At 36.4% G+C, this 144,179-nt stretch overlaps 1 protein-coding gene across 1 annotated transcript; it reads right to left on the minus strand.

The window, feature by feature from the left end:
* Window positions 1–42,409: 42,409 nt before the first annotated feature.
* On the minus strand, window positions 42,410–106,130 carry LOC121415148 (lysosome membrane protein 2-like). The gene is made up of 12 exons (XM_041608284.1): window positions 105,815–106,130; window positions 105,111–105,268; window positions 96,121–96,262; window positions 95,648–95,839; window positions 81,145–81,286; window positions 80,521–80,590; window positions 73,891–74,072; window positions 62,428–62,552; window positions 54,662–54,735; window positions 54,274–54,325; window positions 51,199–51,369; window positions 42,410–42,865 (listed from the first exon to the last, which is right to left on the minus strand). The coding sequence occupies exons 1-12, from the start codon at window positions 105,932–105,934 to the stop codon at window positions 42,827–42,829; spliced, it is 1,467 nt and encodes a 488-aa protein (XP_041464218.1). The 5' UTR covers window positions 105,935–106,130; the 3' UTR covers window positions 42,410–42,826.
* Between the last annotated feature and the right edge of the window lie 38,049 nt (window positions 106,131–144,179).

Consider the following 144,179-nt stretch of genomic DNA (forward strand, 5'->3'; position numbering starts at 1 on the left):
GGGAAACGAAACGTTTGGTGCCACTTCACATTGTTGTAAAAAAATATATACGTCACAATAGACCCTATCAAAAAAAGACATTTTGCAGAAAATGCTGTAGATTGCCAATACCTAAGAATGATTTTGATTGGATAAAAAAAAACCTCTGTCACTTTTTACATTTGCAAAAGCTTTTGCAATAATTGGTCACTATAGTTTGGCGGGTTCAGCCGATGGCATTGTGTGTACACAGTAAACACGCATAGCTAGGCAACGCAGCGCGTGAGGAATTTTGCACGTTTTCATTTATTCGTACAGCGACGACTTGAGTGTATGTTGGATAGGACCGTACCATTTTTGACCGGGGGGTGTGCCAATGAATGCAAGTGATCAAGAAGAGTTACAAAACTGAAGGGAGTGAGAAAACAAGGAACAAGGAAAGTGAGAGGGAAATTTATGAAAACAAGTAATGCGAGGAAAAATGACAAGAAAAGGAGAGAAAGGAGAATAAGTGAAAACACGCAGCTGAGTGCGCTCACGATATGTAAGTTGAACACCCCTGCACCGCAATGGAGCAGCCCGCCGCTATACACGTAGACTGCCTGCACGATGCGAAGACAGCGGCGCGTATTAGTGACTGTGCGTTAAACGTCCCATTTCTATGCCTTATAAAAGGAGCGTTTTTTGTACACAACAAATTGATATGACGTAAATAATCATATCACACGTTTGCCCAGACGTAAATATTCATATCACACGTTTGCCCCCTGGAAAGATTAAACCTCAAGATGTTGATGGACCTGAATCCACCGACAGGACAGCCTAACTCCGTAACTCTGGTACTGGTGTGGGAGGGGGCTCTTTTTTCTTTGCCTGTCTCTCTTTCAGTCATTTCAAATCATTTTTTTTCCATATCTTATCACTTCTTGATCACATAAATCCTCTCTCTCTCTCTCTCTCTTTACTTAACGGGTCAATATAACCCCAGAAAATATATCTTACGCCACTGAGATTATTGGAATTGTAACTAATAAAAAAAAGCTGAATATATTACAAATGGTGCTTGGTACACTGAAAATTTAAAGTACCGAAGAACTTGTTAAAACGTTATCCCCTTTTGTTAGAATGATTTTCTTTTATATAATATCTCATAGATCGTCGATCAACAACCTTATCTTTTACGGGAAGTAATCCCCATATTGTGTGCTGATATCTTATTCCTCAGTTTTTTTTTAATATGTATTTAAAGGTTTTGTTTTTTTTTTCATAAAAAAAGGAATGAATATACAATAAATAATAATAATAAACAAGTGGAATGCCATTAACCGTCTCACCTGCATCACGCGATTCAACATAGCAGCAGTGCTGACTTTGAAAACTACTATAACTCGCACAGGATGTTCAGTGATACTTGATTACTCTTATGTCCAAGTTTTATGAACTAGACCAACATACTTTCAAAGTTATGATGGTAATTCAGCAAATACCCCAAATTCGGCCAAAGTTCATTGACCCTAAATGACCTTTGACCTTGACCATGTGACCTGAAACTTGCCCAGGATGTTTAGTGATACTTGATTACTATTGTGTCCAAGTTTCATGAATCAGATCCAAAACCTTTTTAAGTTTTGATTGTAATTCATCAGATACCCCCAAATCGGCCAAAGATCATTGACCCTTAATGAACTTTGACCTTGGTCATTTGACGTGAAACTCATGCAGGATGTTTGGTGATACTTGATTAACCTTATGTCTACGTTTAATGAACTAGGTCTATATATTTACAATCTTAACCTCAGGTTAAAATTTTGATGTTGATTCCCCCAACATGGTCTAAGTTCATTGACCCTAAATGACCTTTAACTTGGTCATGTGACATAAAACTCATGCAGGATGTTCAGTGATACTTGTTCAACCTTATGGCGAAGTTTCATGAACTAGGTTCATATACTTTCTTAGTTATGATGTCATTTCAAAAACTTAACCTTAGGTTAAAATTTGATGTTGACGCCGCCGCCGTCGGAAAAGCGGCGCCTATAGTCTCACTCTGCTATGCAGGTGAGACTAAAAGAAGTAATAAAAATAATACTAAATAAAATTGTTACCCTACTTGTCATACATTGGGTGGCAAAAATAGTCAATCATGACTTATTGCCAAATAAAAACATGGAATGGAATGGTTATCCCCTCTTGTTAGAATGTTTTTCTTTTATATAATATATCATAGATCGTCGATCAACAACTTTATCGTTTTCGTGAAGTAATCCCCCTATTGTTTCCTGATATCTTATTTCTCAGGTTTTTTCATATGTATTTTAATGTTTTGTTATTTAGGTTTTTTTCATAGAAAAAAGGAAGGAATATACAAAAAAATTTTAAAGGAAAAGTCCACCCCAACAAAAACTTTATTTGAATAAAGAGAGAAAAATTCAACAAGCATAACACTTAAAATTTCATCAAAATCGGATGTAAAATAAGAAAGTTATGGCATTTTAATGTTTCGCTTCATTTCACAAAACAGTTATATGCACATCTCGGTCGGTATGCAAATGAGGAACTGATGACATCACTCACTCACTATTTCTTTTTTATTTTCTTAAATGAAATATGAAATATTTTTATTTTCTCGTCATTGTCACGTGAAATGAAGTTTCATTCCTCCCTGCAACACGTAGAAATTTATTATTTTTACATTTTGTGCTTCAGGCAAGGAGGTCCTAATCGTCAAATTCATAAAAATTGAAATAATGTATAATTCAAACAATGAAAACCAAAAGATATAGTGAATGAGTGACATCATCGACTCTCTCATTTGGATGTCGCTGGCTCGTTCATTTAACTATTTTGTTAAAAATAAGCAAAACTTTGAAATGTCATAACTTTCTTATTTTACATCCGATTTTGATGAAATTTTCTGCATTGTGCTTGTCTGATCTTTCTCTATTGATTCAAATCATCATTTTTCTGAGGTGGACTTGACCTTTAATGGTTGCAGGGTCTTTGTTTTGTTGTTGTTGTGTTTTTAATGACTTTTATAACTGGGTCTGACAGAAAGACTACACTACATTTCCATGTTATTCAACATAAATAGGATCGTGGGTCTTTGTTTTTTATAATTATTATAATTTTTGAAATAAATGGGTCTGGAAAAAAAGACTTTAGACTTATATTATAATTTTTTAATTAACCGGCTCTGGAAAAAAATTTCGCATTTTTGTGCTATATAAACGCATTACTATAACGTTTCAGCTACCGGGTCTGGAGCAAAGACTATGCTTGATTTTCAATTAACTATTAGCGTCTGCAGAAAGGACTATAAGCTCGATTCTCATCTTTATTCCACTGGAGTATCATTAATGTATCTTCTTTGGGACTAAAATTATAATTTTTGAAATAACCGGCTCTGGAAAAAAGACTTTGGATTTATATCATGATTTTTATAAACAACCAGGTCTGGAAAAAAGATTTTGGATTTATATCATGATTTTTGAAACAAACGGGTCTGGAATAAAGACTTTGGATTTATATTACAATTTTTGAAACAACAGGGTCTGGAGAAAAGACTTTGGACTTATATTATCATTTTTTGAAACAATCGGGTCTGGAATAAAGACTTTTGATTTATATTATAATTTTTGAAACAACAGGGTCTGGAAAAAGACTTTGGATTTATATTATAATTTTTTAAACAACCGGGTCTGGAAAAAAGACTTTGGACTTATGTCATCATTTTTTGAAACAACCGGGTCTGGAATAAAGACTTTGGGCTCATATGATTATTTTTTAAACAACCGGGTCTGAAATAAAGACTTTGGATTTATATTATAATTTTTGAAACAACAGGGTCTGGAATAAAGACTTTGGGCTCATATCATTATTTTTGAAGCACCCGGGTCTGGAATAAAGACTTTGGATTTATATTATAATTTTTGAAACAACTGGGTCTGGAATAAAGACTTTTGATTGATATTATAATTATTGAAACAACAGGGTCTGTAAAAAGACTTTGGATTTATATTTTATATTTTTTAAACAACCGGGTCTGGAGAAAAGATATTGGACTTATATTATCATTTTTTTTAAACAATCGGGTCTGGAATAAAGACTTTAGGCTCATATGATTATTTTTTTAACAACCGGGTCTGGAATAAAGACTTTGGATTAATATTAGAGTTTTTGAAACAACTGGGTCTGGAATAAAGACTTTAGGCTGATATTATCATTTTTGAAGCAACCGGGTCTGGAATAAAGACTTTGGATTTATATTATAATTTTTGAAACAACTGGGTCTGGAATAAAGACTTTTGATTTATATTATAATTTTTGAAACAACAGGGTCTGGAAAAAGACTTTGGATTTACATTATAATTTTTCAAACAACCGGGTCTGGAGAAAAGACTTTGGACTTATGTCATCATTTTTTGAAACAATTGGGTCTGGAATAAAGACTTTAGGCTCATATGATTATTTTTTAAACAACCGGGTCTGGAATAAAGACTTTGGACTTATATTATTATTTTTTAAACAACCGGGTCTGGAATAAAGACTTTGGGCTCATATTATTATTTTTGAAGCAACCGGGTCTGGAATAAAGACTTTGGATTTATATTATAATTTTTTAAACAACCGGGTCTGGAATAAAGACTTTGGGCTCATATTATTATTTCTGAAACAACCGGGTCAGGAATAAAGACTTTGGATTTATATTATGATTTTTGAAAATCGGGTTTGGAAGAAAGACTTTGACTTATATTATAATTTGTTAATTAACTGGGTCAGGAAAAGAGACTTTGCACTTTTGTGCTCAATAAACGCATTACTATACGATTTTAGCTTAGAACGGATTTGCCAAAAATCCCTTCAAATTTATTACATTTGTGGGTAAAGTCATTATTACATTTGTGGGCGATCAAAAATTATTACATTTGTGGGTAAAGTGTTATTACATTTGTGGGCGTTATTACATTTGTGGGCGATTATTACATTTGTGGGTGTAACAGGGTCCGGGCCCTTCGGGTCCCCACCTGGATCCGTCTATGCATGAAGAAGAGGCAATTGAATAATGGTTTTAAAATGACGTGTTTATGAATAAATGTAATATCACTTTAAAAAATAATCAATGCGAGCGGGAGACTCGATCGATTTCTATTTTAACCATTTGATGCTTTCAATTTCGTTTAAATTCTCATCAGAGTAGGCCCTGCTAGAATTATGTTTAAAAATTGAACACTGCGGTTGGTGTTCAAAACTGCACCCTTAAATTTCATATTGAACCCCTAGGGGTGCAATTTTGAACCCCAACCGCAGGATTCAACTTTTGAACCCCAAATCAGGGGTTCAATTTTTGAACCCAGGGTGCTGATTTTGCATCAACCTTTCGGGGTTCAATTCTGAACATTTATTTCTTAGTGTGTGTGTGCAAGTAAACTTCAAAATTTCTGTAAATAATATCTGTCAATATATCCATCAGTGTTGTAAGTCAAGGCTCAAACCTCCAAGGCCAAGGCTTTAATACCCAAGACAAGGCTTTAATCCCCAAGGCCAAGGCATGGAAATCCAAGGCCTAAAAACCTCAAGGCCAAGGCATTTCAAACTTTCAATATCTGGAACAATGAGCCAACAACAAGGCGGCAGTTCGAATATCAGTTCGGCGCCCCTACAAGTAGGTCGATCATCAATTTGCCCCCCCCCCCTGTTCGAACATCAATTCGGCCTCCAGTTCGAACATCATTTTAGCATCCCTTCGAACTCAATTTGCCTTCCCTAGTTCGAATATCATTTCTCCTCCCTAGCTCGAGTATCAATTTTGCGCGCCCCAAGTTTGAACATCATTTCGGCGCCCTCCTAGTTCGAATATCAGTTCGGCGCCCCTACATGTAGGTCGATCATCAATTTGCCCCCCCCCGTTCGAACAATATTCGGCCCCCAGTTCGAACATCATTTTGGCATTCCTTCGAACTCAATTTGCCTTTCCTAGTTCGAATATTATTTCGCCCCCCTAGCTCGAGTATCAATTCTGCGCCCCCTAGTTTGAACATCAATTCGGCGCCCCCTAGTTTGAGTATCAATTTGGCGCCCCCTTCCTCGAACATCGAATCGGCCCCCTCCCTAGTTCGAGTATGAATTTGGCGCCCCCACTTCGAACATCATTTCGACGCCCTCCTAGTTCGAATATGAATTCGGCGCCCCTACATGTAGGTTCAACATCAATTTGGCGCCCCTACATGTAGGTTGATCATCAATTCGCCCCCCCCCCCCGTTCGAACATAAATTCGGCCCCCAGTTCGAACATCATTTTGGCATCCCTTCGAACTCAATTTGCCTTCCCTAGTTCGAATATCACCCCCCCCCAAGCTCGGGTATCAATTTTGCGCCCCCTAGTTGGGAACATCAATTCGGCGCCCCCTAGTTTGAGTATCAAGTGGCGCCCCCCTCCCCAGTTCGAGTATTAATTTGGCGCCCCCATTTCGAACATCATTTTAACATCCCTTCGAACATCATTTCGGCGCCCTCCTAGTTCGAATATCAATTCGGCGCCCCTACATGTAGGTCTAACATTAATTTTGCGCCCCTAGTTCGAATATCAATTCGGCGCCCCTACATGTAGGTCGATCATCACTTCGCCCCCCCCCCCCGTTCGAACATCAATTCGGCCCCCAGTTCTAAAATCATTTTAACATCCCTTCGAACATCATTTCGGCGCCCTCCTAGTTCGAATATCAATTCGGCGCCCCTACATGTAGATCCAACATCAATTTGGCGCCCCTAGTTCGAATATCAATTCGGCGCCCCTACATGTAGGTCGATCATCACTTCGCCCCCCCCCCCCGTTCGAACATCAATTCGGCCCCCAGTTCTAAAATCATTTTAACATCCCTTCGAACATCATTTCGGCGCCCTCCTAGTTCGAATATCAATTCGGCGCCCCTACATGTAGATCCAACATCAATTTGGCGCCTCTAGTTCGAATACCATTTGCCCCCCCCCAGCTCGAGTATCAATTTGGCGCCCCTAGTTCCAACATCAATTTGGCGCCCCTACGTCGAACATCATTTCGCTCCCCCCCCCGTTCAAGCATCAGTTCTGCCCCCAGTTCGAACAGCATTTTGACATTCCTTCGAACATCATTTCAGCGCCCTTTTGGTTCAAACATCATTTTCTTTCCTCCTCTTCCTCTTTTTTTTCTTCTCGTCCTTCCCCTCTTCCTCTCACCTTTTCTTTTCTTCTCTTCTTTCCCCTTTCTCTTTCTTTTTTCTTCTCTTCTTTCTTCCCTCTTCCTCTTTCTCCTTTTCTCCTCTTCCTCTCTCTTTTCACCCTCTTCCTCTTTTTTTCTCCCCCTCCCCTCCCTTTTCTTCTCTTCCTTCCCCCATTCCTCTTTTTTTCAATTTCTTTCCCCTCTTCTTTTCCTCTTTTCTTTCCCCTCTCTTTTTCCCCTCTTCTTTCTTCCCTCTTCCTCTCTTTCCTTTTTTCTCCTTTTCCTCTCTCTTCCCCCCTCTTCCTCTTTTTTTCTTCTCCCTCCCCTCCCTTTTTCTTCTCTTCCTTTCCCCTCTTCTTTTTCCTCTTTCTTTCCCCTCTTCTCTCTTTTTTCCTTTTTCTTTCCCTTCTTCTTTTCTTTCCCCTCTCTTTTTTCTTCTCTTTTTTCCTCCCTCTCCCTCCCCGTTTCTTTTCTTTTCTTCCTCCTTTTCTTTCCTCTTTTTCCTCTCTCTCTCTTCTTCTCTTCCTTTCCCCTCTTCCCCTCTCTCTCTTTTTTTTCCTTTTAGTAGACCGGCCAAAACGATTTTTTATACTTTGGACGGCAAAATTTGTTAATGCTTGCTAATGCTTGGCATCCCAGCTAACAGTTTTGCAAAAATACCCAGGAATAGCGTATGGCCGGATGCCAAGCGCAATTTTGCGTGAAAGTGTCATTTTTAGCGTAAAATCTGAAAGACTGTCGAAAATCACGCATTTTGATATTTTGACGGATTATCATCATATTTTTGATTATCTTTGATATGAAATTATTTTTATTCAGAGTTTCCAATTATAAGTCTACTAAATATGCATTTCAAATTTGAATATTACACACACACATATGGCACAGGGAAACATAAAACCGCGATTTTCTCGAAATAAAAGTTTGTGAAAACTATCAATAGTTTGAAGTTTTTTTACGCAACATAAATTCTTCGATTTAAATGCGTTTATCCATCGAATGTATAGTAAATGTCCTAGTGCCACAAATATCAAAAGAATTTTCAAAAAAGATGGTAGATATCTCTTTTTATGTTATCCGAAAAGAGACAATGTGTATTTTACCAGGTGCGCATTTTGAAAGAAAAATTGAAAATACCGTACATTATGTACATAATATGTTTATTCGATTATCGAATAAATTCTATTGGGAGAGAATACAAGTTTTAGTATGTAAATGAATATTGACTATGAACCAGTTCACTGCCCTTCAGAAGGAGGTCAAGTTCACGTGTACTTCTGTTGGGGGAAGTCGGTTAAAACGCGCACCCGGAAGGATTGTATCACATTAAAGCGTGCGCGGTTATTTTACACATCCGAAATGCGCCAATGCTCTGAATGCGCGATCAACGCGGATGAAATCGAGTCATTCACTTTCTAATTTCCGTCCGGGAAAGACATTTTTTATGATCACGGTGGTACTACGGTACCTTTTACTCGGATTTATCGGAAACACGATCCCCATGCACGGAGATACCTCAGATAGAACTATATACGGTACTCTATATCGCGATCTGGATCTATACACGGAAAACTAAATCCAACCCTAGCCGGACTCTAACCTAATAACATCGGAACATATTCCACTGGCACTGATACCGTACATCTGTGATGAAACTGTTATGATGGTTAAAGTTATAGGCCTAGGCCTATACGGTACTCTTCGCTTCGGCCTAGTCCTTTAATTCGGACAGATCTACGGAACCAATTTATTATACCTCGGCCTCGGAGACATCTGACAAGTGAATTCACTAAAACTCAATTTTAGTCGCAGGTAGGCCAGCTACACTGCAGATCGATAAGTTAAGTTCGACCACATTCCTCAATTTCGACGGTCGACTCTAAAGTATAATTATCGCGGCAGACATCAAAACTTGACTGGTTCGATGAAATAATCAATGCTCAAGATGGGAAAACATAAAGGATCAACCAGCAGAGGAGGCAGGGGGAAAGGAGCCAAAGGTTCAAGGAGACGTCCACGTCCACGCAGTCTATGCGGTCAGAGTGCCGTACGGGTACCGGTACGACTACGAGCAACGAGGGCCACAACGGAGAGCCCGACAAGCCAGCAGCCGACCAGACCGGGGGTGATCGAGCCTTCGCTACACGATGGACCAGAGATAGAGCTCTCAACAAGCAACCACCTCCCACCCACGTTAACCCACGACGAGCCACCAGTCATCCGGTGAGTTAACCAGCCTAGGGCCTGTAATGCAGGCCTCTGGCTTTGGTGAACTTGTGTGATTCTCATTAGTAGGCCTATTGAGTATTGTGCCTGAAACTAGTAGAAATAGAATGAGGGTTAACTCGACGGTAACTCAGGGGGTGAACTGGGAATACAGCTGACAATAACGCTAGGCCTAGATTAACATCTCGCTCATTTTGCAGTGATAATTCAACCGGGGCTTTAGTCCCAGATCCAGGGAAAATGGAAGTGCTAGCGATTAGGGCCTATTTTAATGTCACGCCATAGCACATGTAGATGTGGACCTAGCCTGCAGTTAATTTTAATCACGTGGCTGTGGATCAAGGTCTAGGCCTAGGGGTCTAAATTTTGAAATTGCTGCCAATTCAGATGAATTTATACAGAATGGATTGATACATAAGCCTACTTATTGGGTACAAACGTCGTTTAAACTGAAGAAATTAGTGGTATTACCACTGCCGCATAGGTGAAAATATAAATAAATATCGAGCCCGGGCCTAACGTTAGCCTGGCCTGGACCTGGTCTTACTCAGGACTACAACGTAGTGCCCGGCTTGGCCAATAACTCTGATTCATTGTAATTCCGAAGCCGGTTGTTTAGATTTTTTGGGTAGTCTAGACTCTACGTCAGAAGTAGGCTAGATTAGATCTGGATAAATTAAAGATCTCAATGCCTAAATTATATTCATTTTCATAGTTTTGGCCAGATTTGATACGTATAGGGTTAGAATATCTATTTAGGACCAGAATTAGGCCTAATTCTAAGACGCCGTTTTTGCAATTGGAGAAATGCTCGAACTTTTTCAAATAAAATTGAATGGGAAAAGTCAATTCTTTGTCAGATCCAGTCTACTGCCAGTTCTGTGCGCAGCCTACAGCTAGGCCTACATCTTTAATATCAACTTTACAATGGAAGTTAGGCTAGGCCTAGTTCTATTTCTGAGTAGATGTAACCATAGACTAGACTGGTCTGTTTTAGGCCCTGGTTCAGCTGGCAGATAAACCATAAAGGCCGTCTATAGTATGCGCAATAAATCAGCTTGAAAGATAAATGTTGACCTCTTTGATTTAATCTGATCATGGTCTCGAATTTATCCCTGTCCGGCTAGCTTGAAATGTGATTGAATGGAATTCTCTCAGTCTTTCAACAAAAAATGAATAAATAAAGAAAAACAAAATAATGATAATAAAAAAAATAGGCCTAAATAAAATAAATAAAGGGATAGGCCTAGATAGAAAACAAACACGGTAAACAAAGGAACCATAGAGTTGGTAGTATTGATAATGAAATATAAAAATAAATATCCCAAGATCTACACCTTGAAGCATCAATAATGGTTCGGTTCATACGCCTTGAAAGGATTGGTATTTGGAATTCGGTTTGTATGGAATGGATGTCAATGTTTGGGAGTGCTTTTGAGTTTTAAATCTCGAGAAAACACAGTAACGGTCAATTTACCATGCACTCACCAATGCGAACTAGCATGGAACTCCTACCTCAATCTGGATAGTATTATTACCAATACTTTGCAATATTTTGCTCTCTTTTTGAAGGGGCAAGTTCAAGGGTTTCGGCAAGCAGCGATTGTTTTTTATATAGCGCTTTGTCAATCTTCAACACAATGAAACATTACAATTCATGGTTGAAGAGTAAAAGTACAGGAGCCTAGATTGCCCGTGAGTAGTTGGAACTGAGATGATATCGACTATATCATGAATGGCAACAACTGAAATAATAATTTTGCTAGTAATGTTAATAGCGGTAAATATAAATAATGATGAAACAATATTTCCGGAAGGGGTCAAGTGGAAATTAATGGATATAGATAGGCGGGCATGGGCTTGTATTTGGATGTGGCTGAGCCCTGTTAAGCTTTGGTCATAATTTCCATGTGTTGCGTTTTTTAATACAATACATACAAATGAAGTAAGCCATTTAGTTCAAGTGTACATGTAGGTGAACGGGTGAACCTGGAAATGAAGTCGTAAATGTTTTAAGTGATAAAATGGGTGGTATTTACCCAACTGTAATAGTTTGGATAATTGGTTTTCGGGGGAGGATGGCAGTGCATTCTTGTAATTCAGATGATGTTACGCAGATACCCATCCATGGTTTATATCAAAAGAAAGCCACTGATTACTCACTCAGCACGTTTCATAAATGTACATGTGGCTGCTTTTTTTAAATGATCAGTGAGGGGAATATGGGTGACCAGTGGTCTGCTGCTGATTCTGCAAGAGCTTAAAGGGATTGGTTAACATTGGTCTGACTTTTACAAAATCTGAGCTAGAAGGTCACACTTGTCACCTGCGTCTGTGATGTGTTACAAAAATGAAGCCCAGAAAAAATTGCATTCGAAAATAATTATTTAGTTCTTCAAAAATTGAAATATAAAGTGACCGGAAATACCATCTTAATTTCATCCCATACACTTATGCGTACTATTTAAGCATCTATATTAAAGACGCCTATTTGAAAAATCGGGGTTTGCCTTGTAGTTTTAGCTTTTCATTCTCAATAATGGTTGTTTTTAGGGTTTATTAGTTGTAATACATGCACTTGTACGCATATTTCATCTTGGTTTGAGAATTTTTTTTAAATCGGCAGCCCGCAAAGTTAAACAATACCTTTAATATTGGCGGGATGCAAAGAAAAAGAAAATAAATAAATGAAAAAAAAAGGAACTTAAAAAATAAAAGAAAGGCGTCTGCAATTTGGCTTATTTCTGTAGTTTTAGAGGTTATAAACAGTGTATGAATATTGTTGATTATAATACTCTTCTGCTACAACTATTAGTTAAAATGAATTGCTTAACATGCCAAAATAAATGAAAAAAAAATAATAAAGGCTGAAAAAAAAAATATTCATAAATTTGATAACTGGAAAACAGAGATAAAAAGTCGGGAGCTACGTGCATGAGAAGAGCAAGGAAATCTTAATTGGCCTTAAGTTTAAATAGGCATGCTTCTGGCGAAAGTTCTTTATGTCAATGGAATGTGTATAGTTTACATGCAACACCAAATTAAACAATTAGGGTATTTACACGCACAATACAACTCCGGCTTAAAGAGAATTAGGTGTTTTTAACATGATCCATGACAAATCAACCTGAAAAGGAACTATGGGTATTTTACATGTCCCAACGCAAGTCCAAAGTAAAAAGAAGTATGGGTGATTACAAGTGCAACTTCAACTTAAAGATAAATCAGAGTAGTTGCCGTCAACATGAGTTTATATCGCCAGAGATCTGGTACATTTAAATGAATCGAATCTTGTGGAAACATGAAACCTAAGCCGGGGATCAATTACCATGGGCAACGCCAATACAGGCAAATAAAGGAAAAGACTTGACAAATCCGTGGAATGTATGCTTACACGTACTTTGATTATTCATCAGAACTACACAATTTCTTGCAGGATCCACTGGCATAAATAATGCTCATATGAACAAATGTTGGGGTCATTTTTCAGGTTCAGTAAACTCACTACCACAATTGATAGTTATCTTTGAATATCATTAAGGGTATTTACATGCCGTGTCCCAATGCAACTCCAGCTTAGATATAATTATATATAATTACAGTTACCATATTATATCCATACATCTGGATACCAATAAATTATCTCATACTGACATGCATGTACGGCATAGGCTACCATAAAGAATATATACTCGGAAAGATTTCTGGTTTCTCCTTGCAGGGCTCGAAGATTCTGGCTGTTTGGCGACAGCTTACAAGGAGGGCTCGGGAGAGGGCCGTCACCACGGGGAACCACAACCTTGGGGGCTGATTAAAGGCTACGAGCTAGTTGGTGGAGCCGTGGGGGGTACTACGCTTCCCAACTGCCCGAGTGACCTCCAAGGGGGACTGAGATACAGCCCCATACCAACCTTAATAATCATTCACGTGGGATCCAATGGATTCAATGATTGGGCAGCTATATAGTGCCAAAGAAAGTAGACAAGCTGGAGACAACGCACTGAATTCAACCAGAGCTCTACGGCCTTGGTGCCACATATGTTTCTCAAGCATCTTGCCACGCCTTACTATTATGCACAAGAAAGAACTATTACCTCACAGGCAGCTAGTGACAATGTCAGGAAATCTGTGAACAAGTATATATGCCAAGAGAAGGATTCGGTGCATGCACAATGCGTCATTTATCAACCACATCTTACACTATCATGAACGCCGGTACTACAACAGAGGTGGCATCCAACGGTCAGACGAAGGAAGTGACATCCTGATTAGTGATTTCAATAGGGCGGGTCAATTCGCCCTCACCGGACAAGACTGGAATGAATAAAAGAGCTCTAAGAGTCCCAGGATTGGCGAATGCGACTCCTTTAATTGATCTGGGAATAGCGAAGGAAAGACACTGGACGTGCAGGGAAGTGTTGTTTAATTACACAACCCATGGCACTCATACTATTATAATGGTTTCTCATGCTTATATTGGTTCATTATCCTTTAACCAAACGGTACCTTCGGCTCATACCGAAGAGAAATACAAGAGAAACATTAAGATTTAATGAACGAATGAGAAACACCGAAAATAAATTCAATAGATCAATAGCACGAATTGCTGAAAGGTGAGCAACTGGCATTAAGCCAAGCTGATAGTTTTGAATTTGGTTTGGTTATACCTTACAATGCAATCACATCTGTCATATTGGCGTGGGTGGACACTCGCACCTGATTGGACATGGGTAATAGTGAAAATAAACTTGGGAGTTAATTAATGAACAGAGAACCTCTTTCTGCCAAATGGAAAGATATACAGAAACACAGAAACAATGCCTATCAAATGTTTCTTTTCTTGGTACGAAAGTTGCTCTGGTCAGTGCTTAATGGTAACTAGTTTGGTGCAACTGAACAAATCAAAGAATTGGCCAAAAAAATATATGGGTGTTGTTTTGGGGGTGTTTTTTAGTACTTGGCAATTTCATTATCATTTCTCGAAGCATGCAGGGGATGAAATGACCAAATGCTCTGTGAGCCAATGGCGGGGAAAGGCCAAGATTATCGGATATTTCATAGGGGGATCCCCGTCCCAGGCAACTGGGACACTGGGTGGAGCCACCATCCTCCCAGCTGGTCACGTGACTCGTGACCCGGTTCCCCCTATGTGGTTAATTCTTAGCCTTACTCTCTCCTTCCTCTGCAGGCATTGACATTTATTGATATTACTGCGATACACATGTTTGTGAAGTATTGGTGTATTAATTAATGTTTGATATTACTGTGATACACAAGTATGTGAAATATTTGGGTAACAATTCCCGAACGGAAATTAAAAGTTGAGAATATGGCAATATCTGGTATATCGTGTAGTATTTCTTCTCACAATATGTTTATTTGATTATCGAATAAATTCTATTGGGAGAGAATACAAGTTTTAGTATGTAAACAAATATTGACTATGAACCAGTTCACTGCCCTTCAGAAGGAGGTCAAGTTCACGTGTACTTCTGTTGGGGGAAGTCGGTCAAAACGCGCACCCGGAAGGATTGTATCACATTAAAGCGTGCGCGGTAATTTTACACATCCGAAATGCGCCAATCAAAGACCTTATAATATATTACTAGACCGAAAGCTGCGCGCGCGTTCAGCACAAAACAAATGAGATTAGGCTCCGCCTACCGCGATCATTTGAAGACAAAAATAAGCCCCCATTGACATTCATGAGCGTAAATATATTCATATTCCGGCCTTGTCATTGGCTAAGAGCGTCATTAATACGCGATTTCCCCGATTCTTTGTCATCGATACTAGTGGTATCGTGTTACAGAAGTAATTATTCATTTGACCTCATTACGTCATCTAATTTATTCATTCTGAAACTTTTCTTTCCACACAAAAATGGATCTACGAACACTCCGGTGAGTACGTATAAATTGATTTAACTACATGAATTCAGTGGACTATTTACAAATTTCACACTGTATTTTGTGATCTTAGGTTATTTCTCTACCAAATTAGAGAGTTTACTATCATTCTTCTGTTAAAGGAAAGCAGAATTTGGTCTTTGAAATTGAAGTTAGATTGTCATCGTCGCCCAGTGCAGCCTGTAATGTATGTTGCTTGCAGTGTTGCGGTTATGCCGCTGTGTTAACCACATGTATTTTGAACCGTCTCCTAGCCGATTGGGCATCGAGAGAATTTCGGGCCGGTTTGGTTCACCTCCAATTAACAAGGACCAACCCACGATTGATTAAAGCAAGAAGAATGAAGCTTCTTTTTGTACACTGTAACGTTAGATCTAGAGGGAGATCTGCATCTATCTTCAGTAGATCGAAACCCAGTCAGGAATAAACTGTGGAGTGTGGATGAAGATATATTATTGCCTGTCAAGGCTGTCATTGTGTCAATCCTCACTTTTAGTTTCAGATATCAAATTTATTTTGCATAACTTCAGGCTTCTTCATTTAGCCCCCACCCATTTTAACTTATTGTTATTTATAAATAGGGTCTATAGTTAGACTCCTAGACCAAAAGCTTCAGTCTCTCTATTTTGGTTGTTCCGCTGAACTGTGTTGGCTCACTCACGAATAGTAAAAAAAATGTCAGAAATTGTTGAATAAATCCCCAGAAACGACGGTTATTCCTGTATGCTGCTCTGCATGTTTGTCTTATTATCAATAGGCTAGATCTAGGACCTAGATCTAGATAGGCCTAACGTTAGATCTAATTTCTAACTTGGTTAACAGAGGATCTAGGCCTAGTGTTACTGTTGCTTCTTATTAATATTATTTTAGACTTAGATCTAGGCCTACGGTACTTCACTTTTATTCATCGATGCTTTCTAATTCTAGGCCAACCTAATTCAAATCGAGTCATCTAAATTATACTTTCCCAACCCGCGACACTTACCCCAGGGCTTATGATCTAGGTCTGTAATTTAGGCCTAGATCTAGGTCTGGGCCTAAACGACTCCATTTACATGTACGAGTATGCCTGTCAGTGTCAGTGGACCAAGGACTAGATCTAATCTTGGTCAATAATGGCAATGAAGTTTAAACTTTTAGCCAGGAATAAAAGACATCAAATCCATATAGGCCTAGATCTCAGTTTAGAACCAAAGCTTTACTTTCTAGGTCTAGATAGATCGAGAGTCCATCGTTACTATCTAGATCTAGACCTACGAGTAATTTAGATACACGAATGCTGTTGCACAGCTCTGAGTCTTGGACTAGATCTATACTTTCTTACAAATAGATCTAGACCTAGTGCATGAGATGAAATTATGTTAAAGTCAAATGAAATAAGATTCGGAAATAAAAAGATGCAGATGTTTCTTCTTTTTTTTGGGGGGGGGGGCAGACATTTGAAAAAATTTTGAGAAACCTAAAATTCAGAAAGCGAGGGCCAGAAGTAACCAATATTACCTATGGCCGTTTTGTGCATTTTCTAAAATAAAATTGAAGGATGTCATGCAATTCTTTTTTTGATGAAGGTTTTCACATTTCATCTCTTACCCAAATCCCTCCCCTATACATACGGCCATGAAAAATATCACTTCTTATTATTGTACTCTCTTTTCTTTCACAAACAGGTTGAGTTTGAAGAAAAAGAAAAACGGGTTGAGTTTGAAGGACAAGAAAAACAGTATAGAGGTCTACCTATATGGTTCAAGATGATGATCATAAGTGCATGCATCATTTTGCAGATTCTCATCCAGGTATAAAAGTTAAACTAACCCATTCAAAATTACAGATACATTACATGCATTGAATGTTAACCATGTTTACATTAAATAAAAATAACCTGAGCCACAAAGAGGTAGGATCTGTACGGAACATACACTTCTTAAATATACAGGCTCTCGAGTCTAAAGTAGAACCAATGTCAAAAGTTATGTACTTTGGGCAAATTTATAAAATTAGGACATGTCCTTGATCTACTAGTAATTAAATTGCCTTTTTATTTCCTATCTGTTTATAAACAAAGCAATATTTATTTTTCATGAATTATATTTTATAAAATTCATTTTATTCATTCTTTAGTGTGATATTCATATTTCATATTTGTAGATTTACGATTTTTTTTTGTTTTACATTTTGTCTAATAGGATGATGCAATTTGACAATTTCCATGGAGGTGATTGATGATGATAAATAATTGGTGAAGTAGGCCTAATAGAACAGTGCCTGGACCACAGAGAGAAATACAAACTACAGCAGTTATATGAGTGAGTGAGTTAGTTAGTGATTATTTTTGATAATGGAGGTTGTTCACATTTTTTTGGCAACAAATAGACCTGCCTTTGAAAAACCCATTTCAATTTTGTTTCTAGATTATAGTTAGTGTCGTTTTTAATTACAGATCAAAATATTCTGTGCAACAAAACATATCAACTTTAATTCTGACTATTCATATAATTTACATATGTTAATTTATATATTCATATTTACAAGAAATCTCTGTCATTTTTTCGAAGAGTACATGTAGTTAGAATGGAGAGTGGTATGTAAACTGCAGAGAACATGTTTAAGTGATATGCTTTATAGAAGTACAACTTTATAATTAGAAGTAAGATTTCCTATGGTATGTGTTGAAGAAACATATATACCTATGCATAGTCTCACTTTTCTTAAAACATTTGTTTTATAAATCATGACAATTTAATTGATTTTCTTTCTCTATTTTTTTCAATCTGCAGGACTGGTGTAACAGATGTTTTCAATCAAGAAATCCAACTATTCAACATTGAAGACTTAGGAACCACGTGATGAAGATGGAAAAGGTTTTTTTTTTCCAAGTCCAATTAAAAAAAAAAAATTATTATCACAACCCAAATTCATGACGTATGAAATTTCTTATTGATTTTCATTAAAATTGGTTGCAAAAAGAGAAGCTATAAACATACAAATAGGAGCAGCGGATTGAAGTTGCTTGAAAGTGGGGGGGCACAGGGAAAATGCTGTTTTATGTGAAATTTTTAAAAAGTTGCGAGCAACTTTGTGATAGATTTCGACAAAATATTCAAAATGATATATTTTACCTTTTGCTTTCCTTTTTCTTTTTTCCCCTTGGTCGTGATTTTTTTTTTTTGGGGGGGCAAGAGCATTGGCGGCGGAAGGCAAAAAATTTAGGGGGTCCACCTGAATTTATCCACCTAAATCTTAGAAGTGACCACAAAATTTCCAGCAAAAAAAAGGTTGTCAACCACAATTTTAGGGGGGGGGGCACAACAATTTTAAGGGGGGGTCTACCTGAATTTAGGGGGGACGCAGGAAAAAAAATTGACGAGCAAAAAAAAAAAGATTCTCAACAAAAAATTTAGGAGGGGGGACTGTCCCCCACCTCAAATTTAGGGGGACAGGTCCCCCTATTCCACCGCTTCCACCGCCTATGGGCAAGAGTCCTTCAAGCCCCCCCCTCCATCTGTACGAACCTGCTTATATACCCCACTCACATGAATTATTAAACTTAATGCACACAGGATTTCCTTCAGAAGTATATTATAGAAATGAAAATATTGTTTTCTTGTTTCAAAGGGCACTCGTCATTGTGACCATAAAACAGATCCTTCTCAATTGAAAGGGGCACAGAACAAATTCTTTAGAAGCGCTCTTCTTGGGTAAAAGGGGGCAGTGATTCAAGAAAGGGCACTTCAAGAAGGCGAGGGGGCACTTTGTATTACATGAAACGGGCTCTCAGATGGAAGGGCACAGAACACGTGGGGGCATTTTTTGGTGAAAAATTGCATATAAGGAAGAGCACTAATTGGTATTACCTAAAACAGGTTCTTATCAGGTGAAAGGGACACAGTACACGTTTGTGAGGGGGCATTTTCTTGCATAAAAAGGCACTTTTCAGTGCTTCAAAAAGTAGGGGGAATTGTGCCCCCCCAGCATACAAAAACATATTTATTTTGGTTCAAACTATTAACATACGCTTAAGAAAAAGGTAACGCTTAATCCTCTGATAATGTGATTTTTTTTCTGGATAATTAATAAAATTCACCACTAACCAGAAAATTCCTTCATGTCTTTTATTTGTGTTCATATAGTATTTGTACCGAGCTAAAATGAAAGGGATTTGGAATTGGCAAAATTCAAAGTGAGACGGAGATCGAGAGAGGGAAAGAGTGATGAGAAGTGGGTTGAAAAGAGATGAGAAAGAAATGGAGGGGCACATAATTATGAAGAGATAATTTAGAGGGGGTGGTGAGAGAGCTGGTGTTGGAAGTAGGAACAAAAGGGGTGGAAGAGAAATAAGACGAGATTTTTGGAAACCAGGAGACAGATAACAAGTGGGAAAATAAGAAGGAAATATATGAAAAGTTAAGTTGCAAAAGGGGCTAGGGCCACTCCAAGAAAATCATTTTTTTTTATTCTCCCATATTGCAATATTCGTATGCGAAAATGAATTTTCATGATACCCTACCATTAGAAATTCAAAATTGGGTATAAAAGAAATCTACTTATCTTCATATTTTTTTAAGATATTATTTTCCAGAAAAATTATGAATGGACCTAACCCCTTTTGAAAAAAGTGAATTTTCTTTTTTTAGTTCACTTTTTTATGGGAATTTCAACTTTTCTATGGTATCATCTTATAGAGCTACTAAAAATCAATTAAGACATAAAAATCAAATTTGATTAAAAATGGACCTAACCCCTTTTAAAAGTGAGCTCTTCATATGTAGGAGAAAGGCGGCACAAAAGAACATGAGTGGGAAAATGATTAAATGGAAAAAAAAAACAGAGTAAGAAATGCTGGAGAATAAAGGGGACAGGAAACATATTGAGCATGATAAACTGGGGCCCGTTTCATCATGAGTTACAAGTATGGTAACTACGAATACCAATCATAATCAAGGTTCCCACGGTTATCACAATAATAGCGATGTTTAAATAGCTCAGTGTAATTCATTATGAAACGGACGCCAGAAGAAAGCAGGCCCGGGGATCATGAAGATTTTTTTTTTTACTTCTCCAAATTAAATTTGTAACAAGAAATTACTCTTTTAGTGGTGAAAGTTTTTTTTTTCAGTATTCATACTCAACCAGTGAAAATGAATACCATCATTGTAATAACCATGATTTGCCCCCACCCCACCTCCACCTTTTTACCTAATCGCGACTTGATCTACTCTTTACATCTGCCCTTTTAGAATTAGCATAGGCCTAGTATAAGACGCAATACAAACATTGTTTTGTTTTTAAGTGATATCGCTTGTGATATCGATACTTTATAAAGCGCAACGTATCGTCTCAGATTTGCGCTTGCTTGATTCGCTGAATCCTTCGCGTCACGAGCGCGTAACAAAATGAATACATTAATAAATTTGCCAAGTTGACCTTTGTCATTGCGCTGGTGTGCGTATTGTCTAATACACGTACAAAACCACAGTTGACGAGGGAGCATCGTACGAAATTAATATTAATGGGGGCTTATTTTAGCTTCTAATGGATTAAACAAAATGGCGGTAGCTTCGGGGGCCTGGCGCCAATGCTCTGAATGCGCGATCAGCGCGGATGAAATCGAGTCATTCACTTTCTAATTTCCGTCCGGGAAAGACATTTTCCCACCTCCCACCCCTCATTCCTCTGTATTGATGTTCCTTAAGGTGCATTTACGGATTCCGTCGATATATTTAATCAGTGGATTTTCTTTTTAGCCCAAGGGTTGAAAAAAGAAAGAGAGAAAAAAATAATAACAATATATATATATATCTTATCAGTATAACATGCGAGACGGGCACAAATGGGTAGCATGAATGAAATAATTAGCATTCACTGTGCTGGAATGGTAAAATATGATTACTATGACACATAACACATGTAATTGGTAGAAAACCGTGACTATTGGCCAACAGATGGTTGGTACAAAGCTATTACCTCATGGTTATACTCTAGAGGAAGTTTGGACTTTCAGTTGTCAATGGGGTGGCTAGACGAGTTTGCATGTCTTGTTGCTTAGTAAGATTCATTTATGTATCTTCATAGGCTGATTTTATGGTTTTGTAAAGAAATGGATGGCTGGTTGGGGTTGTACCAAGGAGTAACTCCTTGGTTGTATACATATTTTGGTTGGCTGGTTGGGGTTGTTAAATATTTGGCTGGATGGTTGGGGTTGTTATCAACAGGACTTTAGGCCAACAGATGGTTGGCACAAAGCTATTACCTCGTGATTATACTCTAGATAAAGTTTGGACTTTCAGTTGTCCATGGGGTGGCTAAATTAGTTTGCATGTCTTGTTGCTTAGTAAGATTCATTTATGTATCTTCATAGGCTGATGTTATGGTTTGGTATAGAATTGGATGGCTGGTTGGGGTTGTACACATATTATTTTGGTTGGCTGGTTGGGGTTGTTAAGTATTTGGCTGGATGGCTGGGGCTGTTATTAACAAGACTATTGGCCAACAGATGGTTGGTACAAAGCTATTACCTCATGGTTATACTCGAGAGGAAGTTTGGACTTTCAGTTGTCAATGGGGTGGCTAAATGAGTTTGCATGTCTTGTTGATTAGTAAGATTCATTTATGTATCTTCATAGGCTGATTTTATGGTTTTGTAAAGAAATGGATGGCTGGTTGGGGTTGTACCAAGGAGTAACTCCTTGGCTGTATACACATATTTTGGTTGGCTGGTTGGGGTTGTTAAATATTGGCTGGATGGTTGGGGTTGTTATCAACAAGACTTTAGGCCAACAGATGGTTGGTACAAAGCTATTGCCTCGTGGTTATACTCTAGAGGAAGTTTGGACTTTCAGTTGTCCATGGAGTGGCTAAATAAGTTTGCATGTCTTGTTGCTTAGTAAGATTCATTTATGATTCATTCATTCATTCATTCATTCATAGGCTGATATATGGTTTTGTAAAGAAATGGATGGCTGGTTGGGGTTGTTAAATATTTGGCTGGATGGTTGGGGTAAACCTGTAAACGACATGCATCTTGGTTGTTTTTTAGTACTTGGCAATTTCATTATCATTTCTCGAAGCATGCAGGGGATGGAATGACCAAGAGCTCTGTGAGCCAATGGCGGGGAAAGGCCAAGATTATCGGATATTTCGTAGGGGGATCCCCGTCCCAGGCAACTGGGACACTGGGTGGAGCCACCATCCTCCCAGCTGGTCACGTGACTCGTGACCCGGTTCCCCCTATGTGGTTAATTCTTAGCCTTACTCTCTCCTTCCTCTGCAGGCATTGACATTTATTGATATTACTGCGATACACATGTTTGTGAAGTATTGGTGTATTAATTAATGTTTGATATTACTGTGATACACAAGTATGTGAAATATTTGGGTAACAATTCCCGAACGGAAATTAAAAGTTGAGAATATGGCAATATCTTTTTTTTTTTTTGAATTATGTGTTTTATTGGTATTCAAATATGGCAATATCTGGTATATCGTTCCTAAGAAAGCGTGAATGATTCTAAGCTAGCAACCAGACTGCTAGCAACTAGAGGAGCGATGGCTTAAGGTACTCTCCGAGGGACCTATAATGAGGATAAAAATGCCTTACTACCATTACTAGTATAAAGCATTTAAATGCCTTACTTGGTACTAGCGCACCAAGTGGTAATCGAACCCAGGCCACCGGAATTCGAAACCCACTCACTACCGATTGAGCTATCGCGCCTTAGACTGTTTCGTTTCTAATAAAAAAAACCACTCGGCTTGTACTGGATTCTTTTTAAACAGATATATAAATATTGTTTATTTCAAAACTTCATCAAAATGTCCAGTTCACGAATTGGAATATAAAAATCAGATTGCGTTTCGCGCTCGCATCAATATAGCCTATAGATCATTTAAAAAAATGTATTAAATGCTCCGTTTTAATGTCAGAATATAAAAAAAAAAATTAGCATTACAATTAAATATGAATCATGTTCACGAATCGTGTAACTTTCTAAAGTTCAGCACTAAATTTCATGGCATGTTAAAAAAAATGCTCGCATTATTCAAATAGGACTTGTCAGATACTTAATGACTAGCGTTCAGCGCAGATATTGTAATATATAGATAATCGTACAACTGCATTTCCCAAAAGGGCATTGGTATGTCCGGGGCTGCCCAGGGTCGGACTGTCCGGCCCCCGTCTTAGACTACGATAAATAACAACATGGACCTGTGATAATAGCAAATGCAAAAACTTTGATGAAGTAAAATGAATTGAATGAAAATTATAATTTGCAATGCAAAAGACCAAAAAACATTTATTATTCATATTTTAACATAATAATTATAGCAGTAGGACATTGGAAACAACTGAAATTAATAATTATTCACAAAAGCGCCATCCATAGCTCATCGAACCTAAATAACGTATGACCTTGATCATGTGAACTGAAATTTGTGCAAAACGATCGATGATACTTTAAATACCCTTATGTTCAAGTGTCATCTTTAACTGGATCAATAAAAATCAAAAGTTATGATGACATTAAAAAAAATACCCCCATATGGCCAAAGTTCAGTTACTCTAAATGACTTTTGACCTTAATCATGTGATCTAAAACTTGTGCAAGACGATCAGTAATACATGAATATTAAAGTGTCATTAAAATTAAAATGTCATTAATATTTTTCTATCAAAGTTATAATGAAATTTCGAAAAAATGTAACTTTGGTTAAGATTTCAAGGTTGATATGACGCTGTTATAACAAAACTACCGTCACCTTCACCGGAGAAGTTGCTCCTTTAGTCCTGCTCTGCTATGCCGGCGAGACAAAAAATAGGTACTGCCGTGCAACGGCCATTTTTTTAAAATATACCTTGATATTCAAATAACTGAAGTAAAATGTAGGTTGACAGAGTGGTTTAAAAATGCTAATTCAATCGCTTTATTCATACATGTATGTTTTCTATGATTTTGGAAATAGATATTCCTGTAAAATTAATGCTACCATGGTAACGGCAAATTAAATATCAGACCTATTTCTGAATATCGCCACAGGTAGATTTAAGTTCAGCACCAATACATTCGCGGAAATAGCAAGAAGATCGAACTCTACAAAAGCAAACATAATCCTTTGTAATATCATGACGAGTATCGCACTGATATAAGCTATGTGCAATATCGATGTAATATTGTGCGCTGTTTATTTTTTTTATCAGAAATGCGCATCTGATAAAAATAATGTGCATTGTTATATTTCGCATATATAACATATATACACATAATGATATATATCTTGCATCTTATTTCATTATTTGTTTTCACTATATGTGACATGATAGCAATTATTAAGTATTTATTCGAAAAGCACTAAATTTTGACGAAATTGAGATGCGGAACCCAAAAATTATACCATTAATAGTTATTACAAACCTTTATTTTGAGTAAATCACGAATTTATATTTCATATTGCCATATACGTGTGTGTAATATTCAAATTTGAAATGCATATTTAGTAGACTTATAATTTGAAACTCTGAATAAAAACAATTCCATATCAAAGATAATAAAAAATATGATAATCCGTCAAAATATTAAAATGCGTGATTTTCGACAGTCTTTCAGATTTTACGCTAAAAATGACACTTTCACGCAAAAGTGCACTTGACATCCGCCCGTACGCTATTCCTTGGTATTTTTGCAATACTTTTAGCTGGGATGCAAGGAATTGACAAATTGTGCTATCCAATTAAAAACTCGCTTTATTATGGACTTATACATGTAAATAAAAACTCGCTTTAGTATGTACTTATACATGTAATTATGTACATAATGTACGGTATTTTCAATTTTTCTTTCAAAATGCGCACCTGGTAAAATACACATTGTCTCCTTTCGGATAACATAAAATGAGATATCTACCATCTTTCTTGAAAATTCTTTTAATATTTGTGGCACTAGGACATTTACTATACATTCAATGGATAAACGCATTTAAATCGAAGAATTTATGTTGCGTAAAAAAACTTCAAACTATTGATAGTTTTCACAAACTTTTATTTCGAGGAAATCGCGTTTTTATGTTTCCCTGTGCAATATGTGTGTGTGTAATATTCAAATTTGAAATGCATATTTAGTAGACTTATAATTAGAAACTCTGAATGAAAATAATTTCATATCAAAGATAATCAAAAATATGATGATAATCCGTCAAAATATCAAAATGCGTGATTTTCGACAGTCTTTCAGATTTTACGCTAAAAATGACACTTTCACGCAAAATTGCGCTTGACATCCGACCGTACGCTATTCCTGGGTATTTTTGCAAGACTATTAGCTGGGATGCCAAGCATTAACAATCCTTATCTAGAGCACTTTTTGAGGTTTGGCCGGTCTACTATTTTCCTTTCCCTCTCTTTTTCCTTCTCTTTCTTCCCCTTTTCCTCTCTCTTTTCCTTCCCTTCCTTCGCCCTCTTCCCTTTTCTTCAGAAGGACAGACGCAAGAAAAGAAATTAACAGTGCTAAAAAGGACTTTAAAAAAAAATTTCTCAGAAATCAAGCACAACTCAAAGGGTTTCTGGAGGTTTATACACAGCAAGACAAAATCCAAGTCAGGAATACCTACTTTGATAAATGCTGAGGGATCTTATGCCGAAAGCAATGAAGAGAACTCAGAAGTTGTTAATAAGTTTTTTAGCTCAGTTTTCACTGTTGAGAATACTTTGGAAATTCCACAGTTCAAGAACAGATGCTTCGTGGATCCCTTGGTGGATATCCACATAGACAGCTCAGCTATAATTGGAATAATAAGACGTCTGGATCAAGACAAATCTCCAGGTCCTGATGGAATTCATATTAGGATCTTAAAGGAATTACATGAGATTGTAGCCCCAGTATTAGTGGATATTTTCATCACCTCAATGACTATAGGACAAATCCCCGACTTGTGGCGTTCTGCTAATGTGTTGCCCATTCACAAAAAGGGACCAAAAAATGCTCCAGAGAATTATCGACCTGTAAGTCTTACAAGTGTCGTTTGTAAGATTATGGAAACAATTGTTAGGGACCAGATATTGGATCACTTAGAATCCAATGACCTACTAACGCCCCATCAACACAGGTTCAGGAAAGGAAGATCTTGTACTACCCAACTACTGGGAAGTCACAAATGATTGAAGTACTGCCCTTGATGCAAAGGATATAGTCGATTGCATTTACCTGGACTACCCCCAAAGCGTTTGATAGTGTTCCCCACACTAGACTCCTCACAAAACTTTGTGAGGAGTCTAGTGTGGGGAGTGTAACTACAAGGATATGGAATCCAAGGAAAATCATGGACATGGATTAAAGCGTTTCTCTCGGATCGCAAACAAAGAATGATGGTAAATGAAGCACTGTCCGAGGAATGTGAGGTGACCAGTGGAACTCCTCAAGGTGGTGTTATCGGCCTTGCCCTCTTTATTATCTTCATCAATGATCTTCCAGATGTGATTTCTAAGAACTCTGTAGTCAAATTATTTGCAGATGACACAAAACTGTATGCACCTCGCCGTGACGAAGATGATAACTTTGGCTTACGAGATGATTTGTTCAACCTTTCGTCGTGGGCAGGAGACTGGCGGTTAACTTTCAAGCAGAAGAAATGCAAAGTAATGTCTATTAGAAGAAAAAATCCAGGTATGAGCTACCTACTAGAGCCAGATGACACATCTGAAATTCCAAAAGTGACTGAGGGAAACGACCTGGGCGTAACTTTTGATAACAACTTGCAATTTTCTAAACATGTGATCAAAGCTTGTGCCAAAGCAAACCGCCTTTTAGGACTTATCAAGAGAACTTTCTCAAACTTGGATGAAAGAGGTCTGGTTCAACTTTACAAGTCAATCATACGACCATCTTTGGAATATTGCAGTAGTGTATGGCACCCCTATCTTAAGAAAGACATCGTAAAACTGGAAAAGATCCAACTTAAAGCAACCAAGCTAATTCCACATCTAAAGAGCTTGAGCTACATGGAAAAGAAACTAAATCTACCAACGTTATCCTACAGGAGAAATAGAGCGGATATGATCCAAACGTTTAAGATTATTCAGGGCATAGATGATTTGGACTGTACAAATTTCTTCAAACTTGACACTCGACCTCGGACAAGAGGACATTCTACAAAAATGATCAAGTTAAGAGCAAATTCAACACTCAGACAATGGGATTTCTCCCAACGAGTAATCAACCTATGGAATGACTTACCTTCCAAGGTCGTAAACAGTAGCAGTATAAATTCATTCAAATCAAATCTAGAGAAGGCCAGGAAAACCAAGTTTAATCGTTTCGACCCAGACACAGAATTCTCATAAATTGTCCAAACCCACACATGCATGTAAAATTGTTACGTTTATAACTGAGGACAAGTTCTAAGAAGATGCAGAGGGGCAAATAAGTCTTCTATACTATAATGCCCAACATCAAGGTAAATCAAGGTAAATCAATGGTAAGTCCTGTTAATAGCAGTTTCAACTTGTATTACTTTCCATGATCATTTGTAAACAGAAAAATGGGATAACATCATGGCAGGATAACATCTAAGTTTTCTAAGCCAAGGCACTTACACATGAGGTTAGAACTGAATCAATTACGTATAAGATGTCCCCAAAAGAAACCAATGATCATATCACAACGTAGATCAGATGAGAGACTTGTTAGGACATCCTGTATAGGTTCATAATATCATAACATACCGCAGAGGTTCTAGATCCAAACAACCACTCTTCGTTCCCTAGCAGACCTCCTCAGACCGCTTACCTTCCAGTCCCACACATTCATTTTCATGGGTGTAGGAAAATGATTTAGAAAGTGTCAATTTTGCAAGGAAATAACCGGGCAAACTACTCACCTGAATCAGCCACAGGTAGGCAGCCACAGAGTACCCACAACGAGGATCCTGCTCAAAATCTTCGCAACTTTGGCAGGACTAAGTCAGACAGCAGGTCCAAAGAAAGAGGCTTCTTTCATCCAAGTGATATTCATGACTAGAGATGTTTTGCATATTTAATAAGCTTGATGCGGACCAAAACACCTCTTTTCATTTGGTCATTGCTGCTTTAATTGTGCATCGAATTTCATGAATTTGGTATCATTGTAAAGAAAAAGAATCATTCTTTCAAGTCATGTGTTTGAATTTATTCACAGATTTTGTGATATAGGTTAACATTTTGATCTAAAATATGCTACAAAATAATTATTTTCACCTGACAAAAGCTGCTATTTTCTCACTTTATTGTTGTTTGAGCCCAAATGATTTTACATCATGATAAAGCTGAATATGTATGCTTTAAAATGATATACATGTAGGCTTCAATATAAGAATTGTTTTAATCGGGTCAAGATCACACTTTTTATTTGCAAAGTACATAAGCAGCTTGAAAACAAGAATACTGCACTCTGATTGGTCAAAGAGACCACACACTGGCAAATTCCAACGGTTCCAGTGCCTGGGTTCATGGGAAGGTCACACTTCCCATGTGGTAATCTCCTCAAATACCCCGCGCCTGTTGTTCTGTGAACCTTATCCAGCCAATCAGAACTCTGGATTTCATGCAAGTACAAAATTTCAGAAATCTCGTCTTGTTCCTTGTTGGGAAAAGTGTGATTTTGACCCGATTAAAAGGTGCCGCATATCAAGAGTGGCATTGTGAGAAAGTACAGAAGTTCAGCTTTGTGGTGATATAGATATCATTGAGGCTCAAAATAAAAAGTTTTGCACAATTTGCAAAAGAAAACAGAGGAAGAAAATTCAGTTTTGAGGCACATTTTCAGGCCAGAAATTTACTTATTTAACAAAATATTGTATACAAAATAAATGACCAATATGAAAGAGTAACATTTACTCTATCTAATTTTGCAATAATATTTCATTTAACTTGAGGTTAAAACAGGTAAATTCTTAGAGGAAGAAAATCTTACGAATCATGAGATGATTTGGATGAATCTGGCCTTTTTGCTCATTAGCATAGGGACCTGCGTTCTGGACTTGCGACTGGCTTATGCCTCGCTTGTCTAACCCCATTTTAACAGGCCGATCGTGTGAGCCGTAGATACATGCATACCGCAACGCGTAGAGTGTCATGTAGGCCTATGTAGACAAACACGTTATGTTGTTATCTCTCTCGCAGATTTCGAGAAGTCCGTGCCTTACTTTTCAAAATGAAATAATCCTGAATGAGCTTTCAAAACTAGCAGGAATTTCAGAAATTTGTTCCCAAGATTTGATCAATTTTTCAAAATAAAATAATCCTGAATGAGCTTTCAAAACTAGCAGGAATTTCAGGAATTTGATCCCAGGATTTGATCAATTTTTCAAAATGAAATAATCCTGGATGAGCTTTCAAAACTAGCAAGAATTTTAGGAATTTGATCCCAAGATTTTAGCACACCTAGACCATCGTCATGATATCAAGCTCCAATGCCCCACCCCACATCATCGCACACCTAGACCGTCGTAATGATATCGACCTCCAATGCCACACCCCCACACCATCGCACACCTAGACCATCGTAATGATAACGAGCTCCAATGCCCCAACCCCACATCATCGCACACCAAGACCATCGTCATGATATCGAGCTCAGATGCCCCACCCCCACATCATCGCACACCTAGTCCGTCGTAATAATATCGAGCTCCAATGCCCCACCCCCACATCATCGCACACCAAGGCCATTGTAATGATATCGAGCTCCAATGCCCCACCCCCACATCATCGCACACCAAGACCATCGTCATGATATCGAGCTCCAATGCCCTACCCCCAAATCATCACACACCTAGACCATCGTAATGAGCTCCAATGCCCCACCCCCACATCATCGTCATGATATCGAGCTCCAATGCCTCATCCCATATCATCGCACACCAAGACCATCGTCATGATATGGAGCTCCAATGCCCCACCCCACATCATCGCACACCTAGACCATCGCAATGAACTCCAATGCCCCACCCCACACCATCGCACACCTATACTATTGTGATTTTATCGGGCTCCAATGCCCCACCCCACATCATAGCACACCTGGACCATCGTCATGATATCGAGCTCCAATGCCCCACCCCACATCATCGCAAACCTAGACCATTGTGATGATATCGAGCTCCAATTCCCCACCCCCACATCATCGCACACCTAGACCATCGTGATGATATCGTGCTCCATGCAATGCCCCACCCCCACCTAGACCATCATGATGATATCGAGCTCCGATGCCCCACCCCCACGCCATCGCACACCTAGACCATCATCATGATATCGAGCTCCAATGCCCCACCCCCACATCATCGCACACCTAGACCGTCGTAATGATATTGAGCTCCAATGCCCCACCCCCACATCATCGCACACCTAGACCATCGTAATGATAATGAGCTCCAATGCCCCAACCCCATATCATCGCACACCAAGACCATCATCATGATATCGAGCTCCAATGCCCCACCCCACATCATCGCACACCTAGACCATCGTCATGATATCGAGCTCCAATTCCCCACCCCACATCATCGCACACCTAGACCATTGTGATGATATCGAGCTCCAATTCCCCACCCCCACATCATTGCACACCTAGACCATCATCATGATATCAAGCTCCAATGCCCCAACCCCAAATCATCGCCCACCAAGACCATCGTGATGATATCGAGCTTCAATGCCCCACCCCCACATCATCGCACACCAAGGCCATTGTGATGATATCAAGCTCCAATGCCCCACCCCACATCATCGCACATCAAGACCATCGTAATGATATCGCGCTCAGATGCCCCACCCCCACATCATCGCACACCTAGACCGTCGTCATGATATCGAGTTCCAATGCCCCACCCCACATTATCGCACACCTAGACCGTCGTAATGATATCGAGCTCCAATGCCCCACCCCTACATCATCGCACACCTAGACCATCGTAATGAGCTACAATGCCCCACCCCCACATCATCGTCATGATATCGAGCTCCAATGCCCCATCCCACATCATCGCACACCAAGACCATCGTAATGATAATGAGCTCTAATGCCCCAACCCCACATCATCGCACACCAAGACCATCGTCATGATATGGAGCTCCAATGCCCCACCCCACATCATCGCACACGAAGACCATCGTCATGATATCGAGCTCAGATGCCCCACCCCCACGTCATCGCACACCTAGACCGTCGTAATGATATCGAGCTCCAATGCCCCACCCCCACATCATTGGACACCTAGACCGTCGTAATGATATCAAGTTTCAATGCCCAGACCCCACATCATCGCACACCAAGACTGTCGTCATGATATCATGCACCCCCACATCAACGGACACCTAGACCGTCGTAATGATATCGAGCTCCAATGCCCAAACCCCACATCATCGCACACCAAGACTGTCGTCATGATATCAAGCTCCAATGCCCCAACCCCACATCATCGCACACTAAGACCATCGTCATGATATCAAGCTCCAATGCCCCACCCGACATCATCGCACACCTAGACCATCGTATTGAACTCCAATGCCCGGCCACCCCACACCATCGCACACCTAGACCATTGTGATGATATCGAGCTCCGATTCCCCACCCCCACATCATCGCACACCTAGACCATCGTCATAATATCAAGCTCCAATGCCCCAACCCCAAATCATCGCACACCAAGACCATCGTGATATCGTGATATCGAGCTCAAATGCCCCACCCCCACATCATCGCACACCAAGACCATCGTGATGATATCGAGCTCCAATGCCCCACCCCCACATCATCGCACACGTAGACTATCGTCATGATATCGAGCTCAAATGCCCCATTTTTCATTTTCTTTTTTCGTCTCATTTTTTTTTCTCTCAAACTCTTATCTTTAGATTATTTGTATATGATATTCGTTCTTCACTTATCGAATAGTTTGTAAGTTTGTAAGTTGTAATTTTGTTTATTATGAATAACGTGACATATACTTGTAAATACTCATGTGCTTCTTGCAAAAAACCTGTCAAGAAAAATCAGAAAGGACTAAAATATACCACGTGTTACCAATGGCTGCATATAATTTATGCAGGAGTGTCACGTAACAAATATGATAACATGTTAGAATATTTTGTAAATTGGCAATGCAACATTTGCATTTTCAAGGAATTGCCGTTTCATAACTTTTTGGTTGAAGACAAAGGAGAGCCACGACTTACGGTCAAAGATCAGTCAAGCCATGTAAAATCTAATTTTCAAAATAATCTTATGTACAATGAATTGAAGGGAAATCAGGGCCTTAAAATTGCCCAGCTGAATGTTAATAGTATTCTTCAGCACATTGATGAGGTGAGGTCATTCGTTCAATGTAATAATATTCATTTGCTTGCTTTAAACGAGACCAAAGTTGACAATTCTATTTTTTTATGACGAAATTAAGATCGATCATTTCTCCCTTGTACGGAGGGACAGAAATCGACATTGGGGTGGAGTGGCGATCTACATTCACGCGTCTCTTCACTATGAAGAACTAATTCATGACTCTATGAATGAATTAGAAATTGTCTCTGTCAAACTTTATTTAAAACATTCAAAACCAATTGTTTTCTCAACCTGGTATAGACCACCATCGTCAAATATTGATGTACTAAATCTCTATGAGCATTTTACAAAATACATAGACGGGCTAAGCCTTGACGTAATTTTAGTCGGTGACATAAATTGTGATTTACTGTCACGAACGTTATCAAGTATGAGTAAACAATATCAAGAAATCAATGATAGGTATGGCTTATTTCAAGTAAACAAAACAATACCAACCAGAGTAACTCATGTTTCCGCTACCTTAGTTGATCACATGATTACTAACTGCCCTGATAAGATAAAAAAAATCACGGTGTTCTACACAACGGAATGAGCGACCATTCTATTAGTTTCTTAGTATGGAATTCTGGAGTAAAAACATCCCTCAGATTAATATCATATAGGAATAGTAAAGATCTTAATCCAGAATTGTTCAAGGACGACATCCGTGCCCAAGAATGGTCGATTAAACTAAGTGAATGTAAGACAATAGACGAAGCCGTCAACTTTTGGCAGAACCTAGTATTAAATGTAGTAAACAAGCACATGCCCATACGCTGTAGGAGAATCAGAGATAGAGAGTCACCCTGGATGAAGTCCTATATCTACAAACTAATGAAACAACGTGATAAAATGAAAAAGAAAGCTTGTAAACTTAGAGATGATAATCTTATGCGCGAATATAGAAAATTGCGTAATAAAGTAACTTCTGAAATTGCAAAAGCAAAAAAGAAATACTACTCGAATAAACTGTCGGAATGTAACAATTCCAAAAATACTTGGAAAACTTTGAAATCAATTATACCAAATAAGAAGTGTGATTCAAGGGTCACTCTCGGTTCTAATGCTTCAAAAGCTGCAAACAATTTTAATAATTTTTTTGTTCTAGCTTCGGAAGCGATCTTGCTAATAAATTACCAAACATTCCCCGAGACCTGCAGGATAACACAAATACTATAAAGGGCTCATTTGGCTTTTCCCCTGTAAAAGAAACTGATGTACTCGATATCATATGAAATTTAAGAAACACGAAATCAGTGGGACTGGATGGCATTTCTGTATTCGATTTGAAATTATGTGCTTACGAAATAACACCCAGTATCACCTATTTGATAACCTTCTCGTTTAAAACGGGCAAATTTCCTAAACAATGGAAGATTGCAAAAATCATCCCAATTCATAAAAGTGGAGATAAAACCATTCCATCAAATCTTAGACCCATCTCCCTCCTTACTTGTGTGTCAAAAATTTTAGAACGTGTAGTTCAGAGGCAGGTCCTCTCGTACTTACATATCCACAATATTCTCTCGCCGGCACAATCCGGTTTCCGGGCGAGACATTCAACAATCACAACATTTATCAAGGTAACTAATGACTGGTACCATGATAAGAAGGAGTATACCGGTGCGGTGTTTGTCGATCTCAAAAAGGCCTTCAACACCGTAGACTGGGGAATTCTTTTAAAGAAGCTTACTAATATTGGGATACAGGGTACTCCATTGCTATGGATGGAAAGTTACTTGACCGACAGAATTTGTAGGACGCTTGTCAACTCTGAGCTTTCTGCAGAATCTAACATTACCTGCGGAGTCCCGCAAGGTTCACTGCTAGGACCACTATTTTTCATAATGTACATACATGATCTCATGGACTGTGTGAAATTATGTCAGGTTCAATTGTACGCCGATGACACGGTTCTTTACTTTTCTCACCCATCGATCCAAAACGTCGAGTCAGCTCTTACCTCCGACCTCGAGAATGTTCATAAGTGGATGAATGATAACAAATTGAGTGTCAATTGCAATAAAACAGAATGCATCCTAATCGGAAGTAAACATTTGCTTGCTAAATACGATGTCTTGAATGTAACATTAAACAATTCCCGTTTAAACCAGGTGCGTAAATTTAAGTACTTAGGACTGATTTGTGATGAAACTTTGACCTGAAATAAACATATCGAAAAACTAATACAGAAAGTAAGTAAGATGGTTGGTTTTTTAGGACGATTAAGACGCTCGTTAAATGAATCAGTTGTAAACTCCATTTATAAGTCTCTTATACTCCCATACTTTGATTATGGTGACGTAATATACAGCTCAGCATGTAATAAATATATCGACCAACTCCAAAAGGTACAGAACAGAGCAGCTCGTACCTTATTAAGAGTTAAACCAGAGTCACACATATCTGTCGCTGAGCAGCATAATTCTCTGGGCTTGCAATTTCTTAACAAAAGGAGTAATCAGCATTCTATTGTCTTTATGTACAAGGTAATGCACGAACTAACTCCTCAGTATTTACGTAATGAATTCAAGGTCGCACCTCAATATTACTCTTCTCGCTATGGCGAAAAACTACTTTTACCTAAACCACGGACAGAATTCCTCAAGAAATCCTTTAAATATAGAGGTGCCAATGTATATAATGCCCTACCTTTGGATTTAAAATTGTCTCCTAATGTAAACAATTTCAAAACTAAATTATCATCTCACTTCGGTGACCTGCTTACCTTGTCATAAAGTCATTATTGTATGCTTGTTTTTTCCTTTTTTTTTCTTTCTACCCATTGTTCCTATCTTCGTTTTTTTTCTCTTTCTTCCCCATTTCCCCATTGTTCTCTTAACAAACTTTAAATTAAAAACTTATTTAAAGCTTATCCGACTAAATAATTCCACAAAGTGCATTCTCCTTTTTACTTTTTATTTTTTTTACTTTTAATTTCTTACTTCTCATATGAATCCAATCACTGTATGTACATGTTTAATGATTTCGATGTTGTCTCAATGTAATCTGTACCCGTTTTTTCCCTGATTTCATTTCAATATTTTTACGCTCTTATATTGTTGTCCTTTTAAAAATTATGCGTGAACCAGAATTTTGTGTTATTATACAGTTTACAATTATTACATATTCTTTTTATTATTCATTGTACAATCATATTATTTATTTCATTATTCCTTGCTCCTTGTGAAAACATTTTTTTTAATAACTTGACAGCAGCCTTATTCATTCAATTCATTAATTTTATAAAACATTTAATGTTAATTCTTGCCAAACTATTTAATTCTATGATCTTTTCTTATAACAACATGTATCATGTCACTTTTGTTATTCTGTTTGATTTACCGTATATGATATGCTCTTTCATATGTGTTTACTTTTTACTTTGTATTGTATATGGACCCCATGGAAGAACAGTATAGTCATGTCGACTAAACTGAAAATGGGCAATCCATCCGTTTTGCTTTTTTTTTTTTTAAACGGAAAATAAATACTAAAAAAAAATATTTATCGAGCTCAAATGCCCCACCCCACATCATCTCACACCTAGACCATCGTAATGAGCTCCAATACCCCACCCCCACATCATAGTCATGATATCGAGCTCCAATGCCCCATCCCCCATCCCACATCATTGCACACCAAGACCATCGTCACGATATCGAGTTCCGATGCCCCACCCCACCTCATCGCACACCTAGACCATCGTCATGATATCGAGCTCCAATGCCCCACCCCACATCATCGCACACCTAGACCATCGTCATGATATCGAGCTCCAATGCCCCACCCCACCTCATCGCACACCTAGACCATCGTCATAATATCAAGCTCCAATGCCCCCACCCCAAATCATCGCACACCAAGACCATCGTGATGATATCGAGCTCCAATGCCCCACCACACATCATCGCACACCTAGACCCTCATGATGATATCGAGCTCCAGTGTCCCACCCCCACATCATCGCACACGTAGACCATCGTAATGAGCTCCAATGCCCCAACCCCACATCATCGTCATGATATCGAGCTCCAATGCCCCATCCCACATTATTGCACACCAAGACCATCGTCACGATATCGAGCTCCAATGCCCCATCCCCACATCATCGCACACCTAGACCATCGTCATGATATCGAGCTCCAATGCCCCACTCCCACATCATCGCACACCTAGACCATCGTCATGATATCGAGCTCCAATGCCCCACCCCCACATCATCGCACACCTAGACCATCGTCATGATATCGAGCTTCATCGCACACCAAGACCATCGTGATGATATCTTGTTTACCTGTAGCTGTGGTTCCCATTAAATGGAAAAATTTCTTTGTTTTGGTAAAAAGTTCGTTTGCCTTCTGACTTGCACTGTTTCCATTCCATAATGTGCAAACTGAATGCAAACTGAATTGTTGCTAGGCGTTTGGGGTATCTTGGATTTATGATTAGTATTTGGGGGAATGGATGGATTTGAAAGAGCTGAATTGAATACTGAATAAAATTTATTGACGGGTCAGCTGAACTTCAATAATTTTTTATTCTGCTTCTGATATCCTGTTCTCCGGCTCGCTTGGATTCTTCAGCGAAAGAGAGAGAGAGAGAAAGAGAACAGCTGTGAGAGATAACTGAGCTGAAACTAGAGTCGTAGAACGAGAATTTGAGTGAGAGAGTTGATGAGAGAGCTGTAGTGGGAGTGGTTAAAGCCTGAGAGTCGCAGAAGGGAAAAAGTTGATTGAGAGAGCAGTTGGGTGAGTGGTGAAAAGAGGGTAGACTAATGGAAAGCCGAAGAACTTGAATTTGGAATCAGAGTGCGTACATAATGTGCGTACATTAGTTCCATACACTAATATTACAGGCGGATTAATTTAGCGCATTGCACCAAACGGGATAGGAAAGATTTGGGGAAGGGTCTTCTCGCTATGTGGTGTTTGACCCAAGAAGTATAAAAAGGGCGTGTGCTAGGTCAGGCGGGGTAGTTCTCGTGATTTACGATTTGTTTTGCGGCCGTAGGCCATGTTGGTCGTCCAGCCCATAGATTCGACGTATTATTAATTGTACCAATATACATGTATAAATGGATTGACGCTGATTCATAATAAACTCAATGCACAACTTTAATTTTACTTCATCTCTTCGTTCGAACTTTTCATTTTTTGACTCCGTCTTTTTCTTGTACATGGTCAGCGCGAGAATGTGGGCAGCCACCGGCCGTCTGGCAAAGCTGTTCCGCTACACTTTATTAATTAATTCCTTCTCACGCCTGGGGAAAATTGTGGAAAAAATATAAAATGTAAACCTCTTTCAATAACAAAACTTAAGAAATAAAAATGCTGGGGATGTCTGAAATAAACTTATGTTTGCATTGATTTGTTTCATGTTCGTTTCACAGCGTGAATATGAGCATTTCTGCGCAAACCGATTCTGTGAGCTTTACAAAAATGGACAGTGCTCCCTTAAACGAGACATTCCCAGTGGCTTAACAGGCGGGGGGGCAAGCTCCCCCCCCCCCGGCGGATTTCACCGGGAAAATAAAAGGGAAAAGAGAAAAGGGAGAAAGGAAAAGAAAGAAAGAAATAAAGAAAGAAGGGGAAAGAAACATAAACAGGGAATATTGAAGGGATGCGGGAAAAGGATGGAAAGAAGAACACGAGAGAAACGCATATATACGCATATCCTGCGTATTCATAATTTTCACAAATCAAACATTTTCAGAGAGCGCTACGCGCTCGCATCCAGTTCATGATTACAAAGAGTGCTTATAGAACGTCCAGTTATCATCTCAGGATATTAAAAAAAATCAGCCCTTCGCTTCGCGCTCGCATTATTTATTTGGTGAGATACCTTCATGACCCAATGCAAACAGCTAGTCCTTAACAGGTCCCTTTTCAAGTCAGTAGGCTCTACATAAAAAATAGCTCGCGTTTTCTTGCTTGATTTCTAGAAATAGGCAAAACATTTGTGTGTTGCCTCGCCCCCAAATGTTCTTTTGCCTCCCCCGAGGTTAAAAATCCTGGTGCCACCATTGCCTCGGACCCGATCCGCATATAGTCCAGGATAGAAGAGGCATAACCTTGTTTTTTTCATATATACAATATTTTGGATGGTTTCTTGTCAATTCGAGGGTGCTGATTACGAATCTGAATGATGCCACTCGTGTAACCTTGAGAATTCTCCGCAAATTGGCAAAAACTTACACAAGGTTACATGGGTGGCACCATTCAGATTCGTAATCAGCACCCTCGAATAAACAAGAAACCATCAAAAAATATTGTATATATGAAAAAACAAGGTTTAGTCAATTTTCTATCCTGGACTAATAGCACTTGCCCCCAAAAGTTCTACAACCGTGAACAAAAAAAAAGAAGATGTAAGGAAAGGAAAGGAAGATGTAAGATATGATGTTATTTTCTGAATACCTCAAATATCTCAAAGTTATATCTTCAGGAAAAGCTGATTCTTTTTTTCGCTCGCTTCGCTTGCTCGGGACATAGATTACGTAACTTTTTTGCTGCGCGCGCCATGCTGTGCCCACCCCCCTCTTTTTTGGAACATGTACTTATCACGCATTGAGCTTCGTCCTAAAGCCAGCCTGACACTTGCACGATTTTTTTTCACGCATTCGCACGACTCAATTCGTGCCAGTGCGCAAACAAGTCGTGAACTGGCGTGAAGTGTGCGTGAACACGTCGTGACACGTCGCGATTGCGTGCCATGTCGGGACGAGAATTTTGAAATGTTCAAAATTTTGGTCACGACAAAATTTAGCGACCGGGTCGTGAGCTATGAGCAAACCATTCGTGAACTCGTCGTGAACTCGTCGGGACGATGCGTGCCAGTGCGTGGCAGTGCGCGCCATGCCACGACTGTCATGAATAGTTCACGAACAGCTCACGTCGAGTTCACGAATAGGTCAGCACGACACAGTCCAAATTGCACAAACTCGTCGTGCCAATGAGGGAAGTGCGTAAACTATGCGCAATGCGTGAACTCGTCGTGCCAGTTCGTGTCAATGTGGACACTGACGGGCACGCATTCGTGAACTATTCGTGAACTCGTCGTGAACTTGTCGTGAACTATGCTTGAACAAGTCGTAAACAGTGCGGGAGCCTCCCAGTTCGTGCCCCAAAATGGCCACAAAAAATCGTGCAAATGTCAGCCTGGCATAATGTTACTACACTTGCACGATTTTTGTGCCCAAATAGTCCACGCATCGAGTCGTGCCATGTCGTAAAATGTGCGGGCAAATGCGGAACAATGCTTGAAGTGTCGTACCAAAATTTTTAAATATGTCTAAAATCTTGAACCATTCATAAACTGTGCGCAACCTTAGTCGATCCAAGTCGTGCCATGGCACGAGTGGCACGCTTTTCACGACTAGTTAACGACTTGTTCACTTCTAGTTCATGACTAGTACATGAGTAGTTTGCAAGTTAAACAATAGTTTGCGCACAATCCATGCTCTCATAAAATTGCTCGCCTCAAAGCCGCATTAGCGTAACTACGGGGGGCATGGGAGGGGGGGGGCACGTGCCCCGTGTCCCCCTCCCCTCTTGAGAGGCACAGTTTACATTTGTAAAGTAAAACTGCCGTTAAAATAGAAGTGAGCACCCCTCCCTTGAAAATGAAGACCTTTCTTATCTTTCTTTCCCTTTTTTTGTTTTGCTTGTCAAGCTTTTTCGTGGACAAAATCAAGTGATTTTCTATAGACAGATCACATATCACGCCAGGCCAGAATGAACATCTTCTTCCAGCACAACTATACATGTAAATTCAAATAAAACATTTATTTTCTTCCATTTCATCACATATTTTTCTTGTAAACATAAGTTCAAACATAAATCAATTTGTGGTGAAAAATATGAATATGTACATGTTGGGTTTAAGGAAGAAGGCGTATACCCTAAAAACTGAGGCTTGTGGCGGGATGCGCCTATGTATGCATGAAGAAATTCCTAGGAATGGATATTTCTATTTAAAAAAATATGTACATCAAATTGTCTTGGGTTTCTCACAACTGTTCCAATGCATTTAAAATGGGAATTTCTACATAAATCATGCAAAAGAAAGTATTGTTACCATACAGGTCCTTGCGGTTGCCACGCCTTTCGGCATTTTGGGTGTGACAAAAATGTGAAAAGAGAAAACAAGAATGGTGTTATAACGCGATCAGATTGATTGCATCCGTGCCATCAATTTGCCGTTCATGTTCTTACAAATGCACACCTAGTTACCAATAATGTATACGGCATTTAAAAAATAAAATTGTAAGCATTTTGGCTCTTCACTTCTAATCTCCATGTTCTTTCATGAAAAAATACAAATGTCTAAATTCTACCTATACGTATACACAAAATACTTTCATGAAGAAATACAAATGTCTAAATTCTACCTATATACACAAAATACTGTCTACTGTGATGACGTAGGGATTCATGAAAAAAGAACAAGAAAATAATGAAAGGCACATTAAATGAGTATTTGTTATGAATCATAGGACAGCTAAATGATTTAGACCAACGGTTCTTTTATTTAATTGAATACAATCCATGCTTTTTATGTGCATTAGATGCAAAGGATTTGGTGGCACAAGATAATCATTATAGCAGTATAGCTTCGTGATATTGACTATACACTTTACAGTATACATTGGCAACCACTACTGGCTTTCTTTATACAAGCAGGCTATATATACATGATATATATGTATATACATGTGTATATATATATATATGTATATATATATATATAGGCGTAAATAATTCAAGCATTCTTTGACGAACTTAGACAATTATAAAGACATGCAAATAAATTCCCAAAAATGTAGGAAATATAATTAGATGAAGAGAGAGAGAGAGATATATATATATATATATATATATATATATATATATATATATATATATATATACATGTATATACAGTGCGTCCCACAAAAAAAACGAAACCGAGATTTATCGATGATTTATCATAACTTAATCACAAATACAATAGACAAATGACCTACCATTTTAAAACTTAGAATCTCCTCTTTCATCTGGAATTACTTAGATTACTTCTCATTCACGCCTGAGTGAGCAGAAACAATTTGAAAAGGGAATTCCAAAAAGTCACTTGGCGGGCCGTATCTGGGTTTTAGAAAGAAAACCACATTTTTAAAAAGTTCCATATTTGCTCTTTAATTTGATACCTCAATTACAGAAAATGGTCAAGGAATAACAAAGTTCTGGTTATTTGAAATAAGGCCTGAATTTCAATAATTTCATAAAATGAAGAGGTTTTACAGGCTAGCGCTCAAACTCACTCGACGCTCCGTTTTGTTGACGATCAGCCATGCATTAACTCTTTTGTTACCGTGCGATAGCTTCTGTGAGAAACTGGTGAAAACATGTTTATTTAATGAAAGTATGAAAATACAAGCATTGTTTCGAGGGACCATTACTTGTTCATTTCTTGACCATTTTTTGTGATTAAGGTATCAAATAAAAGAGCAGATATTGAACTTTTTAGTCATGACACTTTTTTTTTATTTCGTTACCCCCCGCCAAATGAGTTTTTGGCATCCTTTCTTTGAATTGTTTTTGCTCACTCATGCGTGAATGAGGAATAATCTCAGTAGTATCAGATGAAAGAAGAGATTCTAAGCTTTACGTTGGTACGTCATTTGCCTAATTTATTTATGATTAAGTTATGATAAACCATCACTAAATCTCGGTTTCGTTTTTCTCTGGGACGCACTGTATATATATATTTTCATCTAATTATATTTCAAACATTTTTGGGAATTTATTTGCATGTCTTTATAATTATCAAAGTTCGTCAAAGAAGAAAGAGCTAAGAGGTGTATGCCCTGAAATCTTTCTACGGTGCTATACTAGCAGGAACCACGCCAATAATTTTACTCCGGTGTTTACAGTGTTCAACACCCAAGGGTGTTATTACAACACCGTAACCTTAACACACTTCAGTGGCGTTATTTTCAATCTCTTGTGTGTAATGTTAACCCATCGTGGTGTGGTCCTCTAAAGACAGCCAATAGGTGTTAGGTTTAAATTAGCACATCAGGTTTTTTAACAGTCTATACTAAGAATACGTTATCGTGGGAAAGATGACGTAATGATTGTTGATTTCGACACGTTTTGGTTTCCTTGCTGATGTGGATGAGAACGTCACTAGGACTTAACCAGAACCTCATTCGTGTTCGATTTCATCTGAACAAAACAACAATAAAAGAACATTGCAAATTTCTCATACTTCGACTGCTTCTGCTTAAGAGTTCAAGGGGAGTGGGAGTTAGATTGGGAGAAGAGGTTAAGATTCCCCTTAAAAGAAAACGATTCTTCAAGTAGTGCATAATTTGAAAAGTTTTATTATGCATTTTATTTGCATCATATCAGTAGTTGCTTATTTAAGATTATACAAACAGTATACATGTATATATATATATATATATATATATATATATATATATATATATATATATATATATATATATATATATTTATTTAATGAGATGAGGCGAGGCCAACTCAACAGATGATCGAGTCCACCCCGCGGGCGGATGACTGAAGCCAGTGCGTTGTGTGTAAACGTCTCACCCATTTTTCATAGATGCAGGCTATGTTACAATGGAAAACACTCCGTCCCTCGGATAGGACGTTAAATGGAGGCCCGGTGTAGAGGAGAGTCACTACCTTTGCACGTTAAGAACCCACTACACTATTCGTATAAGTGTAGGGGGAAACCCCGGTGTAGTGGTCCACCTGCATTCCCCCCAATCAGTTATTCCGGGAGGAGAGACCTGTGGGTCATAGTGATTCAGTTCGCTTTTCTCCTCCCAGGCACAGGTGATGCCAAACAAATAATAATAATTTTTATTAATACTTCGTCAGAAGCGTCTGAAAAATATAAGGAGATACATCCAAGTTTGTCTTGCACATCAATGAATTATCACCAAGTTGAATATATTCCATAATCTCATTAGACAGATTAATGAATGAATGAACAATGTTACGATAATGCAAAAAATAACAATAAAATAATTTGAGTGTTGAATTTGAATTTCCTTTTCTTTTATCAAAGGAAATTGATGATACATTAACAATCATAAATAAAACATAAATAAATATTGATCTTACGTCTCTTGAGATTGCGATAAAAATCCAAAGTAAAATCCAGTATTTAACTGATGTTGAAGCACGATTAATAACAAGAGTCACTGTAACGAGTTAAAATGTCCGTGAAGACGATGTTGATGGTGATTAACAGTCAATTTCAGTAATCCATGGGTTGAAAAGCGTTCATTAAACAGGTTGATGATCTCGATGAGAACTGAGAATTCCTCTCTCAAAATAACTGCAAACAGTTCATTGATGGCGTGCAAATAATTCCACAGAAGATAAGTATTCCAGGTGGAAATAAACTCTGCTCTGACATAAAGTCTGGCGTGAAACTCTGAGTTCTGATCTGATGTGATGATGTCCTTGAAGAAACTACAGCTATATATGCACATTTCAACTATTCTAGAACATTCTAGTATTCACTATTCTAGAGGCTTCCATTATTGTCTGATAAAGAACATTCTGCCCATTTCTAGAGCAGTCTACAATTAGAACACTCTTAAATGACCTCATTGAAATCAACAGTGTCATCAAAATAGCTAAGCCTATTGTTCATTTCCACTACCAATAGAAGTCTATTGTAAAGTAATCTCTATTCAGAAATAACAATAATACTTGGCCTTTAAATAGGCAGAAGCCTGCATAACAAAAGCTTTTTCAAAAACATTCTGGAAAATTTTTGATCATTCTATGCTATAAATATCCTTCAAGAGGAAATAAATAAATAAATAAATGAATTAATGTAATTGCTCTTACAATTCTTCTTATATATAACACCTCCCCCATCGGGGAAAAGAAAGCTTTACCGCAGTAAAGGTTTCTTTAAGATTAGCGTTTTTCCTTTAACTTGTCCAAGTCATCTTGATAAATTATTTACAGTTATCGTGTACAAATGTGTACTACTTAATGAACATGTTTAAATAAATGAATATCAAAGACATTTTCTTCAAATGACACACTTCGTCAACAGCATTAATAATTTCAATTTTTATACTCTCGAAAGAGCATCAGCAATTATGTTATTCTTTCCCCTTATGTGTACAATTTTCAATGGGAATGGTTGCAGCATTAGGCTCCATCTATACAGTCGTTGATTCTTTGTTTTGAATTTCTCCAAAAACACAAGAGGATTGTGGTCTGTATAGACTGTAATCTCTCCATGGGTTAGATACACCTCAAACTGCTGAAGGGCTAGGACGAGATTAAGGGCCTCTTTTTCAATAGTTGAGTACTTCTTCTGAAACCGATTGAGTTTCTGAGAGAAGTAGCACACTGGTTTTTCGATGCCTTCTTCATCTTCTTGGAGCAATACTGCTCCTACTCCAACAGCACATGCATCCATCGCTACCTTGAACGGCTTTGTGAAGTTTGGAGCTGCCAAAACAGGCTCATTCACCAAATGGCCTTTATTTTCTCAAATGATCTCTGACATTCGTCAGACCAAACATACTTCACTTTTGCCTTCAGCAGGTTTGTTAGAGGGCTAACCACTGTACTGTAATTTGGAACAAATTTCCTGTAGAAGCCACTCATACCTAAGAATCTGAGCAATTCTTTCTTAGTTGTGGGAATTGGGAAGTCTAAGATAGCTTGTATCTTGGCTTCTCTTGGTAGCACTTGCCCTTGACCAACCACATGACCAAGATATGTGACCTTTGCCTTAGCAAATTCACTCTTCATCAGATTCACTACTAGATTGGCTTTATCCAGCCTGTCAAACAGTGCTCTCAAATGATCCAGATGATCATTCCAAGTCTCACTGTACACTAGGATGTCATCTATATGATATTCGACACAACTGTCAAGTCCGGCAATCACTTGATTTTTTTACTTTTGAAAGGTTGCTAGTGCATTTTTCATTCCAAAAGGCATGACTTTGCATTGAAATAAGCCTTCAGGTGTAACAAAGGCTGATATCTCTTTGGCTCGGTCAGTCAGTGGCACCTGCCAAAATCCTTTAAGCAAGTCTATCTTTGTGATATAGGCAGAATTTCCAACCCTATAAATACAATCGTCTAACCTAGGAATTGGATACGAGTCAGTCTTAGTTACTGCATTTACCTTTCGGTAATCAATGCAAAATCTCTGAGATCCGTCTGGCTTTGGAACCATTACAAAAGGAGAACTCCAACTTCTCTGACTCGGTTCGATTATGTCATTATCGAACATAAACTGTATTTCCTTATTCACCATTTCCAACTTGCTTGAATTGAGCCTAAGGTTTCTGTTTGATAGGTCTTACATCACTTACGTCTACATCATGTACAGTTAAAGGTGTACGACCTGGTTTGTCTTTACACACATTTTCATATTCTCTTAACAGGCCATATATATCATTTCTCTGATCTTCAGGCAGGTGTTTTAATGCCTCATCCATAATTCCTAACATCTATGAGTTAGAAAACTTTACACCACATGGTTCGATCTTAGATACATCTGTATAAGACAATTCATTATCTGTCTTTCTAAAGCATTCTTCTTCATGTACATTTACATGTTTCTTGTCTTCTTTGACCTGTGTTGTACCTATTGGCTGACTAGCTTCTCGCTCAAAGTATTCTTTTAACATATTTACATGACAAACTCTTAGAGACTTTCTTCGATCAGGGATACTGATCACATAGTTGACATCATTCAATTTCTTTTTGACTATGTAGGGACCACTAAACCTAGCTTTCAAGTGCTCACCTTGCAAAGGCAACAACACTAACACTTTGTCTCCAGGCTTGAAACTTCGCTCTTTTGCATTTTTGTCAGCGTGAGCTTTCATTTTTCCCTGCGACACTTTCAAGTGTTCCTTAGCCACATCACAAGCTTTTGTGAGCCTTTCTCTCAGCTTTGACACATATTCTAGAAGGTTTACATCATCATCCTGAACCATAAACCTCTCTTTGATAAGCTTTAGGGGACCCCTAACCTCATGACCATAGACCAATTCAAATGGACTGAAACCCGTGGACTCATTTGGGGAATCCCTAGTTGCAAACAGTAGGAATGAGATCCCTTTAACCCAGTCATCGGGATAGTCTTCACAATAAGCCCTAATCATGGTCTTCAGTGTCTGATGTTAGCGTTCTAACGCTCCTTGGGACTGTGGGTGATAAGCAGAGGACTTGATCTGCTTTATTCCCAACTCCTTCATAACTTGCTAAAATATTCCTGACATGAAATTTGACCCTTGGTCAGACTGAATTTCCTTAGGCAGACCATACCGAGTGAAAAACTGCACAAACGCCTGTACCACTGTCTTTGCAGTGATACTCCTCAAGGGTATCGCCTCTGGAAAACGTATAGACAAGTCCATAATCGGCAGAAGAAATCTGTGACCCGACCTCGTTCTGGGTAAGGGTCCGACACAATCAACCAGAACCCTAGTAAAAGGTTCATCAAATGCAGGAATGGGTATCAATGGAGCAGGCTTGATAGAAGGCTGTGCCTTACCAATAATTTGACATGTGTGGCATGTCTTACAGAAATGCACAGCATCTTTGTGCATCTTAGGCCAATAGAAATGCCTCATAATTCTATCTTCTGTCTTCCGAATACCAACATGTCCTGCCATAGGTAACTCATGAGCCATTTTATGAATATCTATGCGGTAACAGGGAGGAACTACTACCTGGTGAACTATACACCAATCTTCATCAGCTGGTCTCCGGAGAGGTCTCCACTTCCTCATTAAAATGTCATCTTTGACATAAAAGCACTCAGGAACCTTATCAGCCTCAGCCTCAGAACATGCTTACTGTGAAAAGTTTTTTAATTCTGGGTCTGCCTGTTGTGCCTGTACAAGGGAGGATTTACTAAACAAACTATCATTGTTAGCAACAGAGCCTTCAACACTATCCCCATTCAAATCCTTAAAAAAGGTTTCAGCTAACCAGACATCAGTACTCTCCTCTACATCAGCAGATTCTGCATCATCCTTTTCAGCTCTACGAGTGTGAGACCTAGTAATAACACAATCCGGGAAAATCCCTGCATAATCTTCCTGTAACAATTCAGTTTCAGCTACCTCAACCGGCTTCTCCGAAACCACTGGAGATGCAACAACTCTGTCTCCTGCCAAGTCGTTACCTAACAAGAAATCAACACCTTCAATGGGTAATTCTGGAACGACACCAACAGGACCACTAACTAGGTCACACTTAAAGTCGACCTTATGCAAGGGAACCGACATGAAATTTGGGCCAATACCTTGAATTAAGACTTTGGCATTCTCTGAACTCTCCGGAGGAAGAGCCAAATCCCCTGGCACCATCAGGGATTGGCCAGCCCCTGTATCCCTAAGGATCACCACTGACCTACCAGCAGCACCAGTCGAACAAGGGGATACTTCACCATCATACAAAAAGCTTCTAAAGGTTTCATCAACCCGCTTGACTTTATCAGCCAATACTAGAGGAACACTATTAACATTTCTATGGGCTCTGATGGTAAAAACTCCATCGAAGGAACACTTGTTTGCTTGACAAAACCCATGTCTTTCTTAACTTTGGTTGGCATTCCAACCAATTTCCAACATGATTCTTTCAAATGTCCCGGTTTATGACAATGATTACAAATTTTGGAACTACGACTCTCAGACAGACCTTTTGGTTGATTCTGTGCCCCCACTAGCCTGATTCTTGTTAGTGTCTTTGTCCTTGCTAGCATATTTTCCCTCACTAGGTTTATTGTGGGATTCAAATGACCCTTTACCTTTCTTTATCCAATAATTCTTGAGAGGCCTATCTCCACTATCTTTATGTGTGACCTCAAATTCATCAGCTACTATGGCTGCTTTACTGACTTCAGTAACTCTATGGTCATCTAAGTGTGATTTAGTGCAAAAAGGAAGACTCTTTTTTAATTCTTCTAGGAGGAAAACTTCCCGAAGGTGAACAAAATCTTTGTCAACTTTCAGTGATCTATACCACTTATCGAACATCATCTCTTGTTCCCTAGCAAATTCAACATAAGTCTGGCCTGATTGTCTTTGCATGTTCCTAAATTCATGTCTGTACGCTTCTGGTACCAACTTATATGCATTGAGAATTGTTTCTTTCACTGCAGAATAGTCACATTATTGCATTTCAGAGAGCGAAGAATAGACTTTTGCAGCCTTTCCAACATAAACACTTTGGAGGAGAAGAGTCCAGTATTCCTCAGGCCAATTCAGTCTCTTGGCCACTTTTTCAAATGACACAAAATATGTATCAACTCCCTCTTCATCAAATTTTGGCACAAGGCGAATGTTTTTCGCCACATCAAAGCCTCGGGGAGATTTATCTTTAACAAGTTAGTATTAGTACTTGCATGAGCTAACTCAATTTCTTTCAACTTTAACTGGTACTCCAATCTCATTTTCTCCTTTTCAATGTTTATTTTCTCCATTTCAATGTTTTCTCTGATTCTTTCCTTTTCAAGGTTTTGTTTGATTTTCTCTTTCTCGACCATTCTCTTTCATTTTCATTTCCATCTCAAACTATGCCAGTTGAATCTGAGCATCGTCTGAAACAATGACAGAAGTTTCAGACTCCTATGTAAGCTTCATGTGACTAGCTAACAAGTCAATTATCTCTGCCTTCTTTAAACCTGGGGCTAGAGATACACCCAAATGATCACAAACTGTTATCAAATCATCTTTCTTCAGTGACTTTAAATGAGCATATGAGAATTATGTCATTGCAAGAATTTCTTCAACATCAAATGTAGCCATGGTTGAATATACAGAAGATACAAGCAAGTAATAAAACAGTACAGTATATTCTAGAACTTTCCAAAAATTTCCAAAAACGTTTCCAATTCAAATTGGCTATTGTTTCAAACTGACTTTCGTCTCAAATTGGCTTTCGTTTCTAAATTGGGGTTCGATTTCAATTGGCTTTTCGTGTAAATTGGCTTTCGTTTCCCGGACAAGCCCCAAAAATTATTTGTTACGAAAATGCAAAAAATAACAATAAAATAATTTGAGTGTTGAATTTGAATTTCCTTTTCTTTTATTAGAAGAAATTGATTATACATTACCAATCATAAATAAAACATAAATAAATATTGATCTTACGTCTCTTGAGATTGCGATTATAAACCAAAGTAAAATCCAGTATTTAATCCAAGTTGGTTGGCGAACAATGAAACTGATGTTGAAGCACGATGAATAACAAGAGTCACTGTAACGAGTTAAAATGTCCGTGAAGACGATGTTGATGGTGATTAACAGTTAATTTCAGTAATCCATGGGTTGAAAAGCGTTCATTAAACAGGTTGATGATCTCGATGAGAACTGAGAATTCCTCTCTCAAAATAACTGCAAACAGTTCATTGATGGCGTGCAAATAATTCCACAGAAGATAAATATTCCAGGTGGAAATAAACTCTGCTCTGACATAAAGTCTGGCGTGAAACTCTGAGTTCTGATCTGATATGATGATGTCCTTGAAGAAACTACAGCTATACATGCACATTTCAACTATTCTAGAACATTCTAGTATTCACTATTCTAGAGGCTTCTATTATTGTCTGATAAAGAACATTCTGCCCATTTCTAGAGCAGTCTACAATAAGAACACTCTTAAATTACCTCATTGAAATCAACAGTGTCATCAAATAGCTAAGCCTATTGTTCATTTCCACTACCAATACTATTGTAAAGTAATCTCTATTCAGAGATAACAATAATCCTTGGCCTTTAAATAGACAGATGCCTGCATAACAAAAGCTTTTACAAAGACATTCTTGAACATTTTTTATCATTCTGTGCTATAAATATCCTTAAAGAGGAAAAAACTTAATGAATGAATGTAATTGTTCTTAAAATTCTTATTATATGTAATAACAAATAAATTAATTAATTAATAATAAATAATTAATTGTTGTGTTGGCCTCGCCTCATCTCATTATGTTTCATATTCACAACTCAACAGCGTTTAGTAGAAGTAAACTTATCATCACACACACACATTATATATATAAATATATATATACATATATATATATATATATATAGTGTGTCAATGTGTCATATGACTGTCAAAATGTGGTTTTGACGGTTTTGTATATGCACTGTGATATGCATTTTTGTCATGAGAAAGGAAAAGAATAAAAACTATTTTTGAAAATACATCTATAATGATTTATCTTTTCGAAACTTTTGTTTTCAAGTAATTATTTCTAACCAGGTAATCAATAAAGTGAATGAATATCATTGGGCTTCAATTACCAGATTAACACATCCTTTGATGAGAGGGGTTTGACAAAAATTCAGCTTCATTCCAGAGCCAAACCTCATCTTTGTTTTGATTGTATTTTTTTCTTGACAAAGCAACATCCCCCTGTCAGAAAATTGCGGTGGTTTTTCTCAAATAAATGTTCTCATAAATAATTATGGACTCCTTCTCATCCCTTGTCACATAAGAGAGTGATCTATCTCGGTTCTCACTTACGTTTTTATATTTCTGCTTTTTATACATCAAGATGACGAATGTGACGGAGGCACCGATGAAGAGTCCACCACCTACCGCAATGAAGACCACAATGATACCAAGAAGAATATATTGAGGGACCAATACGTCTGTTATGAAGAAATCTGCATTGTATTTGTCGATTGTCGATGACTGGATAGAGAGAATGAACCAAAAACTATGAAATTGTGACTCGTGTTAGGGGGTGGTGTGAATAAAGAAAAGGTGATTACAGAATAGTCGACAACTTGAAATGGGGCGGGGGTAATTATTGCGCCATGAATCGTAAGTATCGAAATTATTTATGTAGTCTCTTATATACTACTATATACTGTATACAGTGTGTATCAAAAAAAGGGATTGATTTGAAAAGTCTATACAATTTTTGTTTCAAATTATTATGTCTATATTTTGGTGTGAAAAGGTGCACTGAAGTCTTATCTTTCAAATGTCATTTAAAAAATAGTTTCGTTCATGCTTAAAGCGAACACGGAATGTTTTTGTCTGGTGTTAAAAATGCCATAAAATGATAAATATGATGATCAGACTTCTTGCTAATCAGCAGACTTCGTCGTATCCTTTTTCATTATCTTTGCCATAATTTTCAAATTTTGTGGTCGAATTTCATTTTCAAATCTATTTCTTTGCTTGAATTGTTCTGTTGTTGTTTATTTTTATATATATATTTTCTTAACTTTGAATATTCGTTCTTTAAAGCCAAAAAAACAACAGTGTCATACAGATGGGCGGGGGCTCGGGGCTGCTCCCCCCCAATAAAAAAATCATGACCAAGAAAAAAAGTGGAAATTAAGTAGGAGAGATAGAAAGTGAAAAATGATCTTATTTTCTGAATATTATGTCAAAATCTATCACAAAATTGTATACTGTAAAAAAAGTGGGAATCTTTGCTTGCTCGCTTCGCTCCCTCACAATTTTTTAATACATTTACCAGATCTGCCATATCTAGCTCCTTTGACCGCATAATACTCAATACATCATTGCCATTGAAAGACATGAATACTTTCCTGTTTGTTCTGTCAAGCACATAATTAAACTTCGTCAAGGAATCAATAACCCCTTGAAAATGGATTCATGTCTTTTAAAGGTACCATACTATAATTTGTTTCACATAATAAAAGGATTTGAATAATTACAAGTTCTCCAAATTGATAAAGCAAGTCTTCTTCCTTGGCTTGACATAAAGTCTTCTTTTCTTACTTATGAAGGAAAATTCAAAGGTAAAAGAAGTTTAAATGAAAAAAAAAATAATTCAAGTAATAAATAAATTTGTAAATAAAATTTTACAGCATAATTCGAAAATTGTGGCAAAGATGATGAAAAGGTTAAGAGGAAGTCTGCTGATTAGCAAGAAGTCTGATCATATGACTCATATTCTGCCATTTTGGCGCAAGCCTGTTTTTGAACCCCAGAAAAAATCGCCCCGTGTTCGCTCAAGCATGAACATATCTTCTTTTTTATGGCATTTCAAAGATAAGATTTCAGAGCATCTATTAACATGAAAATATAGATATCATAACTTGAATCAATTTTGTATAGACTTTTCAAAACTGTCCCGTTATTTTATTTGCATTGTATATATATATACAGTGCGTATCAAAAAAAAGTTTACACTTTGCTAAAGCCCTGGGAATTAAAAAATATACAACATGTGGGTAATTTTTCCACATAAAATCTTAGGTTTGGGTCTCATCTATCCAATGAATGTAAAAGTTTTGAGAGAATATTGCACTTGAGTGAGCATTGTCCATATTTGCAAAGCTCGCAGAAATCTGTTTGCGCAGAAATGCTAGTTTTCACGCTGTGTCAAGGGGAAAGGGCAAAATCAAATTTACCCTGCGAAACATTTCTCATACATTTCCCCTGAAATTTTAGTCAATTTAAATAAAACAGATACATTCAAGCATTTTGTAACAATTTTGTTGAAATTTCAACATTTAGTAAACACAACCTTTACCTTTTTGTGCCAGCTGAATCTGAGGACATAACTAAATATGAACAAAAGTTTTTATCATACATTTTTAGCACTTTTCACTAAGTTTTCATCATTTAAAGTGGGTTTACATTTCATTTTTTTATTTAATCCTTGTTTCTCCACACCTTTTCCAAGCTTGCCAATGATTAACAAATTGAAAATCAAGCCTAAGCAATTTCATGTAAATCACAGCTCAACGTAAAGCAAATGTCGTCACGATGGCCTCGGTGTGTGGGGTAGTTGGGTGGGGCGAAGTGCTCTCTTCGAAGTGTTTTGGGCAAGGAAACGAGTTAGAAAGGTAAAAGATATCTTCAAACCAATTTTACTAGCTAAATTCAATGTGTTCTTCATGATTAAGGTCTACTTTTATTCGCATAACTATTTCAAAGTTCTGCGCAAATCATTTTTCACTAGCTTTTCAAAAGTAAGTGGTGATCACTGAAGCGGAAATATTTTTCGACAGTTTTTTTGTCATTTGCTTAAATGGATCTGTACCAACGTTAAAATGTGGAAAAATCTTCAGGATATTACAAATGTATAATTTTACAGGATTTTTTCTAAGTGTAAACTTTTTTTTGATACGCACTGTATATATATATATATATATATATATATATATATATATATATATATATATATATATATATATATATATATATACTGTTAGAAAAAAAAAGATTTTACAGAAAGAAGTAACCAAATCATTCTGTAAATTGTTAAAACAGAAAAGATTTAATACAATCTTTATAGAATTTTACAGAACAGGTCTGTTTTAAAAAGGGGGAAAACAGTTTTATTACAATAGATTTGTAAGGTTACATACACCAAATATCTATTTTATGTAATTTTACACAAACGCATGTAAGATTTCACAGTGCAGTAAGATTACAAGTGTTCTCGAGACTCTGCTGCAGGAATTTTTGTTTTGTTTTTAAATAGAAATTATCAAACAGTGTAGGGTTAAGAATATGTTTCATCTTGTCTTGACAGTAAAAGATTCCACCTCAATCAATGTCACATCCTCAATTTAAGTACCATATTTGGTCCAAAAATTGTAATATTACCTCATTCAGCCACAAAATTGGAAAATACGCTTCTTTTACCATCCGGGCATCACTGTAAAAAAAAAAGTGAAAGATTTATCTCATCCGGTGTTTTAGTCAAATATGTGGTTGGCTTTCACTATAAATTTGCACACCAAGAACCGAATCTTCCTTGAAACTACATTTTCAAATAGTAAGATGATCCCTGCACTGAATTATTATTATCAGCATAACCAATACAAACACACAATCAGCACATTGTGGAACATAATGATAATAGTAATAATAATTTTTGTAATAATAATAACAATAATATTAACAACAACCATGATAATAATGATAATAATACAGTCATCACACTGTGAAAGCAAAATACCAAGTTAGATAATGGGGATGAGATGTGACTTACGTCATTTGCAACATAGGACCAACTTTCACATTAACTTGAAGACGATTCATCACTTGAAAAGCAATTCCCGTTAACTTGATAGTAGAATATAAAGGGAAAAAAGATGATATATTGTCGTTATCACTTATATCATTATAGACAGAAACAAAGTCATCGAAATTGCTTTATGATAGTGATTGTAAACATTGGACTGGGAGCGTACACATGTAAACTATACAGATCATGCATGGGCCAAAAACCACCAGACAACTTGGTATGGCCCAACATCATTCTAATCATACATATTTTTTTATGAGAATAATTCGTTTCTCCTCAACAGTTGCGTTAAAATTAAAAGAAATAATAAAAATCATGAAAGTACTCTGGACAAATCTCATGTACACTCTAAAGACGAAGAGTAAAAAGTTACCCAATATTGGGTAAGAAAGGGAACATGATTGTTTGCTGGATATTTTTTTCCTCCAATATTGAGCAAATGCATGTTTGAAGGGTAAATTTCATTACAACATTACGTAAAATTTACAAAATATTGGGGGGGGGGGGTTACCCAACAACCATATATGTTCCCACTTTACCCAATATTGGGTAATTTTTTAGCGCGTAATGTAACTTGAACGTATTTTATAACAATATAAGAAAAGGTTGTCATTTTACAAGATGATTTGGGGGTGTAATAAATTTTCAGTTGTAAAGTGTCTCGTCAATTAAATTTTTGGGTGTTCGAACTCTCCTGTAAATTTCATATTGATAATATTTGTAAAAACAATTTTTCGTAATATAGGCATCATAAATAGCTAAAAAACATTTATTCCTGTTATTTCTCTACTTACAATTATATTATTCTTGATTTTACCATAATGGGATCCTTGTTTGGGGCAATACACACCAAAATTTACTTAACAAAATATTATAACTACAAAAGAAAGCCCTTCGTATTATTTCATTCTCACATCCTCGATCTCACACTGATCCGCTTTACCTGATTTTAAAATTCTTAAGATCCAAGATTTATATCAATATCAGCTAGGACAATTTATTCACATTTATAAGAACAGTATGGTTCCTTTTGCATTTCATGATTTGTTTTCTCAAAATAACAATATTTATATGTATACTACCAGACACACCGATAACTTTCATCTACCTATCCTAAGAACTCGTTTTGCTGAAAATATTCTCATTTTCATCGGCCCAACACTTTAGAATTTCCTTCATAAAGATATTCAACAGTCCCCTCCATCCACTCCTTTAAGAGATAACTAGAAATAATTATGGTACTGTCTCACCAAAGTAATTAATTAGTTGTATATTTTTAAGAATTGCCTAAGCACAATCTTTTTGATCCACGTTGGCACTCTCCTTGTTCTCCCCCTCCTGTTACACCCACAAATGTAATAATCGCCCACAAATGTAATAACGCCCACAAATGTAATAACACTTTACCTACAAATGTAATAACACTTTACCCACAAATGTAATAATTTCACCCACAAATGTAATAATGACTTTACCCACAAATGTAATAAATTTGAAGGGATTTTTGGCAAATCCGTTCTAAGCTAGAATCGTATAGTAATGTGTTCATTTAGCACAAAAGTGCAGTCTTATTTCCTGACCCGGTTAATTAACAAATTTAGATATAAGTCCAAAGTCTTTATTCCAGACCCGGTTGTTTCAAAAATAATAATATGAGCCCAAAGTCTTTATTCCAGACCCGGTTGTTTCAAAAATTATAATATAAATCCAAAGTCTTCATTCCAGACCCGGTTGCTTAAAAAATAATCATATGAGCCAAGAGTCTTTATTCCAGACCCGATTGTTTCAAAAATCATGATATGAATCAAAAATCTTTTTTCCAGACCCGGTTGTTTAAAAAAATCATGATATAAATCCAAAGTCTTTTTTCCAGACCCGGTTATTTCAAAAATTATAATTTTAGTCCCAAATGAGATACATTAATGATATTCCAGTGGAATAAAAATGAGAATTGAGCTTAGTCTTTTCTGAAGACGCTAATGGTAAATTGAACATCAAGCACAGTCTTTGCTCCAGACCCGGTAACTAAAAGCTGAAACTTTATAGTAATGTGTTTATATAGCACAAAAATGCGAAATCTTTTTTCCAGACCCGGTTAATTAAAAAATTATAATATAAATCCAAAGTCTTTTTTCCAGACCCATTTATTTCAAAAATTATAATAATTATAAAAAAACACAGACCCACGATCCTATTTATGTTTAGTCTTTCTGTCAGACCCAGTTATAAAAGTCATTGAAAACACAACAACAACAACAAAACAAAGACCCTGCAACCATTAAAGGTCAAGTCCTTCTCTTCAGAAAAATGTTGATTTGAATCAATAGAGCAAAATCAGACAAGCACAATGCTGAAAATTTCATCAAAATCGGATGTAAATTAAGAAAGTTATGACATTTCAAAGTTTTGCTTATTTTTAACAAAATAGTTATATGAACGAGCCAACTACATCCAAATGAGAGAGTCGATGATGTCACTCACTCACTATTTCTTTTGGTTTTCATTGTTTGAATTATACATTATTTCAATTTTTACGAATTTGACGATTAGGACCTCCTTGCCTAAAGCACAAAATGTTAAAATAATAAATTTCCACGTGTTGCAGGGAGGAATGAAACTCCATTTCACATGACAATGACGAGAAAATAAAAATATTTCATATTTCATTTAAGAAAATACAAAAAAATTAGTGAGTGAGTGATGTCATCAGTTCCTCATTTGCATACCGACCGAGATGTGCATATAACTGTTTTGTGAAATGAAGCGAAACATTAAAATGCCATAACTTTCTTATTTTACATCCGATTTTGATGACATTTTCAGTGTTATGCTTGTTGAATTTTTCTCTTTTTATTCAAATCAAGTTTTTGTTGGGGTGGACTTGTCCTTAAAAAAATGATTTCTTGTATATTCCTTCCTTTTTTCTATGAAAAAACCTAAATAACAAAACATTGAAATACATATGAAAAAAAACTGAGAAATAAGATATCAGTAAACAATAGGGGGATTACTTCCCGAAAACGATAAAGTTGTTGATTGACGATCTATGATATATTATATAAAAGAAAAACATTCTAACAAGAGGGGATAACCATTCCATTCCATGTTTTTATTTGGCAATAAGTCACGATTGACTATTTTTGCCACCCACTGTATGAGAAGTAGGGTAACAATTTTATTTAGTATTATTCTTATTACTTCTTTTTGTCTCACCTGCATAGCAGAGTGAGACTATAGGCGCCGCTTTTCCGACGGCGGTGGCGTCAACATCAAATCTTAACCTAAGGTTAAGTTTTTGAAATGACATCATAACTAAGAAAGTATATGAACCTTGTTCATGAAACTTGGCCATAAGGTTAATCAAGTATTACTTAACATCCATTCAGAGTTTCATGTCACATGACCAAGGTCAAAGGTCATTTAGGGTCAATGAACTTAGAACATGTTGGGGGAATCAACATCAAAATCTTAACCTGAGGTTAAGATTTAGAAATATGATCATAACTTAGAAAATGTATAGACCTGGTTTATTAAACTTGGACATAAGGTTAATCAAGTATCACCAAACATCCTGCACGAGTTTTACGTCACATGACCAAGGTCAAAGGTCATTTAGGGTCAATGAACTTTGGCCGATTTGGGGGTATCTGATGAATTACAATCAAAACTTAAAAAGGTTTTGGATCTGATTTATGAAACTTGGACATAATAGTAATCAAGTATCACTGAACATCCTGGGCAAGTTTCAGGTCACATGGTCAAGGTCAAAGGTCATAGGGTCAATGAACTTTGGCCGAATAGTTTTTTTTGTTGAATTACCATCATAACTTTGAAAGTATGTTGGTCTAGTTCATAAAACTTGGACATAAGAGTAATCAAGTATCACTTAACACCTGGTGCGAGTTATAGTAGTTTTCAAAGTCGGCACTGCTGCTATGTTGAATCGCGTGATGCAGGTGAGACGGTCAGAGGCATTCCACTTGTTTATTATTATTATTTCTTGTATATTCATTCCTTTTTTTATGAAAAAAAAACACAAAACCTTTAAATACATATAAAACAAAAAACTGAGGAATAAAATATCAGCACACAATATGGGGATTACTTGCTGTAAACGATAAGGTTGTTGATCGACGATCTATGAGATATTATATAAAAGAAAATCATTCTAACAAGAGGGGATAACGTTTTAACAAGTTCTTCAATACTTTAAATTTTCAGTGTACCAAGCACCATTTGCAATATACTCAGCATTTTTTTTATTAGTTACAATTCCAATAATCTTAGTGGCCTAAGATATATTTTCTGGGGTTATATTGACCCGTTAAGTAAAGAGAGAGAGAGAGAGACAGGATTTATGTGATCAAGAAGTGATAAGATAGGAAAAAAAAAACTGATTTGAAATGACTGAAAGAGAGACAGGCAAAGAAAGAAGAGCCCCCTCCCACACCCGTAAGAGAGTTACGGAGTTAGGCTGTCCCGTCGGTGGATTCAGGTCCATCAACATCTTGAGGTTTAATCTTTCCAGGGGGCAAACGTGTGTGTGTGTTTTGTCAGACGTGTCTCAATCAGATATGATTATTTACGTCTGGGACCGACCTTTAACGTCACCATCCGAAAGACGTGACCAGGGCTCGAACCTCGAATCTCTGCATCAATTTGTAACTTCCCCCACATAGCTTGGATTACAGGCGCACACCACAACGCCCTGTCTTTAAATATGGTGTAGTCTTTGCTCTAGACCCATGCAGTTATTTCAAAATAGGAAATTATTAGAAACGATAAAAACAGACAAACAATATTAACAGAGACGCCACAATATCATTGACGTAGAATAACATTGTTGTTGTTGTTATTTTGGGTTTTTAAGGCGCGTACCATTCAGATCTGAATATTTACGCCTTTTATTAATTTGACGTTTTTGCGGTATGCCTTATCACAGGGTTTTATATTTGGGGAGATGCTGGTGTCTAAGTTTTTAGATTAATCTTTTGCTTAATTTGTATTTTAAGAGAACTGGATGTGGGGTAAAGACAACTCTCTAAACCCAAGCATTTTAACTGGGTTTAATTTTAAAGATTGGTCTTAGCTTTGATTTTTTTTCAATATTTATTTATCTTATAAATAGCTGGGTCTAGACGAAGGTCTAAGCATAATAATAATGTTATTCTACATGAATAAGAATATGACGAAGTCTTATGTTTATAAGATTGTTTGAATTAATTTCTAAATGACTGGGTCTGGAATAGAGACAACGCTCTAAACATGTGCTTTTGTAATTGGTCTTAATTTGGAGGATTGTTGGTTCTTAGATTCGTTGTTGGGGGTTGGGTTTTATTGTTTTTTTTTATTCTTGAAATAATTGTGTCTGGAGGAAAGTCTACAATCGATCTCCATGTTATTCCACAGTAGTTAGATTATTGGGTATTTGTTTTAGACAATTTTATTTTTAAATAATAACCAAGTCTGGAAAATGGACGTTTTCTTTGCAAATGCATAATTACAATGTTTTGTAGGGGTCTTAGTATTATTATACAAAAGAATCTGGGTGTGGGGTACAGACATATTTTTACTAGGTGTAACTTTTGAAAACTGGTTTTAGATTTGATTTTCTTTTTTAATTCAATTCTTAAATAACCTGGTCTGGAGGAAAGAGTACGTTTTACAACTCATGTTGTTCCAAGAGAATATGATAGGGTCTTATGTTAGAAGATTTTTTTCGTAATTTTTGTAATGATTAGGTCTGGAATAAAGACAACATTCTAAACCTCTTTTTTAAAAATTGTTCTTAGGTTCAAGGATTGCTTGGTATTAGATTTGGAGTTATTTATATTTTTACTCTTAGCCTTATTTTGAAAAACAAATGACTGGGTCTGGCTAAAAGACTACGCTATATGTCCATGTTATCCAGCATTAATAAGATTATGGGGTCTTTATACGGTTTTTGTTGTTGTTGTATTGTTATTTACAATTTTTGAATAACAGAGTTTTTTCCACTGGAATATCATTATGGTATCTTAGTTTGGACTTATATTATAATTTTTGAAATAACTGGGTCTGGAAAAAAGACTTTGGACTTACATTATAATTTTTGAAACTACTGCGTCTGGAAAAAGACTTTGAACTTTTGTGCTATATGAAGGCATTACTATAGGGGTTTATTTTTCAGTTTTAAATAACCGGGTCTGGAGAAAAGACTATGCTTGATCTCAATTTACTCATAACGCGTATATTCGCAATAAGTTCAGTATAATTTTAAACAACAACAAAGACTTTGATTCAGTTTTAATTAACTGGGTCTGGAGAGAAGACTAGGCTCGATTCTCATTTTTTATTCCACCGGAACATCATTATCGTATCTTAGTTTGGACTTATATCATAATATTTCAAACAATCGGGTCTGGAATAAAGACTTTGGACTTATATTATTATTTTATAAGCAACCGGGTCTGGAATAAAGACTTTGGATTTATTTTATAATTTTTGAAACAACAGGGTCTGGAAAAAGACTTTGGATTTATATTATAATTTTTGAAACAACCGGGTCTGGAATAAAGACTTTGGGCTCATATTATTATTTTTGAAACAACCGGATCTGGAATAAAGACTTTGGATTTATATTATAATTTTTGAATCAACCGGGTCTGGAATAAATACTTTGGATTTATATAATAATTTGTTAATTAACCGGGTCAGGAAAAGAGACTTTGCACTTTTGTGCTATATGAACGCATTACTATGCGATTTTAGTTCAGAACGGATTTGCCAAAAATCCCTTCAAATTTATTACATTTGTGGGCGATCAAAAATTATTACATTTGTGGGTAAAGTGCATTATTACATTTGTGGGTGAAATTATTACATTTGTGGGTAAAATGTTATTACATTTGTGGGTGTTATTACATTTGTGGGTGTTATTACATTTGTGGGCGTTATTACATTTGTTGGTAAAGTGTTATTACATTTGTGGGGTTATTACATTTGTGGGTGCAACACCCCCCCCCCCCTCTCTCTACATATCCATCTGTGTGTGTCTCTCTCTCTCTGTCTATCTCTACTTATCTTTGCCCTCTCAGTCTCTTCCTCTGTCGCCCCCCTTCCTTATTACTTTTTTTTCTTCTCTCTCCCCTCTATTCTTAGCCATATGTCTTTATTTTCGTTTTTGTTCTTAGTATCGTCTCGTAACTCTGTCATCTTATTATTATTTCTCGCCTTTACTCATCATCTTATTATTATTCCCATTATTTTTTTTCTAACAAAAAAATTGTATTTTCTTACGCCTACGCATGTGAATGAGTCCCCAATTTTCTATTGTTTCATATGTTATCTTAGGGGATCCACGCCCTACAAGCAATGCTTTTTAGTGGATCCCCTCATTTCCATACACGATTTTGTTAAAGCTATTTTGCAAATGTTTTGTAATTTGTAGTTGATTTGTAATCACTGTAACCATATTCATTTGTATTTGTTAACATATATTATGATGTTTGTAATATTATTGATGGAAATGAAAATAAACCTTGAACTTTAAAATTTTGAAAATAAAAAAAGGCATAACATATTATTATGCATGTCTTCAAATGTTCGGGGATTTTATCCTACGAATCTTTTGTAATCGTATGTGATGTTTATGTTAATTGCATAGCGACCTGTTATTTTTCATGAAAATGGAACAAGTGAAGAATCAAGCAACCAAACAAAATTGGGGCGATTAGCTGAGTATGCTTTACCATTTCAATATCAAATGATGTTTCATGTTCTGATTGTACAGGATTCATTCCACTGACTGCGGCAAAGAGTGACGGATCCCCAAAGAGAAAATGTGGTGAAGAAAAATATATCGGTGCATTGCCAGCTGCACAGGAATAAAACAAGTTACACGTAAATATCCCATTTAAAAATGTACATGTTTAGCAAATTGAAAATATGGTTATAAGTGTAACTAAAGGCCTGGTCACACCACCCGAGCGCTGTTGGAGCGGTAGGAAGAGAGGGTCGAATTTCGGCAACGCTCGTCACTGCTCACAAAATTGGGGGAAAAAATCGAAAACATGGGCGTTGCCTTAGCGCTGCACTGCTGAAGCCAGCGTAGCTTTAGCGTTGGTTTAACGGTGGCGAGCGGTCGCGAGCGTTGGTTAAGCGGTGACACGAGCGTTGATAGAGCAGAGTTCAGCGCATGCGGGCGTCAGCTCGACGGGGTTTAACACTATGATCATGATGACAAATTTATTTTAGATGTACGTGGCAATTTCCTCTCTTTGAATGACCTTCAGGAAAAATACAATGTTCAAATATATTTTCTTTTTTTACCGTGGATTATGTGATGCTATAAGAGACGGTTTTAGCAATGGCACACACTTTAGTAAGTTCCAAGAACCTATTATCCCTGATACAATAGCACTTGTTATAAAATATAATAAAGGTTGTTCACACATTTATACGATTCTTAAAAAGAAAAGAAAAGTGGAGTGTAAAAGTTTTCTTAAGTGGAAGTGTATATTCGATATAAATGACAAGCAATGGCAGTCGTATTGCTCTATTGGATTCAGTTGTACTACCGATGTGAATTTACGTTGGTTTCAGTTCAAAATAATGCAACGCATTTTATATACAAATGAAATATTGTTTAAAATTAATTTAGCTCAACAAAAAGAATGTACTTTTTGTAATGTACACCGTGAAACAGTCACTCATCTACTTTGTGAATGTACATGTATTAAACATATATGGGACAGGTTTGAGCAATGGATATTTCTTAAAACTGGAAATGCTTTTCTCTAATAAAGACAAATTATTTGGTTTAAGAGGTTCTAGTAATCATGCATTAGATTGTTTATTGATAGTGATACGGCTAATGATTTACACTTCCAGAGTAAAACATCAATTACCTGTTTTTGATAATATCAAATTTGCACTTCAGAATTATTTCAAGAATGAAAAATACATCGCAGAGTCAAATTGTAAAATTGTAAAGTTTACAAAGAAATAGTATTAATTACGTGCCATTTTTACATGAAGTGATCTGTTCAGTTCCCTTTCCATGTACAATTATACATATGAATATATTTAGAGTTGGTTAAACCTTTTAACATGTTCAAGACCTAATGATTTAAGTTTTTCAGTTATGTATTTGATATGAAAAAAATGTGGCTGTACTTTAAAGTTTCTTTTGTTATTTTTTTTTCTTTGTTTGTTTTTTGTTATTATTGGGTACTTTGTAATAATATGAAAGAAGACAAAGGAAGGAAAGTAATATAAAAGAAAGAACGTGAATAACGTGTAGTTCAAGTAAACTGGTATAGTTTTCACCAATGTTATTTGTATATCTATGGAAAAGTAGTAAGTATGCGAGAAAATAAGGAATAAGTACATGTCATGTACCAACGGTTTCAGAAAGTTTGTTTTATTTATTGGATGATATTTTTAAAATGCTGTTAAAAAAAGGACTTTCATGTATATGCAAGGCTGTGCATTCAATTGACTAAATAATCTTTATAATTTTGATAATGCAGAATGAGCCCTGGCATTAACAATGCATACTTCTTTCACTCAGATACTGGTTGTTTTATGTAGATTATTTCTGGTTGCCTTGCGCACGAAATTTTTGCACAAAATGTACATAGACATTTTTACAGTGCCTAAAAAGTAGTGGATTTCAGTTTCTATTCTTGGCATAATATGGAAGGCCTGGATAAGGACCTAGGCGCGATGGTATGCGCCATGTCTTTCTTGTTCGTTTCGCGTGAAATTATGTTTAGTGTTGTCTTGTTTGTGTGTCAAGTGTTTATGTTTGTTTATGTTTGTTGTTTTGTGTTTGTGTTGTCAGTGTTAAAAAAAAATAAAAAAGCCTCCACAGGAATTGTTATTCATAACTTAATGCTAGATTCAATGTATGATGGGTAGTTTCAGTATAATTTCTTTGAACTCTCGAGGTTTAGGAAATAGTAAAAAAAGAAATGTCTTAGAATATATTAAGGCAAAAAAGTTTCATATCTGCTGCTTGCAGGACACTCATTTTGTAAGTGAAGACGAAGTTTCAAGAAAACGTATTTGGGGAGATAATTGTTTTTTTAGTCATAAAACGTCTAATGCTAGGGGTGTAGCAATTCTCTTTGCGGAGGGTGTTATTTTTAATATAAATCAAATTAAAAGGTCAACCGAAGGGAATTTTGTTGCGTTAGATCTCCAGATATATGATTATAATATAACATTGATATCTCTATACGGCCCTAACCAAGACAATGTTAACTTTTATTCAGATGTTGAAAATGTTGCATTAGAATTTGAAAACCCTTTAACAATTTTTTGTGGTGATTGGAATTTGGTCCAAAATTTTGATAAAGACACATTTAATTATGTCCGTTTGAATAATCCAAACGCAAAGAAAAGAGTTGATGAAATGAAAACTAACTTAAGTTTGGTGGATCCATGGAGAGAATTACATGAACATGAAAAGATATTTACATGGCGCCAACCCACTCCATTTAAGGCAGCCAGATTGGATTATTTTCTTGTATCTCATGAATTAATATCTCTTGTCAACAGAATAGAAATTCTACCGGGATATAGAACTGATCATTCGTTGGTGAAGTTATCATTGAATCTAAATCATTGTAAGACAGGACCGAGTTACTGGAAATTTAACAATTCATTGTTAAAAGATGATATTTATATAGAACTGATAAAAGGTGTTATTCAACAAACAATTGATACCTACTCAACTCGACCGGTAAGATCCGGTGGAAATGTAGTAGATGGTCAAATTCCTTTGTATGAGTTTAATGTAAGTGATCAGCTGTTTTTTGATACGCTGTTAACAGTTGTTAGAGGTGAAACAATTTCATATGCTGCAGCAAAAAAGAAAAAAACCGTTAATCTAGAAAATGATTTAGAGAAAGAAATTGTAAATTTAGAAAAGAATTTGGTTTTAAATACAAATATAGAAAGGGGGTTAATTGTTTTGAATGAGAAGAAAGCTCAGTTAGAGTCATTGAGAAAAGAAAATAATGAAGAAATAAAGATGAGATCCAGAACTAAATGGATGGAGTTCGGAGAGAGACCATCCAAATATTTTTTAAATTTAGAAAAGAAAAATGTTGTTAATAAAAGAATATGCAAATTGATTACCAATGAAAATAAGGAAGTAACAACACATGAGGATATTACATCAGAAATTGTTTCTTTTTATTCACAACTATATGAAAGGCACCCTGTTATAAATACTGATTTAAATGCAATGATAAACAATGATGAACTAAATAAATAAACAAATGCTATGTCACGGAATTTAGAAGGAGAGCTCTCCATCGACGAGGTTTATTATGCCCTAACAAATATGAAAAACAATAAATCTCCTGGTCTAGATGGATTCACTGTTGAATTTTTTAAACATTTTTGGAAGGAAATCCATATATTTTTAGTTAGATATTTAAACTCTTCATTTTTATCTGGTATGCCTTACATACAGAAGTTGGGAGTTATTACTTTAATCCCAAAGGAAATAAAGATAGACACTATTTAAAAAATTGGAGACCCATATCATTATTAAATGTCGTATACAAAATAGGATCTACTTGTATAGCTAATAGATTGAAGAATGTACTCCCTCTTCTTATTCATGAAAATCAGAAAGGGTTTATGTCCGGACGCTTTATCGGAGAAAACATCCGCTTGTTATATGATATATTATTATATACTGAATTAAACGATATTCCCGGTTTATTGTTACTTATAGATTTTGAGAAGGCATTCGATTCAATTTCTCATGACTTTATTCGCAATGTACTACACTTCTTTAAATTCGGTCCGACCATTATTAAATGGTTTGATGTGTTTTATGAAAATGCTCAATCTTGTGTTTTAATCAATGGACACCTGTCTCCCAGATTTTCAATAGAGCGAGGCTGTCGCCAAGGAGATCCATTGTCTCCATATATTTTTCTATTATGTGCTGAAATACTTGGCGTTTTGTTTCGACAATCAATGTCAATAGATGGTTTGAGGATGCCCTCTGGTAAATGTCATAAAATATTACAGTATGCAGATGACACTCTTCTGACATTAAACGGTTCAGAAAGAGAATTGAGTAGTGCTTTTGACATCTTGGAAAAATATAAAACAATTTCAGGTTTGACTGTTAATATAACAAAGACACATGCAATATGGATTGGAGGATACAAGAACAAGAAAGACTGTATTCTTGCCAACAGGAATTTGAATTGGGTATTTGATGAATACTTCAGATATTTAGGTATAGATTTTTGTACAGATCTTCAGAAAATGACAGTGCATAATTACAATGAAAAGTTTAAAGAAATCAAAAGTCAAATGACTTCATGGTTGAGACGTTACCTGACGGTCCTCGGAAGAGTTACGGTTGTCAAGTCATTGTTTGTGTCTAAATTGAACTACTTAATTCTTTCTCTCCCGAATCCAAGTGAGTTATTTCTAAAAGATGTAAATTCCCAATTTCATAGATTCATATGGGGAGAGAAACCAGATAAAGTAAGTAGAAATCAAATGTCTCAGAGTTATTCTGAAGGTGGAGTAAAAATGATAGACATAAATCTGCATTGCCAGTCATTGAAAATTTCTTGGATGAAAAAAATGATAAACGGTTCCATTGACGGTAATATTATTTGTCGTCTCCACTCTTTTTTGCATAAAACTAAAAACTTGGATCTTTATATGGGAAATAGCTATTTTTTAGACTGGCACACGAAATTAAAAATACTTTTTGGAAAGAAATGTTCTTAGCGTATAGCACACTGTTATCTATGCACTGTAATGATATACCTTGCCAACCCTTATGGAACAATGATTTTATCAAAATAGGTAATAGCTCAATTCACAGTAGATCTCTAAAAAATAGGGGTGTTCGTTTTGTTAATGATATTTTAGATGTACATGGCAATTTCCTCTCTTTGAATGACCTTCAGGAAAAATATAATGTTCAAATAAATTTTCTTTTTTACCGTGGATTATGTGATGCTATAAGAGACGGTTTTAGCAATGGCACACACTTTAGAAAGTTCCAAGAACCTATTATCCCTGATACAATAGCACTTGTTATGAAATATGATAAAGGTTGTTCACACATCTATACGATTCTTAAAAAGAAAAGAAAAGTGGAGTGTAAAAGTTTTCTTAAGTGGAAGTGTATATTCGATATGAATGATAAGCAATGGCAGTCGTATTGCTCTATTGGATTCAGTTGTACTACCGATGTGAATTTACGTTGGTTTCAGTTCAAAATAATGCAACGCATTTTATATACAAATGAAATATTGTTTAAAATTAATTTAGCTCAACAAAAAGAATGTACTTTTTGTAATGTACACCGTGAAACAGTCACTCATCTACTTTGTGAATGTACATGTATTAAACATATATGGGACAAGTTTGAACAATGGATATTTCTTAAAACTGGAAATAGAATATTTTTCTCTAATAAAGAAAAATTATTTGGCTTAAGAGGTTCAAGTAATCATGCATTAAATTGTTTATTGATAGTGATACGGCAAATGATTTACACTTCCAGAGTAAAACATCAATTACCTGTTTTTGATAATATCAAATTTGCACTTCAGAACTATTTCAAGAATGAAAAATATATCGCAGAGTCAAATTGTAAAATGGTAGGGTTTACAAAGAAATGGTTTCAATTACGTGCCATGTTTACATGAGGTGATCTGTTCAGTTCCCTTTCCATGTACAATTATACATATGAATATTATTGTTCATTTACTCCTCGCTTGTTTCTTAAATTGTTTACTATTATGTGAACCTGACAGCTCAATTTATATATTTGTTGCAATTACTGTTGTACTGTATTTTGTTGTTATTAATTTGATTTGTCATTGAAAAGATATCTTGTTATGTTTGAATAATAATAAAATCCCTGTGGAGGGGAAACAAATTGAAAAAAAAATGAATATTATTGTTCATTTACTCCTCCGCTTGTTTCTTAAATTGTTTACTATTATGTGAACCTGACAGTTCAATTTATACATTTGTTGCAATTACTGTTGTACTGTATTTCGTTGTTATTAATTTGATTTTTCATTGAAAAGATATCTTGTTATGTTTGAATAATAATAAAATCCCTGTGGGGGGGAAACAAATTGAAAAAAAAATGAATGGATGAATGCGCCGTTCCAGCAATCCCGTGTCCGCTCGGAAAACGCTTACAACCGCTCCACCACAGTTTGTGAACCGTTTAATCACCGGCCGGGCAACGCTGGCGAAGCAGCGGTTGTCCAGCGTTCAAGATTTCTGCGTTGGCCTAGCGGACCCAAGTGTTCACAAACTTTCGTCTAGCGGTGCCAAACTTTGACTGGGCGTTGTAAGAGCGGCAGTCAACTTTACTGGAGCGGAAAATTGCCCGCTCCTCACCGCTCGCAATATATTGAGCAGCTAAAAACTTTCGGACCGGTAGGAGGGACCATCAGCGGTGGCCGAGCTTATTCGGCGTCGCCTTAACGGAGGCCAACTTTGGTTAAACGGTGGTGAACGGTAGCGAGCGGTGATACTTTTTTTCTCTCCGCTCCACGACCGCTCCAACAACGCTCGGCCAGTGACCATGCCTTAAGCTAATTGTGGGGGGGGGGGAGATTCTCGTACACTGACACCTGTTCAATTCACCTTATCTATATCTATGTCATGTAGTAATTATCCATACAACATTGCAACCGTGTCGATGTGTCTTTGTGATTTATCTATCCATCTGTCCTTTCATTCACTCTTAAAATAGTTTGGCAAACTACCCTAGACAACATACTGTCCACACAACTGTTAGTTAAAATCTGCCCAAATTGAGTAACAAAAACTAAGAATTGGGCAATAAATTTGCTCAATTGGCTATATATATATATATATATATATATATATATATATATATATATATATATATATGTACAGTGCGTCCCAGAAAAGACGAAACCGAGATTTAGCGATGATTTATCATAACTTAATTCGAAGCAAGGATGCCAAAACTCATTTGGCGGGGTATCTGAATTTCAAAAAGAAAATCAAATGACTAAAAAGTTCAATATCTGCTCTTTTGTTTGATACCTTTATCACAGAAAATGGTCAAGAAGTAAAAAGTTACGATCCCTCGAAACAATGCGTGTTTTTCCATAATTTTATTAAATAAACGTGTTTTCACCGTTTTCCCAGAGAAGCTATCGCACAGTAACAAAAGACTTTATGCATGGCTGATCGTCAACAAAACGGAGTGTCGAGTTTGTTTGAACGCTCGCCTGTAAAACCTCTTCATTTTATGAAATTATTGAAATTCAAGCCTTATTTAAAAAACCAGAACTTTTTATATTTTTGACCATTATCTGTAATTGAGGTATCAAATTAAAGAGCAGATATTGAACTTCTTAAAAATTAAGGTTTTCTTTTTAAAACCCAGATACGGCCCGCCAAGTGACTTTCTGGTATCCCCTTTTCAAATTGTTTTTGCTTACTCATGCGTGAATGAGAAATAAGTAATTTGTCTACTGTATTTGTGATTAAGTTGTGATAAATCATCGATAAATCTCGGTTTCGTTTGTTGTGGGACGCACTGTGTGTATATATATATATATATATATATATATATATATATACACTCAGCAAAAAAGTTCTTGGACATTTATAAAAGTTAAAATATTCCATATATACACAACAAAAAAAGTAAGTCCCCCCCCCTAAACAAACATCAATAATTTCCGAACCAATAGATGTTTTTGATATATTTTTACATGAGCGTGTAGGTAATTTTATAAGCTACCCTCTGAGTAAATGTTGTGGACGTATCTTACGTCATGCTTCAGTGAGCACCGTCAGAAGGCAAAAATGTCACTTTTCAAAAGTCACAAGCAAAATATCATGACTTTGATTCCATTTTATTAGAACTAATTCCACATTCTCATCATGAAAAATAGTCAGAAGGCTTGTAAAAGGTACTTTCTAAAAGACAATACAAATTTTTAAACTAAATTTCACGGTTGAATAAACTCAAGTCCAAATTGGCTATAATTGGATTTTTACACATTTCTATCAATAAAAATGCTAGAATACTGATGACAGTTATTTTGGGGAAGACTATCTTCAACAATATTCATCGTTTCACGGTTCAATGAACATTTATTGGAAACAAAAAATGCGATTTTAAAATATCGTAGGCAAGTATTGCTTTATTTTGGTAACTGAAAATGATCTTTTCTCAACTTTTTTGTTATGTTCATGACCAATTAACATGCTTCAATGATTCAAAGGTGTTAAATTAAACATTTACGCTTGAATGAACATGTGGAATGTGATTAGCTCTTTTTTACGTTATTGGAAAAAATGCAGTTTGTAACTATGGATATCTGTCACAAAACTCCTTGTACAGTTCATTTGATTTGATTTTTATGAAAATCCCGATGCTTAATGCATCAGTGAGCACACAATATTCGAAAATTATGCAAATGAGAAGAAAGTTCAAGGCCTTGGCCCCACTCTGTACCGTATCAAATGGTTATTTTGGTGTGCGCACCTTTTGGATAGTGTTACTCAGAAGCCATGTGCGAAGTTTCATGAAATAACTGTTAGCAGAAGTAACAAAAACCGTCCATGAAGCAAACCCTCATTTCATATTTGTTAGAATTTTGACTTCCTCTCTCATAGACTTGTGTACATTATGGGTGCGCATGTTCAAGCATATGTAACCCCTTATTCAATATGGTGGAACTTTTTTTTAAGGCTGTCTTTAGCAATGTCGTTTGGCAGTAATGTTTATCAACCTATGGGCAGAATTCTGTGCAAAAATGAAATCGATTTGTTTAGTTATGGATGAGTGAGCACGCATCAAAGTGGAAAAATTGGTATTTTCAATGTCACAGACTCATTTTAAAGGGTAATAAAGTGAGTATTGGGGGCAAATTTGGTTTCAAATGTGTCTTTAATTGCTATTGTTTTTATCATCCATCATTTCTATCACCAAACACTTTCCGAACTTTAGCCATTTTCATGGTTGAGCGAGCACATTCGAAAACTTAGGAATGAATACACTATACTGCATAAATGTATTCTTTTCCTAACAATTTCTAAGGATCAGTTGAATGTATGGACAGATCAGTGGTGGATCCAGAATTTTAAATGGGGGAGGGGCCTATAATCGGGGGAGCCATCAACATTTTCAATTTTTAACATGATCTAACAAATTGTAGAAGATACTACCACCCCCCCCCCCCCTATGATGATACGTCACAATACAGGGGCCACAGAGCAGTTTTCAAAGTGGGCGGGGCTGACCATGCCAAAAATCACAATCGTATTACATTTTTGAACTTGCTTTTGGAAAAAAGTGGGGGGCTGAAGCCCCACAGCCCCCCCCCCCCGCTTCCGCGGCCCCTGCAATACATCGTGCTCACTCAACCATGAACATACGATATCAAAATTTGGTCTGAAGTGGTTAAATGATGGATAGTAAAACAGCATAACACCATAAAATTCACCTAAAAAAAATTTTGCCCAATATTTTTATTTGCACAATCTGAAAAACGACACTTGTGACTTTCAAAAATGGTAATTTTTAATTCAATCTTTAATTACTCATGCATGACTCAACCGATCAATCTCATTTTTCCCCAGGAGTTGCATAATGAGTGTAAAAAATCACCCATGAAATATCATATCTCAAAATAATTTGGTTCAAAAGTTACAGCAATTTGATTTAGGGGGGACTTACTTTTTTTGTTGTGTATAGATATTTGATTAAAGGCAAATTGTTGTATGTCAACATGACCAGACAATATTCCTCTTCCAGTATGACATGACATTTTCATGTGAACAGTCATGCATGGGTGGTTAAATGCTTTAAACAACAGCAATGTCAGTAAAAGAAAATTGCAAGAAATGGATCAGTCAGTGCATGGCTGGTTACAGGCATTAAACAATAGCAATGTCAGTAAAGGAAATTGCTAGCAAACGATCAGTCATTCTTTCAGTTGTGAAAGTTTGTGTGGCATAAATATCCATTAAACTATAAAAGCAAACTTAAAATCAAATACCACTCTAATAGTGAAGAGGAAGTTATCCACCTTGGATGCATCACTATTCCACTGGAATTTTAAGTCAAAGTTAGTCGATGAACAAAATGTCAAATTTAAGTATCTTGGCATAAGCAATAGAAATTATCCTTTTCCTCCTATCTACTGCAGGCGTGGTGGCCCTAAGTCGACCACTCCTGGGACGGTCTCTAACTTCATTAGTAGCCAAATACCGCTGGTTCAAATTTGAAATTGTTGTAAATACAGAGCTATTTACCCTTTGGAAAAATTGGTGATGCCGAAAAAATGTCTCTGCCGGGAATCGAACCCGGGCCCCCTGCTTTGAACACCGGTGCCTTAACCACTAGACCACAGAAACGGGTTAGTGGCTGAGGCAACCCTGATTCAATTGGCCGTCAGGTAGACAGATTTTCGACACCTATATCAATTATATTTCTTCTCCCATACGTGTACTGTATCAAAGCAATAGCTCTGATCCAGCTGAGGCATGGCGGCTTGTCATTGTTCAAAACCCACCTTCACCCGACAAAGGAAATTATAATTGATATGGTGTCGAAAATCTGTCTATCTGCCGGTCAATTGAATCAGGGTTGCCTCAGCCACTAACCCATCTCTGTGGTCTAGTGGTTAAGGCACCGGCGTTCAAAGCAGGGGGCCCGGGTTCGATTCCCGGCAGAGACAATTTTTCGGCATCACCAATTTTTCCAAAGGGTAGATAGCTCTGGGGAACCTTGATTTAAGCTATGCCTACCATCGTTCTCTTCATCCATTTCTTTACAATATATATATATATATTATTACCAACATACATTACCCAACACAATGTTGGGTGTATGTTGCCCAACATTTTAAGTTTATTCAATTATCCCATAATTTAATAACTATATAAGATGACACAATCAAATTCTAATTGAAGTTAAATACGTAAAAGACCTAATAAATATAGCATGCCAAACAATAGGTGTATTGATGCATGAGAGTAAAAAAATAATGGGAACAAAAGGGAAATGATGAGGAATAGTTCCACTTTTTTTACCGTAGGGCTACACTACATTCAGTTTAATTACTATTCTCACCTACAATGTAAAGTTATTGTGGGTCAGTCAACATAAATACATCCCCCCAACGCTAAAGGAATAACTGAATTACCTTGGCAGTTTGATACATTGAGGAGTCCGTTTGGTACACAGGGTGAATTGCCCGGAGGAGTACAAAAGCCTTGGTTCTCCGGATAATAAGACACGTTAGCATAGAGAAGAGATGGAACCGAAAAATGAGAGACGGGTACACCTCGGATTTTACCCGAATACTCGTATGAGAGAAATCCGGATCTGATATCAAAAGCAGAATGAAAGGTCAAATAGATGAAAGTTATGAACAGGAAAGTAAGTAATAGCTTTATAATTTTATTATGTTTATATGCTTTTAGGATAAACTAAATAACTTTAGAGGGTGACCCGACAATTGCTACGCAAAATGCGACAATTGCTCCGCCGATATTTACTCCGCCGCCATTTGCTCCGTCGAGAATTACAACGCCGACAATTACTCTGCCGATATTTGCTCTGCCGACAGTTGCTCCGCCGACAACTGTTCCGATTGTACGAAAATTACTCTACGACAAATTCTCCGCCGACATTTGCCTCGTAAAATGTGACAATTGCTCCTCCGACATTTGTTCCTCGGACATTTTGATCCGCTGAATGCGACAATTGTTTCAAAAACGCAACAACTGCTCCACCGAAATTTGGATCTAGAACATCATTGTTGAATGAAAGAATTAAGTACATTTATTTTCCAATTATAAAAGCAACAATACATTTTATAAACTTGAACAAAACAATGGAGGTAGCAACTCAGAAATCACAGCTTGTGATTTCTGAGTTGCAATAAATATACATAGTACATGAAAGAATACAAAACATGGTGGAAAGATGGGGGAGGACAACTTTATATAAAATACTATTTGAAACAGAAAACTAGGGATGCTCGGCGGGTCGCGCAGCCGAGCACATGTATCCCCCGAACCCACCGCGCCATCCATCATTGCGATATATAGAGCTCACACAGAAATTTGACAAAAAAATTATCATGGCGACAATGACCCTAGCATGCAGGTCCCCCAAGTCCATCTACCATCCAAGTGTGGTTGAAAAGTGACTTATATGGTTGCGGAGAAAGAGAGTCTTGCATGTTAACTTCAATGTTGACCTGACAATGACCTTTGACCTTACCATGTGACCTCTGACTGCAGCATATCATGCAGGTCCCCCAAGTCCATATATCATCCAAGTTTGGTTGAAAAGTAACTTACGGTTGCGGAGTTAGGTGTCATAAGAGAGTCTTGCATGTAAACTTTAATGTTGACCTGAAAATGACCTTTGACCTTACCATGTGACCTCCGCCCACCCCAAAATCAAAAGGCTTTTTCGCTATACCATGCCAAATTTGAAGACGATCGGAGAAGAAATGCAGCTGATAGAGCGCTCACAAGGAAATCTCTGCGGCGGACGCGGCGGCGCGACGAGGCCAAATCCATAGTATCCTCCGAACTCTGTTCGGGGGATACAATAAATCGTCAAACCAATCACAAAATTTAGGGACCTGACGTAAGTTTTTTCTTCAGTTATGTCTTAAAGTTATTCAAAGTTGATGCACTTCTGATGTCTGTAGGTAAATTGTTCCGCTTTTTTTGGACCTATAATACGAATATTATGTTCATAAGAGCAGGTCCTGTACGTGTCTTGGCAAATGAATTAAAGAAGAGGAGCGTGTATTGTATTTATATAAATTGTGATTTGTATCAAATAATTCAGAAAAATTAACAGTCATAAGCCGATTGATACGCTGATAAATAAAAATATATTGTTGGTAGGTTGTATTTTTTTGTAAAGTAAGCAGTTTAAACTCAGAGTATAATGTGCTAACTTTAGATCTTAAGCTTGCTCCAGCTATGATTCTAACTATTTCATTTTCTTTTGTAACAAGTTTGTTTAGGTTAGAAGGAAAAGTACTACCCCAAACTAAGTTACAGAAAGACAAAATAATATGGCAATATGAGTAGGGAATACAACATTCGCAATATATAAGCTGGTAATTAATCTGGATATAATACCAATATTCGTTGATATTGTCTTCTCTATATTTTGTATGTGAAATTTTTAATCAATGGTTACACCAAGAAATTTTATTTTTTCAACCTTAGGAAACTCATTGCTATTCAATTGTAATTTAAAACAATCAGTGTCATATTGCTTGTTACGATTGCTGAAAACAATGAAGTTACATTTACTGGGGTTGACAGAAAGCCTATTTGTCTGGAACCATATGCAGAGTTTAGAGAGATTATCATTTACTTGTCCTTGCAAGGAAGTTAGATCTTTACCACTAAACAGTATATTTGTGTCATCAGCATATCGTATGAATGATGGGATATTTGACACATTTACAATATCATTTATGTACAATATAAATAACAAAGGCTCTAACAAGGACCCTTGCGGAACTCCACACACTATTTTCTTAGGTTCTGACAAGCAGGTATTATATTTAGTACATTGAAATCGATTGGAGAGGTAGCTACTAAACCAACTATGTGCTATTCCTCGAATCCCGTAGTGCTATAATTTAGCTAACATGATCTCATGATTTATAGTGTCAAAATCCTTTGACAAATCAACAAAAACACCAACTAGAAAAGAATTACGTTCAAACGGGTCTACAATCTTGTTAACGATATCAGTAAGAGTGTTTACAATCTCAGTAGTCGTAATACTTGTTGAATAATTGTTTCGAAAGCCATACTGATAGCTACCCAAAATATAACATTCATCTAGAAACTTGACAGTGCATTCATAAACAATCTTTTCCGAAACCTTTGAAAAACAAGATAGAACAGATATAGGACGGTAGTTAGACAATTCATATTTATCCCCACTCTTAAAGGTAAATGCTAGTTTTGGTAACGATATCAAAATGAGTTCGTACAGAATCCAATGAAATGACCACCAAAGTGTCTGTTTGTATAAATAAAACGCATGTGCCAAAGGATTCTGAAAGAAATTGTGTAATTGCTGAGAAATCAGCAAATAAGCACATGATTCGGGTAGAGCGTCGGGCCCGACGCTCTAAGCAATAATTATACATTGTCCCACGTGCGCTTATACGGGTTGGTGGTCTTCAGTGTGAACATTTTCAGCGAAGATTTCAAGATTTAACAAAGTTCAGTTTATGTAACTGTACAAGATTTGGATCCTCGATGATATACTGACAATTAAGCCCGGTTTTACAGACTTTCTCATGAAATCAGTGTTTACTGCAACTACTGGCATTTCTCTTTAAATACAGGAGTTACCCGAGCAAAATTTGTTTTTTATGGTTTTATTATATACTTAATGACACGTCAGGGGCCGCAGAAGCGGGGGGGGGGTGGCTTCAGCCCCCACTTTTTTTTCTAAAACCGTGTATAAAAAAGGAAAAATGACCACATGATTGTGATTTTTTTTTTGCATGGTCACCCCCCCACACACACACTTTGAAAACCGTTCCGCGGCCCCTGCACGTGAACTAAAATCATCAATTCCAGAAGTTGTATCATTCCGAAAGGTGTTTACAATACTGCATACTTCAGCTTCAAATGTTGCAGAAAAAAATGGTATCCATACAAGGATTCGCTAAGTAGTCTGTAAAGTTAGTGTTATTTCGTAGAATCAACTTATCAAGATTTGGTCCAATCAGCGTAAAATATGAATTGAAAGCAATGGAAATTACAGTTGAGTCGGTAGTTAATTCGCCATTACACTTCAGTTTGATATCAGAAAACCTTTATCCCCTTTATTTAGGAGCAAGTTTACAAGATTCCATGCTGCTTTAATGTTACTTTTATATGCAGTAAATTTCTTCTCAAAATATTGTTTATTTACATTCCTTATTGTAGTATTTAAAGTATTTCTAATTCTTTTATATTTAGATTCATTAGAACTACTTGGCTTATATAAAAATCTCTTGTATAAAGCCATTTTGTATTCAATTGATCTTAAAATATTGTCAGTCATCCAAGGATTAAGTTTTCTCTCACCTTGCTGTTTCTTCTTTTTTAGGGGAAAATATTTATTATAAAAACCTGACATAACATATTCAAAATAGTTGTAAGCTTCATTTACATCAGTTATATCATAGACATTGTCCTAGCAGAACAAACCAAGATCGTCCTCAGGGCATGAATACTCTCATTATTCACACTCCTCACAAAAACATCAGAGTTAACTTTGGTTTTAGTTTGGTGATGTAATTCAGTTAACTGGAATACAGGTAGATGATCATTTATATCACAATACAATAGTCCACTTTGAACTGGTTTACGACACATTAGTAATGCGCGTGGGCCTAGTTATAAGAGGTACACAATAATTACTGAATAGAGTATGAACAAATTCAGTTACATTATTATCAACTTTATATTTCAATAAATCAATATTGAAATCACCCATATCATTTTGTTATTTTTCAATACTGATAAAATCATAGAGTCAAATGCTGCATTGAAGTTATTCAGATTTACACTGAGAGGCTTATACACCACACCAATAACAATATTTTTACCTGCTGGCTGACTAATTTCAATAAAAACAGACCCATAAAAAGCTCCATCACTTTATAAAAGATCACGTCTCTCAAAATACGAATACGTGTTTTTTACATAAATGCCAAAAGGCCAAGTCCACCGCCTATTTTTCCACATCTGTTGCAACATACAGAGTTAAAACATGGCACATTAGGCGGGGCAATTGTTGGTGGAGCAATTGTCGGTGGAGCAATTGTCGGCGAAGGAAATATCGGCGGAGCAATTGTCGGCGGAGCGAATATCGATGAAGCAATTGTCCGGAGCATTTGTCGCATTTTCGTAGCAATTGTCGGCTGAGCTACAGTCATGAAACCCTTTAGACGGAGTGAATATGTGTGAGAGAGGGAAGGGGAGGGAGAAAGAGCTTAAAGCTGTGTAATTTACATCCATGTCATTAAAATTGTATGATAAAAAGTATTCTTTTTCACTTTAAAAGACCCTTTCATTAAGCGAAAACATCGAAATGAAACATTTGAAATTATTCAATATAATCAGGGTTACCAGACGTCCCGTATTTCCCGGGATCGTCCCGTATTTTGCTCCTTTGTCCCGGCGTTCCAACAAACCCTTCCCGGGACGCCTATTTGTCCCGTATTTCAGAATATTGATCAGAATGTATTTTATACATTTAAAAATGACGAACTTTCATCAAATAACCAACAGATGACGGAGCTGAGACAACAATAAAATCGATAACTTTATAACATTTGCAAGTTCCGCGGTGATTTTCTTGCTAACCCATGCATACATTGCAAACGAACTGACCTCCTGGCTGTGCGTGGCAGGCTACTAGCTATAGGCATGATCGAAGCAGATTCTCAGTAGTGCAAACAGTTTTTCCACCAAAATAATCACAAAATCGGCGGGAATTCTTTTTATAAATTATCTTCTGGACTCTCAGATTGGTGATTTGGAGATGTAATCGGAGGAACAATTTATTGAGTTTTCATAACTAGATCTAGTTGTTTCAGCTTTCGTTTTGAGTCTTGGTGTGTATGATGCCGCGATGTTTCATCAAGATTTTTAAGTTTGACAATGTTTCACTTTGAAATTTATATTCATTTCTAAAGCATTCGTTTTCTTAAATTTTCAGAATATGTTTAAAAACAAACAAATATCATGATTTTTGTTAGATGACTGGATTTCTTTTGTTTGCTTGAAGTTTCAGTGAACCTTTTTCCTCTTTCTTCATCCTTCTATCCTTCCTGCTTGCTCTGTTTTGTTCCATTTATTTTTATTTCCTATCTTTCTTTTTCGACCCTTTTTATCTCTCTCTATCTGTTAATTTTATTTCTTTCCTTCTTTCTCTTACTTTGCTTTTTTGTATTAAATTTCCCTTTTTTATTTCCTCCATTCTTTCATTCTTTGAACGTTTCTTTGCTTCCTTCTCCCTTCCTCTCCCTTTTCTTTTCGTTCTTTCTCTCCTTCCACTACTTTCTTCTTTCATTCTTTTTTTCCCTTCTAATTCTTTCCCCTTGTTCTTTCTTTCTCTTCCTTCCTTCTTTCAGTCCTTCCTTCCAGCTTCTTTGTTTGTTTCTTTCTTTCTTTCAAAAATGAAAGAAACAATTATCTTTATTTCATTCTTTCTTTCCTCCCTTTTCTTGCTTTCTTTTTTCCTTACTCTCATTTACTTTGTCTCTCACACATTTGTTCATCTTCCCTTCCTTATTTTTTCTTTCTATATTCATTTCAAAGCAACTATGACCGAACATTTTATTCTCTCTTTGATTCTTTCCTTCATTCTCCTTTTATTCTAACTTTATTTTATTTTTGTCCCTTCATTTTTCCTTTTCTTTCTTCTCAATTCATCTCTTTTCTTTCTGCGTCTTTCTTTCTTTAACTCCTTCATTCTTTCGTTTAGCTCCCTTCCAAATCTTTACATATTTTTTCACAAGTCTAACACTGTGAAGACGTCTTTGTTGATCTTTGTTTGTCGATTGTCCCGTATTTCATTTTGTAAAATCTGGTCACCCTGTCAGTATCAGTAGGACCTTGTGCGTTCACAAGAACTTCTGATTTGGAAAAAAACGCGCCTTGGTGATCCCCAAAATAGGGAGAGCAGGGTTGAACAAAAAAAAGAAGAAAATTTTCATATCAGAATTTCGAATCACGTAAAATTGCCATAAATATTAGAACCGTTTCAAAATTCCACTCGCCTGCAAAGATCATCTACAAATACATAGAGCTGGTCATCTGGCGTGAGAAACGGTCTAAAAGCTGTTCCATCTTAAAAGAAAAATGAAACAAAATTATGATTAAGCATATAGACTAGACTGTGCATGTCCTGAAATTCGACTTCAAATATATAGAGGCATTTACATTGTCTTATCAATTATGGTATCTTTATGTCAGGATTTATCTTGCCTTGTACTTCCTGGGAAAAGGTCATATCATAATAATCAAACTTCTGTCATAAATATTGTATTGTTGAACATGGCTTGTCACCTTATTTCATGTTTAAAATTTCACAATATTTGGTAAATCAATATTGAGATATCTATTTTCTCCCTAATTATGAAATTATCTCCCTAAACTATTGAATTTATTTTTTAAATGCAGTTAAGATGCAGTGTTGCACAATTCAATTCTGAAAATACGATTATAAATAAGATGAATTAAAGCCATCAATAAGAGAAATGCTAGTAGGTTTAAAAACTGTATCACCCTTACACGGAGTGTAAAATATATAATTTTCTTTTGTTTCCTTGTTCATTTAAATGTACAACCCTTAAACCGTGAACTTACAACAAACAATCCATTTAATTGTAACTATTGTTTACCTGTTCCATTGATCATGTTAGCATATTCATCCGACCACCATTCCAGTGACGTCATTCCATCATAAACTTCGACCTCACCGAGCTTACTTATATCAGCCTTACCGGTGTTTACAGTCCACACAGCTTCGCCCGTCCCGTTACTCTAATGTGAAGGAATATATATCCAAGGCATGGAAACCCAAGGCCAAGGCCTGAAAACCTCAAGGCCAGGCATTTCAAACTTTCGATAGTATGAGAGCGAGCGAACTGAGCGATCAAAAATTTTGACCTTTATACACGAAAAACAAAAATAATTTCATGACAGATTTGGACATTATATTAAGATAATAATATAGTAACCTTTGTACATATAATTACAATTATTTTTATTATTAAATTATTATTATAATTTATTATTTTTTTATGCAATTTACATTGCAATTCTCAACGTATTTCTTTCTCCACTCCCTAGGACAGGGGCGGCAGAACATATTATTATTATTATTTTTTTTTTTTGGGGGGGGGGTCAAAGCCTAAAAGGGCACTTACATGTCAAAATTGGCATTTGGTGCTAACAGATATTTTCTAAATGAGATTAACAACTACGTGAAGTAGTTGTGTATTTTGTAGAAAGTTGACTAAAGCCTTTTTTATTGATTTCTCATTGATAAGATAGATATTTTGAGTTAGTGGTTTAAAAAAATCAATTCTGAAGTTGAAAGACTCGGTGTCTGGTCAATTACAGTTCTAATCACTTTTAAAAGGGTATCCTTGAGAGATGTTGCCAGTGCGAATCATAAGCAAAAAAAATTGACATTGTGACACAAAAATTAAATATTCCGGGCTGTTTTTGTAATCGTGAAAAAGATGTGTATCTAACTAAAGAATTAAGCGCGAGCTGAATTTTTTAATATACTGACAGGTCTGCAAAATAAGCTGATACAGATTAGCATGTTTAGTGACTCATAAATATGATCCATTACTCACCGCTTAAATAATGCAAGCGCAAAGCGCGAACTCAAAAATTTGTGATATTCCAACCTGAAAATTGGACATTCTAAACATTTTTTTTGTAAACAGGAACAGATTAAATACCTTACATGTACCTAACAATAATTGATGCAAGTGCAGAACACGAACCATAAATTTGTGATATTCTAACCTGAAAATTCTAAACATTTTTGTAACCATGAACAGGATTAATATTGTACTAAACATTAAATCGCGATCCAAAATTTGGCGATTTTCTAACCTAAAATGTATAATAATTTACTATAAAAAAGGGTCATTTTTTCATTTGGAGACAAGAGAGCACAAGTTGAAATTTTCAAATGTTGACCTGAAAATGAGTCACTTTTAGGACTCATGTCCATTTTCAAGTTTTATTTTCCTGCTCACAACCCCTTTTAAATTTCAATTCTCATTTCTTGTGCATGTATCTTCTACAGTTATTTTAGCTCAAAAACCGGAATAAAGAATACTAACAAAATAACGTTATAATACCACTTTCTCACCTCTTTGCAAATATCAGAACCCCCTCCCCCCAAAAAAAAAGAGAGAGAGAGAGAGAGAAGCTCCACCACCAAGAATAAACTTAGAAAAGGAAAAAGGAAAGGTAAATGAGTAAGTGTGATATTATTTCTTAACATATTTTCACGATCTATCACAAAATTAGCTTTTCTTTAAGAGGGTGAACAAACTTTGCTCACTCGCTTACTTCAATTGCTATCAACTATTTGGCAGAAATTTTGCTCTCTATATATACCATGCTTGGCCCCTCAAAACTTTTGGTTCATCATGCCATTGACATAGCCCATTTGGATGACAAAATTAAAGATTGTGTTCAAGTTTACCAAATCTTTTCAGAATATCATTAAGACTTAAAACATTCTTCTTGGCCAAAGAAAATAATACAAGGAAAATCCTTGTTAACATTCTTTATGAAAATTGTTGTCAAAATTAGTTGTCAGATCTGTCAGAATTATTCCTGTCACCAAACCACTCTAATCTTTATCACAATGATTATTACTATCATTATTATCATCATTAGTCATTATTACAACACGTTACCAATAAATAATGTTATTTTTCATCATACTGTTTTCTTTGTCACATACATGAATATGATGATGATAATTCTTGATGATGGTGATAATCACAATTTATGGCACTGCTAGTACACTTACTACTGCTTACTGCATGGAAGTAGTGCCATTGAATATACAGAACAATTACTAATAAAATAATAACATTTATAATTACTTCTATAAAAATAAATGAAAGTACAAAAAATGCCTTGGAAAAAGCCTTGAAAATGCCTTGAAATCCTCAAGGCCAAGGCTCTTTCAAGGCCAAGGCTTTAAAAAAGTAGGCCTTAAGGCACCTTAAGGCCAAAGCCGAGCATCAAGAAACTAAAACACTGATATATATATATATATATATATATATATATATATATATATATATATATATATATATATATATATATATATACTACCAATCAGCAGTAGCTGCAGCAGTGATAAGTATACTAGCAGTGTCATCAATTGTAATTATCACCATTATCAAGTATTATCATCATATAATTATGTGACAAAGAAAACAGCAGTGATGAAAACAACATTATTAGGTAATGTGTTGTAATCATGACTAATGATGATAATGACAATATAAACAATAAATATATTGATTGCAATAATAATGATTATGATAAAGATTGCAGTGATTTGATGACAGGAATCACTCTGACAGATCTGACTGCAGTTTTTTACAGCAAGTTTCATACTTTAAAAATACTAGTAACCAACTCTAAAGAATGATGACAAGGTTAATTTCTATTCCATTATGATTTTCCTTGTATTATTTTCTTTGGCCAACAAATGTGTTTTTAGTCTTAAATATATTTGAAAAGATTTGGTAAACTTGAACACAATCTTCATTTTTTTCATATCCAAATAGATTATGTCAGTGGCATTTGAGGGACCAATCATGGCATGTAGAGCAAAATTTCTGCCAAAAAAATCAGAGCGATTGAAGCGAGCGAGCGAGTAAAATTTTTCACTCTCTTACTATAAGAAAAGCCAATTTTATGATAGATTGTTACAAAATGTTTATAAAATTCAAAAATAGTATAACATTTACTCCTTTTTCTTTCCTTTTCTGGGTTTATTCTTGGTGGTGGAACTTCTTTTTCTTCTTCTTCTTCTCTCTCTTTTCTGTATATAGATATATACATATACATATATATATATATATTTTTTTTTTGGGGGGGGGGTCTTAAATGGAATGGGAAGAGAGAGAGAGAGAGAGGGGAGAAACAAAAGAAACATGTGAGGCGTAAGAAAGATGGGGTAACACATTTGACCGGCTTGGCAGAATGTACTGCAAAATCAGTTAATATGTTGATAGGCAGTATGTCTTTTCTAAATTGGATTTTTTTTTGGGGGGGGTCTAGTTTCTTAGACTGACAAAACAAAGTAAAAATAGGTATTTACATATTTTCAATCATATGGTTCGACAATGAATTTCATTTTACTACAGTTTCAAGGAAATATATAGCGTACTTGTTTTTGTGGCAATATGTTTCAATAGAGAACTCTGTTTAACTGAAATTAAGATTTACCCTCCCCCAACTAAGGTTATGGGGTGCGCCCCGTTTATTTCATATCTTTTTTAATATAACTTTAGTTTGTAAAATAAATGTAGAAGATACAAGAAATGAGAATTGAAATTTAAAAGTGGTTGTAAGCAGAAAGTATTCATGAAAACTGACAAGAGTCCTAAAAATGACTCATTTTCATGTCACCTTTTGATAATTTCAACTTGCGCCTGTGCTCTCTTGCCCCCCCCCAAAAAAAAATGAAATAAATTCCTGTAGAAAAAATGCCCCTTTTCCGAAATCGAAACAGACTTTTTTTTCAAATGAAATATGCCCTTTTTAAACAATAAAAACCTTTTTCATAGTAAAACATAATACATTTCAGGTTCGAAAATCACCAAATTTTAGATCACGCTCGCATCAATTATTGTTAAGTACGGTACTAATCCTGTTCATGGTTACAAAAATGTTTAGAATGTCCAGACTTCAGGTTGGAATATCACAAAAATTCTGCACTCGCATCAACAGGGGCGTCGATCTATTTTTCGGATGGGGGGGGGGCAAAATCATGAATCAACGTTCCAAAGGCGCTTGATCATTTGGAAGGGGGGTAGGAAATAAAGGTGATGAAAAACGGGACAAAAATGGAAACAAAACAAACTTGACTGATCCTTAGTGAATTAAGTATCCGTCTCTCCTGATGATTTTTCTTTTACATCAATGAAGAAAAATGCATAATGAGGATATGGAATGAATATGAAATAAATGTATCAAAAACAGAATAAACAATTCGAAATAACGACCAATTAAAGAATGAAAGCTATAGCAGGTAAATAATCGAGAACCTCGAGAAGTATTATAGAATCGTAACACACAGGTGAAAAATCTTACATAAAGTGAAGGGGGACAATAACGTTACAAATGTACAAAAGAGAGGAAAAAATTGTTCATACAAGTAAAAACAAATCCGTAAATAACCAGCATGTAATTAACATAGAGCCAACTTCGTTTTGTTTGTAATATGAAATGACTTTCGATGAAGTTAAAAAAGAGAATACCCCAAAAAACAATCTGCAGTCGATAAAGTAAGATATTCTAAGCCATTGACAAACATAAATACACTCTGAATTCCCTGAAGTGCACTTAGACACCAAACCAAAATTAGATTTAAAAATGTATCTCAGATCAGAATTCAGAATTTTTAGATAGAAATTCTAATTCAATCCTGGCTTCCTCCCTAAAAACAGGCACTAGATTGATTGTAACCTATTAAAATAATCATATTATCTTTTTTTAACAGAGTATTTAAATAAGTATTGAACGAAGGAACTTTTCAACTCAATTCGGAATGGATAATACTTGTGTATTACATTGTACATAAGAAACATTAAAATATGGAAAGGTGTCTGCACATTGAATTCAGGTCATGCCATAATTCTCAAATAAGTGCAAGAAAATGCTTATCATTGAATCAAGAGCAAAGCCTGTAACAACAAGGTGCAAACAAGTAGTATCCATCTTGTGATCTTATCAAGACTAGACACAGTTTCATAAGGATGGAAACCCATAAGTATATATTCAAGTAATTTCTTTTATCAAATAAGACAGTAAAGGCGCTGTCACACCTTGGCGTTTTAGACAGCGTATGCCCGACGTATGAGGAATTTGGCGAATACGCTGGCGTACGTCGAATACGTTACGGGTAAGTTTTGCATACGTTAAGAGTACGCTAAAACACGCGGGTATACGTCGTCATACGGCGAGGTCGTCGAAAAATTTTGTGCAAGCACAAAATTTTTCGACGTATGCCAGCGTATGGCTCATACGTCCCGCATACGTGGGCCATAAGTTGTAGGCAAGTTACGCGATCGTTGATACACGTTGACACACGTTACTCGTAAGTTACTCATAAGTCGATGTACTTCGAGATAATGTCCAGCGTCCCCTAAAACTTACTTGTAACCAATGAGTAACGTGCTTTGAACGTATGTGTAACTTAACTCCAACGTATATTGACGTATGAGCGGCAGCCTTTTTATAGGCTACGACACGTGTTCGTCAGCAATACGCTGCCGCGCGCTATGCGTAAGTTAGGCTATCGTAGGGCATAAGATGTGTACGCCAGCAATACGCTAAGCATTCGTTGGAATACGTTAGTTATAAGTTAACGAAGCGTTCGATGTAAGTTACTAATACGTTATGTATACGTCCAACTCGCTATGAATACGCTAAGTATACGCCCAGAGTTGAAAAAAAGTTCAGCGTATGCCGACGTTTTAGAGAAATTCTGATACGTCGGGCATACGCTGTCTAAAACGCCAAGGTGTGACACCACCTTTAATAACAACGATGGAAAAAGTATTACAATTTTTCACACTTTGTCACATGAAAATAATGGGAAATATACAATAGACACGGATAAACTAGTGTACACATGTAGGTTCGCGAATTCAATTTTCTAACAAGAGATGATGGTAACTCAAGAAAAACACATTCTCATCATAACCATAATGAAGAGGGGGAAAATATAATAACTAAGTTCATTGAAACCTGAACAAGAAACGTAATAGGTCTGGGATTATGAACTATATATAAAACATAGAGAACTAAGATCTGGCAAACTAGAACGTATAATGGAAAATTTAAAAAAAAATTATCACAAACATTCTTGATCCAATCATCCGTGGTTACAAGGGCTTGTTATGGCTGGGTGAACACACATACATGTGTTAATGTATGGAAAAGACTTCCCTAATCGGCTCAAACACAACATTGGACACTTGATCATTGGTTAAAACCTAATAAATCGACTGCACAAAGAGTGCCTATGTAAGTCTTGTAATAGATGGTTGGACACAAAAGTAAACAGATAACAAACAGGGGTATAATTACGATAGTCTAATCTATTGACTTTTCGGAACGAGTAGCGATCATGTTTTATTATTTCTTTTTTTTTCTTCAAAAAGTGTTGAAAAAAACAACATTAAATTTACCTCTCTATCGTACTTTGTGATTTTACCTCCTGAATAGTGAGTTTTAACGTCAACTAGCTATTGAATCACGAAAAGACAACCTACACTCTAAATTCCTTGGAGTGTCCTAGGGATAAAACTATAATTAGAGTAAAATATGAATCAAATAGGTTCTGAATAGTCTTGTTAAATAAACATTCTTCATCTCATACTAGCCTGGTTCCCATTAACAGGCGCTTTGTTTGCTTTGCAATCCAAGAAACCTAGAGTGTATTAAAAACTCAGCGAACATATGATGCTCTAAAAACTATGAATATCAGCAGATATAATGGATTATTTAAGTCATTACAGAGACAAAACAATTGCTAACAATTGAAATGCAAAGTTCGCTGATGAAAAAACCGTGTATAGTAGTAGCATAAATAGGTCGGTAAGTTGGTGGTAAAAATTAGGAAGAGAAAAATTAATCCAATCGGAAAGTGAATCCAGTATGTGAGTTTTTTAAAAAAAAAACTTATCTTGAAATGATAAGTAAAGAGAAAATTATTATAACGACAAATTGACAATATATAGCATAATAACCTCAAAATGGCAATATTTTAATTATCAATAGTACCCACATAACAATATGTATATGTATTATAATAACGCCCAAAGGATAGAGCTAATAATCAGACAAATGATCTGAATATAGAACTTGGATGTGAATGTACATTTCAGCAATGACAGTTACACAATCAAATTAATGAAGAGGAATAAAAAAAGCAAATGACAGATCAATTAGGAGGGGGTACAGTGGCGGATCCAGAGGGGGGCGCCCCGGGCGCGCGCCCCCCCCCCCTATTTTCGCCGGATTTTTTATATATTTTTTTTTGATGGTTATATTTACTGGATTGGTACAATGTAGTCAATTTCAAGGGCTAGATCTAGTCAAAACTATATTTTAACTTACGCTCATGGCCTTTGTGTTCGCACAAATGCACCTCTGTCATACTGTATTGCAATATGTAAATTCCGGAATTCCAGGGCGCGCAAGTCGATTGGTTGGAAAGTTGCACCACTTGTAACCGGGAGTTGCAGTGCAGTGACCAGTGTGAAGATGTTGGATTGGATATCATTTTTTCCCGAAATTTTGTGTTTTTTGTAACATGCGTTTGTCCGTCTTTATGGCAAATACATGTAAATTGTAAGTAACAGATCGCGAGAGAAAGTGTCAACGATGCGAATGATAATGTCTATCCCCGAGATTATTCTTCACTCAAAGATGAAGCCCTATATCGGGCGCCACGTGCGCAGCATTATCATTCTGCCTTGGTCATGTACGTTTTCACTGAAATGTATAGGTCAGACCGTCAGACATATTTGTATTTAATGTAAACTAACTTTTACACTTTCTGGTAGATTCAGAGGCATATTATCCAGGGCGCCCCAACTAAGTTTCGCCGAAGCAATCATTCCAACGAATTATCAAGGAGCAAAATTGTATATATTCTCAATCACCAGTCGACCCCACTCCGCGTTTGCTGTGTATAGGCAGCTATATGTCTTGAGCGTAAGGAGCGAAGATTTTATGTGACGGGGGGGGGGGGGGGCTGGGGGGAGAATAAAAATACTTTCGTGCTGGGGAAAAACGTCCCGAGGACACATTGTGTATTGTTAAAAAGTAGAAATTGTGACGAGAATCCCCTTAAGAAGCATTATATTACTTTGAGGTTGTGCAGAATGACTGGATTATTGAAGATGATTTGAAAATAATACGAGGGAAAAGGTTGATTACCAGAAGATGATGTCGTTTTTTTTTTCTGTAGTTTGTAACAATTTACTGTGCATTTTGGGGAAAAAAGAACCAAATTTTATGCATGTTGCCATACGACTAAACAATTCTCGTTTGAAACACACAATGTAAATACACAAATGACAATAAACAGAATGGATTATTCGGAACTTATCGATTACAAGTCTCAGTTTCGTATCATTTAAATTTGACGTTTCAATCACACAATGCAAGCAAGTGAAGAGCCTTTGCCAAATGTATGTTTTGAATGACCGCTTATACGGTGTGTGACTGGAAACCAGCTCATAAATGAGTCAGTATGTGTCTTTTATTAATGAAGTTACAGTGATTTAAGTGTGCATTTTTCTTCTAAAGGTGCTCTAAAAATACGACTTTTGGACATGATTTTTTTGAAAAAGTCCTTGCCGTGGGAGGGGGGTATCCCCCCTCCAACACCCTCCCCCCGCTCGGTCGCTTCGCTCCCTCGCCGCTGGCGCCCCCCTATTTCAAAATCCTGGATCCACCCCTGGGGTAAACATGAGAAGGGTGTCATCCTAGGGCTTGACTAACCTGGTACAGCAATGAATCTTTAGGCATAACCAGAGGCTGAACTGAAAGAGTCTTGGCCTACATGATGAGAAGTGTCCCGGGATGTTTCCTAAAAGTTATAGGCATCTCATCCACGAAGACGCCACTTGCCAGCGTAGAAACGCATTCTTACACCTTGTGTGTAAAGCGATTGAACCTGTTTCGCCCATTTACGGTTTTCGTGAATATCAGCGCTCGTGAGATCATCGATGATGAAGAATTTTTCTTTTTTCAGAACATCGCGAGCTTTCTTCATAACTTCAACTTTGTCACGGTATGATAATAGCTTCACTAAGATGTGACGGGGTTTTCCGGAAACCTTCCTCCCGTCGCTGTGTGCCCGCTCAACCTTCGAGCTGATACCGAAGAACGATCGAAGCTTATCTTCAACTATCGCTATACAATTTTCGCTTTGTTGGGGCTGGGATGTTGCTCCGATGTCATCCGAACGCGATGTAGGCTCTGTTTCATCAATCCCGACGATACGGATGTTGTTCTCCTCGAGAACCGTTCACTCTTGTGAACTGCTGCCTCGTTCTTAACAGCATCAGCACGTAGTTTAGAAACCTCCCTTTCTAAGACCTTTAATTTAACTTCCAGGCGTTTTTGGTGATCCTGGAGGGCATTGACCCTTCGGCGCTCGTATTCAACAGAGGCCCCTAGAAGAAATTCCACGGCATCAATCTTTTCAGCCAGCCGATCAACTGCTTTTTCGAGCATTCCTTCGAATTTCTTTGTTAAGAGAGATTCGTATTTAGAAGGCATGTATTCATCATGAATAAGGTGATCGGGCTGAGCGACGCTGTCAGGTGTTGCCATGGCGACAGATTTGGCGGGGCTTGACCTGCTCAGGCTCTCAGAACTCGGGCTCGATAAATGATCCACAACAGGCTGGTTAGCCAGAGTTTTCGGCGAGAATAGATTTGGCCTCATGTAGGTCGATTTAGGTGGGTCAGTTTGAGCTAGCTTGGCACTCTTAATCGATTTTTGTGACTTACGCAAATCGTATGACATAACTCCTTCAAGACACCCAAACAGTAGTTGAACAGCAGTCCAATGGTTAATGTGAGAAGGCAAATAAATTGTCAAAAAAAATGCGGCTAAAAATCCTTTAAAAAATAGGAAATATCAGGAGAGACGGAAAATCCGTGTTCGATCAAGACAGCGCCATCATATGAACAAGATATATATATCCAACAAAAGATTGTTGCAAATCGAAGCGGGAGTTCTTTTGAAGTTTAGAACTGAAGACGGGACAAGTTCACCTATTTAGTAACGAAAAGTATGGGTTTGTGCTACAGACATGATGCAAGAGCGGAGCGCGAGTGGAAAATTTTTATATTCCACTTTGAAAAGCGGACATTTTGAGCACGATTTTAAATAAAGAGCGTGTATGTGTATGTCATTCTTGCTTGCTGATTTCTGTGTCACTTTTCAATCTCATTACTTTATTTTTGCACATGCGGAATTATTGGGGGGGGGGGCAAAACGATATGTTTGCCCCACCCCCCAATATTTTCAATGGTGGGGCGATCGCCCCCCCCCCCAGATCGACGCCTTTGCAATTATTGTTAAGTAAGGTACTCATTCTGTTCACGTTTACAACGAAAAATGCTTAGAGTCCAGTTTTGAGGTTGGAATATCACACAATTTTGAGCTTGCGCTTTATGCTCGCATTATTTGATTGGTGAGTTATGTATCCTATTTATAAGTCACTTAATGCAGTCCTTAAAGGTTTCTTTTCTGGTCAGTTTATTAAAAATTTCAGCTCGCGCTGCGGTGCTTGCGTTAACTCTTTAGTTAGATTTGACATCTTTTTCGTGAAACAGCTCGGAATATTTAATGGTCATGTCTTGTTACACAAAATGTTCAGAAGTTTGAGCTTGTGATTCACACTGGCAACATCTCGCAAGGATACCATTTTAACAGTGATTAGCATATTATTGACCAAATACCGAGTTTTACACGTTCAGAATTGAATATTTTTAAACACCGCTTGCTCTCTATGCTCTCTCGCGGAAAAAGCCTTAATCAAAATATTCAACTTATCAATTAAAAATTTCTTTAAAAGGTTTTGCTCAACTTACCTTCTACAAAACACACAACTACTTCACACAGTTTATAATCTGATTTTGAAAATATCTGTTTGCACCAAAATGCCCAGTTTTTAATATAAGTGCCCTTTTTGGCTTTGACCCCCTCCCCCCAAAAAAAAATGTTCTGCAGCCCATGTCCCAGGGAGTAGAGAAAAAAAATACTGTACGTTGAGAATGGGCATGTCAGGATCAGATGACCGTGGTAATAATAATTATTGCAATGTAAATCACCTAGAAAAATAATTTATTAAATGTACAAAGGTAACTATATCATTGCTTTGATATTATTTCTAAATCTATCATGAAATTCTTTTTGTTTTACATGTATATACAAGGGTCAAAATTTTTGCTAGCTCAGTTTGCTCGCTCACACGTTTTATACATTTTTCGCTCATAATAGTGATCTATAAATCGAAAGTTTGAAATGCCTTGGCCTTGAGATTTCCAGGCCTTGGCCTTGGCCTTGTGTATTGAAGCCTTGGCCTTGGGAATAAAAGCCTTGGCCTTGGAGGTTGGGGCCTTGACTACAACACTGATATGTATATATATATATATATATATATATATATATATATATATATATCATAAGGCGGCTGCCAAATCATGATTGACTTCAACGACTTAAATTAGCCTTACTTCAGTTGTAGTAACATTGTGTTTATATATTCCGCAAATTTGTTCGTACATTATGGCCACTTGTTTCTCTTGTACTTCAGATACCTGAAGAAGGAAGGCACAATTATGGCTGAAAGCTTGTAATTAAACATGATGAATACTTTTTTTTCAAGTTTTGGGTTTTAATGTACATGCACGAAACCAACTTTGTTGTGAGATTTAGGTTTCGTTGTAAGTTTTCCCTTCAAATTAGAAAGAAATATTTTCTCATCTGTTAACTTTTTGTGAGTGACTGGCTATCATCCAAACCTTTTGCACCAACGAAATTAAGGTTTCCACGGTACATCCCCTGTCGACGTTGCATGTCTTGTGTTGCTCTTCTAACCATTACGGGATTGTGACTAAGAACATATCTCATGAGAAACATGTGCCAGCAAGTCACCAAGCATGTGTTCAGCCAAAATCGCAGCTAGAAACCAGTTATCTAACATTCACTCGCAAAAAAAATTTCACGGTAACATTTCACTGAAATTTGAAGGGGAAAACTCTGATGAAACCAAAACCTTACAACAAAGTGAGTTTTGTGCATGTACGTTAAAACGAAAAACCTTTGAAAAAGTAGGTTTTGTACCCTTCACCTTCGATGGACCATAGCTCTGTGATCCGTGACAATTGTGACATAAGAAAGATGTCAAATGAAAGTTGACGAGTTACTCATTCATAAAAAAGAGAAATCACAAGAATCATGTAGTCTTGATATAGTAAACGTTTGAACTTCGTTCACATTTTTTAAGAAATACTATGTATGTATATATATATATATATATATATATATATATATCATATATATATGTATGTATATATATGTGTGAAGTTATACATATACAACAGCTTTGGCAACTCTTTTTTATTTAGATATTGTGAAGAAATGAATGAAGAGAACATTATGTTCTATTCATGTATATATATATATATATATATATATATATATATATATATATATATATACATCGCCAAGATATAAAGGAAGAGGGCCCTTCGCACAACGTGTCTTGCAGCGCATCATGTTCTATGTACAGAATGCTTGAGTCATTTACGTCTATATATATATATATATAGAGGAAAAAATGACTACGAAGTGGTCGTTGCTCCTTGCTTCTCCATTTAATCAAGCTTTCGATCAATGCATGATCTTCCTCAGGACTATAAATATATAAACAAAGTACAAATACAATACAATAATATAATAATACAATATGATGGCCTCTAAAATAATCTTAACATGCTTCACGGTTACTTATAATTATTAATTATTTTACACTATATAAACAAGAGAACATATTATATGATATAAAAAGACTTATTTTGACAATTGCCAGATAAAGATATATATTTATAGAAAGAGATATTAATTTTATGTAATTATATTACTACAATTTGTCATATATATATATATATATATATATATATATATATATATACAGAGATTTATTATAAATGTATACACGTGTAGGAGTCAACATATCTGAGGAATTATTATTCCTGAGGAATTATTATTCCTCAGGAATAATAATTCCTCAGATATGTTGACTCCTACACGTGTATACATTTATAATAAATCTCTGTTTATATATATATATGACAATTGTAGTAATATAATTACATAAAATTAATATCTCTTTCTATAAATATATATCTTTATCTGGCAATTGTCAAAATAAGTCTTTTTTATATCATATAATATGTTCTCTTGTTTATATAGTGTAAAATAATTGATAATTATAAGTAACCGTGAAGCATGTTTAGATTATTTTAGAGGCCATCATATTGTATTATTATATTATTGTATTGTATTTGTACTTTGTTTATATATTTATAGTCCTGAGGAAGATCATGCATTGATCGAAAGCTTGATTAAATGGAGAAGCAAGGAGCAACGACCACTTCGTAGTCATTTTTTCCTCTATATTGACCCTCACCACTATGAATGACCGCCAGTGTTACGAGGCTTTTGGAAAATTTCTTCCGCTATATTGATATATTATATATATATAATATATATATATATATGTAACTCTAGTGCAGTCAAGCAAACAAACAAAAGACACAATGTCAGGGGGATAAATGACTACAGTGAACAGGTAATAGCTATTCTTTAAACTGAGTAAGGAGAATCGGGGGTAATGCTGGGCTGGGGTGGGTTTGACACATAAGGGGGGGGGGGGGTGTTTAACCATAACCTGAAAGGAAAAATGTCTTCTTGTGTTTACAGGTTGAAATGAGTTCTGTTCTTGAGTTTATCATTGCTGCTTTCTTGGCCGTGATTATGTGGTACTTCTCCCACAGACACAGGTTGCACCTCTTTGTTTTTGGTGAGTAGGGCTGCGCATGTCTTAGTTCAACATTAAATTTGATTTAGTTGCTGATGAACCCTCAGGGGGGAACAGTCTGTACAACTAAAATCTAAGCAACTTGCTCCACCACATTACTAGATATATATATATATATATATAAATAGTCTGCTTCGGCATATGGAATGAAAAAAATCACAAATGGTTTAGAAGATGCCGTAGAAATAAAATCATAGATTTAAAAGGAGCATAGCTCTCAAAATTGAAAGGTAAAGTCACACTCTTCGTCAGTGCCCATGATGTGACAAAAAAAGAATTCAAAATCCGTTTCTGAAACAGTCGTGAAAAATACGTCTGTTCATATATTCATATGTTCATATATATATATATATATATATATATATATATATATATATATATATATATATATATATATGTTAATATATTCATATGTTCATATTATATATATATATATATCAATGTTTAATCGGTAAGCAAATCAAACCTTTTCCGAAGTTTACTTTACTCACCCCCATAAAAATTCCAAATTCCGTGCTGATATTTCCTAGGAGTGGTTCCAGTGCCTTGAGATAGGCATCTTCATACCCCCAGAGCATTCCAGCTACGGGTATCTCAATGACTGTTGTAGCGCCCGAAAGCTCGTTTAACAGATACTGGAGAGCCTCTAGTCGTGGATCAACTCTGAACAGGTTAGCTAGTGTCTGTAAAGTAGGATATTGTTAAATATTAAAGATGGTCTTATATTCACAAAATACAATAAACAAGATAACAGTGTAACAAGTATTTTTTTATTGTTATGCATGGCATTTCTACCGAGTTAATTAAAATCCTATAATTTTTCACGTTTGGTTGACTATTTGTTAACGTCTATATTTCTGGAAATTCGTGTCATGAAGAAGCGATATTTCAGTGCAACGAAGTTACTATTTTTTTAAATCTTTACCTTGTTTTACAGTATAAAATCAACTAGAACTTAACTTACAATAGCTGGCAGATTGACTGTTGTAAAAGTGTCTGTATCAAGTCCAACAGATAACTCCTGTCTAAAAACATAAGTTGTCCTTGGTTTGAAGGAGACCGTGGAATTTGGATTAAACGTGATGTTATCTTTATCTCGAAGTTCTCTGAAAAAAAAAAGGTTTTAAAGAGAACATGTCTGGTTGAATTGTACACATTCTAAAGAAATTCTTAAAGTTCATAACTTCATTCAATCTGATCTATTTTAACATTGCTGATGGTAAGGGGAATTGATAAGCTATAAAATATTAAATATTACACAAGTATGGTGGGTGTGTGTGTGTGTGGATGTGTGTATGCGTGCATGACACAGCCGACATACAGAGTCAGTATGTAAACAATATACATGTATGATTATATTGTATACAACTTACACCATCACTGTGTCAATCAATAGCCAGTCAGTAAGTAAATTTAACTAAAGATGGGTTGCCTCACAAGACTATACAATCTTTATATGGAGTTCTATTATCCGAATATTACTGTTGACAAGACAAACAACAAATCACACGGTACAAAGAGATAATATGCGGTTTATCATGGTATAATATTATATGCAAATTCTGAAGCAAGTCATGGTGTAAAATCTAGGCCAATGCAACGACCATCAACGTTATATAGCAAACATGAAACCATTCACTGATTAGTGATCTCTTAATGTCTCTTAGAATTAACATTAAACAAAAGCAAAACGATCAATCTGTTCAAATGTCCATCCATTAGTTCATGACGTAATTATTTACATATTAACTAAAATCTTACATACTACAATATTGACATGATTGAAATGCAATGACCTACTTCCTGAGTATTAATGTGGAACCCGGGCTTTAACATTATTTTGTGAAAATAATTTTTCTGCGCTAGCATGCATTCCACAGTCACGACTTCTCAACTGCCTTGAACTAATTCATCCGCAAATGCGGGAACATAAATATCAACCATCCATCCAGGGTCCCGGTCAGCGACACTGGACAGCAACTTTTAGATTTCTAGGCACCCCGTCACACGATCCAGGCATCACACTACTGGCTGGATAGATGATCCCAGCAAAGCGGGCGTGGCTAGAGGACAAACATTGACCCCCTGGTTCCAGCCAGAAACCAAAGAGGGGCATGAAAAATTGTATAACATTGATAACGAGCAGCACTTCGCCGTTTTGATCTGAGCATCAAGCTGACCGGATAATGATCTCAGCCAAGCAAGCGTGCTCCGTGAAACATTATTAAGAACAGTAGTATTGATGAAGGGCTGCGAATGCTAATTGCCGATATTCGAAAGTCAATCTCATTATGAAACCCCAGACTCAGGAAGCAGAAGAAAATATGATACATACACACATAAACATATATTATACAAAATACATTTAAACGATATCAATAGGTATCAATAAATTTCCCTGTGCTGTGGCAAAAAATGCCAATTCCGCCAAACGAGATGTCCATTCTGGGCATCACGCCGCCACAGAACGGGAAAGTTAAAGCGATCACATCGCACCTTCCATTGCAAGTAATGTCTTGAGAAATGGTGAAAGTGGATGCAGGAGGGGAAGGATAATTATAAAAAGTAAACATAGTAAAATGGGTAATTCAGAGAAAATGCTTAACTGTGCCTTTAACTCGCCCCGACTAGGAACATTTTACAATATTGTTACTTTAATTATATGTTATTATTATCATACTTAACTGTTTACTTTGACTGCGTGACTCTGCACCAAATTTTTTCTGAATCAGGCAGGGAAGTACCTAAAGTGGGTACTGGCTACCAACTTCACGTCCATTACACTACTAATACACATGATATATATTCACAAACAACATAATAGATAGTCCGACCATACGGTCTCCTGGTAGTATAATGCTCGTATGTATATGTGCGAACTCCCCGCATAAGGGGCAATGAACATGATGAATATGGGACTGGGAATGGGGGGGGGGCGCTAAGTACAAATGGAGTGGATTAAAAACAATCATTTTATATAGGTCTAATTATCCAGTTTTCAGAGGGCTTCGCGAAAGTTCAGAAGTAGCAGGTTATTTCCCGCGTCAGACAAGTTTACCCCGTCTGGACGGAATAAATGTTTTTGTGTATGAATGATGCCGTCATGACGCACCGACTGTCCTCCAAAACGTGTTATATCCACCTTTGACTGTAAAAGTAGAGGCGTATTACTGTAGGAAATTCGGGGGATGATATCCGACCATACCAGTCTCGTGTGTGGAAGAGCAAATTTTACTGCTCTACAGCATATATCAACATATTTTGCTAAGTCCTCCTTCGCGAGTTGACCCAAGTCATTGCTCCCTAAATGCAAAATGATGACCGAAAGGGGCGGGATATTCTGGCTCAAATTTTTTTGAAAATATTCCTGGAACTTTCGCAGAGTCAGGCCTTGACTACATAACCAGAGGATGGCTTTGCTTAAACCTAAATTCGGGCAGCCCAGGTGCCTTGCGTACTCCCTTCCCCAATGTACAAGAGAGTCCCCCACGATCCATATGGATGTATCTGCATTATAAAAAGGAGAAAACAAAGAAAAACAGCGGACAGCCATATCTACATACATTATAAAATAAACTTAAAATATATAACTCATTAGGTCTGGCGACAACGTAAGGAAGACTAATCACTCATTCTAATAACTGCCACTGAACCCGAATGTACCGCTTATGAGAATTGGACGCCCATCTTCCCATGGCTTGAATCCTTGCATCAGGCACACCCGAAACAGCAGCAGATGTAGCTGCACTAATTCTAAAGGAGTGAGATGTATAAAATTCGACTGGCAATCCACAGAAACTAATTGCCCGTTTCAAAACTAAACTGAATTGCTGCCTCCTAAGTGGAGTCCCATCAAAATTAAAAAAGAATGCTCCGCTACCATGTGATCTCGCCTCCAGATAGCGCTCTACCGCATTCACAGGGCACAAGGCATGCGCCCGGTTGTGAGATGGGACGATTATAGTGCAACCCTTTGATTCTTGATCAGTTTTAGATTTTTGTATAAAGATTTGAACGACCCGATTATCATTTCTTATCTGAATTGATAAATCATTCTTGCTTAATGTAACTGGACCTTGCTTAGAAGAGGTAGTAAACTCGCTTATTCTGAGAAAACCGAAAAAGGCAACCAAGAAGGCAGCTCGAAATAAAACCACGTCATATGTATGGTTGCAAACATGTGGTAGAAATTCCAGGAGTGAAGTAAGAATTGGTAAAGTTATTGGGCACCGTGGGTCTTGTCGGGTGTGCCTGCGCCTGCAGCCATCTAACATTCGCCTGATGACGAAATTTTCTGTTATATTTTCCAAATTTTGGGCTCGAAGCATAAAAGTCACTCCCGCTACATAAGTATTAATAGTGGAACCTGCATAATCACAATATGATAAATACGCAATGAATTGGGCAATTTGCTCAATATTGGGAGCCTCCTGCAGATTATATGAATATAGCCGTCGAAATTGCTGAAATGATGCCCAAGCTTGATTATATGTTCGATGCGTGCTGTCCGCCCTCGAGGCTACAAGAAGACGCTCTTGCTCTAGATGAAGTTCACCCAGAGACGGTCTGGGAGGGGGTGACCTTCCGGGGCGGCCGCCGGTGCTAGAAGACGAAACCTGGACATCTGGAAACGAGAAAGCGAATCAGCAATTTCATTCTGGACACCTGGTACATAACGTGCTCTAAAGTGTATGTTATGTGTTAAGCATATAACAACTAACCGCCTTACTAGTTTCATAATGTTGGGGCATTTGGAAGTCTGCCTGTTCACTATGCTTACAACCGCCTGGTTATCTGACCAAAAAAGGACTTTGCTGTTAGACAATTTGGCGCCCGATATTTCTAATCCTACAACAATTGGCAACAACTCAAGCCAAGCAATTGAATAGCTACGGGCCAATATTTGTGCTGGCCATTTACCTTGGGCCCACTGGTTCGCGAAAAATATCCCGAAACCGATTGCCCCCGCCGAGTCGGTGTAAAATTGAAAATGCGTGTTGCTATGCCATTCCGAGCTTAGAAACATAACTGTTCCGTTTTATTTGGAAAGAAACGCTAACCAAGCTACAAAATCCGCCTTTGCCCCGGCGGTTAACCGAACGCGGTGATAAGGACGGCGAACCCCCTGTGTTAAATCAATAACTCTCCGCATAAAATCCCTACCTGGCGCTATCGCCTTGCAAACAAAGCTAAGACTACCTACAAGCGACTGGATCTGCCGCAACGACATCTCTTTCTGTGACAACGCATGTTCAAGCTGAGTCCTCAAAAAATGAAGCTTGTCAATAGGCACTTTAATGCTTCTCGCTGGCGCATCAATTTCTAGACCGAGAAAAGTTAGGACTGAAACGGGACCCTCTGTTTTCTCCTGTGCGACCGGAACTCCAAAAACTTCGCACATTGCAAGAAAATGCCTCAGAGTCGAAACGCATTCTTCTTTTGACGCCCCAGTGAAAAAGAAGTCGTCTAAATAATGCAATATATTATCAGTACCCGAAATCTTCTTACAGCAATATTCAAGGAATGTGCTAAAACGCTCGAATAATGAACATGAAATTGAACAACCCATAGGAAGGCAGCGATCGAAGTAATACTTTCCATTTATGCACATACCCAACAGTTCGAAATCCGCAGGCGCAACCGGCAGTAACCGAAAAGCCGACTTGATATCCGCTTTTGCCATGAAGGCCCCTGAACCGACACTCGCGACAAGAGATACTGCGTCATCAAATGATGTGTAAGAAACCGAACACACATCTGGATCGATGAAGTCATTAACAGAAGCTCCCCGAGGAGCAGAAAGGTGATGTATCAATCGGTATTCTCCTGGGGTACGCTTTGGAACCAAACCGACAGGGGAGCAACGCAAATTTGGAAATGGGCGTTCGTCAAAGGGACCCGCTATGCGCCCAAGATCTATTTCTTTGGATATTTTAGTTTGCAGAATTTCTGGTAACTCACGAACGGACAAAAGATTGGAAGTAGAAACTGCTCTACGCTCCCCTGTATAACCCAATTTAAACCCAGATTTGAAACCCTCATACAAGATTGACGCATCTCTCCTATCCGGGTATGACGCAAGAAAAGGTGCCAGTTTATTTAGCTTGACTGGCGTGCGAGCCAGCGCGCTGCTTGGAGTGTTGGTTTGCAGAACCGGTTTTACACGCTGCAGCTCCATGGCCCCCGGCTCCGCAACTGGAGCATATGTGCGCGTAGCGGCATCCCGCGCGTTGGCACTCTCCAGAGTTGAATGCAAAGCAGAACCTGAGATGCTGTCCCGTCCGAAAGGGGGAGGGGTTTGTGCGCATGGGCGCCCTTTCGAAAGCACGAAAGGGCTGCGCGCGAGAGTAGCTTTGCCCCGGAAGTGTATTGCTTACAGAAGCTACGGTAAGCCACAGCTCGGTATCTGTGGATGCCCAAGAACGCAGTGGCTGCCTGGCTTGTCTCAGTCTAAACTGGACGTCAAACGACCGCCAGTTATATCCCCCGAACTTAGTGATTGAGCGAACGATGCTCATATATTTAAGCAATTCCCTCGCCCGTAGTGGATGCTTCTCTAAAAAGACTGACATATACACCATAAATGCTGTCGTCCACATTTCTATGTTATTAATGAAAGGGGTGTTTCTCTGGGGTCGAAGGAGTATCGAGGCCCCCGATGACGCAAGCGCGAAAGTGGGGGTATCGTCCCTCCGCCCTAAATCTCGCTGCACTAATTGCCCAAGGTCCACAAATTCCCCTCTCCATATCTTCTCTTTTAATGTGGTAGACAGCTCCACCCCCAACTCATCCCCAATGCAACTCATCATTTGGGGTTGCCACGGTGACTGGGGAAATGTAGTATTTGTAACTTCATCCCTTGGGGGATTATCTATAACATTTTCAACACCCCCCGTAAGTGGCCAAGGAAGCGACTCACCCACTGGTGCCACAGCCTCCATTTTTTCTCCTTCCTCTGGCGCCGCCCCTGCATCATCGCCTGAGCTCCGGTCCTTTCTTCCGAGAGACCGCTTCGAACGGAGAGGTGTAGTTCTCTGTTTCACCGCCTTCGACTTTTTTTCTCCTTCCTCTGGCGCCGCCCCTGCATCATCGCCTGAGCTCCGGTCCTTTCTTCCGAGAGACCGCTTCGAACGGAGAGGTGTAGTTCTCTGTTTCACCGCCTTCGACTTTTTCTTTGCGTCCTTTGTTTTTGGCATTTTTTCCCCTAGCTTTGAATTTAACCTCAGCTACTGATGAGTGGAAAAACAGTAAATCAGGCCAGCTCCGAGAAATTCGCTTGGTGATCCAAAATGTAACAATGAGTAATCAGACTAGAACTGAAAAATAAAACGCCGTCTTACAACTATGTGAGCAAGTTTGCGAATGTACGCCTCCAAACTGTAAAATAGTTCAATAAACCAAGCTCCAATGTGGCTAAAAACTTCTGCTATGGTGAATAAACCAAACTTATTTCATAAATAACTGTAAAGAACGAATTAAAGTATGACTTGCTTCTCTCGTTGTACCATGAACGAATGAGGCGATATTCCCGCGAATAAGCTCTTCCAGGGTAGCATTTTTTTGCCTCCCCGCGTTGATCATGGTCACATTCCCTTTCAAGTCCAACCCACTTGGACATTGCTGACCACCCCTCCCTAGACGTGTCTTGCCTCCAGTAACTCGCCTTAACACGGTGCGTTAAGACTATTATCATGCAGTGGGAAATGGAAGATAGGCACCTATATAAAATGAACGTTTATCTTTTACCGCCATTGTTTGCTTATTGTTTATATGATAAGGAGTAGACCGATCAACAATATTTGATTTCCCCTGGGGCCCCTATACACAAGAACGCAATAACAGATAATATTTACAGGTAAAAAAAACATTCAAATTAATTAACAGTGCAAAAAAGCTAAACTGCGAGGACAGCAATTTTAGAGCGATCATATCAACGGTGTTAAAACATTCAAATACATAATATTTAACAAAATAGCCAGTGCCAGCGTTAACCTTAAATTGTCAATCGACCTGACATGTATTCATGCCCCCGAAGACAAAGTCCGGAGGGCGCGATAAGCGTTGCCCCTGTCCGTCCGCCCCCGCCCCACCCGCCACTTGGTTTCCGTGCAATAACTCGAAAAGTTTTAAATGTATTTTGAACAAATTCGGTGTGTCGGTAGATGACACCAAAATACATGCTGAGTTTGAAGAATTCGGAGTCCGCAGGTCAAAGGTCACAGCTCATTAAATATGCGAGTTGGTTTCCGCATGATAACTTATGACATATTCAACGGATTGAAAAAAAATATTTGGTGTGTACAGTAGGTAGATGACACCAAAATACAGGCTGATTTTGAAGAATTCGGAGTCGGCAGGTCAAAGGTTACAGCTCATTATATATGCGAGTTGGTTTCCATATGATAACTTTGGAAATATTTACGAAATATTAAAAATTTTTGGTGTCTGGGTAGATGACACCAAAATACAGTCAGGTCACCTCAAATGCCCTGACTGTCATATCTTCTGTCAGAGATTATTATGGAAAGGGTGAGTCTTAAGGTCAAAGGTCTAAAAAAAATTCATTATATATATGCATATCGGTTTCTGCACAATATTGAATTAATTTCTGATCGCGTTAAGCGGCGGCTTCTGTGTCCGTTGGACACGTCAAATTTCTAGTTTAAGATAATATTTAAATGAATTTAAAGATGGCGATTCCCGTGTGGTGACCGACAAGTTATTCCACAGTTTCGGACATGCGCACTATAAGGAATGTTTGCAATATTCAGACCGATACCTTGGAACAGCACGATCGTGTCTCGAGGATTTCCTCGTATTCTTCGAATTTGTTTTGCTTAGATCTTGAAAACAATATGAGTAGTATTCTGGTGCGAGTCCATGAACACATTTATATACAAATATATACAATAAATAAATGATTCTGTTCTTGAAGACCGTCCAATCAAGATTTGAAAACATTTCTTTAGATGGGGTACAAGGATCAAACGGGCAGCTCTTTTTTTTTTAGTTTGGTAATTCGATCCACATGGACCTGAAAACGTGCCCCCCCTCCCAGTAGTTACGCCACTGGCTACAAAGGCGATGTTTGCACTTATAAGCACATACATCTGTTTGATTCTCTGGTTGTACCAATTCTCCTATAATTATGGCTGTGAAATTTGGGGATCGGGGTGTATTTTAATAAGTCTCATAAGTTCCCACTTTACTTTCCTCATACCAGTGATTTTACTTCAAGTTGAATGAAGCATGTACATATTATACAGATATTGACTAATGGGGTGTGTAATATAAACATTCTTTGGACTGCCGGATTTATATTTTCCCGAGGGGTTATATTTTCCCCGAAGCGCGCAGCGCTGAGGGAAAATATGATCACGAGGGGAAATATTAATCCTTTAGGCGGTCCAAAGAATGTTTTTTTTACACATCCCATCAGTCAATATCTGTTATATTAGATAGCCTTTAATGATGAAGATGAAAATGGCATAACGATGCGTGCAGCCTGTTGTTTACGTCGATAGTCACAGTGATTGATGGAACTGGTATAGATCTAGATGTAACTTTAGTCTACTACTTCTCTAATGCAGTGAATGGCCCTTTTCTAATCAAATCTAGTTTGTTTTAGGCCTAGCCCTAGATCTTAGTTAGAGTCCAGTCCAGACACTTTAGTCCCACATATTTTATTTCCGTGTAGTTGGTAACATCTAATCCACAAGAGGGCGCCATACGCGTAGAAAAATATATTCACGGACCGGTTGGTCAATATATTCATCGAAGGTGGACCGGCTGGGAAAATACACGGATTTCGATCATATCACGTGACGCGCAATTGACCAATCGCGCTTGGCTATCTGTCTTGGCTATCTAATATTATATTATAATTTATTATATTTGGACCATGTATGAACATTGATTATCGCTATTATGGATAATCAAGGATTATTAACTTACTCATATGTATATGGTCCCTTCTGTTCCATATGAGGTATACCCCCGTCTAGGAATGCTTCCGGGTTGGTGAGATCCCATACCCAGAACTGCATGTAGACTGGAGTAGGTGGTCTTAACCAAGAATCATAAGCTGTGGTACCAGGCTGAATGGCAACATCCTATTATAAGAAATGATTCAATCACGGACAAATTACCAATTTTCTATTTAATAATATTCAGAGTGAGGTTAGCGAGCAAGAACCCCCCCCCCCCTTAAAAAAATCAACTTTTCTGACTTAATTTCATTTCATTATATCATATCATTCCATTTCAGAAATGGAATGATATGATATAATGAAATGAAATTAAGTCAGAAAAGTTGATTTTTTTAAGGGGGGGGGGTTATGTTTTCCTCCTTAAAACATGAATGTCGCAGTTAACCCCCCCCCCCCCCATCTAATTGTCGACGCCCCTGGACTTAATTCATCAGAAACGTTAATCAATTTTAGTGCACCATTCTTATTTCTATTCTGAAATCGTCGTCGTTATCAACATCACAATCATCACTAGCATCACACAACCACCACTACCACCACTCCCTAACTTCAGCGTAATCATCACAATCATTATATTCTATCTTTCTTCTGTCGCTGATTCTTCCGTTCAAATCCTTCATTTCTACTCTTCCAGAAAAAAAAAATCATTTTAATTACAAGATTGATTACCTCTTCAACGAAGTATGCAACTAGGTCGTTTCCTACTGGTATAAGTACACATCCCAAGATAAGAAAGATGGACCCTATTGTGCCATTCACTGCTACTTTGGTTAAGGTCGGCTGGCACATGATCGGCGGCCGAAACGTTCTTTACTCAGAAAAATAGCCTTTAAATTATTAGTACAGGAGCCTTTGGGCAATAATTGTTTTGCTCTGTATTTATGATATTGTCCAGGTGCTGTAGAAGGCCTATATCGAGACAGAGAGATGCGAAATGAATAAGGAATGGCTTGATTTCAGATATAATTTTGTAGAAAACACGTATTACTTTTTATCGATATATCTTAAGTTGAAAACACATAATGCATAATGAATATATTGATTGGAAAAAGAAGGTAAAAAGGCCAAGAGCATTGGGTTTAAAATGGAAATTTCTGGTAACAACCTGATTTTTTTAGGATAGGCCAAGGAATGTGTCCAAGGTAACATTCTAAAAGTCCCGAAATCCTCCTTGGGGGTTTTCCGTAATCCAAGATGGCGTCCAAAAATGGAATATATGTTGACTGCTGTTACTGAAAATTTAACATACTTCATTAAATATCCACCTGAGAGACAATATTGTGATGTCTAAACAATGGCTTAAAGGGTCAAATAATATATCAGGATCAGTAAAAAGGACAGTCAGAGGTCCAGAATGTCTATTAATCCAAGATGGCTTAAAAAATGGAGTCTATAATGGCTGCTGTTACATACAAATTGACATACTTCATTTAATATCTGCATAGGAGATACGATTTAGGTGTCTAAACCATGGTTTGAAGTGTCAAAATAATATAATATTTGGACAAGTTAAAAGGACAGTCAGAGGTCCAGTATGTCCATTAATCAAAGATGGCTTCTAAAATGGAGTCTAAAATAGCTGCTGTTAAATACAAATTGACATACTTCATTTAGTATCTGCCTGTGAGGTATGATGTTGGTGTTTAAACCATGGTTTAAAGAGTCAAATGATACATTGGGACAAGTTGCAAGGACAGTCAGTGCATGGACCAGTATATCCAACAAGTGGAATGCTTCTGGCCGTCTCACCTGCATCGCGCAGTTCAATATAGCAGCAGTGCTGACTTTGAAAACTACTCTAACTCGCACAAGATGTTCAGTGATACATGGTTACTCTTATGTCCACTTTTTATGAACTAGACCAATAAACTTAAAGAGATATGATGGTTATTCAACAAAAAAAACCAACATGGCCAAAGTTCATTGACCTTACATGACCTTTGACCTTGATCATGTGACCTGAAACTCGCACAGGATGTTCAGTGGTACTTGATTACTCTTATGTACAAGTTTCATGAATCAGATCCATAAACTTTTTAAAGTTATGATGGTAATTCAACAGATACACCCAATTCGGCCAAAGTTCATTGACCTTTGACCTTGGTCATGTGACCTGAAATGCGCACAGGATGTTCAGTGATACTTGATTACTCTAATGTCCAAGTTTAACGAACTAGACCAATAAACTTTCAAAGTTATGATGGTAATTCAACAGATACCTCCGATTCGGCCAAAGTTCATTGACCCTAAATGATCTTTGACCTTAATCATGAGACCTGAAACTTGCACAAAATGTTCAGTGATGCTTGATTACTTTTATGTCTAAGTTTCATGAATCAGATCCATAAATTTTCAAAGTTATGATGGGAATTCAACAGATACCCCGAATTCGGCCAAAGTTCATTGACCCTAAATGACCTTTGACCTTGGTCATGTGACATAAAACTCATGCAGGATGTTCAGTGATACTTTATTAACCTTATGTCCAAGTTTCATGAACTAGGTCCATATATTTTCTAAGTTATGATGTCATTTCAAAAACTTAACCTCAGGTTAAGATTTGATGTTGACGCCGCCGCCGCCATCTGAAAAACGGCGCCTATAGTCTCACTCTGCTATGCAGGTGAGACAAAAATCCATGATGGTTTCTAAAAGTGGAGTCTAAAATGGCTGCTGTTTCTTCAAAATAACATAGTTAATTTCATGTCCGCCTGAGAGATTTTTTTGGGTGTCTATACTATAGTTTCAAGTGCAAATAATACTTTGGGACTGTTTATGATGATATCCAATTGTCCATTTTGCTTCAAAATCCAAGATTACTTCCAGAATGGCATTTAACTCTATTAAGCAAGGTTTTCCATTATGTGCAATTTGACAGTCAGAGGTCCAGAATGTGCATTAATCCAAGATGGCTTCTAAAATGGAGTCTATAATGGCTGCTGTTACATACAAATTGACAAACTTCATTTAATATCTACATAGGAGATACGATTTAGGTGTCTAAACCATGGTTTGAAGTGTCAAAATAATATAATATTTGAACAAGTTAAAAGGACAGTCAGTGATCCAGTATTCAATCCAAGATGGCTTCTAAAATGGAGTCAAAATTGACTGCTTGTACTAAAAAAAATGACATACTTCATTTAGTATCTGCCTGTGAGGTATGATGTTGGTGTTTAAACCATGGTTTAAAGAGCCAAATGATACATTGGGACAAGTTACAAGGACAGTCAGTGCATGGACCAGTATATCCAAAAATCCAGGATGGTTTCCAAAAGTGGAGTCTAAAATGGCTGCTGTTTTGTTCAAAATAACATAGTTAATTTCATGTCCGCCTGAGAGATATTTTTTGGGTGTCTATACTATAGTTTCAAGTGCAAATAATACTTTGGGACTGTTTATGATGATATCCAATTGTCCATTTTGCTTCAAAATCCAAGATTACTTCCAGAATGGCATTTAACTCTATTAAGCAAGGTTTTCCATTATGTGCAACTTGGTTCTAAAATTGAGCAAAAATTTCTCCTGTTACCTTTCCCTCAATCCATAAGATTACTTTTCCCAAATGAATTTAAGCGCAGACACCACAATTATTCCTGACAGGTGAATATTGGATGAATTGTGACCATTTTTAAGTGATTGGAGTCATTTACATGCTATTTTAAAAGCCATTTTAGATTCTAGGCAAAATGAACAACTGCATATCATTGAAAACAATCCCAAAATATAATTTGACCCTTCGGATATAATGATGTTTAAACATCAAAATCATATATCTCAGGCAGAAATTATATGAACTTTGTCAATTTCAGGCGCGGAACCAAGGGGGGGGGGGGCGAGCCGGCCCTGGCTGCTCCCCCTAATTTTTTGGCAACCCCCGAAAAGCGTCCTTTTAAACTTGAAAAAAAAACGCTGAAAACGGAAAAAAAGAAGGGGGTATTATACCCATCGTCGCACGCACCACGAACCGTCCTCAATGCGCACTTCGATGTGAAAGTTAGTTTGGCAGAAAACGCATTTAAATTTTTTTTTTTCTAAAACCAGCAATAAGGGCACCTACAAGGATAGCAAATTATTTACCGGCGTTTTCTTTCGACAGTGCAGGTTCCAAAGTTTCATCCCGTATCTTTATATTTTCTTGAAGTGAATTATTTTTCACAGTGGGCATCGTAACAGAGAGGACGGTTCGTGGAAAAGATACACTGTGCTATTGCGCCTCGCGAAGTGCGCAGAGAGGACGGTTCGTGGTGCGTGCGACGCCATGTTTAATTTACGGCCTCGTACCTGCCGGACATGTACAGACTCTCGAAGGTCTACTCGCAGTGGCACCGCATTCTTTTAGTTCACATGTACGCAAACCACTCTAGTACCGCACCTGTGCGCCCATCGGGATCACGACAACTACCCCCGCACAAATACCCCCCAAGACAACTACCCCCGGACAATTACCCCCCGGACAACTACCCCCGGACAATTACCCCCCCCGACAACTATCCCCCGGACAACTACCCCCCGACAATTACCCACCGGACAATTACCCCGGACAATTAACCCCCCGGACAATTACTTCCGGGACAATTAACCCTGAGACAACTACCCCCGGACAACTACCCCCGGACAATTACCCCCCGGACAACTACCCCCCAGAAAACTACCCCCGAACAATTACCCCCCGGACAACTACCCCTCCGACAATTACCCCCCACACAATTACCCCCCAGACAACTACCCTCCGGACAATTACCCGCCGGACAACTACCCCCTGGACAACTACCCCCCGGACAATTACCCCCGGACAATTACCCCCAGACAATTACCCCACGGACAACTACCCCCCAGACAACTACCCCCCAGACAATTACCCCCGGACAATTAGCCGCCGGACAACTACCCCCCGGACAACTACCCCCCCCCCGACAATTACCCCCCGGATAACTACCCCCGACAATACCCCCGGACAATTACCCCTCAGACAACTACCCCCCTGACAACTACCCCCCAAGGACAATTACCCCCCTGACAATTACCGCCGAGGACAATTACCACCCGGAACAATAACCCCCCCCCCCCAGGACAATAACCCCCTAGACAAAAGGAGTGCACAGAGTCATACGTCGGCAGTACGTTTGACGTACGGCCGTACGTTTGAATCAAACGAACGCCGTAAGAAAGCTGTAAGAGTGAGCTCCATCCATAGGCGGATTCAGGGGGGCGAGGACCCCCCCCCCCCCCCTATTGGCGGAGCCAAAAAATGAAGAAAAAAATGAAAAAGAAGGGGAAAGAAAGGAGGAAAAAGAAGAGGGAGACGAGTGAAAAAAAAAGGTCAGGGAAAGACTTGGAAAATGATTTAAAAATACATTTCTTATCACTATACTAAATTTTTCGCTGGCGCTTCGCGCTCACATAGCCTGTTCGATGAGATACATAATCTTGCTAAATAGGCTGATATGTAGCTTAGAATATCAAGTTTTGAAGTCGATGTACCAAGCATATTTCAGCTCGGACATTATTCATTATTTTGTTTGATTTACAAACTGATTTTTTAAGTGCTCTGTTTATGACAGTTTACCAAAACTTTCGTCTCACGATTTGCGCTCGCATTTATGTTATAAATACATCAACTCACAAATCCTATTCATGATTACAAAAGTGCTTAAAATATCAAGTTTTCAGGCCTCAGTGTCAACACATTTCACCCTACTCATTAGGCTTATTACATTAATAGATATGATAATAACATTTTCATAAATTGTTAATGACTAAATTGTCCCTTTTCAGGAAAGAATATCGACAATATCACAGTTTCATATGTTTCATATCGCGCTTAGGAAGAGGAATAAGAAAGTTGTCATCATTTTTATATGATGACAAAATGTCTTTAGACCTAGAATGTCCAGGTCCTAGGTCAAAATAATAATGAAGATATCAGCTCGCGCTTCACACTCGCATCATTTATTAAGTGCTTTCCACATCCACTTTACAATTTCCCTACACAATAATTTAGATAGTGCTCAAATTCACAATTTTCATACAGGAATATCAAGTATTTTGCATTATTGATTTTCGTGATAAAAATATCAGAATGCCCAGATTCTGTCTAACTCTACAACACGCGCGCAACATTGAGATACGCAGCTTCATGTTTTTTCAAAACGCGCTAAAATTGTCTAGTTTCAGATCAGATCGCGCTTTGCGCTCGCATAATTAATGTAGGAAGAAACAAAATTACCCATTCTTTTTAATGATTTACAAAACATGATTAGAGTGTCTCATTTTTCGGTCTTAAATCTCAATTTTTTTCCGCTCGCGCTCGCATAAATTGTTTGGTTTTGTACCTAATCTCGCAACCTCTTATTAATTTTTACGTGGTACGCTGTATTGAGTCCCCTCAAAATTGTTGGCTCATTACTCCACTGGGACAACCCCTTCAAAGAAACAAATTAAAATCAACTTTGAGCGGCCGATCTGGGTAAATATGGGTGAAAAAAAATTTCAGGCCCAACTATTGGCAAGAGCTGGATCCGCCCCTGCCATCTGCAAATCTTTACGAAACCCAGAATTCGATCATAATTTGTATGTCACCGTGGCATAAGATCATTCGTTTTGGAAAAAAAGAAGAGGAAAATGAGAGGAGGAAGAGGAGTGAATAATATAAGGTGAAGGGAAGACTTTATTTTTATGTCACTATAAAAAAATTTCGCTCACGCTTCCCGCTCGCATTGCTTTTTCGATGAGATTCATATTTTTTTCACCCACAGTAGGATGTTTTATTCAATAAACCTTCAGTTTACATGTAAATTTGCTTTCACAGTCAATATGGCTCAAGTTTACATTTGTTTTCAGTAAATGTACAGAAATAATCAGATAATGAATGTTTTTAACAGTAGTACAACAATAACTGATAATATACGATAAAGATGCAAAATTGTATCTCGCAAACTTAATTAGTCGAAAAGATTGATAAAATTTGACCAACACCTTTCAAAAGATACTTGCTTCATATTTTCACATGAAATAGCTTTTTCGTACAAAAAAATTCTTTAAAGATAAATCCCAGTGTCAGTGGTAACGATCTCAAAATGACTTTTGACAGAATCTAATATAATGACCACCCAAGTGTCTGTTTGTATGAATAAAAAATATGTGCCAAAGGATTCTGGAAGAAATTGTGTAATTGCTGAGAAATAAGCAAAATAAGCGCGGATTCTGTCACTTCCGTCGGGTCTTTATTCCAGCAATATTAATACATTGTCCCACGTGTTCCTATCCATGTTGGTGATCTTCAGTGTGAACATTTTTCAGCGTAGATTTCAAGATTTCACAAAGTTCAGTTTATGTAACTGTACCATATCTAGATCCTCGATGATATTCTGACAAGTAAGCCTGGTTTTACAGACTTTCTCATGAAATCAGTGTTTACTGCAACTACTGGCAGTTCTCTTTAACTCGTTGAAGATTTTATGTGGCATAAGACGAATTCCAGCTAATTTGATTTTATATATCATCCATTTTATCCAAATAATAAGTGTATTTAAAGGGGAAGTTCACCCTGAAGAAAACTTTGTTGTAAAAATAGCAGAAAAAATAGAAAAAGATATTGGTGAAGGTTTGAGGAAAATCCGTTAAAGAGTAAGAAAGTTATTAGAGTTCAAATTAGTTTTGAATTTGTGACGTCATAAACGAGCAGCTGCCCCATTTGTTATGTAATATAAAATGCATGAATTTCAAATTTTGTATGGTTCCAGATGACTTAATTTTGTTTTCTATTCATGATTGGGTGTGAAATGATTTGTCTATTGGTATACAAAAGGTAAAGTGAAATCCATTTTCAATTTTCTGAGAAAATGACATTTCCTTGATTTTTTTACCATTCACTATGTATGAATGCTGCTCGCATATGACGTCACAAATCAAATCATTGAAATTCTAATAACTTTTTAATTATTTGATGAATTTTTCTCAAACCTTCGGCAATATTTTTCATTATTTTTTCTGCTATTTTTACAATAAACTTTTTGTCAGGGCGAACTTCCCCTTTAAGGCTATATTATACTTAATGGGAGTAATTCCAAAAAGAACATTTTCCATGGTTTTACAGACTTTCTCATGAAATCAGTGTTTACTGCAACTACTGGCAGTTCTCTTTAACTCGTTGAGGATTTTCTGTGGCATAAGACGAATTCCAGCTAATTTGATTTTATATATCATCCATTTTATCCAAATAATAAGTGTATTTAAGGCTCTATTATACTTAATGGGAGTAATTCCAAAAAAAGTACATTTTCCATGGTTAATTTTAATACTAATTTGCATCTTTCAAACTGTCTCTTTTCAAAGTATTCCCATACTTTTCTAACTAAGGGTCATTCAAAGAACAAATGTTCAATAGTTTCAACATGGGAGGTACAGAAAGTACAAGTACTACTTGATTTAGCTTGGATTTTGCACAAATACAAATTCGTTGGAACAATACAGTTAATTAAGCAGTATTGAAACCACCTGATTGAAACATCTGTCATTACTTAAAACGGCATAGAATTAAAACAACGCCATTTCTCTAGTGAGACTTGTTTTCCGACTCTCTCTTCCCATTTTTCCTTTCTTTGAAAGTTATTTGATACCTTTTCTTTCACCAATGGAACATAAATATTTTTACAACCTTTATTTTGCTTCATCAATACACTAATGACATTTGGGCTGAATGGAGTGGTTAACTTCACAAAATCGTTATCAGGTTGCGAAAAACTCTCCAACTTTTCACTGATCTCTTGTTTTCTAATGAAATATGTAAGGTAATCAATGGAAACATTGTACACTTCAATAATTCTTTGTTTACTTAAAACCTGACCATCTGTTCCTATTAAGTCGTTGACAAATCTTAAACCCTTTTGACTCCAGCGTCTAAAGTTAACAAGATTTCTGTTAATAACTATATCTTCATTATGACAAAGGAGTTCAGGAAAGAATTCTCTTCTACTGGAACATCTATTTGCTTTCTGAAAAATACACCATGAGGAAAGTACATCTTTCCAAAAAGGATTTGTTATTATATCAACAAACTTTTCTAAATAGCCATGACTATAATGTAAAAAATTGGAGTCTGAAAAGGGGATGGCATGCAAAAAGGAATTTAAGCATATATTATCCATGAATCCATTATGCATTCTTCGTATCCAGGTTAATTTCAACAAAGTGAAGAAATATTCCATATTTACCATTTTTACACCACCTTCCATAAGAATTACAAATCTGAATTCTTTTGATACGATCAGGTTTTTTATTCCACAAAAAACTGAACAGAACCCTTTCCAGCTCTTTTATAAACACAGGTGACGGATTTGGTAAAGACAAAATTAAATAATTAAATTGTGAAAGAAAAAGGGTTTTAACAAGAGTTACTTCACCCAGTGGGGTTATGTTTCTATTTGACCAAACTTGAATTAGGCGCTTCACCTTGTTTAGGGCAGGTATGTAATTCAGAGATACAATGTTATCTAAATTTAAAGAAAAGTTTATACCTAAACAAGTGAAGCAGCCATCATCAACCCATGAGAGTTTAATTTTAGTTTTAATTCTGAATGGGCTATATTTTTTCGATCCAATCCAAACAATTTTAGTTTTACCTTCATTAATTTTCAATCCTGAAGGTGAATAAAAAATCTCAATAACAGAAAGGGCAGAGACTCATTTGAACCATCTAAGAAGAGGGTTGTATCATCTGCATACTGAGTAATTTTCTGAACATTTCCTTTAATATCAATTCCTTTAATACAATCATTTTGACGAAGCATAACTGCTAAAATTTCAGCACACAACAAAAAATAAATATGAAGAAAGGGGATCACCCTGCCTACATCCTCCATTTATAGAGAAACGTTCTGACAAATAACCATTTATGTATACTGAAGACATATTTTCATTATAAAAGTTTGAATCCACTGATGAATTGAAGGCCCAAATTAAATGTTTCTAAGACTTTGTATAAAAAAAAATCATGCGAGACTGAATCAAAAGCTTTCACGAAGTCAAGTAATAATAACATCCTAGGAGTATTTAATTCTTCAGTTTCATGAAGAGTATCATAAATTATACCAATATTTTTTATCCAATATATCTATTCTTCATGAACCCTTTTTGATCTTCATGAATAATTTCGTGCAATATATTTTTAATTCTATTGGCTATAGCGGAAGATGCAATTTTATATGACGTATTCAAAAGAGTTATAGGTCTCCAGTTTTGTAAATATTGTCTAGGTTTCTCTCCTTTGGGTATCTTTGCGAATTTCAGAGCTTCTTTGTATTATAAGAATAGTTAATTGCTCTGACATAAAAATGTCCCAATTCTTTCCAAAAACACTTTAAAAATTCTACTGTAAAGCCGTCCGGACCAGGGGCCTTCACATTCTTCATTTTTTTAGACTTTCAGTCACTTCTTCATAGGTTAAAGGACCACCTAGTCTTTTCATGTTATGTTCTTTTAATTTGTTTATCTCCAAATTCTTTAACCTGTCATGAAAACTATCTGTGTCTAAAATATGATCTTTGTTACAAAATAATTTAGAATAATTTTTTTTACATTCGTCTGTTATTTCTTTTGGGTTGTCAACAACTAATCCATCGCTCAAAGTTATAGACGACATAGTTTTCTTAACATTACTTTTCTTCTCCAAGTTTAAAAAGAACTTGGAAGGTTTTTCTCCAAATGCAATGGCGTTTACACGAGCTTGTCATTTGACCTTTCAATTTCACATGTCTTATGTCTTGAAGTAGAATACGTTTTTCTTATACTTGTCTTTCTAGATCACTGTTGGAATTAAAGCTCAGTTTACTTTCTAATCTTTGTATACTCTTTTCCAACATAACCTCTTTTTCACAGAATAAGATAGTGTTGAACCTCTTGTTTCCATTAATAAAAAATAAAAAAACAACTGGTCATTTATAATCAGCTGCAGGTCTTGACTTGGTATATCTTGAATTTTCTCTTTTATGTATGGAGATACAGCGTATTGTTTTTTTATATCAATAATTTTTTCAACTACTAAGTTTGTATACGCTTGATCTTCTAAGACATGTAAGAGGGAGTTGTTAAATTGCCAGTATCCATTACCTCTTGCAAAATCAGAGCATCTAAGACCTAAAGTGACCATTGAGTGATCTGTTCGATAACCAGGTAATATATCCGTTTCTTTTAAAATAGACAAAAGTTATAATCGCTAGAGGGTATTCATTTGTCTCGCAATCTACTATGGTCAACAAGGAAATTCGTGATCACTCTCGCAAAAAGTGTTCACTGGCTTTCTAGGAAATTTGTGATCACTCTCGCAAAAAGTGTTCACTAGCTTACAAGTTCACGAGCTTTCGAGTGCCGCTGCAACTCTTCATCAAGTGACGAAAATTAATTGGTAACGTACTCTATTTATACCATAGAGATGTATACTAATTAGGCTAGAGTGCGGAGTCGCCATAGGTGCGCGTACTTAACGTCTGTGATTGCGCGGAGCGTGGTCGGCCATTGCTCGATAGGTCTAGATTTGCAAAAGTACCCGGATGTACACATAGCTCGTACGTTGTAACGCTGTGAAAAAGGGATGCCATCTCCGGCCTTAATCTTGAAGAAAAGAACACAACCTCATTACAATAAAAAAAAAATATGAATGACTAATTGTATCTCAACGAACTATTATAGTGATTACATGGGGATTATGCTATTAATTTGTCATTTTTACCTGATTTCTCGGGATAAAATTCTCCTTAACAATTTGCCTTTACCTGTCCATTCATAGGCCTATTATAGATAACACTAGAAAACAATATTGATAATATCACATAAATAGATAGATAAAATAAAGCATACGACGTACATTAATAAACAGTTTGACAATTAATTCAAGACAGTGAATTAGCCCATCTTCTCTGGATTTTCCTACCTTTAACTGCATCGTCCTTTTCCCACATTTCCTTCATTCACGTCCTTTGATTCCATGTTCTCTTGACTTTTGTTTATGTTGGATATGATTTTGTAATGTCTATGCAGGCCTACTTATGTAACTTGCTTTGAGTTTTATGAAATATATAATTTTTAATGTACAATAATTTGTATAAGTTATAGTGTTTTGATCTTTAATTACTATATGCGGTATTGTATTTTTATTGGCAAGTAGAATAAAGGGCATTATTGTTCTTGGTGAGCCTCCCGTTACACCATCAATGTTAAAACTTAGTATTGGGTGTACGTGTTGAATTTTTCTCATAGGAAAATAATAAATTCCAAAACTTGCAGGCCTATATGGCACTGAAAATGAGATTCTGATTTAAAAATGTCGAGAATGACTTTTATTGTTCCAATTTTTTGCTTTTTAATTCCCTTCATTAAGTTTTTTTTAATTCGCTTTTTAGGGTGTGTGTAATTAAAGTGACATAAGCAAATTCACTGTAGCATACTGAAAAAATAATACAGGGGCGCAACCGGACCCCTCCCTGAAGTGAAATGAATAATTGTGATTTTATGTACTACCCATCAATTTCAAAGCCGTTCCGTGGCCACATGGCATATAAAATTACATATAATTTTATATATATATATGTATAAAATTTTGTTCATCCATGGAAATCTTGTTATAAAACAAAACTGAATAATCAAACTCAGGTCCATAGACGAGCCATTGAAATTAAAAGAAGAAAAATCAAACTAGATACTTTTAGAATGAAAAACAAAACTGAATATGCAAAATGCGTATTTATTTGTTGGTAATTATGTATAGGCCGGTGCCAGAGTTTTTTGGGAAATCTTCGCCTTAAAGTATTATTCAAGTCACACAGACACAGTTAATTATCACAGTTTCAAGAAATGAATATAATATAGTCGATATTAAATTAGGATGATCACTCAACAGCGGACAGTTTGTAATATCTTATTCCAAGTATTTGTTAGTGTTTTATTGTCAATATCATTGTTTAATATGTTTGGTTTTATTACTCACAATAGTATTTTATATAAGTATGCAATTATCTCTTTCATGTCTGATATTGTTATCAATTTGTTTTTACATTAAGTTTGAGTAAAAATTGTAGTATAAAACAAATTATAATATCCTCCTCCCGTCCCTTTCTTTTACTATCCTTCTTCTTCTTCTTTTTCCTCTTCCCCTTCTTCTTTTTACTCCCTTTATTATTCTCCTTGATTTGTTCACACATTGGTCCATTGGAATCATTATAGGATCACAAACACCAGCGATATATGAACAGAATATTTCAGCCGGTTTCCCTATCAGCATAGTATTTCAGCCGGGTGGAATCAAGTCCGACTTTCCAGAAAATCAAAGTGAAGTTGCTTTATGTATGTTGCACAATGTAATTTGTTTACTCTCCGAAATTTTGAAATGTTTGCAAGGTAAAAATAGACTGTAATCATCCTACCCCCCCCCCCCGAATAAGGCCTCCTGTACATTGCAAAATTGTACGAGGCTGTGTTACACCTACAAAATGTAATAACGCCCACAAATGTAATTACACTTTACCCACAAATGTAATAATTTCGCCCACAAATGTAATAATGCACTTTACCCACAAATTTAATAATTTTTGATCGCCCACAAATGTAATAATGACTTTACCCACAAATGTAATAAATTTGAAGGGATTTTTGATGAATCCATTCTAAACTAAAATCCTATAGGAATGCATTCATATAGCACAAAAGTGCAAAGTCTTTCTTGGGGATAAGTCCAAAGTCTTTTTTCCAGACCCGGTTGTTTAAAATACTAGTATATATGTCCAAAGTCTTTTTTCCAGACCCAGTTTTTTTTTAAATTGTTATATGAGTCCAAAGTCTTTTTTCCAGACCCAGTTAATTCAAAAATTATAATATCAGTTCAAAGTCTTTTTTCCAGACCCGGTTGATTAAAAAAATATAATATCAGTCCAAAGTCTTTTTTCCAGACCAAGTTAATTCAAAAACTATAATATCAGTCAAAAGTCTTTTTCCAGACCCAGTTAATTAAAAAAATTATTATATAAGTCCAAAGTTTTTTTTCCAGACCCAGTTAATTCAAAAATTATAATATCAGTTCAAAGTCTTTTTTCCATACCTGGTTGTTTCAAAAATTATTATATAAGTCCAAAGTCTTTTTTCCAGACCCGGTTAATTCAAAAATTACAATATCAATCCAAAGTCTTTTTTCCAGACCCAGTTATTTAAAAAATTATTATATAAGTCCAATGTCTTTTTTCCAAACCCAGTTAATTAAAAAATTATTACATAAGTCCAAAGTCTTTTTTCCAGACCTGATTATTTCAAAAATTATGATATAGGTACAAACTAACATACGATAATGATATTCTAGTGGAATAAAAATGAGAATCGAGCATAGTCTTTTCTCCAGACCCAGTTATTTAAATCTGGCGGAATCAGGCAAAAAGTAACCCAACCCTCTTATTAATGTTTAATAACATGGAAATATAGCATAGTCTTTCATCCAGACCCAGATCTTTCAAATAACACATGATGAATAATAATAATAAATTAGTAATAATAAAAAAGAAAAGCAAACAAAGACCCACGATCCTATTTATGTTGAGTAACATTGAAATATAGCGTGGTCTTTCCTCCAGACCCAGTTATAAAAATCATAAAAAACACAACAACAACCAACAACAAAACAAAGACCCTGTAATCTTATCAACATTGAATAGCATGGAAATATGGTGTAGTCTTTCTCCAGACCCAATTATTTCAAACTAACAAAAATATTTTAAAAAAGATCAACAGAATCTAAAACCCAACTATCCTTTAAACTTATAACCTTCAATGAATAAAAGTTTAGAGAATTTTCTTTATTCCAGACCTTGTCATTTTCAAATAAAAGATAAATGAAATCTTCATAACTAAGACTCAATCTCGTTCTCGTGCCTGTTCAACATGAGTAAGATGAATGTGGGAGTATTTCATCAACATTTATGTCCGACCTTGATATTGATTGGCTAAGATGCAGTGCTTCCATGGTTAGTGTTGGATAAAATGGGACTTGTTGGATTAAACGTCAGACATCTCCTTTCATGAAATGCTCCCCGGGCTCTAAGTTTTGATGGTTTTTATTAATTATAAATTTCTTAGCCTGGAAGAAAAAAAGTGAATGTTTAAATACATTATATATTACAGGATCTTAAGCTGGAAGAGGGTTTTAATTTTAAATGTTTGTTTTGTTGTTCTGTTTTTTTAATAAGCTGGTCTGGTCAAATTAAGTATGCGTTATGACAAGGGTTTTATATTTTGGAAGATGTTGGGGTCTAAGTTTTAAGATTAATGTTTCGCTTAATTTGTATTTTTAAGAGAACTGGGTGAGGGGTAAAGACATTACTTTAAGCCCAAGCATTTATACTGGTTTTACTTTTGAAGATTGGTCTTAGCGGTGATTTTTTTTCAATATTTGTTTATCTTTTAAATAACCGGGTCTTTAAGAAAGACTAAGCATAATACTCGTCTTATTCCACAAGAATAAGAATGACAAAGTCTTATGTTTTAAGATTGTTTAAATCATTTTTAAATGACTGGGTCTGGAATAAAGACAACGCACTGAACATGTGCTTTTCTACATTCATGGTCTTAATTTTGAAGATTGTCGGTTCTTAGATTCGTTGTTAGGGGTTGGGTTTTATTGATTTTTTTATTCTTGAAATAATTGTGTCTGGAGGAAAGTCGATCTTCGACAATTGGTCTTCGTGTTATTCCACAGTAATCAGATTATTGGGTCTTCGTTTTAGAATATTTGTAAAAACTATTTCATTTTTTTCAAATAATAACCAAGTCTGGAGGAAGGATGTTTGCTTTACCAATGCATTATTGCAATGTTTTGTTGGGGTCTTAGTATAATTAAAAAAAAACGGGTGTGGGGTAAAGACATATTTCTTTACTGGGTGTAACTTTGGAAGATTGGTCTTAGATTTTAAGTTTTGTAAATTCATTTCTTAAATAGCCGGGTCTGGAGAAGAGTACGTTTTAAAACTCGCGTTATTCCACAAGAATAAGAATATGATAGGGTCTTATGTTAGAAGATTTTTTTTGCGTATTTGTTTTAATGATTAGGTCTGACTAAAGACAACGATCTAAACTTCTTTTTTAAAACATTTCTTAGGTAAAAGGATTGTTTGGTCTTAGATTTTGATTTTATTATTATTATTATTAGCGTAATTCTGGAAAATAAAACTGGGTCGGGCTGAAAGACTACGCTACATGTATATGTCCATGTTATCCGGCATTAATAAGATTATGGGGTCTTTATACTGTTTTGAAAATGTACATGTAGTTCATAATTTTGAATAACTGGGTTTGGAGGAAAGACTATGCTATATTTTCATGGAATCCAACATTACCAAGAGGTGGAGGATCTTTTTTTCAATTATTTCTTATTTTGAAATAATCTGGTCTGGATGAATGTCTATAACATCAATAGATTGTGTGGTCTTTTTAAAAAGATTTGATGAATGTTTTAAATGACCGGGAGAAATGTCTTTGCGCTATATGAAAGCATTAGTATAGGGTTTAGTTTTTAGTTTTAAGTAACCGGGTCGAGAGAAAAGACTGCATTTTTGTGCTACATGAACGCTTACTATAGGGTTTAGTTTTTAGTTTTAAGTAACCAGGTCAAGATTACGCTTGATTCTCAATTTACTCTTAGCGCATATATTCACAATAATACACCAAATAAGTTGAAACAACTAGACATTAATTCCACCAGTCTTCATTAACTGGGTCTGGAGAAAAGACTAAGCTCGATTCTCATTTTTATTCCACTGGAATATCATTATCGTATTTTAGTTTGGACTTATATTATAATTTTTGAAATACCCGGGTCTGAAAAAAGACTTTGGACATATCGTATAATTTGTTTAACAACTGGGTCTGGAAAAAAGACTTAGGACTTATATTGTAATTGTTTAATTAACCGGCTCTGGAAAAAAGACTGCACTTTTGTGCTATATGAACACATTAGGGTTTAGTTATTAGTTTTAAGTAACCAGGTCTAGAGAAAAGACTACGCTTGATTCTCGATTTACTCTTATCGCATATATTCACAATATAAGCCATATAAGTTGAAACAACAACAAAGACTTTAATTCTACCGGTCTTAATTAACTGGGTCTGGAGAAAGACTATGCTCGATTCTCATTTTTATTCCACTGGAATATCATTATCGTATCTTAGTTTGGACTTATATTATAATTTTTGAAATAACCGGGTCTGGAAAAAGACTTTGGACTTATATCATAATTTTCTAAACAACCGGGTGTGGAAAAAAGACTTTGGACTTATATCATAATCTTTTAAACAACCGGGTCTGGAAAAAAGACTTTGGGCTTATATAATAGTTTTTGAAACAACCTGGTCTGGAAAAAGACTTTGGACTTATCTCCAACAAAGACTTTGCACTTTGTGCTATATGAAAGCATTACTATAGGATTTTAGTTCAGAACGGATTCGCCAAAAACCCCTTCAAATTTATTACATTTGTGGGTAAAGTCATTATTACATTTGTGGGCGATCAAAAATTATTACATTTGTGGGTAAAGTGCATTATTACATTTGTGGGTAAAGTGTTATTACATTTGTGGGTAAAGTGTAATTACATTTGTGGGCGCAACAGGCTGCATGCGCGCATTTGATATATGCAAATTTTGCTGTCAACAAACTTTTGATCGCATGTAATATGATCGACGGTTGCCTACATCGGAAATCTAAATCATCAATTAACTGGACCAATCATGCGGAAATAATTGTTTAAATATTATCAATAAAAAATCGTTTTATGATACTCACTAGTTATTGTGATGTTGGTTGTGTACATCGACGTTTAATTAAGGCCACGGGGGAAAAGGAATTCGGCCATAATATGAATTTCTTTATTATTATTTCTATGTGTAGATCTATATAAGGTGAAGAAATAAATTATCAGCAATCAGCATCATACTAATTAGGAAACTATACTTGAAGAAATGCAGTCGTGTTTTTTTTCTCGATATCTTATATTGGTTGCCTTAGTATCTCAGATGCATCAGACACTTTGATAGACCTAAGAAATTTCTGACGTCAACTTGAATACCAAATTATATCAATGTTAAATTTGTTAATCAGAACCTAGAACGATATGCCTAGCCCTACATGGTATTTTCAAAATTCATCCCTTCCAAATCATTAGAAAATAGAAGTCATATTAATGTATCGAAATGTTATGAAAATAAAATAAAAAATAATTGGGGATGTACCCTACTGATCGTTGGCTTGTAGGCCTGTAGTTGTAGGATATATGCGCTATAGATAGGCCTTTTTAGGTATATTTGTCCTCAGTTTTTTGTTAGATTTTTTGTTAATTTGAACATTAATCCAGTGCAATATTTAGAATTTTGCTTTTCAAATTTCTTTCGCGCTCATATTTCATCGCTTTGTTCCGGTTCTGTGCTCATCTATATACATGCTCCATAGGTACTGTACGCGCATGGCAGGCTGCGAAGACCTATCGAGTAATGGCGGCCGGTCTCTGCGTAATCACAACGATTTGACGAAGTACGCCCTCTAGCGTTACATCTCTATGATTTATACTTATGGTTTCACGGGCCTAATCACTAGTGGCAGGCCATAAATATTCATTCGAGCCAACCCATTGCTATTTTTTTTAATTTTGATATGGCTGATTGACAAAGTGTATGCATATGATTGTCCATTTAACACTGATTCTATTTTTGGTAATTACTGAACTTCCTTTTCCCAAATTGGGAAGAAATATCACCAATTTTGGACTATATTTTCACTGGCGGAAGGATAAGGGCTATTTTGCTGTTTGAGGTGATAAATCTGCTCCCCCCGAAGGTGTCTTCAAACACGCCAATTTATTTTTAAAATGAGCCGGTCGAGGGACCCTTTTCTGGTCAGATATGGATTGCCAGATATAAATCCTATCCACTGGTAGTAAACATTCAACCCCCGAATTTCATCCTTATTTTTTATGAATTTTTTAAAGTGCCAATTTAACACATGAGTCTATGGGGAATGAATTAGGCATGTGAAACCTATAACCTTGACCATAGCCTATTACATGGGGGATTCCCTAGTGGATGAAATACCTGCCCAACTCTTCAGTAGCAGATTGCAATTCACTAGTATACATGTTCCAATCATCAAGAGGTCCAAAAACTGAACTTCATGGCTATATACAAGGCTACATAGGGGGTATATATAACAGGTAACAAGTTGTTATTAATATCAACTCTGTGTTTGTGTACCTAGGCTAGCTAGGCTGTACGTGTGTTTGTCACTGACACTGGGTTGCTTGCATGTTGTCGTGTGTTTTCGTATACCGACGAGCGCTACTGTAAATCGTGTATAGCACCCATCACGAGATATAGTACACATTAGATAGGCCTTATCATTTGCACTTGTGAAATTGGTTCATGGGGAAGGGAATGAGAAGAGAAAACTTTAGAATTTGACTGAAGAGTGGTGGATTCAAGAGGGGGGGGGGGGGTAGAGAAAAGCATATAGTTAGCTGGGGGGGGGGGGCTGAGAATGAGTTCTATACTGCTATCCTGTTCAACTTTTACTGACTTCTATCCAGACTAGCCCCCATCCATTTAGAATACAAGCCATCTAAACTCCCCTCTCCATGTCTCTCTCTCTTACACCCTGGCTTGGGCCCTTGTCATAGGAAGATGAGAATGTTTAGTATGCTTGTATGTTGATTCTCATTTCTTTTTATTGTTATCTAATTTAACTCATGTGAATCTGCTATTGATATTGTGGGCAGATCGTGAATCCAGATATGCACACTATTCATATCTACAATTTGTATTATAGGATTTGGGCCCTACATTGCATCCATTGTTGAGCTACATATAGGCATGTAGGATGTGTGTAAATCCATAGGGCACTGGACATTATTAGTAACATTAGAAATGGTCATTACATAACACATCTGTATATTTCATGCATTTCTTTGTGATAAAATGAGTGTACAGATGTTAAAGAAAAGCTAGGAAGGTAAATTAAAAAGAAACCTTCATGTGCCATACAATACAGGTTTCATGGGCCTAATCACTAGTGGCAGTCCATAAATATTCATTCGAGCCAACCCATTGCTATTTTTTTTAATTTTGATATGGCTGATTGACAAAGTGTATGCATATGATTGTCCATTTAACACTGATTCTATTTTTGGTAATTACTGAACTTCCTTTTCCCAAATTGGGAAGAAATATCACCAATTTTGGACTATATTTTCACTGGCGGAAGGATGAGGGCTATTTTGCTGTTTGAGGTGATGAATCTGCTCCCCCCGAAGGTGTCTTCAAACACGCCAATTTATTTTTAAAATGAGCCGGTCGAGGGACCCTTTTCTGGTCAGATATGGATTGCCAGATATAAATCCTATCCACTGGTAGTAAACATTCAACCCCCGAATTTCATCCTTATTTTTTATGAATTTTTTAAAGTGCCAATTTAACACATGAGTCTATGGGGGAATGAATTAGGCCTGTGAAACCTTATCTCCGGGACCGTACGCACGAACGCGAGAACAATAGATGGGCACTGATCCGTTGTGCGCTCGGTCAGGCGCTTCACCAATCGGTGTGCGGTGCGGCCGGTAATCCGTATATGAAAATAAGCCGGGGATATATGCAAATACGCCTTGGGTCGGCAATATGCAAATGAGGCCAAATTAGCGGGCTCGCTAGTTTCCCGTGGGCGGGGGTTGACTAGCTGAGCGGTCCCTCGTTCGGGGCCGGAACGATCGGGTCGGCGTGCACTGCCAGGTGCTGTCGGATGGTTCGCATCCAGAAATCGGGAATGTCGATCCCGCTGTCTCTGTTGAAGTTGTTAGGACAAAGACGTATACTAATAGCCTCTTTAATCCTGCGTGTATACCAATGTCTCTCTTTGGCAATGCAATGTACACCCTCCCAATCTGGGTGGTGTTGCTTCTCCCAACTGTTCTGCCACCGCGGATGTGTCGGGTCGCGCGCTGTAACCGAACATCGCGCTTGTGTTCTCAGAAATGTGTTCTCAGAAATATATCTCAGAAATGCGTTCAACTATCGGTCGGGCTGTCCCTCCGATGTAAGACCCGTCACGCTTCACATCCCTGGCAAGGAATGTTGTATACTACGCCATCACGTCTGTTATCAGGGATAGGGTCTTTGGGTGTACAAGCTGTTTGTGTAAGGTGGTGTCCGAGCGGAAAACCGTTCGGATACCGTGACCTTCTAATCGGCGTCTAAGTTGTTGTGAAAGGCCATCTATGTATGGCAAGACTGTGCAAGTCTTGAAACCTTCTGATCCCTTGGTGGTTGTTTTTTCTTGAAAGTGTTCTTGATAAAAAAAAGTTATTTTGAACACAAAAAGAAATCCAAACGGGATTGTTTTACTGGAGATGTTTACTGGAGATTCAATTCTTGCTCAATATAGGCTTATATGGAGCTTAAAATATCAAGTTTTGAAGTCAATATACAAAATATATTTCATCTCGGATATCGAGTTTTCATTATTTTTTAATTTACAAATTGATTTTTTCAAGGGCTCGGTAAAATGTCCGTTTTATGGTCTAAATATTAATATTTTCAGCTCACGCTGCTCGGTCGCTTTATTTCATTTGCATAGGCCTACTTCCTTATAAATTCTTACAAATCATCTTAAACGAGTTGTATACTATCGTGATTGCCAATTTGTATAGAAAAAATAGACCAGTTCGTAATTACTTCATGGGCAATTTTGGTCAAATGACCTTTCATTTCTTTCATCATGATAGGCAGATTTTAAAGCAAGATGTTACGTAAGTTTGCCTTACATAGCAGGATGAAGGAATTGAATAGACCAGGTGACCAGAATAGCAAACCAATGAACGCTTAATGAAGGTATTTGTTGCATTCCTACTTTGAATGCATATCTTAGCATGTTGCACAATGTACTTGACAAACTGAAATACTAGTCGTTCGTGGAAGCATTGTTGTTTTTTGTGGATGTAAATAAAAACGACAATTCAAAAGAATATTTGAATAATCAAGATATCAGAGTTGGTGCTTATCTCATTAGATTTTAAAGCACCATGTCGCTTTAGTGCAAATGACCTTCTTCTGATCATGCGTAGAATCTTTTGATCATGCGCAGAAAGGAACTACGAACTGGCTTATGTCATATTGTTTACAATTTAGTAATTTTGGTACTTAATTTCCTTCTTTAATGTTGGTTTCACCCAAGAATAATACACAAAACACACCTTGTAATTTTACCATTAAGGGCCTAAATGGTAAAATTACAAGGTGTTCTTGTGTGTACTATATTTGCATTTTTAGCTTACTGTATTAAGTTATAAAGCCACATCTTAATCTGGAATGTGCACCAATTGTTTAATAATTCTTAGCTTCTTGTTAGTTGACTTGTTTAAAAAGAAACAGGATTATAGGTCCTACTTGACAGTGTTAGTGTTGATAGTTGCGTTATCGACTTTCAATATACATGTATTTCTACCTATGAAGGTGTCTTTTTTACGTTTTATCTATTTGCCTAATTTCCTGAAATTAAACCCAAAATAAATATTCAAAAAATCAGAGCAGTTGGAATCAGAGATATTTAGCATTTGTGATTATTATGACTAATCGTGTTCATTTGTTCTATGGAAACTTACACTCTAAAAACAAATCAGTCAAAAATGACTAGTTGATAGGGTCAGCTGGGTGCAACTGTTTTTCTTGTCATACTTGACTATTTTCTAGTCGTATTTTACTAGAACAGAGTTATTTCTAACTAGAATATATGTCAGAAATGTGACTAGCATATCAGTTGCACCCAGCTGACTACTTGTCTAGTCAATTTGACTGATTCGTTTTAATAGTGTAGTATGAGGGCCAGTTTACACATTTTCTGATGAATGTATGCATAGCCAAACGGGAGGTTTCGGGTGCAAGCCCCCCCTATTTTTCATGATGCATGAAACAAAAAAGGGGGGGGGGGAAAGAAAGTGAGAGAACAGGAAAAAGAGCAATATAAATGAGAAAGAAAATTTTATCAACGTAAGATAAAGTAGAAAAAATATTTCGAAAACCTGTGTCACCGACCAAAACTTACAATGGGTCCCGCTTAATTCTTCAGTTCAGTTCATTCATTTTTTCATAATCTCAATAAAAAACATCAAATACAATCAAAATTTACAAAACAAGTACAAACGAGAGTGTTCAAAATTTGAACAATAGCATGAACATAACAATTGAGAGTATGATGGAACTAGCAAAGGCCAAGGGCCTATCACGGGCTAGTCCCCGAAAGGATGTCAGTAAAATTATTGAGTTACATGTATGAATTAATATTTTAAAGGAAATAGCAAAACAAAACAGACAAACGAAACAAACAAGTAATTCGATATTTTTGAGTTGGTTAAAAAAAAATCATTTAAGTGCATTGTTTTGAGGTCGAGAGAAAAGGTACATTTTATAATTACGTTTGAAACACGATAAAGTGGGCATATTTTTTTGTATCATTTGGTATGTCATTCCAACATTTCGTTCCTACAAAAGATATAGTTTGTAAGAGAAAATTGATATTTGTATAACGGCAAGCGTAAATGGCTACTGGTCCTTGTATCATAAAAATGGAAAAAACTGTTAAGCCTAAAATATTCATTGAAATTTGAAGGCAATATGTTTTTAAAATATGAGAACATGAATATAGCAACCTGCAGTTCATACAATTCAGTGATCTTAAGAATCCTTAGATCTTTAAAAAGATTAGCAGTGTGCGAAAATACGTTTTCGTTGCTAATGATACGGACTGCACGTTTTTGTAATTTTAAAACACGATCCAATAGGTAATCGGCACAGTGTCCCCATACAATACAAGAGTAAGAGATATATGGCAAGATCATTGAATAATACAAAGTTAATAAGACTTGTTTGGGTACTACATTCTTAAGACGATTCATTGCACCAATACTTTTGGAAATTTTGGAACAAATATCATTAACGTGTATACTCCAACACAGATTTTCATCTGTATAGACACCCAAGAACTTGGTATTGGTTGTTCGCTGAATTTCATAATTATTTATAGGCCTACATATTTTGATATTTTCCTCATCTATATTCCTATTTTTTCGTTTAAAGATCATATAAAATGTTTTATTTAGATTAAGTACAAGCTTGTTTGCTGTGAACCATTCATGAATAGACTTAAGTTCAATATTCAAAGTAGAGATAATTTCTATGATATTACCAGAGATAAATAAATTTGTGTCGTCTGCAAACAAGATGGAAAAAAGTCGTTGACTGACATATTGAAGATCATTGATAAATAAAAGGAAAAGTAGCGGACCCAATACCGATCTCTGTGGTACTCCTACATCTATGGTACACATTTTCGAATTATAATTGTTTAAAGATACATATTGTTTTCGGTCGCTGAAATAACTATCGAACCATTTCAAAACTGTTCCACGGATACCATAATGATATAATTTTTTAAACAATATTTCATGATTAATACAGTCAAACGCTTTTAAAAAAAGTCTAATTAGAAATTCTCTATCCTCAAAAGCTTTTGAAATTCTATTAGTAAATTGAAGAAGTGCCATGTATGTTGAATAGCCTTCTCTAAAACCAAACTGTCGAGAGTAGAGAATTTCGTTGGTTGTAATAAAAGAAATCAGTCTCTTGTACACCAGTTTTTGAAATAACTTTGCAAAAACAGATAATAAAGAAATGGGTCTATAATTTTCAAAATAAGACCTCTCACCCTTTTTGTGAATTGGAATAACTAGTTTTTTTAGTCTATTTGGGAATACACCCTCTTCCAAAGACCTGTTAAAGATATTACCTAGAGGCTTCAAGACAGAATTAATTGATCGTTTAAAAACTTAAACAGTAATAGCATCTTGACCTGGGCTTTTATTTTCTTTAAAAGTGGACACAATATCTAGAATCTCTTTTCCTGTTATTGGTTTAAAGAACATTGTATGGCTGTTTTTGTTACCTAAAAAATCACAAAAGTTTTTGTTACTACTAGGGGCATTATTGATAACATTGCGTCCAACAGAGCTGAAATATTCATTAAACATGTCTACAATGGATTGCTTATTCTCTACTTCACGACCATTGCTCACCATCTGTTCACATTGTGTACGCGGCTTTGGTTTATTAAGGACTTCGTTGATAACATTCCAAGTGTCTTTTACCTTTCCACGTACATTGTTAAATTTGGAGTTAAAATATTCACGTTTACGTTTTCGAATTTGCTCTTTCACGAAATTCCTGTAACTTTTGTAATTAGTTTCCCGTTGCTGTGTAGGGTTTTTCAAAAATTTTCGTAAAAGAGTGTATTTTTTTCTGAAAAAGTTTTTTTAATGAAGGATTAAACCAAGGTTTATTGATTTTACCTTTCTTTTTTGAATTATATTTCTTAATTGGGAAGCTTTGTGTGAAGAAGGATGTATAAATATCCATAAAGGCATTGAAACTTGCATCGACATTTGTGAAATTATCAAGAAAATTCCAATTTGTGTCTCTCAATAAACCACAAAAGCCAATTATAATTTATTTTGTTCATCATACAAACGTTTAAAAAAACATTTTTCGGCGACGTCTATATCTGTATCAACAATTGTAAACACAGGAAGGTGATCACTAATATCGGAGATTAAAATGCCAGAATGTAAATTTTTCCAGGTATATTTGTAAAAATATTATCAAGCAGTGAACTGGATACATGAGTGACTCTGGTTGGTTGTGATATTAGGGGAGAAAGTAAATAAGTTGATAATACATCTATAAAACTGTCTGCAGTGTATGTGGTTTAATAAGTCAATATTGAAATCTCCTACCAGAAAACAGTCCTTCCTTTCGTTTACAATTGTCTCTAGAGGCACTTCTAAACAGTTTATAAAATTTACAATTGATTGAATTGGTGGTCTATAGACAATTGCTACAATAATTTTTTTTGTTTACAAAACACTTCAATAAACATTGATTCAAGATCATCATTAAATATATCCAAATCTGGTCGCCTTTTGAAGGCAACTTTGTTGTTGATGAAAAAGCCTACTCCTCCACCACTCTTTTCATTGCGACTTTGAGAAATTAACATATTTTTGGGAGGGTTAGAAAATTATTATCGTCGTCCTTAAGCCACGTTTCAGTAATACCGATGATAGAAAATTCAAAATTTATATCGTTGAGAAAACATTCTAAGTGTTCAAAATTCATCTTCAAACTTCTACAGTTTACATGTATTAATGAAAGAAGATTTCTATCACACATTTGTTTTGTAAAGGTTGAAAATTCTCGATTATCATAATAATTGGAACGACTAGGAATGTAAAAATTTGTTTTTTTCATTAAATTCACAGGATATGCACCTATTCGTAATAACTGGTATTTGACCATCATTTTTTATTAGGTATTGGCTATTGCACGAATTACAAACACTTCTTTCAAACATTATGACACAAGTACAGCACTATAAGTGATAAATTTAAGTGACAACAATGTGTATAAATTAACAAAAAAGTAAAAAGAGTAAGAAATACAATTACCTTACAGTGTTACATTCCAAAAAGGGGGATGCCTGATAAAAATAACAGTGTCATATATTTTCCAAATCATGGACGCTTGTAATGAGCTTTATGATTTCCTTTCCATCCTTGCCAGTGGTTTTGAGAAGAGCAAATATACGACCATCTCTTGTCCAAGCAGATTTCATTTTCTCACTCTTTTATGCTATTCTGTAGATCTCCTGGCTCTTTGTCGTTAAGTCTTCTTGGATGTTGATTTTAGTATTTTTCAACTTCCTTCTCTCTCGTAGATCTTCTGCTCTCTTTTTGTAGTTATAGAATTTGACAATGATTGGTCTTGGAAGTCTTGCCTTCGGATTCCTCTTGCCAGTACGATGAGACCTATCGATGTCGGATTGAATAGGTTGTACACCCAACTTATTTTCTGCAAGTTCGCAGACAACTCGGTCGGTGCTTTCAGCAGATGTTTCAACTATCCCGAAGATCCTCAGACTTGAGCGACGGGAGTACTGTTCTAGATGGTTGATAGAATCCTCCAACGTCTTCGACCTCTCCTGCTGTTTGTTGATGTTTCTTTGAAGCTCATTAAGCTCATGTTCCTTCCTCTCTAGTTTGATCTCCATGTCAAGAAGCCTACTTTCATTCCGTTCGATAAGATCCTGTAGCTTGACAAAGGTTTCGTCCACCAGTTCCCGCGCGATAGTTTTTGAACGACGTTCGATCTTGTTGAGAAAAAAATCATTTTCAAACAATTCCTGTGTGGTCTTAGAAATGACAGAAGCAGATCTTGAGCTAGATCTTGTTTTGGGGATGTTGGTAGTCATAGTTGAGTTCACTTCGACGGGAAATGTAGATCGTTTAGAGATATTCGTCGTTACAGTACTATAATTGGTTTCGCTATTGTTATGTAAAAGAGTCTCGATACACGAAGGGCGTTGGCCGTGGTAGCGATAGAAAGGGCGGGTAGTGGAGAAAAAAAACTTACGTAGATCACGCCGAAAGAGGTAGACGGGACCGAAGTAATGTTTACCGACCGGCAGGGTTGCGAATGAAGAGATAAAATAGAGTTAAAAAGCGTTCAAATCACTTTAAAAATCCAGGCATCCCTCACGGGAGAGTAAAAGCAAGTTAATTAACCATATATAATCAGACGAATAAGGTAAAAATGCGAATAGAAAGGAGATAAAATGATGAAAATTACAAGGTCGAGAGGCGAGCGGCAATTGAGATCATTGATGCTGGAGAGAAGGAATGATTTTCTAGAGGTAATTGTCCAGGGGGCAATTGTCCAGGGGGTAATTGTCCTCGGGGGGTAATTGTCCGGGGGTAGTTTTCCGGGGGGTAATTGTCCTCGGGGGTAATTGTCAGGGAGTAGTTGTCCGGAGGGTAATTGTCCTTGGGGGTAATTGTCCGGGGGTAGTTTTCCGGGGGGTAATTGTCCGGGGGACAATTGTCCTAGAACCGCGCCCATCACTGAAAAACATTCTCCTGCACAATGGTTTCCTACACTCCATCAGCCGACAAGTAAATCTGCATAGGAGGATTATGCGCTCAAGTAGACCGTAAGACAGGGATGTAATAAAAAAAGTTTTTTATAAAAAAAACAAACAAACAAATAAAAGTTTTTTTTATTGTTTTAAAACGTTTTAAATCGTTTTTAAAGGTTTTTTTTTCCAAGGAATGATCAATTTTCCGTAAATCAATTAAACTATACAGTCTGATTTAAGCTCTTAATACATTTTTGGAGTAAGTAAAGAGAAGACTACAGTTTTTGTTACTGAATATCCAACAGAAGAGTTAATATTTCCCCTAAACATTATTAAATCATGAAAATTGAATGCCAAAAACCCCCCACTAAAGTTGACAATTTATAAGTTTATTCCTCATACATGTATATATACATGTAATCCCGGGGTATTTTGAACCTTGTCAATCTAGAGGGGGGGGGGGGGGGGGCGAGAAGAATTGGCACAGTTTGACGATAATGATATACTGTAATCTATAGGGTTTCAAAGCTTAATTTCATTAAATCAAGAAATGTTTTATTTCATTTGAATCAATTATGCCAATCTAGCCCCTTTTTTTCAATAGAGGAATTTAGATCAAATGCATATAAGAAAAAAAATCAGTATATTTTTTTCTTTTTATTGAACAGAAATTATTGGCAATAATTTTAATTTAAAAAGTACAAATAATGATATATAGATATTGGCGATCGCGAACTTTACAATAAATCACGTTTTTGAGCAATTTGCGTTCTGAAGTTCACTTGTGTAATATCATAAATGTATACCCATGCATGCATCCCAAAATAGTCTTGAATGATATGATGTGACTCTGTCATGTTTATAGATTTATCATATAAATTTTTGAGGGGCCATTAAGTTCCTATGGGATTGTTATGGTTAAGGTTTGCTAGCTGATTATCTGATAGTGTTTTTAAAGTACTTTTCTTCATCTATACAAAGCGCAAAGTTTCACCTGCTTTCGTGTGTACCTCAAGAGTAAGATATCAGTTTTACAGTCTATTATTGTCGCCTTCCCGCACAAAGGCCGTTAGCTCGTCGCCTTCCTGCGCAAAGGCCGTTAGCGCACTGACTTCGCGCGTCGCCTTCCCGCACACACAAAGGTTGTTAGTGCACACTGCACGTCGCCTTCCTGCAGAAAGGCTGTTAGCGTGCAGTTAACAGTGCGCGCTAACAACCTTTGTGTGGGAAGGCGACACACAGAGCACGCTAAACGGCCCTTATGCGGGGAGGCGGCGCACAGTCTGTGGGTCGGGGCGAAACAAAAGTGCGCCAAAAGTCATTTTGGGCAATTTCAGATTTTTAATTTTTGTCATGCCCAGCTGAAAGACAACACTTTGAAGAATACTTCAGCAAAATATTTCATTCCGGAATTTGCATGAAGGTTGTTAATTTCCGACCTCAAATCGCAAAATGTGACATTTTGCGAAATGTCGCGTATAATACAACCTAGTTGAAAAAACACAAGAGGTTTTTCATGTAGGAATCTGAAATGGCTCCAACATTATCCTCATGTATTCCTTTTTCGTGTGAAAGGGTTAAAAGTAGATAAAAGACACCTTTCAGGTGGTTTATAGGATGATTATTCCTCGAAATAGACTGGAAATCCATGTTTTTACATTTACAATAGAAACGTTTGGATTTCCGTGGATTTCCATTTAAATTCTATAAACACCATTTTTCCCGATGTCTATGCTTTAATTCGATACCGAATTTAGCTGCCCGTTTTCATGTTAGAGCCGATTTTACTTGACACATCACCCCCAAAAACCTGTTAAAAAACGGTCATTTTTATACCGCGCAGTCGTCGTAGCGCACCGTATGGGTGTAAATTGCCGTTCGCTTTTGCACGGCGAGCACGATTCCCCTTCCATTCCATGAAAATGACATGAATTCCGGGCATAATGTAAACAAAATAAAGGTTGCTGACGCAAATAAGGGCTATTCCAACAACTCTTCCCGAAATAAAACTTACTTGTAGAATGATTTCAGCCAACCCTCCTCAAGGTGATACATTCGTGGCGTATTCTGCGTTTTACACAAGTCAACACAGCTTGATAAAGCACGGTTAATATTTTTAGATTTCAAAGTTTTTTTTAAATAAATCTAATTAATTATCATTTTGATGCCATAAAATTATTTTCGGCATCTCCTACATACTTTTTAGGCTTGTGAGAAGCATAAACAAACATTAACTCTGGTCAATCTTAGAGTAGCACATAACACAAAGTTTATATACTACACATTGTTTAGCGTAATTTGTCTTTTCACAGATGGGTTTTAACTAGCCAATCAAAATTTGGTACATGTATCTAGGTGACGTCACATCGGATTCAAATTATGTTCAGTCGATTCTACGCCCAAAATTACCCATAGTCAACATGTTAAAATAAAATATCTAACTCGGAATATAATTTTGGCGCACTTTCAACTCATTCTGGCCCACTGCGCGGCGGTTCGTAAAATATTATTATGCTTGTACAACACTTCCATTTCATTCAAGTACTACTTTGTATTTGAGCTTATTTTAAGTGGTGTTTCTTTCCCTGTCCAAAAAGAGAGCACAACACTCAGATATTTTTTTTGAAATGAGAATATTCTTAATATGGATTGATGTACATAATTGAACAGGTAGGAAAGGAACATGACAAAGCAATTGAGAAGGGGAAAATAAAGGGGGAAAGAGAAAGAGGAGTAAAAGAGTGGTGTTGAGAAAGAGTTTTATTTAGTAAGAATAAAATAGTACACAACTTCAGAAAAAAAGTATGAAAAAAAGCATTAATCTAAAATCACATCCATGCAAATTTATAACACACAAGTCTATGCAGTGTTTTAAAACACGTTTTTTTTGTAAAAAACCCGGGTGTTTTAAAACGCGTTTTAAAACATGTTTTAAAACACACTGCCGTAAGACAATATTTGAAGAAAAAAATGCTTAAAATGTCCAGTTTTCAGGCTTTGAAATCAATAAATTTTGCACACTCATTAAAATCAGATCGATAAATAAGATAACGGTTTCATGAATTCCTATAATAATGAAATAGTCTCTTCTCAGAATGGAATTTCGATAAGTTTCATCCCGCGCTTAGGAAGAGGAATGTGAAGAGAGTCATCATTCTCATTTGCATATGACGACAAAATGTACTTACAATGGCTCAGTGCTAGGTCTAAATAGTAATAAAAAATTGCGATCCATATTTACTTCACAATTTTCCTGCACATTGTTCGTTTATTAAGATACGCAGCTTATTAATTTTTTTTCAAAACGGGCATAAATTATCCAGTTTCATATGAGTATAAAAAATTCTTCTCGCACTTCTCGCTCGACACCCAATTCCTCATCTTTTTCATGATTTACACAACATGAATAGCGTGTCCCGTTTTTAGGTCTAAATCTCTTCTCTTTTTTTCGCTCGCGCTTCGCGTTCGCATTAATTGTATAGTTAGATATCTATCCAGTTTATGATTTTAAGAAAGTGCCTAGAATGTCAAATTTTTGGGTGTGTCAAAAATTTTTAGCTAGCGCTTCGTGCTCGCATTATTTGACTGTTGAAATTTATATGTTTTCCATTGGTAACTGCAAAAAAATCCTTAACAGGTCCATAGTCGATCAGGCCAGAACATAATTTTATTGAACATTTCTCCTTGCGATTCGAGCTCGCAGTAATTACATACACATTTTGTTCACGATCACAAACATTGCTCAGAATGTTCAATTTTCAGTACAAAATACACGAAACTTAAAAAATAAAATCAGCTTCACGCTCGCACCATTCAATTAGGGCTTATATGAGATCATTATTCAAAAGAATGCAGCAAAAAAATTACTGTACGGACTACCCCTAAAAAAATAAAAAATAATATCGACTTTGAGCGGCCGATCCGGCAACATATGGGTGAACGTTTGTTTCGCCCCCCCCCCCCCTATCGGCGAAAGCTCGATCTGCTCCTAAAGTATTATTTGACCCAATAAACCATGGTTTAGACACCAAAAACATATTTATTAGGTTACATGAATCATAAAATATTGGTTCCTAAATATCAGCAGTCATTTATTGAGACATTATTTTTGGAAGCCATTATGGATTATTGGACATACTGAACCATTGACTGGCATTTTAACATGTCCAAATGTATTATATGACCCTTCAAACCATTGTTTAGACACCAAAATCATATATCTCAGGCAGATATAAAATGAACTATGTCCGTTAAAAGTAAAATCAGCCATTTTCGACTCCATTTTCGGAAGCCATCTAGAATTTTTAGACTGAAAACTGACTGTCCTTGTAACTTGTCCCGATATACTATTTGACCATTGAAACCATTGAATACATTCAAACTTTAAGATATTAAAGTAATAGATGTTAAAGTAAGTAATAGATAACGTGCGTCCAAGTTTAAATTCATCTTCGAGATAGGCTGCAGAGCCCTTTGAAGATTACAGCAGATGATGATGAGATGAATAGTGGATTTTTAGGCTTTGACAGAATTTTTGGACGCCATCTTAGATCATTAGGTACCCTGATGTTTAGTGTGAATAATGAGTGAGTTACATGTATGTCCATTTTCTGTGAATTGCGGCTATTTTGGACGCCATCTTGGATTACGGAAAATCCCCAAGAAGGATTAATGAAGACTTGTAGTATGCTATTTTAGACTTTTCTTGGACCTACTCTGAAAAAAAAAGAAATCATCTTGTAACCAGAAACTTCCTCTCTTAAGCCTAGTTTGGCCTAGTGCTCTTTACCTAAAAAGCCATATGCCTTAAAATTCGAATCGAAGCGGATATAAAACTCATTTATATTGACACCTGACCAAATACCAAACAGTAAACTTGATCTCTCTATATGGCTTGTCAAAGAGCCAAAAATGTGGAAAATTCCTCTGATAATATTCATCTGATATTAATCAATGCAGCATCTGAAAGGCCACTGATGATTGAACAAAATACAATGAAATATGAATAATGGAAGCTCATACCTTTGCCAAGTAAAGAAGACGAAGCATCTCGCATTTACTGGTGCAATATTAAATGCCCTTGAGGCAATAGTCAATGGAAATAAGGCTTTTTAATAAGACTAACGTCTCTCACAAAATAAGTTTTAAGCACATTACTTACCAAAATATACAATTCTATGATAGGCATTAGCCCAGGATATCAGGATATCATTTAATCAGGAATGATATGGGCTTGAACTTCAGAATTCAGATAGCTCATCGGGAAACAAAGTTCATATCATATATTGGTAACCTACACTTTGTAGTTAATTTGAGAAGTGATTTGTTTGTAACGTCAAAGATAAACACTGATGGTAGCAAGTGTTTATTTGAGTCTATCTGGGAGAGATAAAGGGGGCCAATTGCCAACAAGATGTAGGCGATCGACAAAGCAAATCATTGATTTTTTTTTCGAATGAACAAAAATATCATTTGAGTTTGTTACATGATCATCCGCAAACTATAAATGACAAGACAAACAATTTTGCTTGGCGTGTATTAAGTGATTTTATTCGCTCCACTGGAACTAAGCTAAAATATAGCGATATTTTGGCAATTAGAAGGGTAACGTGAATGGATTATTTCTCCCAAAAGCCTAGAAAAATATTGATGTGAATGACTGGAGAAAAATCTACCTAGCATCATACTAACAAGTTAATCAAAATAACAAAGTTATGACATTTTTAAGTTTCGCTTATTTAAAAAAAAGCAGTGATATGCACAACTCAGTGACATGTAAATGAGACGGTCGATGATGTCCTTAACTCACTTTTTTGTGTTTTCTATTGTTTGAATTACACAATATTTAAGTTTTCTTATAGATTTGAAAATAAGGACCAACTTAATGCCACATGTTCATGGTGGAATTAATCGTTGTTTCACTGGAAAATGAGGAGAAAATTGAAATATTTCATATTGCATATAATGTGACATTAAGTACAAAATGAATAGTGAGTGGATGGCGTCATCAGCCTCTACATTTGCATACCGACCAGGATGTGCATTTTACTGTTTTGTGAAAATTAAGCGAAACTATAAAATGTCATAACTTTATTTTACATCGGATTTTCATAAAATTTTCGGTCTTATGCTTGTTTGATTTGTCTCTTCTTATTAAACCTTTTGTTGGTGTGAATTTGTCATTTAATAGTCCAGGATAGAAGAGGCATAACCTTGTTTTTTTTATATATATACAATATATTTTTGTTTTCTTGTCAATTCGAGGGTGCTGATTACGAATCTGAATGATGCCACTCGTGAAACCTAGAGAATTTTCCGCAAATTGGCAAAATAGTGATCTATGAGTGAAATATTGTCTGAAAGCATAATTTCTATTAAGATATAATTATTCTGCCAGTTAGGTGATAAATACTGTTATCTGAAAGTCAAAATGGCCCCTACAGGCCCTTACTGTATTGGCCATATGGTGATGTATGAGTGACATATTGTCTGAAAACATGATTTATCACAAAATATATCATATAATATGTAATTTAGGTGATACATACTGTATTTCAACATTCAAAATGGCTGCCATATGCCTTTTTTGTGAACATTATTTGTCTCCACTCAAATTGTATATTATACGATAAAGGCCTATGGTGGCCATTTTCAATTTAGAAATACAGCATTTATCACCTTGATTACAGAACATTATGATATATCTAGTTAGAAATCATTGTTTTAGACAATATTTCAAACTTACATCACAATTTATAATTATATGCAATATTTAGAGTCAAGCAAGGCCAAATTCTGTCAAAATTATATGTCCCATGTTACAATGTACACAATACTTTTAGGACCTATGGCAGCCATTTTGGATTTCAAAGTACAGCATTTATTACCTCCACGACCAATATGTGATCTATTTAGTTAGAAATCATGTTTAAGACAATATTTTACTCTTACATCACAGTTCTATGCATTTTATGATTCTCACTCTTGTGAAAATTAGTTTCCCTATTCGCATGTTACATATTAGTTAGGGCTTGTAGAGGTTATTTTGAATGTCAAAATACAGTATTTATCACCTATATGGCAAAAGAAATGCAATGATTTAAAAATATATATGTTTTCAAATAACATTTTACTCAGACAACAGGATTATATGGATGTCATAGTCAAGGAAATCCAAATTCTTACAAAATTATATGTCCCCATTCACATTGTAGATAATACTGTTAGGACATAATTATAATGGGGCCATTTTGAATTTCATAATACAGCATTTATCTCACGCATGACAAAAGAAATGATATGTCTTGCTTAAAACATGTTGTCAGACAATATTTTACTCGTAGATCACAATTACATGCATTTTATGTTTCTTTACTCGTGTAAAAATTAGTTTCTCCATTCGCATTGTACATGATAAATATAGGGCAAATGGCAGCCATTTTGAATTTCAAAACAAGCATTTATCACATAAATGGCATATTAACAATGATGTCTTTAGTCAGTTTCACTCGCTTATCTTAATAATATGCATTTTAGTGCTCACTCTTGTCATTTTTTTTTGCCCCGGCCATTAATACTCTTCGGGCCAGTTGCGGCTATTTTAGATATCAAAATACAGCAATGTTCCCATATATGACATAATAAATGATATATCTCGTTAGTAATGATGATTTGCATATATTACTTTGTTCATACATCGCGATTTTTTGCAGTTTAGTGCTCATTTTGGTGAAAATTAGTTTTCCCTATATTGTACATAATAGAGTATACAATGGCCTATGGCGGCCACTTTGAATATCAGGAAAATAAATATTTTGTCAAAAATTATTTTTTTCAGAGTATTTCACTCCTGCATACGATTTCATGCATTTCATAGCCAATGTGCGGACAATTCTAGGATTTTCGTGGGTAATTTGCATATTTTGGCGGCCATATTGGATTTTGCAAATTTGCGGAAAATGCTCAAGGTTACACGAGTGGCATCATCCAGATTCATAATCAGCACCCTCGAATTGACAAGAGACCATCAAAAACTATTGTATATGTATAAAAAAAAGGTTTGGTCAAGTTTCTATAGGGCCTATCCTGGACTATAAGGAATATTTTAGACCAACGATGCTTCAATCTCAAACATGCCCCGCCATTCGCGGCATGTGACCTACCTGGCAACCTTCCTCAGAAGGGCCGAACATTTTTTTTACATATAACGGGGTAATCATTATTTACTGCAATTTATCAGCACACTGATGATATTTTTTCTTCTGTTTCTTTTCAATGTAGATTACCCCGAATTAGTTTATTATCTTTCGGTGGATGCAATCAGAGTTTTTAAATCCTAATCTAATCGTAATGATATACTTTACATTTATTTGACGAATTCTGCACAAAAAGTGAAAAGAAACTAAAGGGTGAAGGAAATGTGTTAAACTTGTAAATTTTCCACAATGACTTAACTGTGAACGTCATCAAAATCAAACAAATCAAAGATTTATCAACCTAAGAATCGACGCAAAGTATTTAGGAGTGGGTGTGTACATGGGCGGAGGGAGCAATTAAAACTTGGAGTTTGAACCCTCTAAATTGAGGCTTATCATGAAATCACGAGATAACCTTACCATTTAAAGAATATGTTCTTAACTAATTAAATCATTAAACTCTATCACTCTGATTAGGTTTTCGTACTTTGGAAGGCTTCTAATCTGTCGATTGTATTTAGGTGGTTCTGAACAACGAACCTAGAATGCGTCAACACTGACACGAGACTATTTACAATAGGAAAACAAAGATATTTATTCGAGCCATCCAATTCAAAAATAGAAGAAAAAATATTTGACGAATGTATGATTGACAAAAGTTCATATAATTTGCCATCTAACATTGATTCTAAAAAGGGCAGCAACTACAGAACTTGATTTGCCCAAATTTGGAAGACACTCAAGGGACACTATGTATCTTTCGTGGGCACCTGTTGGTCCTGAACCAAACTATCACTCAACTTTGAAACTGGCGGAAGAATTAGGGCTATTTTACTGTTTTAGGTGATGAATTTGATCCCAAGATTTTAATTGTAGAAATGCTTGCTTCTCTCTCTTTCTCGAAATTAAAAGAAAAATGCCCCAAGACCTACATGTATGTTCTTCATATTCACCCCTCCTGATGTTTTGCTCACCTACGCGACTGCATGCACCTTCATGTATATATATATATATATATATATATATATAAACACATCCACAAACACACCCTAACACACATTCATTCTCTCATTAGAAGACAGTGGTATAAATTATGATGATCATGATGATCATGATGATGATCATGGTGATGATAATAGTGGCTGTGGAAATGATGATAGAGATGATAATGAAGATGTTGATATTTTGAAATGGAGAGGGATGAAAATAGATACTTTAGTGGTGGTGTTTCACCTCATTGATATGAAATCATTAATGCTTGTATTAAGCAAGCAACCAGAGGACCAAAGGCTTAATTAAATGTACTCTCCGGAAAACCTGGTAATTATGATAAATTCCTTATCAAGGGGCACTGTAGCATACCAACTGGGAATCAAACTTGGATCTTAAATCTGAAATGCCCACTCACACTGACTGAGGGGTACACATGGTCTCGCCATGATGATGGAGATAGTGATGATGATGTTGATATTGGTGGTGGCGGTGGTGGTGGTGAAAATGAAACTAATGATTATAATCAAACAATCGGGAAGAGAATCAACAAAGATCAAACATCGCACTCGTTACTTCAGCCAGAGTAACATTTAATTTACTTTTATCTTACTTCATTATGAGCAAGACATTAACATGTCTAAATTTGACAAATCACAGCTTATTAAGGATATAACAGAGTACATAATAGGCAGCCAGTACCTATAGAAAACACATTAAAAGTGGTTTCATCCACACCAAGCAGATAATACAAGCAAACATTCTTCACTTACATGCAGCAAATGAATAAAAAAATAGCATTTCAAGGTTGAAAATCTCTTTAAAACTGTGATAAAATCTTCAAGACAAATAATTTCTTGCAGTACTGTAATTACGTGTACCTAATAACTGCGTTTGTTTCTTTTGATTTTGAATGCATGATCATCACATCTTTTTAGCACATCAAAATCTCTTCCAATTAGGATCGCTCAACTCATAATATATTTACTTTTTTAAGGGTTCTGTCACAATTTTCAAAAAGCAGGACCTACTGATCTTTCACTTTTTATGTAAATGAAACAAATGGATACAACTCGAGCATTTAATAATGTGGTAGGTTTGAACTTTTGGATGTCAGGTGAATAAAAAAAATACTCTTTGAAATAATCATTTAACAGGTGGAATGCCTCTGGCGGTATCACAATATAGCAGCAGTGCTGACTTTGAAAACTGCTATAACTCGCACAAGATGTTCAGTGATACTCCGATACTCTTATTTCCATGTTTTATGAACCAGAGTCTGGTCTGTATTGGTCTGGCAGACCAATACACTTAAAGAGATATGATGGTAATTCAACAAATACCCCCAACGTGGCCAAAGTACATTGACCTTACATGACCTTTGACCTTGATCATGTGACTTGAAACTCGCACAGGATGTTCAGTGATACTTGATTACTCTTATGTCCAAGTTTCAGGAGTCAGATCCATAAACTTTCAAAGTTATGATGGTAATTCACCAAATACCCCCAATATGGCCAGAGTTCATTCACCTTAAATGACCTTTGACCTCGATCATGTGACCTGAAACTTGCACAGGATTTTCAGTGATACTTGATTACTCTTATGTCCAAGTTTCATGAATCAGATCCATAAACGTTCAGAGTTATGATGGTAATTCAACAAATACCCCCAATTCGGCCAGTTGATTGACCCTAAATGACCTTTGACCTTGGTCATGTGACGTGAAACTCGTGTAGGATGTTCAGTGATACTTGTATCACCTTATGTCCAATTTTCATGAACTAGGTCCATATATTTTCTAAGTTATGATGACATTT

This window comes from Lytechinus variegatus, chromosome 1 (genome assembly GCF_018143015.1).
Source record: "Lytechinus variegatus isolate NC3 chromosome 1, Lvar_3.0, whole genome shotgun sequence".
Classification (NCBI taxonomy): Eukaryota; Metazoa; Echinodermata; class Echinoidea; order Temnopleuroida; family Toxopneustidae; genus Lytechinus; species Lytechinus variegatus.

Excerpts from the sequence above, each read along its gene's own strand:
- LOC121415148 (XM_041608284.1), bottom strand. The coding sequence starts at position 105,934 with ATGTGCCAGCCGACCTTAACCAAAGTAGCAGTGAATGGCACAATAGGG. Across the intron at positions 95,840-96,120 it reads CAGTCAATCTGCCAGCTATT|ACACTAGCTAACCTGTTCAG; the intron begins GTAAGTTAAGTT and ends CCTACTTTACAG. Across the intron at positions 54,736-62,427 it reads CATCATTTGATATTGAAATG|TTAACGGGAATTGCTTTTCA; the intron begins GTAAAGCATACT and ends TCTACTATCAAG.